General features: G+C 38.8%; 4 protein-coding genes across 5 annotated transcripts; 1 reads left to right on the top strand and 3 right to left on the bottom strand.

Annotated features, from left to right (window-relative positions):
* Positions 1-9962: 9962 nt before the first annotated feature.
* Positions 9963-29300, bottom strand: LOC127623837 (Golgi phosphoprotein 3-like). Its single transcript, XM_052098393.1, has 4 exons — positions 28736-29300; positions 22098-22229; positions 17715-17829; positions 9963-12419 (listed from the first exon to the last, which is right to left on the bottom strand). The coding sequence occupies exons 1-4, from the start codon at positions 28949-28951 to the stop codon at positions 11995-11997; spliced, it is 888 nt and encodes a 295-aa protein (XP_051954353.1). The 5' UTR covers positions 28952-29300; the 3' UTR covers positions 9963-11994.
* Positions 29301-30828: 1528 nt separating this feature from the next.
* LOC127623759 (myotubularin-related protein 12-like) lies at positions 30829-51185 on the bottom strand. 2 transcript variants are annotated; one of them, XM_052098245.1, is made up of 16 exons: positions 51009-51185; positions 46742-46799; positions 46273-46412; positions 42657-42729; positions 42358-42494; positions 41698-41785; positions 40865-40988; positions 39932-40001; positions 39613-39710; positions 39220-39344; positions 39038-39116; positions 38861-38931; positions 38275-38444; positions 37738-37914; positions 36186-36344; positions 30829-35084 (listed from the first exon to the last, which is right to left on the bottom strand). In XM_052098245.1, exons 1-16 carry the CDS (start codon positions 51075-51077, stop codon positions 34494-34496), a joined length of 2229 nt encoding a protein of 742 aa, XP_051954205.1. In that variant the 5' UTR covers positions 51078-51185; the 3' UTR covers positions 30829-34493. The 2 variants fall into 2 exon arrangements, with proteins under 2 accessions (XP_051954205.1, XP_051954215.1); XM_052098255.1 differs by lacking the exons at positions 46273-46412; positions 46742-46799.
* A 668-nt stretch (positions 51186-51853) lies between these two features.
* On the bottom strand, positions 51854-83515 carry LOC127623731 (zinc finger RNA-binding protein-like). Its single transcript, XM_052098214.1, has 20 exons — positions 83443-83515; positions 83155-83236; positions 76541-76823; positions 76192-76336; positions 73036-73257; positions 72150-72391; positions 70116-70328; positions 69565-69877; positions 68806-69002; positions 68576-68695; positions 68231-68376; positions 67970-68135; positions 64626-64834; positions 64392-64542; positions 64007-64148; positions 57799-57896; positions 56855-56950; positions 55922-56033; positions 53603-53700; positions 51854-53435 (listed from the first exon to the last, which is right to left on the bottom strand). The coding sequence occupies exons 1-20, from the start codon at positions 83477-83479 to the stop codon at positions 53253-53255; spliced, it is 3255 nt and encodes a 1084-aa protein (XP_051954174.1). The 5' UTR covers positions 83480-83515; the 3' UTR covers positions 51854-53252.
* Positions 83516-84496: 981 nt separating this feature from the next.
* On the top strand, positions 84497-91826 carry sub1b (SUB1 regulator of transcription b). Its single transcript, XM_052098404.1, has 5 exons — positions 84497-84584; positions 86790-86859; positions 90006-90125; positions 90502-90610; positions 91288-91826. The coding sequence occupies exons 2-5, from the start codon at positions 86791-86793 to the stop codon at positions 91365-91367; spliced, it is 378 nt and encodes a 125-aa protein (XP_051954364.1). The 5' UTR covers positions 84497-84584; position 86790; the 3' UTR covers positions 91368-91826.
* Positions 91827-127878: the final 36052 nt, after the last annotated feature.

The raw sequence follows: 127878 nt of genomic DNA, 5'->3' as shown, positions 1-127878 counted from the left end.
GAGAGACAGGGGGGTTTGAAGGGGCAGACAAGGGAAAGGGTCCTCTAGACCGGGGTCTGGGCGGGCCTCACCACCTCCGAGGAGCCGGAATTGGGTGGGAGTGAGGGGAACGGGGTAAGGGGAGGGAACACAAGACACAGGGGGTGGAGAGAGAGAGAAAATACTGCCTCGCCGCCTCCTGGGAACGCCGCCATGTAGTCCTCTGCCAGCTGGACGGCTCCATCCAACAATGCCGGGCGGTGGCACTGGACCCACTCCGACATGCCTCGGGGAAGTTGGGAAGTTAGAGATAATTACAAACCAGGTGACAAGCCTTACCACTCTCTCTCTCTCTCTCTCTCTCTCTCGCAGACTGACACACGACCACGCCCCCCATGCCACAATATCACTTTATTTTTTCTTGGAGGAACACATGCAAGGCAGAATGTTAGCCTCAGACATTATTCAATTTCATGTTATGGAAAAAAATATGCAATGACAGTGAAAGGTAACTGAGGCTACACTGAATTTACGCAATTTTTATTTTGCACGTTTTTGAAGTACATTTTAATGGTATAAAATTAAGTCTACTTAACCTCATGACATAAAATTTAACTTAAACATTGAGTTAATAATGTAACTTTTACTTACAAATAAGATGTACATGGTAAAATTTTATGGTTAAATGGTTCAAATTGAACATTTAACTAGAATATCTCACAAATTGAACTTTCCTTATTTACATGTTTGATGTAGGTACTGTAGCTTATTGTATGCTATGTGGTCTATTAAACAACATCACCTTGCATTACTAGCGAACGTAACAAAATATAAATCTACATGCGCAAAACACAAGGACCAATAATGTTTTGGATCATGAATGGGTAATTTTGAGTACAGTACAAGAAGTTACCAAACATAACAAAAAAATCAATACAAATTGTGTAAATAAACCTGCAAATTGTGAAACCATGCAAGCCTAATAAATATTTAAGACCGGTGCATGCTGGAAACAGCTTAGAAAAATTAAGTATAACGTATTTTATTTACCTAAATAAATAACACAAGGTTTTCTACTTTAGGACTGATCCATGATGACGCATTGTTAAAATAAACAATCACAAATAATATTTAATAATAAGCTAGAGCATACATTTTTCCATGTTTTACATGAGTACAAAAGTAGAATTTACTTAATATTTTCAAGTTCATGCTTTAACTGAATCAATGTAAAAGTACTTACTTTTCTGCTATAAAAACAAATTTCTTCAAAATATTTGTCTCTGTCTGTGTGTGTGTGTGCGAGCCTGCACGTGTGTGTGTGTGTGTGTGTGTGTGTGTGTGTGTGTGTGTAATGTGCAGGAACTCTGAGCTGTTCAAGGAAATTTAAGATCATAACATCACATTTAAAAAGTGTTGGTCAGTGTTTTTGACATTTTTTTACTTGCCAAAATACTATTTAAAGTCACTTCAAATAGAGCTTTGTAGTCTAACTGTGCATATGGTCCTCAGTGTTTAGTGAGGTAATCTCAGGGGAATGATTCTCTAAGCAAACTCTAAACACAGTTAAACAGTATTTGACATGTGGAAATTTACAGCAACAGCACAAACATCCCTCACTTAAGAACACTTCAAAACATTAAAAGGATAGTTCACCCAAAAATAACAATTCTGTCATTATTTACAGTAAGTTGTTCTCGACATATACCTTTAATAAATACTTAAACTGGCACTTTAAGGTATAGTTTACACAAAAATGACAATTCTGGCATCATTACTTACCTCTATGTTGTTCCAAACCTGTATGAAATTCTTTCTTCTGTGGAACACATAAGGAGAATTTAGGCAGAATATACTTCACTCACTTTTACTGCATCGTTTTTTTTTTTTCATTCAATAAAAGTGAATGGTGACTAATGGCACTTTTCCACTGCATGTTATGGTTCGACTCGCCTCAACTCTACTCGCTTTACTTTTTCTGAGCGTGCATTTCCATTGCAGTTTAGTGCCGTCTCAACGTGGGTGGGATTATTAAGATTACGATTCAACTTTATTGTCATTGTGCAGAGTACAGGTACAGAGCCAATGAAATGTAGTTGTTTTTGCATATCCCAATTAAGCTGGGGTCAGCCATTAAACAGATAGGGTCATGAAACAGATTGGCCCCTGGAGCAGATAGGGTCAAGGGCCTTGCTCAAGGGGGCAACAGTGTTATCTTGGCGGTGCTGGGGCTTGAACCCCGACCTTTCGGTCAGTAACCCAGAGCCTCAACCGCTGAGCCACCGATATAGGCCAATATGTTTTATCATCATTTATTGACCACGGCGTGGTTTTGTGCATAGCCATTTCTTTTTTCACAATTCAAAATAGGCCAATATAGGCTGATCGTCATAGTTGCGCAGCCTCTACTGCCATGACATCACCTTAAACACGACACAAACAGACCAAAACAATAACACGACCGCTAGTTGTTAGCTACTAGCTTATTGTGCTGCATAAAGCAGTTGTTGCATGGTGATTTTACACAAGTGTAACAGATAAATTGGCCTGGTTGTTTTAGAAGCAAGCCAAGTAGCTGGTCAACAAAATAAAGTGAAGCTTTCAAGCAGAGTATAGAGTTAACATAAAACATACCATCCTTCATCGTGGATCAACACCAGTCCAGGGCACTCTCCCTCCCATTGCTCGCCGGTTTAGAACGCCTCCATTTGGTCGAACAACTTCCACTTCTCCTTGATGGTTCTGTAGTCACTTTTAATTTAATTTTTAACTTTTCCTACAATGTTGGTAGGTCTGGTGGTTGCCGTATGTGGCCAACGGCTGATACACTTCCTGAGAGACTTTTTCGTTTCGCTCATCGCTAACGAGTGGACTGTCTGCACTGTCGGCGTGGTTTTGGGCACCACCATTTCTTTTTTCACAATTCGAAAGTCGCGTGAACAAACGACACTGCTACCGCTGTTACAAATATTTTTAAACTAGCGGGTTGATGTCGCGTGTCGGGAAATCCAGTGACGATGGTAGTTACAATTCTCTCTGACCAATCCGTGATCTGCAAGATTTTGACGTCACATTTAGTATCGGCTTGCTTGGAACCTCGACCAAGGTGGTACTAAAAAAAGTATCAGGTACCAGGTACTATCCGCAGTGGAAAACCCCAAAAAAGTGAGCAGAGTCGAGTTGTACCATGCAGTGGAAAAGCCCCATAAGACTAACATTCGCCTAGCAAATATTAGTAAGTCATTGGGGTTTGGATCAAAATGATGACAGAATTTTCCTCTACTAGTGATAAAATATGGCTTGAAGGATTTAATATGTCCTTGGATCATGTTTCCAGCATGAGAGACTGGCTTTGCTATCCCAGGATGACGGAAAGAGCCTCATTTTAAGGGTGAAATAGATCAAAGAGTGAAAGAGCTGAATTAGGAAGGGGCACATCCCAGTCCTATGTATGAAAAGGCTGTGGGGGGTGTGCAGAGCAGCAGTGTAATATACACAGATGTCAGAGGTGAGCCACTGTAGAATTGATTCACATTCATTCATTCTCCGTTCTCATTGAGCACAATGAAATGCACTTACAGAGGGCTCTCATACGTAAATGAAACCCTATACAGTGTACAATTCATCAAGTACTTGTCATAAAGACCCATATAGTGATGGCCATCCATCCACAAATGAATGCCTGTTTTCAACATTTTCAACAAAACAACTCTGCTTGTTTTAACATTTTAAATGCTTCTTTATCTGGATATATCTTGTGGATAGGCCAAGTTTTATGCACAAGATAAAAACACACCTTGAGAAAAAGAACAGACAAATTACTCAAACTGTTTATACTAGATAGTATGAAAGGGAAATGTTGGAAACTAGGAAAAAGGCCAATAAATAATGTACTACAACACATCTATGGCATGAAAGACTTCTGCCAAATGAGCTGTGTTGGAAACATCTATTCACATGTAAGAAGCCAAATTAAGTCTAGACTAGACAAAGTACAGGGTCATCACTGTGCTTTTCAAAAAGGTCAGTGTAGCTACATGGAATATAAGAAAAAATGTGTTAGTGGATGAATGCACTTACAAAAGAAGTGACAACACTCTCTGATAGCAGCACAAGTCAACAGGATAAACCTCTCACATCTGGCTGAGTTTACATTAATCCTTCTGGCACTGTCCAGAAGAGAAAGAGGGAAACTTTTGTCTGTTGGAAGTGCACACTCCCTCTGGCAGTGAATGAGCATAAACAGGTACAATAGTGTGTGATGTAGATCTTTATTCAGTCAATTCAGTATTTAAAAAGTACTGGTGAAAGAAATTATTTTATGAGAAATAGTTCTCTTGTGGGACAAAGAGGGAGAGAGAGAAACAGAGGGAACCACCTGCACCTTGTCATCAGATTACAATGATCTCAAAATATTGAAAGTGTATACTTCTGTATAATTAACAGCTGGAAAACAGCTTTGTTTGCAAGGGTGAGATAAGGGTGTGGTTTAGTAGGGATTCAGATTAGATATGTGTACTTGCAAATCTGTATGACTTTCATTCTTTATAGAAACAATCCAATAAAAGATTCAATTAAAGTGAATGGCGACTAAGACTAGCATGCCTAACATCTCCTTTTGCGTTTCACATAAAACAGAAAGTGCCATCTCCCATCAGACATTTTTGCAACTACCCGAGTACCCAAATGAAATATAACAAGACTGACAAATAATATACAAATGTAACCATAAGCTGCACACTTTTTTACGTACTGTAACTAACTGTCCTTCCTTAGCCTCTGCATAACAGGTCAGCATGAGATGTAATCTCTCAGATGAGAATCTGATGTGGAAGGGGCGGGTTAATTCAGTCCTGTGGTCTACCTCTGGATGAGCCATGCAGTGCTGTCAGGCAGGGTGCCAGATGCTGTCCAGCTTAACCCAAAAACAACAACTGTACCACAACCCACTGAAACTTCCCTACACCCAGTCTCACCATTCTCTCAGAGATGCACGATTACGGTCTTTTTTTAGAGTTTGCACATTGCTGTTCACTTTTTCCAGCACGGGTGCTCTGCTTTAGTGCTTTAACAGTAAAATGAAAGTGTTTGTAAAAGGACTTTGACCACAATAATATATAAATTAAAGCTCCAAGCAGGTAATAAGTATTGTACCCTAACAAAAAAGTACTGTGGGGGTACCACGGTGAGACATGTTATCAGATGATAATACCATGGTACTTTGATGGTATTTACGCATGCATATTCGTATACCATGGTGTTTGCATGGTACTCCACAGAACAATTAAAGCAATGGCTTGATCTGTTGCAGATGTTTTTTCATTTGTTGACTGCAAACTTAGTTTACTTCTATTTAAGGTTATTTTTTGCCTTATATGGTACTTCTGAAACTAAAATCAATTGGAAATGCTAAGAGAGATACAACAACAATTTTAAACAACTCATTGTTCATATTCGATTATTGGATATTTATTATTTTCCCAGTGGTATATTAACAATAGAAGAATGGCAATGGGAGGTCTAAATGCTGACTGCCATGACTGACAACAGTGTGCAATTCTCCCCTCTCAGCATAAGTGGACACAAACAAAGGGCGGGAATTTCTCACAAATGAACACTTCCGACGGCTGAAAATATAAAGTGATGTCGGTCTGAAGATAAAAAGGTAGCGCGCACACATGACCGCGCACAGATGCTGTAGAAACAGAATGGCACAGAACTCGTACAGGTAAAAGACGTAAACAAAAAGGGGTCTTCAACAAACCGTGCATACATAGTCTGCTGCCAAAATTCTGCTTTAATTCCCCTCTTTTGAGAATTTTTGAACTTAAGTTCCTTAATCAAGCATCTCCTTATTAATAGTCCACAAACTTGGCATCCTTTATTATGCTTTAATAACTATCACAAGTGCTGACAACTATAACCGAAACGGGAAGAATTAACTGGGCTATTGACCACCTACTCTTTAAAATGTGCAAGGGTCTAAAAATGTGAGGTAAACACAACATGACAAATCACTGCAGATCTGTGTTGTTCAACATTAATTGGCAATTACAACCAGTCAAAGCGTCAAAAATAAAAACAACTAAATCAGCTGTTGAAAACTATATATAAAACTAAAACTTACCATCCTTGCAATTGCATTATAATATGAGAGCAGACTGCGTTTCCGTGACTAGGAACATTTTCTTGTTATCCATATCAATGAGATCCGCTGTGATTCCACAAGTTTTATCATCCAAAAGCGTCAGTCAGCGATGCAAATAGTAATCTGGAAAAAGTATAAGATGCTTATTTAGCATCTAAGCTGTTAAAAACTGTCTCCCTTCTGGCCAACTTTGACAACTTTTTCCACAAAGGATGCAGCGGTAACTCTATGTAAGGCTCTGTTTTAACACAAGCGTGCGATTCGCCGTGGGGAATGACGAAGGGAGTGGGAGGAGTATGTGCATAATATACAGTACTTCTGTTAAATTGGGTGCTGTTTGGCACTGGTTGTAAACACAAAGCAGTTGTTACATAGCTTGTGGTGTATTGATCTTTTAAGAAACACATTTGTCATTTTAAAACTGTAAAGCCATTTAAATTTTAGATCATTTTCCATCTCAGGATGATGCCAAGTTGAAGTCACATGAAGATTGTTATTGTGATTTACTAAACACTTCTGGATTTTGCTGTTAAGGGTGCTGTTATGAATGGCATATGTATATATGATAAACTATTCTATTGCTTTTAATGGTCTCTCTGGAGTTAAACTATAATCTTTAACCATAACCTGGGAATCCCCAGTTGAGGTTTGTCTGGGCATGGCAAATCAGATTAAAGCCAGAGCTTAAAACTCTCAACTCATTTTGGACCAGACTTGCCTTGCCATTAACATGCCCAGAACCGTAACAGTCAAATACTCAAAAGCATTGCTTTTGTGAGGAGGCTATTCACGGGTATGCGGTTAATTCTTTTTCTCGGCTGGGAGTAACGGCTACAACAATTTTGCCTCAAACAGGAACAAGCATGTCTCAGAACAAAATGCACACCTTTTGTTTCACTCTTAAACACATTTGCACTTGAACAACACTGTTTGTGATTAAACCTGTTGTTATAAATGTTAGAAATAGCAACATAAATTAGTTTTCAAACGGGTTCATGGGTTGTTGATTTGTTAGCTTTAGTTTTACTTTATTCCAGTTAAATACTCAGTTCAATCTATTTAAAAGTTATATGTCTCTTTGTAATGCAAGTGATTGGAGATGAAAGTGCAAGACATTTTTTGCACAGAAAAATATAATCTGGCTCTTTCCACAAAATATAATATTCAAGGCTGTTCTGCAGATGAAATATTGTTCTCTTCTACAGCAACACACAACAGGTGCATAGGCATTGTTTCACCTTGGCTGTAAAATCTGTATTTGAGGGAAGAATTTAATCATAAAGGAAACTTAAATGAAATATTTATTAATGCAATACTACTCTGAAAAGGCATACAGTGCCTTAAGAGAATATTCACCAAAATGTTCCCCTACCTTATTATTTTTCAAACTTTTAACTTTGAAAAGACCTCCAGATTCTTGAGCACAAATTCACTTGAACTCTGCCAAACTGGAGAGTGTTTGCGCACAGCAATGTTCAGTTCATACCAAAAATGTTCAAGTCTTGGCTCTGATTGGATCATTCCAGAATTATGAGCTTATTTAAGCCATTCCATCATGTTTTCTGTCTGATTACTTTCCTGCTGGAAAACAAATCTTCACTTTAAACACAGATCTTTGGGTAACTGAAATAATGCAGCAGAGAACCTATTTGGTTTGATCAATTTTGCCCTTGATTTCAACAAGCTTGAAATCCGGTTCCTCCTGTTGAAAAGCAAAGGCAGAGGATGCTGCTGCCACTGCCAAGCCTGAATATATATATGGATGGTCTTAACTGGTTACTTTCAAACTAATCTTTAATCTCATGATGAAACCACAGTGTTTTTCCAAAAGATTTATGAAATTTGTCACATGGTTTCTAACAAACTCCACGTATGACTGAAGGTTTGTTTTTCTAGGTGCTCTACAAATTAAGCCAAAACTCTGATATCTGAACAGTGAAGTGGTGGTGGCGTAGTGGGCTTAAGCACAAAACAAAATGCCACCACCACCACCATTGTGTTCTTGAGCATGGCGCTTAACTCCAGGTTGCTCTGGGGGATTGTCCCTGTAATAATTGCACTGTAAGTCACAGTGGATAAAAGAATCTGCCAAATGCATAAATGTAAATGTAAACAGTTTTCCCCTATAGGGTTCCTTCTGAAGATCAGTCTGAGGGTGCCTACAACCATCAAAACCTGTAAAAATCAAGGAATTTTACGTTGTGTTTGCCAGTCCTGGAATAGTCATGAAAATTGGAAATGTTTTTCATTTTCAGCCAAAGATCTCAGCAGCTTTATCACTTTTCTGACAATTGCCCTTCTTGTCCTATTGCTCATTTTGGTAGGATAACCTGTACATAGCAGTGTCTAGGTTGCTATATAATTTCTTTGGACTTCACTGTTTTCCTATGAATATTTAGTGCTGATATTTTTCTTACCTTCTCTGACAAAATCATCATCACTATATAAAGTTCCAAGAGTATCTCTTTGGCCTTCTTGATAGTGGAACTAATTTGATTTGCTCCTTTAGTTGAACCACTTAGTCAGTGATATTGTGCAATCAAGAAACTTAACTGATCAAGCAAGCATATTAAAGGTATTTAGCAGTCTCACACATTCTGTAAATATCATACCAACCACAGTTCCATGAAGTTTTTTATTTTTATTCTGAGAAAGTCACAAAATATAACTGAATAATCTATGCTATTTGGAGGACTGTGTTTTCAATTAAAAACAGTTTTATTATTTGATTAAGTCAACGTAACCACACTCAATTCATCACACTTGCAAACCTCTGCAATGCCCAGTGAGAAAATGCATGCAAAAGCTTTCCCTTTAAGGAAGAGACTGGATTTTACATAACTGTATGATTCATCTTTGACACTGCCAGTGCAATGTTTTTCAACCATATTAAAGAATAAATGTGATGTCCTCACTTTTGACCTTTAGGCTGGGCATTTCTCCATTGTTTTACTATAAATCTCCACTTTTCTTCTTTTACATTTTGAAAGTTAAAGTGGAGATTAGTGTTAAAAAAATAAATAAGAAAAAGGACTTAAATATTTATCTGTTTCCACCCACACTTTTATCACTTCTGAAGACATGAATTTAACCGCTTGAGTAATATGGATTAATTGTGGCCTTTGTGATTTTTTTAAGCTTATCTTGTCACCAATCACTTGCATTGTGAGAACCAAGAGAGCTGAGATACTTTTCTAAAAATCTTTGTTTTCTGCAGAAAAAAGTCATACACATCTAGAATGGCATGAGAATAGACCAGACTCAACACAGTGTTTGTAAATAAACATCCACACTATGGGAACTTACAACTAAAACACTGATTTTAAAGAAGAAAATGTACCAAAAAAAGAAGAGTGTATAATTACAAGTGCCCTGACTGTTCTGAAACCGGGATGTAGAATAAAACTGTTTAATAATTGTAACTAATCTTTTTGGCTATGTGTCTGTTGCCTCAGAAAAGATGAGAGATCATGAATATCATCATCACTCTTCGTGATGGGTCTTGTATTTGCAACTGCTATGATTAATAATGTGTCACGAAGTGAAAGATTAAATTCAAGAAAAATATTGCAGGCAATGTGAAACCAACATGACTTGATTTAAATTTGCTGAAATGAATTACACATTTTTGCAAATCCTTCACTTTTAGATATCATAGCAGTTGTAATAGCGGCTGGTGTCAAGCTTTTGTGTACAAATATTTTACCTTTGTCCAAATCTGTCAGTGAATTATGCTAAAGCTAGAAAGGAGAAAAACATCAAAGTCATGCAACAAATCTCATGCACCAAACACTTTCATCTTTGCAAAATAAATAACAGATGAGGTTTGAGGCACTTTCAAGACCATAGTTTATTTCAGTTAAAAAGAATGTATATACATTGGGGTCCCTTTAGTCAGCTCTAAAGCTACACATAATTTTAATTTCCTTTACTCTGAGACACTGTTCAGACACCTGAACAAACCCCCCCCCACCCCAGGTCTGTAAGTTGGGTGTACATGACAATGAAAATGTCAGAGAAGTCACAAGCATAATCTTTTGACATTCAAAACTCTTTAAGGAAAGATTATTTCATAAAATAAATTTTTTATGGCCCCCTTCTTATTTTTTGGTAGGCATATACAAAGAGTATTAAGACAACTGTAGCTAGTAGCGGTTCTAGCTTGTTTGGCACCCTGGGCGAAACCCGCTTCAACACGCCCCCACTGCCAACATCACTCCTCTATGGTATGGAATACATAGACCATAAATGAATGGCAACCAGCCAAAAAGCAGGGGTCGCTGCATCTACATGAACTTCCGAGTCAATTCGGGATAGGCTTCTAAGACACTTAATCATTATTCTGACATTTCAATCAGTATCGTTTAGATTTAAACATTACCTACCAAAAAATCTACTCCGTTTACTCAATTAATACATGACTTGTATTACATATAGCTAACTGATATTGGCATTATGTTCATACTGTATAGCCAGAAGGGAACTCAACCCCAGTCGAGCCTGGTTCCCCACGGGGGGGTGGTGGGGGGGTTCAAAAGACAAACAATTTTAAGACATGTCCTTCAATTACTTTTTTCAATGAAACTGCTCAACGTGGACTTTAAGACAATTCAGACATTACAGCATGATTTTCTGGAAAGCTTGTTTGAAACAATGTGTATTGTGAAAAGCACTAGACAAATAAAAATTACTTTACTATGGAGCAACAATGCTTTCTATATCTAGCTTCATTAATGCCATGTTACAAAGAGCTACAGTACATATTAGCTACCCATCCTGTAACCAATTTCAGGCACGTAAAAGTACAACTCAGTTCAAGCTGACAAAAAGGTTTTAAAATTAATTATAATAAATGGCGAAGTCTGAGAGGTAGTTTAAAGAATTTGTAGGGTGTTTATCGGCAGAACGGAAGGAATCTGGATGGTACCTTTATCAAAAATCTAAGAGAAATTTGGTCTCAAACTTTTCTGTTTGAATATGGTATCCACTTAACACGGAGCAACTGTTGTCCTTGCATATAAACTGTCAACTCTCAGCCAGTAAAGTCAAGACAGGGCCCCTGAATAGCCTGCACTTAAGTTTCCATTCAGAATTTGAATTTACTGGCCATCAAATATCAATGCTGTTTGGACAGCAACACTGGGCAGCTTTCTTTATTTCAGTTGTGTGAACCTGACACTGTCTAGCTCTACCACACTCACCACAAACTACTAATCTATTATCAAAATGGGATCAGTCCTTAACAACTTGTTTAGCTCCAATATCAATATGAAAACAAGTGAAAACAACTTGAATTAGGTCAGGTAAAATAAATGATACACTGCAATGTACTTTATTTTCTTGTACATCTGTTCAGTTGAACCATAAATAGATACTGCTTTAGTGAGTGTACACAGCTTCTCACACACTGATTCCAATTAAATGCATAAAACTACAGAAACTGAAGGTTAAAAGAAAAAACAACCATAGTGATTTCTTCTCAATTATTGAATTGCAAAATCTGTTACATACCCAACAAATATGTTGAGGCAAATATTTGTTGAAAAACAAGACTCTTGATTCAGTGATGCAAAAGGTAAATGTTCCAACAGTCTACGGTGATTGGGTACCTAATTGCATTCAACTGAACAAACATACAAACAATGTAAGTAGGAGAAAGTAAATCTGTGTGCTTGCTTTCTCATCCCTTTTCAAACAAAAGAAAGCAAACCAATGATTAATTTTGCAGAGAGAGAAGCAAGGAAAGGAGGTAACTACAAGGAATGAAAACGCCATTTAAAAACACCATTTCAAACATTCTTCAAACCTGTTTTTACCAGTCCAATGTTTAATTTTTTTGTCCCACATTCACCAGAACCGAACCAGCTTCATTTGGTGAATGCAGCCACAACAGCCCAGAGCAACTCATTGGTGTTGGTCTTCATGCTTTCGCCCTCAGGCTCCAGGTCCAGAAGTTGCCGTACTCTCTTCATGGCCAGATCGTACTGGTCATCCAGCAGTGGGGCAAACGCATTCTCTAGAACATCAGAGGAATTTGCGAGGAAAATAAGGGCCAGAACACGCTTGTCCATTCGGTGAGGGTCGTTCACCCACTTGTCCAGTACGGCCTCCTGCACCTTCTTAATAACGCGCTGCTTAATGTTATCATTGGTAAGTGGGTGCGTGGTCATGTCGAAGAGAAGAAAGTTCTGTTTCTCTGTGGTGAGAACGCCCTTCTCTACAAGATTCTTGGCCAGGCGCTCTCGAACATTACGTAGCTGATAATGCAGCTTTAATGGGTTCCACGTCTCGCCTGCGAAAAACAAAGCAAAAGACTTTGAACATCAAATGTCTGCTTACATTCACCGTTTGAGTTTTTTTTTAAAGGGTACAGAAGTATTCTATCACAGTCATTATGACTGCGGAAAAACTTTACCAGCAATCTTTTAAAGAAATATTTCATGTCCAATGCAAATTAAGCTCAATTGACAGCATTTGTGGCATAATATTAATTAACACACAACTATTTTCAATATAACACTGATAAGGTTAGCAAGTGATTTTAATCACAATAAAATCATATTAACATATATGATGTTATAATGTTTATATCTTGTGGCTATGCTTTTGAAACAATGTGTACTTTAACATTTATGGACAGGCCCTAAAAATAATTGACTCCATTCTTTTCTTTAAAAAAAGTAAAAATCTAAGTTACAGTAAGGCACTTACAATGGAAGTGAATGGGGCCAATTTTAGAGGGTTTAAAAAGGCAGAAATTTGAAGCTTATAATTCTGTTAAAATGCATGTACTATATGAGCTGTAAAGCTGTTTAAATCATTTTTACAGTCATTTTAGTGTTTTAGTGTTTGTTGACAAGACATCGTCATGGCAGCAAAGTTGTAAAATTGGAATAAACTTTCCACTTTATGGATCCACAAATCCTCACTTCCATTGTATTAATAGAAATCATTATGGATAAAACTTGAAACAGTATAAAGTATAAAAAAAAATAAAACCTGACAGAAAAATCACCATAATAGCCATGAAAATGTTGGATATAAGAGATACCGTTCCCAAAAGGGCTGTATATTTGGGATATTGCAATCTCAAGAACAGAGTTGGCTAAGATCAAATCAGGATTTCTTTTGCTTGAAACTTGTGCTGTTGTTGCCAAAATTTAAATGAGTATTTTAATTTTAATTTTTTTTTTTTTAAATCCTCATGATTTTGATCTTGATCTAGTCTACTGAGGACCATCAACTCAAGTCACTCAGTTCACCCTTTTCAACTGTGTTCAAGAAGAGAAGCACAGACAACTCGGGATCAAAGCAAGCTGTGGTAGAGCATTTGCTAGTCATCAGCATGCAGTAATTCATGACTCTGATTTAATTCTGAGCAGATTTTTATACACTGGTTTAACGAGGACGACAGCTCCTTCTCTCAAGATGCTTTGATCTCAATCTTTCACTGTTTGGCTCTCCATACGGAGTCACTTCCAACTGAGCTCATACCCACAGTAGGAACCAGAAATCTCTCTATAAATCAGCACTCCGGACAAATGCAAGTCTCGATCTGACTTGAGAATTAGACTGATCTCACAGTAAATTTTGCTAAACTTGGGTCTGTGCTTACCAAATTCAAAGCACTGCCTCCAGTGGCTGAAGCGGGAAGTGTTTTTGAACACAAGGGCACGTGCGAGTTTCAGGGTAAATTCCCACAGAGGAGTTATTAATTAAGTAATTATTCATTATTAATTCTACCCCCAAACCCAAAAGTAAATAAAAAATGGAACCTCTCAATCACAGCTGTAACTGATTATTCGAACAAGATCACTTCCTGGTATCAACACAGGATGCAATCCCGGGTTTCCTATGCTGCTGACGGAACACACTTCCAGTCAAGCCAAAAGGGAAGCTAAACACTTGAACCGATGCAAAAATGTCTGATGGGAGATGCCACTTGTCAGTAACTTTGCTTGATGGGGCCAATGCCAGTGTACTGGAACATTTGGAAGCAAACTGCTGACTTCCTGTGTTATTGTGTTGTGAGATTCTTTATAAGCCCCATGTGCACAAGGTTCAGGTATCTGGTAACAACTGTTGATAAAAAAAAGTGGATTCATAAATGTATGTAATATAGGCTAATTGTAATCTAATTGATGAAATTCAGTGGGTTTGTGCTGCCATGTAAAAGCAAAATGAATTAACTAACACATTTAGTTAAAATCTGAGTTGTTACTGAAATTTGGCTCAGCTATAATCGGATTTAAAAAAAAAATAGAGTGAGATTTTATTATCCACATTTGGCTGGATGATCAAAATCTTACAAGCCAGGGGCCTGGGTAGCTCAGCAAGTAAAGAGGCTGACTACCACACCTGGAGTCGCAAGTTCGAACCCAGGGCATGCTGAGTGACTCCAGTCAGGCTTCCTAAGCAACCAATTGGCCCGGTTACTAGGGTGGGTAGAGTCACGTTGGGTTAACCTCCTTGTGGGCGCTATAATGTGGTTCTCGCTCTCTGTGGTTGTGTGTGGATGCCGTGGAGGTTTCCGCGGTAACGTGCTCAACAAGCCACATGATAAGATGCGTGGATTGATGGTCTCAGACACGGAGGCAACTGAGATTCGTCCTCCACCACCCAGATTGAGGCGAGTACTACGCCACCACAAGGACCTAGAGTGCATTGGGAATTGGGCATGCCAAATTGGGGAGTAAAAATGCAAACAACAAAATCTTGTGCTTTTGTAAAATAAAGAAAATAAAAAGGGTGAGCTTTCAGCCGTCTCTGTGTTCACGAGCATATTTCTGAAACACGTCACAAAAATGAACTGAAACTCTGCAAATACTTATCACACAAACATGAAACATACACTCACCTAAAGGATTATTAGGAACACCTGTTCAATTTCTCATTAATGCAATTATCTAATCAACCAATCACATGGCAGTTGCTTCAATGCATTTAGGGGTGTGTTCTTGGTCAAGACAATCTCCTGAACTACAAACTGAATGTCAGAATGGGAAAGAAAGGTGATTTAAGCAATTTTGAGTGTGGCATGGTTATTGATGCCAGACGGGCCAGTCTGAGTATTTCACAATCTGCTCAGTTACTGGGATTTTCACGCACAACCATTTCTAGGGTTTACAAAGAATGGTGTGAAAAGGGAAAAACATCCAGTATGCGGAAGTCCTGTGGGCGAAAATGCCTTGTTGATGCTAGAGGTCAGAGGAGAATGGGCCGACTGATTCAAGCTGATAGAAGAGCAACTTTGCCTGAAATAACCACTCGTTACAACCGAGGTATGCAGCAAAGCATTTGTGAAGCCACAACACGCACAACCTTGCGGCGGATGGGCTACAACAGCAGAAGACCCCACCGGGTACCACTCATCTCCACAACAAATAGGAAAAAGAGGCTACAATTTGCAAGAGCTCACCAAAATTGGACAGTTGAAGACTGGAAAAATGTTACCTGGTCTGATGAGTCTCCATTTCTGTTGATACATTCAGATGGTAGAGTCAGAATTTGGCGTAAACAGAATGAGAACATGGATCCATCATGCCTTGTTACCACTGTGCAGGCTGGTGGTGGTGGTGTAATGGTGTGGGGGATGTTTTCTTGGCACACTTTAGGCCCCTTAGTGCCAATTGGGCATCGTTTAAATGCCAAGGCCTACCTGAGCATTGTTTCTGACCATGTCCATCCCTTTATGGCCACCATGTACCCATCCTCTGATGGCTACTTCCAGCAGGATAATGCACCATGTCACAAAGCTCGAATCATTTCAAATTGGTTTCTTGAACATGACAATGAGTTCACTGTACTAAAATGGCCCCCACAGTCACCAGATCTCAACCCAATAGAGCATCTTTGGGATGTGGTGGAACGGGAGCTTCGTGCCCTGGATGTGCATCCCACAAATCTCCATCAACTGCAAGATGCTATCCTATCAATATGGGCCAACATTTCTAAAGAATGCTTTCAGCACCTTGTTGAATCAATGCCACATAGAATTAAGGCAGTTCTGAAGGCGAAAGGAGGTCAAACACAGTATTAGTATGGTGTTCCTAATAATCCTTTAGGTGAGTGTATGTCTAAAGAAAGCTTAAAATGTCTACTTTTAAATAAAACAATTCAAATTTAAAACAAATATTCTCCTGCAATGCAATCTGTTTGAAACAAAGCAATGTACAGTTTTTTTACCGGTCCATCTAATTATCTGTAATGTGATCCCACCCAGCACGCCATTCATACGCTAATGTGCTGAGACGATCAACACAAAAAATGCCCCCGACTGTGAGGTTTGATTAAAACACATTTCTTTCATTTCTCTGCGTGTTTGTGACGATACACAGGCAAGGAAACTCCTGGATAGTAAGGAAGAGTTAACATTTTCCTCAGAAGAGGTGCGGGACTGCGATGAACATTTGTATTTTGAAGAGAGACTTGAATTTCGGACGAGTAAGTCATTTAGTTTTCATTAGTTGACATGCTATTTTATATAAACATGTACATATTTTACTAGTGGGACTGTTTCCAGACTTGCCAGACAGGATTCAGAGTATTGACATTTGAAATATGTCCTAATAAGCAAGTTTTAGTTCCATTTAAATGCTGTTTTGGCTAAAGCAAGTATTAAAATTGTATGCTGTATAATATAAATATGATATGTAATATGATGAATATTACATATATGAATATTATTCATATGAATAATATGAATGTTTAGATTATATTTTATCAAGTGTTTATAATGCCTCATTATCATCAATAAAGCTTGTGCTTGCAAATATCTGTTCAGGTTAAATGAGTAAAATGCACTTTAAATATGCCCATATTAGAAAATCAGCATATTATAATGATTTCTGGAGGATCATGTGACACTGAAGACTTGGTGAGCAGAAGAGACTTCTTTTAACGGTAGTGTAGGTCTAAAATTAAGTCAAGTCTTATGTAAAGAAAATGTATAGTCAGATTTCTTCTTTTAACTTAAAACTTGATGTTGATCATTAAGTCTCCTCTCATTCATTCTCTATCCCTCATTGATAGGCCCAGTGGAGGGGTCTTTGTCTCTCATGTGTGAATAACAATCCATATTCATGATCATTCACGCCTCCTTGCATATTACCTTTCAACACTAAGATTGTCTTACAAAAGTTCAATTACTATATTGTTTTGTATGAATGGGTGATCAGGATGGTTTTCACATCATTTTTGTAGCAAAAACTCTAGGCTACAAGATCCAATTCTCAAAAGTCTTGTGGACAAATGTTTAGTATCTGTTATATGGCCTTATTTCAGTGACTTAAAATTTGTGTTTTTTCAAAAACCATGCATAAACGTAATTTTCTAAAAAATACAAACCTGTATACACATGTTGCTCACATATTATTGTAGCCCAGTTTGTGCTGAATACAGTGTTATCAGACTTAAGCCATTAATATGTTGATGCAACTGAAAAAAGCACAAATGTCAAGGCATGTCAAAACTTCTCCAGGGGCCAAAATACTCTCAGACCCCAGAGGGTTAAAGTCAAGGCAATACTGATGTAATCAGAATAAAGTACAAGATTTGGGAACTCAAATAATCTATGCAGAACTCTGACCACTGAGCAACTCTATCCAGCTCTGCACGGTCTCAGGCGGTTGAGTGTCTTTTATGTGTTTCAAAGCTTCATCCAACAGCACATCCCCCGTCGGAGCATCAGACTTGCATATAACCTTAGAAAAAAATAAAATAAAAGAACAAAGTCACTTAAATTAAACATTAACACAACCTAATGCACAAAAGCACCACATGGACCTATACATCAAAGCAATGAACTCATGAGGGTAAAAACCATGAGAAAATGATGGACTACTTCTACTGAACATCAAAGAGCTTTACCTCATATTTTAACGAATTTCCAGAGTTACACCTGAACCCGCTTTAAAAAAAAAAACAACAAAAAAAAAAAACTTAACTTGCACCAGCCAACACTAACTGCAACAAGAGGTCTCTTGACACACAATTTATATCAAAGAGTCCCTCTTGTGGTGGAAATGGTCCAGCACACTTGTAAAGTGTACTGACACCAGAGTGCTGGATTCAACAAGCACATAAAGAATATGCTGTGAATGTTCAATCCAGTGAGTGTCTTGATTCACATGGTGCCAAAAGGTGAGATCAGATACTGAAATTAAATGATAAATAAAAAATTAAAACGTCACATGGTTTGGGTGGAGCAGGGACGTGATTGTCCTTATGAGAGATAAGAGGAACACACTTAAAATTGCAACTGCATATCAGTGGATATAGATTATATATATATACACACACACTCACCTAAAGGATTATTAGGAACACCATACTAATACTGTGTTTGACCCCCTTTTGCCTTCAGAACTGCCTTAATTCTACGTGGCATTGATTCAACAAGGTGCTGAAAGTATTCTTTAGAAATGTTGGCCCATATTTGTAGGATAGCATCTTGCAGTTGATGGAGATTTGTGGGATGCACATCCAGGGCACGAAGCTCCCGTTCCACCACATCCCAAAGTTGCTCTATTGGGTTGAGATCTGGTGACTGTGGGGGCAATTTTAGTACAGTGAACTCATTGTCATGTTCAAGAAACCAATTTGAAATGATTTGAGCTTTGTGACATGGTGCATTATCCTGCTGGAAGTAGCCATCAGAGGATGGGTACATGGTGGCCATAAAGGGATGGACATGGTCAGAAACAATGCTCAGGTAGGCCGTGGCATTTAAACGATGCCCAATTGGCACTAAGGGGCCTAAAGTGTGACAAGAAAACATCCCCCACATCATTACACCACCACCACCAGCCTGCACAGTGGTAACAAGGCATGATGGATCCATGTTCTCATTCTGTTTACGCCAAATTCTGACTCTACCATTTGAATGTCTCAACAGAAATCGAGACTCATCAGACCAGGCAACATTTTTCCAGTCTTCAACTGTCCAATTTTGGTGAGCTCTTGCAAATTGTAGCCTCTTTTTCCTATTTGTAGTGGAGATGAGTGGTACCCGGTGGGGTCTTCTGCTGTTGTAGCCCATCTGCCTCAAGGTTGTGCGTGTTGTGGCTTCATAAATGCTTTGCTGCATACCTCGGTTGTAATGAGTGGTTATTTCAGGCAAAGTTGCTCTTCTATCAGCTTGAATCAGTCGGCCCATTCTCCTCTGACCTCTAGCATCAACAAGGCATTTTCGCCCACAGGACTGCCACATACTGGATGTTTTTCCCTTTTCACACCATTCTTTGTAAACCGTAGAAATGGTTGTGCATGACAATTCCAGTAACTGAGCAGATTGTGAAATACTCAGACCGGCCCGTCTGGCACCAACAACCATGCCACGCTCAACATTGCTTAAATCACCTTTCTTTCCCATTCTGACATTCAGTTTGGAGTTCAGGAGATTGTCTTGACCAGGACCACACCCCTAAATGCATTGAAGCAACTGCAATGTGATTGGTTGATTAGATAATTGCATTAATGAGAAATTGAACAGGTGTTCCTAATAATCCTTTAGGTGAGTGTGTGCATGTATATATATATATAAATAAGAGAGAGAGAGAGAGAGAGAGAGAGAGAGAGAGAGTGAGTTGGTGTGCATTATTTTGTTATTTCATTAACTTCAAACCAGTCTCCCCTTCTTTCATTTATCTCTTTAACCTTAAAAGGAACAACTCTCCACACCTGTTAACCTTTGGCATGGTCTCCGACAGTACATATATCCAACTCTTTAATTGCTGATGCAATCTTTTGTTTAAACAGCAGAGTATCATCCTAATCTATGTTTGCAGGAAAATGTACTAGTGACGCTGTATCATCAGTATAGCCAAACGGTGACCTTAATCTTTGTAGTATTACTGCGTTAAAATGCTGTTCAGAAATATTGCGCTTGACTTTTCTACTTATCTGGGCAAATGTTCAAGACATCATTTAAAAAAAAAAAAAAATACATTCTCCATTCCTCATGTTGCTGTCCTAGCACCTTATTGTATGCTTTCATAACAATAATGAGTCTCATGGAATAATTGATTAGACTTCTGAATTATACTTGTGTGTCCTTTTGAAACTTGAAGAGGTGGTCACCATAAACTGCCACTACATGACATTACTGAAAAACTTTTTTTTTTTTCACAATTTCTCCCTTTGTGTTTAGAAAAAGAAAGAATGTCATATGAGATTATAACAACGACTACATTTTTATTTTTGGGTGAACTACCCCTTTCAAGGAATGTTCCGGGTTCAATACAAGTTAAGCTCAATCTGTCACGGCTCCTGCGAGTTTGTTTTGTATGTTTTGTAATTTTTTTCCCCTCATGTATCGCAGGCACAGCCATCATGCATGTTGGAATATTCATGGGAACACTGATTGTTCCCGGGGGAACGCTGATCATGCCACTGATTTCCACTTTATGGATTTCAAATTGGTTTCTAAGTGGCGACTTTCTATGATCCAGTCGGAAATACCCATACCCGCCCACACCCAAAGTGGCACGCTGCTGTCCATCATTATTACTGTTAATAAATCCTTTAAACTGTTCCTCTGTTACTTTTGGGTCTGTTTTTCTCACTATCCTTCATTAACAATCGACAAAATTTGTGGCATAATGTTGATTGCCACAAAAATTCTTCCTTCCTTTTCTTTAAAAAAGCTAAATCTGGGGAGGCCTAGGTAGCTCAGCGAGTAAAGACACTGACTACCACCCCTGGTGTCGCAAATTCGAATACAGGGTGCCGAGTGACTCCAGCCAGGTCTTCGAAGCAACCAAATTGGCGTAGTCACATGGGGTAACCTCCTCGTGGTCACTTTGCCACCACAAGCGCATTGGGAATTGGGCATTCCAAAATAGGGAGGAAAATGGAAATATATGAGTTTCAGTGAGGCACTTACAATGGAAGTGAATGGGATCAATGAAATTGAATGTAGCCAATTTCTAAATATTTAGATTTGCTTTCAGAGAATATATATTGAATATAAGTGTATTTTTTCCCTTGTTCATCCTTCTGCCAGTGCAGTAAAGAAAAAATATACTCATATACAAGAAATATTCGACAAAAGTCTAAATATCTATATAATATGTTGCTTCTCTGTTTTAAGTAGGCTATTTTTAGATATTTTAAAATATTTAAATATTAAATATTGTATTCAACATTCTCCAATAACAATTTTTCCTTCTGCAGTATAGCTCCTAAAGTAAATGTACTTATTTTGTATTTATGCATTACAATTCCCTCATACTTTGCGATATACATCACCTGAAGCTGTTTGGAAAGTTTAGAGTGCACCTGGACTGTGAGCGGTGTTTTCTTCCTCTCCTCAGTCAGGTGTAAGCTGCAGAGCTGCTCTCACATGCCATCGTTAGAATTTAATATGATCACGTTACATTAAATTACATCAAAGGACTATTCGACAACTGTAATTTTTGTCAAAATGTTTTATTGTCGACGTTGTCTATAACGTCAACTAATCGTTTCAGCCCTAATGGTAATCAATATTATGCCACAAATGCTGTGGATTGAGCTTGATTACTTTTATAAGCCAACGATGTGTGTGGTAATTTAAATGCCTTAAACAGTTTGCCTTTATTGTGGTAAGTATTAAAGGGATGGTTCACCTAAAAATTAAAATTCTCTCATAATTTTTGGGTGAAGTATCCCTTAAAGCAAAACCAGATCAGCATATGTAGATTTTTGCCAATTATTCCAATTTCATATTTGTAAAAGCCTTTCTTAACAGTTTATTCAATGTGTGCATGCATCCGCTTTGAAATCAAACATGAAAATAACCAGATGATTTCATGTAAATGCGTTTTATTTATTTTTTATTGCGTTGTCAGATTTTTTTCAATAAGCTCGTTTTTGATTGTTATCGTTGTATTGTTGTCCATCTAAACGCACTCATTGAGGACGGGATCCAATAAAGGAAGTGTCTCCCTGCCTTAGTTATGATCAAAAAGTACAGAAAAGTTTTTCACACCTTCCTGGCAAGCAGGCTTTTCCTCCTCAATCCACAGGCCTCCAGCTGTAGTCTCCCTCGTAAGGCCAGCTCAATGAGCATGCAGCCCCTCAGGCCTGACGAAATGCAGTCATTCCAGAAAGAGGTGTAGCCCTTGTAAAAAAAGATGGAATAAAGTCAGTATACATTCCCCTTCAGAGGTTAGAGTCCACTGCTGTGAAACAACAGGCCTCTTTTAAAGTGCTGACAACATAGGAAACCCTTTTTCCATTAAGTGTAGCAACATACTGACATTGCTGAAAGTACAATGCTATATCATTATGTGTTCTTAATTAAATGTAAAATAGCAGTTTGTCTTATTTTTTCATCCAGCAACTGAGGTTGACAACTAAACTTTAGATTAGGGATGTGCCAGGGTAATAGACAAATCGACTAGTCATCCAACAGCCGAGTATTCGATTAGTGGGGTCGACTATTTTTAGTGGTGGTGGTTTTAATGTGAGATGCATTTCTCAAATTAAGTGAGAGATGTAAATTCTTAAAAAAGGTGTCATTATGTAATGATTGCTGTGCTTACAGTGAAACCCTCTGCAAGAAGTTTAATCTCTAATGCTTTTGGATTACATTTATTCATTTGGCAGACGCTTTTATCCAAATCATCTTACAAAAGAGGAATAATGCTTCATAAGCAATTCATCTTAAGGAGACAGCAGTACGAAAAGTGCTGCACTACAAAATTTCACTTGCATCAGAATAGCAGTATACGAGACAAATTAGAGTGCAGCAAGAATATAGATATCTGCATATTTGCAAATGGTAGGGGTGCACCGATCAATGCCTAGATTTAGAGCCAATCTTTTTTGCAGCATGCTGGGAATCACACATACACTGCTCTAATGAGCGTTTACTCAGTCCTTGAAGGATGGCTGAGTGGCCTTTGGAGGGTGAGTTGTTGGCAATTCGAAGCATTCACAAATGTAAACTTTCAGACATGATGTAATTCACATGAATATGCTGTTTTGTTTTTAAAAATGTGTAAGGATTACGTGTGTATGAATATTAAGAGGCTGCTAAAAGGTATAAAAACAAATTAAACAGCAAATAAACATGCAAATACATGTGATGTAACGTGAGTCTAACAATCAGACGTTGTGTGGAGTGAAAGAGACTGTTTGAGAGATCATGAGTGCTTTTAGCTTTACTCTTTTTTACATGAGTGCTCTCAGTGTCACTCAAACATGCGCGAACTCCAGGTGCTCTAAATATCTCTTCAGTCACTCATCTCAGCGCTAGTCTGTGAGGATACATATGTAAATCAGATTAATGTTGGTCACAGTGCCACTAATAACAGATAAAATTGTTTAACCTTCAATAAAAGGCCATTTGATTAATAATTATTGATTTGTGTTACAGCAAAATGCCAAAGACAGTAAACAAATCATAGATATTAATGATTTCTCACTGGAGCCGTTTTAGAGCTTTTAATGGAAATATTTTTCTTAGTATTTAACCTGTCTCTGCTGTGTGTGATGCTCTCATGGTTTTTATAGGTTGCCAGAATGTCACAAAGACCTTTTGATATTGACAACAGAACTATTGATAACTGTTTGCAATACAAATAAATGTTAGCAATTCACAATTAATGTACATTTCTTTAACATTAGTTAATGGATTTAGTATCATGAACAAACAATGAACATTATATATTTTACAGCATTTATTAGACATAATGTTAGTTATTAAAAATACAGTTGTTCATTGTTAGCTCATGTTAGTTCATTAATGTGCATTAACTAATACAACTTTTGATTTAAAAGATGTATTAGTATACGTTGTAACTAACATTAAGTTCATTAGTTTGTTAACTACAGTAACGTTGTTAAATAATGTTAACAAATGAAACATTTTTGTAAAGTGTTACTGTAATTTTACTGTGTGGGGCATAAACATAAAACTGCAGCATATAACTTGGGCAAGGGGTACCTTTTAAAAAAAATCAGAGATTGGTATATCCTCACATTTCCTGATCGGTGCACCACTAGCAAATCGTATATAACACAAGTTTTACTGATATTTGCCTTTTTATTATTAGAAAATTTACAGGGAACTGTTGAGGAGAGACTGTTAGAATACGTGCTTCAGAGGAAGAGTTGAGCATTCCACAGGATGCTGGATCTGCTGAAATTGTGTGAGGTTGGTTTATTACATCGGTTTAAACGAGATATGTGCATATTTGCAGAAGGTATATGATATCAGTTAGATTGATATTAGCTTTTTTATCATCAGACAGTTAAAAGTTACAGGTAGAGGAGAACCGTAAACTGCAGAGGAGAGAGAGAGGGAGAATGAAACAGCCGAGCACTTTAACATTATGAGCTCAAACGCGTGTGCCGCGGCTCTGATATGCGGACTGTTAAAATGACACTGTGTTGCACACCGGCCAATTATTGTAGTAACACGATGATATGTAACAACAAAATTAACTGTGACTAGTCGTTTACACGTCGCCAGATGCTTCAAATGCAAGCAGCCGATTTTTGACACCCTCAGAAAAAAAACAAAAAAACAAACAACAACATTTCTCAGCCGATGCAGTAATTAAAAAAGTCAGAAAATCAGCCGATTTATCAGCCTTGGCGATATATCGGTCGACCACTTTTTATAGGTTAATTTCTCAGAAAAGTGTAGCTAAACACTATGTCTCTGTGGCTTTAATTAAAAAGTAACTCAGATATTATGGTTTAAAACTAAAAATATTGTGTTACTTTACTCAAAAAGTAATCTGATTACACAACACTCGTTACTTTTATCACGTTACCCCCAACACTGTGTATGACCTTCTTTCTTCTGTTGAACACAAACTGGTTCGCTTAGATTTCACACTGGCATTTTTAACACCGAACCTAAAGATACAAAACAAAAGGCATAAGGATAAGGTCACAACCAGATTGTACAGCTTTTAAGATGTATATTTTGCGACGGAACTTGCCGATCATCCAAAACAATGATGGCTGCTGGGCTAAATGCGCTCGTTGGATTTATGTATATATGGTGGTATTTTTACCAGCTGAGAAAAATTAAGAGATAATAAAATGTGTAAAGGAATTCCTCCGTTGCCCACACAAATGAAGATTTTCTGCAAGGACAGCGGTTCCGACGCCTGTACCGAACTATAATGGGTAGCATAGCTCCTATGATGAGAAGAAACAGGTATGCTTTAGATCAGTATTAAAGGTAAATTACTTCCTGTTATTGGTCCGTGCTGCATTCATATATTAGGCAAACCGCACCAGAGTTCGTTTGGAAGTGGACCGAGGAGGTCTCTGTCCGCTTGTTTGGTTTGCACAAAGGTTCGGATGGCAGCGTTCACAATTGTTCAAATGAACTGCAATAACAGAGCAATCGCACCAGAGTTTGTTTTAATTTAACCAAACCAGCCAAGTGTGAACACGCCCTTAGAAGAATTGGAGGGGACACAAATTCCTTCAGTAACAGAAAGACCAGTCAAGAGCTTGGGGAAGATCTTTGACAGCGCCCTGAAGGACAAAACCGCGCTCCAACAAACCAGAAGCGACATGACGAACTGGCTCACGGCAGTCGACAAGTCAGGGCTTCCAGGAAAGTACAAAACCTGGATGTACCAACACGGAATCCTACCAAGGCTTCTCTGGCCCCTTCTCATATACGAGGTACCCATGACAACGGTAGAAGCACTGGAGAGAACCATCAGTCAGTTCCTCAGGAGGTGGTTAGGTCTCCCACGGCCCCTGAGTAACATCGCCCTCTATGGCCATTCCACCAAGTTGCAACTTCCCATCAGCAGCTTGTCCGAGGAATTCAAGGTCACACGTGCCCGGGAGGTCATCATGTACCAAGATTCCTCCGATGCCAAAGTCTCCTCAGCTGGAATCTGTGTTAAGACGGGAAGGAAGTGGAAGGCACAGGAAGCGGTGGACAGAGCGGAGGCTCGGCTGAGGCATGGTGTCTTGGTTGGCAACGTGGCAGTGGGACGTGCAGGCCTGGGCAGTTTCCCTAAGCCACGCTATGACAAATCAAGAGGGAGGGAGAAGCGTCAGTTGGTGCTGGACGAGGTGCGGGCAGAGGTGGAGGAGGACCGCATGACCAAGATGGTCGGTATGAAACAGCAAGGCACCTGGACTAGGTGGGAGAACGGCGAGCAGCGCAATATCACCTGGGCAGAGCTGTGGAGCTCTGAACCACAGCGCATCAAGTTCCAGATCCGTTCGGTGTACGATCTTCTACCTAGCCCATCCAACCTACACTGCTGGGGCCTGGTAGACGTACCAACATGCCAACTGTGCCAAAGGAGTGGCACACTGGAGCACATCCTCAGCTGCTGTCCAAAGGCTTTGGGGGATGGGCGGTATCGCTGGCGACATGACCAGGTCCTCAGGGCTCTTGCGGATATTATCACCACAGCAATTCAGAGCAGTAAGAGTCAGCAGCCCTCCAAGCAAACCATATCCTTTGTCAGAGCTGGAGAGAAGGCACATCAGCAGCCACGCTCCCCAGGCGGGCTCCTTGCCAATGCAAGAGACTGGCACCTTCAAGTGGACCTTGGAAGGCAGCTCAAGTTCCCGAATCACATCACGGCCACTTCACTCCGCCCAGACGTGGTGATTACATCGGAGTCGACCAGGCAGGTGGTCATAGTGGAGCTTACTGTCCCCTGGGAAGACAGATTGGAGGAGGCAAATGAGCGCAAGAGAGCCAAATATGCAGACCTGGTGGAGGAGTGCAGGAGCGGCGGCTGGAAAACACGCAATGAGCCAGTGGAGGTTGGTTGCCGGGGCTTTGCAGGACAGTCGTTACCCGAACACTCAAACTCCTTGGAGTTAAAGGACAACTGTGCAGGCGAGCCATAAAGAACATCTCTGAGGCTGCCGAAAAAGCCTCACGATGGCTGTGGATCAGGAGGGGGGAACCGTGGAGTAGCACGCCACTTGGACACAGGCCGGGGACTGATCACCCCGGCTGGGTCGCCCGGGTGAGGGTGTCTGTTGATTAAAGACCCGAAACACCTTTTGACCCCAGGTTCATCACTGATGACGTGTCCAAGTAGCACCAGAAGGTGTATGTTAGAACTATATATTGTGGTATTTTTACCAGCTGAGAAAAATTAAGAGATAATAAAATGTGTAAAGGAATTCCTCCGTTGCCCACACAAATGAAGATTTTCTGCAAGGACAGCGGTTCCGACGCCTGTACCGAACTATAATGGGTAGCATAGCTCCTATGATGAGAAGAAACAGGTATGCTTTAGATCAGTATTAAAGGTAAATTACTTCCTGTTATTGGTCCGTGCTGCATTCATCTATTAGGCAAACCTAATATATGAGTTCGTTTGGAAGTGGACCGAGACCCACTATTCAGGAGGTCTCTGTCCGCTTGTTTGGTTTGCACAAAGGTTCGGATGGCAGCGTTCACAATTGTTCAAATGAACTGCAATAACAGAGCAATCGCACCAGAGTTTGTTTTAATTTAACCAAACCAGCCAAGTGTGAACACGCCCTTAGAAGAATATTTCAGCTCTTTAGGTCCACACAATAAAAATAAATGGTGGCCAGAAATCAGAAGGTCCAAAAAGCCCATAAAAGCAGCATAAAATTAATCCATAAGACTCCAGTGGTTTAATCCGTGTATTCTGAAGCAATAGAATAGGTGTAATAGTAAAAAAGGATTTATATATTGATCCGTTTCTCACCAACACCTATCATATCAGTTCTGAAGATATGGATTTAACCACTGGAATCATGTTGAGTTATTTTATGCTCCCTTTATCTGCTTTTTGGACTTTAAAATTCTGGCAACCATTCACTTGCATTTTATGGACCAACAGATCTGAAAGATTTTTCCAAAAATCTTAGTTTGTGTTCAGCAGAAGACAGAAAGTCATACACATCTGGGATGGCATGAGGGTGAGTACATGATGAGAGAATTTACATTTTTGGGTGAACTAACCCTTTAAGAGCCAATCAAAACGGTTACAGCAGACACAGCACAGCCAAACTTGCAAATATTGGGCACTAATTATTTAACCAGGAGTGCTTCTCTTTGCCTATTTAGCCAACGTTTATTATGGGTAGTCATATTAGTCTAACCCTAAACCAGAGGACTAACGTGGTACAACAGCAGTGGGACAGAGATTGTACATCACACAAAACTTGATCATACTTCTCAAATCGGGGTGTTCCAATCATTATAACCCGCATTTTGAAATGTCTACATACTTCTGGGGGAATAATTACTCTTAAAAGATCCATGTAATTACAATGTCATGGCATCTTAATATCACACTGGTGACCATATGCTATATTAGCTAGATAAAGGCAGCCCAGTTTTTAAAACTATGACACTTAGTGTTGATTTTATGACAGTGTTGGTGTTTACAATAGTTGGATGCTAGTGAGAACGTTTAACTGCAGTTAATGCTTAAAGCTAACTCATGTCAAAGCAACAGAATGTTAATTTTAGCTCAAAGCGAATAAAAAGTGGTTAAAAGCAGCTTGTTACCTGGTTTACCTTTAAAAAAAAATAGAGCTTATTTATAACGACCAAGCGGCCACGGTGAGACGTACAGTGTAACTAGCTAAATATCGACTATATTCAACCACTCAAAAATAATGCAAAGCAACAACCTCTCGATCCTTTAGCCCCAGCAGCAGCACTTCTTCCATCAGGGTCAGTCTGGTTTCCTTGGAGTCGCCGCTGTCTTCCTCGTCCTGCTCGTCTACGCGGCGGGGCTCGTAGTCCTCGTCACCGGATCCGCGGTCTCTGTCTGCGGCTGCAGCGCTGCGCGACGCCTCGGTGCGTCTCTGCACCAGGCCGGAGCTCCGCTGGGTCAGAGTACTCATCTCTCATCAAAGAATACTCATCAAACTTTCTAAAACAGAAACGTCCCTCCCAGACAAATCCTGTCTGAGAACACAATTACCTTTTCAGTCCGATGCATAAATTATTCCCGGGGTGTAAATCGATGTTTGTTTTGAAGAGAGGCCCTTCGCGATCACTTCGCGACGTGTCGACGCAGGTTCCGCTCAGTTTTAATATGGCGACCAGTCGTGACGACTGCTGCCAGTGAATGTGGCATCTCAAAACTCAAGGTTGTACCAGCTCCTTACTCCCTTTAAAGAATATAATTATGTTATTAAAGATATTCCGTTGGGTGTAAATCATCTGATGAAAACAAGTTTAAGTTATGAAGGGGGAAAACAGCTCCCACCGACTCTCTTTAGGAGTTTCTTTACTGAGTAAAACCTGTAATAATAAATTAATTAATCAATCTCGAGTTTTTATTTCCCAAAGAGGAAAATTCTACTGGAAATCTTTCATTAACAATATACATAGGAGAAAAAGATGGCTGTTGCCTTACTATTGTATGTCTAATAAGGTCAAATAAGTGCATTTGATTTTTTGTTATTTATTTGTTTATTATTTATATTATCCCCTTTCCTCCCCAATTTTGGAATTCCCAATTCCCACTACTAACTAGGTCCTTGTGGTGGCATGGTTACTCGCCTCAGTCTGGGTAGAGGAGGACAAGTCTCAGTTGCCTCCACTTCTGAGACAGTCAGTCTTATCATGTGGCTCATTGTGCATGACGCCATGGAGACTCGCAGCATGTGGAGGCTCATGCTACTTATCATGGGCCCCATTGAGAGTGAGAACCACTAATCGTGACCACAAGGAGGTTACCCCATGTGACTCTACCCTCCCTAGCAGCTGGGCCAATTGGTTGCTTTGGAGACCTGGCTGGAGACATTCAGTACACCCTGGATTTGAACTCACGACTCCAGGGGTTTTAGTCAGTACTCACTGAGCTACACAGGCCCCCCAAATAAGTTTTGCACAAGATTTATCCTTGTAACATACTTTTGTCAAAATACAGATGTGAATAACTCATGTAGCCTACCTTTTGTGAAAACAAAAGTGAAAGTCTCGCTCATATATTTTTCTTTTGATATTATATCTGCTTTTTTGGCATGATTTAAGTTTCCTTTGTTTCTCCAAATTAAAGTTTAATTATGCTTTTTGTGTCAAATACATTATTTGTTATTTTGAAAACAAAATAGATCTCTGGAAAATACAGAATTTTCTTATTCTTGTTGCAAAATTGTATATACACAAAAATATTAGAACTTATTAGTGCTTAATAAATATGAGATACATTTTAAATAAAACATGTATAGCTTTTATTGCTTGTTATTGATGAGATCTCCTTTGCTTCCTGAAGATTGTGAATGTAGTTTTTTGTCTCTTATCTTATTTAGTTATTGTTCATTGTTAATTTATTCATTAATTTATTTATTTTACTCTTGGTATACAAGTGATGTATAAATCCAATATCTGTTAAGCTTTTTGTGTGTGTGTGTCTATAAATAATTAAATAAATAAAAAAACTGAAAAATATATAGTTTTCTCTGTTTTTCAAGTAATAACCATGCTGTTGAACACGTAGTTATTTTGAATTGTAAATACTTTATTCACGAGAACAAGTTTCTTGGTTCTTTAGCCAGATTTGAGGTCTTTCTGGTTGAGGTGCCCCACGTATTGTTCAGTCTTGTTTTCTTTATGATGTTTTTAATACATTTATTGTAATTGTTTATATTTAAACTTGAGAGCTTTAATTTGACACCTATACCTGTCGCAAAATTGACCCAGCTTCTCTTATAAAACAGCAATTTTACCATAGTAAACTCCACACATATTTCATTACAAAAGGATTGTTTATTGTAAATCATGTTGAAAATAAGCAGACAGGTGGTCAATTTATTAAGTGAAGAGCCAATTATAAGGCATACTGAAGCATCTCCTCCATAGACATCAATAAAAAATATTATATATAATAATTATCTAATGTGGATTTTCTTGATAGAAAAATATATTCGTGTTTGGTTAGAGGTGGATGTAAAAGGCCTAAAAATAGCATTTTAGCCTAGCATAAAGCTAAATGTTCACATGACAATATACACAAGGTTTACTCTTTCTGATGCTCCAAAAATGTACTCAAAAACATCATCTTCTGATCATATAACTTTATATCCATCTTTTCACTCATAACAGTGTGAAGGCACCCATGTCTGTTAGTATGAAAGTAAAAAATCATAAGAATGTGTTTCACGGCTGTTCAAACACTCATCAGATTGCATAATTAATGGATGTATTCCAACAAAGCAGACACAGACCTTAATTTAATGAAACAAATGATAATGAAATGCAAAGTAATCTCTTCAGTAATCAAAATACATTTGAATTTAACAGTATTCTGATTACCAATGATTTAAATTTAAATTGTAGTGGAATAAAGTTACAAATATTTAGTATTTTAAATCCATAATCCAGTTACATGTATTCCATTACTCCCCAACCGTGCTAGCAGATGACCTTAAAGCTAATAGATAGTGTGAAAGGATATATGGGAAAGGAGGCGAGAACCCGCTTGACAATATAAATAATAGTTCAATGAAGAAATAAACAAAAGACAAAAACACACACATGATGGTCAGCTGACCTTCTACATTCTCTCTCGTCCCTTCCTCCCGGAGGCTTAATTAGCCTGATAAGGGACCGGGTGTGTATAATCACAGTCCAACGCCGCCCTCCGCCCTGCCACAGATAGGTTTTGATTTCATGGGGTCTTTATGACCCGGCCATGAAGCTCACTATATTTTGAAACACAGCCTCAAGTTAATTAAAATCACATTGATTTAACATTCTAAATATTGTTTGAGTGGGCATATTCTGCATTTCATGTTTTTTACAATTACAGTTTTTTATATTTGGGTTATTCCCACTGAGCTATATATATAGATCAGTGGTTATTCCTCAACGTTTTCACACATTAACACAAACTTAAGAGTTCGATTAATAAAACTATATAAATATAAAATGAATATATTTGCATTTTAATTCTAGAAAAGTAGGAAAAAGTGCTCAACAAGTAAAGAGGTGGAGCAGCAAAAAATATATAAATAAATACTCTATGTGGGGGAAAAGAGAGTTTAAACTGTATTAATTTATCACCTCATGTGGTTTCAGTCACCTACAGTCATCAGACAGGAAGCCTTTACTTTTTACTAATGTTGTTTATGATTGCAAAGCAGTTTCTCTTTTATTTGAATTATACTTTGTGAAAAAGAGCAATTTACATAATTAACAAGTGCAGATATAAAAGTATTTAATATTATTCTTGCATAGAAATGTCAATGATCCCATATAAGGCAAAACCCGTTGACATATTCCACATATTGAAAGATTTAGAAAGTTATAGAAATATACACATCAATTATACAGTAATATATTACAGCAGGGCTGAATTGAACAGAATCAGAGTCACAGTGACTGTTCAAGTAACAGTAACAGTGATTGACTGGCAGAGGGCAGAGAGTAGTAGTTGTGCAAACAAGGGTGGAGGGGGCGTACACAAAAACTGAATGGGAAGAACACTGTTTTCTACACACTTTTGCCAGCAAATAACTTAGTTTAGTACTTTTAGGCGCTTACATCAGCCTCATTACATTAAAAGACAGATACTGAGACAGAAAAACATAAACAGAAAAACAATTCTGAAAATAATTTTAAAAAGGGATGGTTCACCCAAAAATGATAATTCTGTCATCATTTACTCAACCTCATATTGTTCCAAACCTGTATGACACAACACAAGAGAAGAAATGTTGAAGAATGCTCAAGCTGAACTTTTTTACAATAAAATAAACTGAATGGAGAACTAAGGCTGTCAGTCCTTAAAATTCTGCCCAACATCTCCTTCTGTGTTCCAAGGAAGAGATAAAGTAATACAAGTTTCAAAAAACATGATTGTAAATAATGACAGAGTTTTCCGTTTTTTAACTGATGTACTTGTTGATTTGTGGCAGTAGTGATTCAAAAAAAAGTTTTTTTTTTTACAAATGCTACAGCATGACTAGCTTATGCATCAATTGTTATATAAGGCTTGCAATCTACTAGAATGTTTTTTGTCTACATACCTTTAATTCTAAATTATTCTTTAGAAGTTGATGAGTTGAAACCATCTGTAAGTACTGACTGAAACTTTCTCTCACGTATGCATGACATTTATTTAGCACAAATGGTTGATAAATTCCTCAGATAAGGACTAAAATTATTTTTTTCTTCACTAACATTCTGTCCTTATACTTATGAATGAATTGTGATGATATTCGTATATTCAGCTTTGATTTCTTTTGTTTCTCTGTATTTTTATGCATTATATGTTCAGCCTCAAACCTAGTTTAATGTAAAAGGTCCAATAAAGGAATAGGAAGCCTATACTTGGCCAAATAAGAACCACACAGTGCATATAATTCAATAGAGGACTGTATCTCTGAGACACTGCTGATCTTATGTATTGTTCTAGCTTCCTGTTTTCTTAAATTTGGGATACCCAAATAATCATTGGACAGCATTGGAAACCTCAAAAAAAATATACCCTCATTCAAACATTAAACATTTATATATTCAAAGATCAACATAACATCAGTGGAACATATTTAAGTCAAGTTTAATCTTCAGTACAATCCTAAATAAAATGCCAATGCAGGAGTGATAATAATATACCTGTAAGTGGCTCAATACTATTTTGCTCAGCTCTCCATCTCTTTATCCTTCTCACTGCTAGAGAAAGCTACGTATATTGAAATACTGAAATGAAGTGTTCAGCACTGCATCAGTATATGGGGGAAAAAGTGCACATATTGATGAATGGGTGTAGCTATCTGGTACTTAAATATGCAAAGGGTCAGAGAAAAGTGGATAAGGTAGACTTTTTTTAGATTTAAACTTTCAGTGCAACCTACAGCAGTGTCGACGGTATACGTCTACTATAAAATGACAGAGATGGGATTAAATCATCCAAATATCTTAAAAATAAAACAAGCACAATCCTCCATTTCAAATTCCCAAAAAATTATTAGAATAAATGCTACTTTGTAATAGGAAATATATAACGCAACACTGTGCTATGCAGATAAGCGTTGCTTGGTCTCGAAGAGGTCTGAGAGGAAATGCTGGAAGTTGAGGGCTATATCCTCTTCCTGATTTTTGATGAGCAAAAGGAGAATGCCAAGTATTTTTCCTCTAAGATATAAATAAATGTAAAAAAAAACAAAAAAACAAAAACAAAACAGTGCTAGATGAAAGCTTACATCCTGTCTTAAGTCTCATTTTAACTTATCAATACAGTAGGGCACAATTGGTTTGTCAAAGGCCTATATTTCTTTCCAAAAGGATCTACTTAGCACCAAAGGCACTTTAAGCGCCATCAGCATTTTTAAATATGGATCTGACAAGTTAAGGCCACTATAATCCTGTTTTTACCTAATAATACTACTAATAAATGAATGAATATTTAATATGTAGATGAATAGGGATTCCCTGTTAAACCAAACTCACTTCCTCAACTACCTCATCCTCTTGGTTGGCTATGTTGTCAGTTAACATAAGGCTTTGCAGCAGACCTGTAGGAATAATGGGCCTGAAAGACCGGTTGCGACTGTAGGTGAAGGGAAATGAGGATGAAATTCGACCTGAGGAGCCAAACGAGATCGGCCTGTGCTGAAGCTGTGGACGGTGATCAAGTTTAGCAGCTTGTGAGGAATCTCTATGCTCCAGCATACGCTTTAAGTCCTGCACCTGACCTAGCAGTTCCATAATCTTGGTCATGACAGCCACGGAGCCACCACCCAGGATGTGCACCTCAGGAATCCAGCGTAGGTAGCGCTGCATCCATAGGCGGAGAGCCGGTCCATCCAGACAGGGGAGCAGGAGGCCGTGGTAGTCCAGAGGACGCTGCTGCCAGGACTCGTAGAATTCTTGGGAGGCTGCCACGGGGGAGTCAGGAGACCCCATCCAGCGACTAATACGATTAACTCGCAACATCTTTTTAAGGCTTTCGGTCTCGTCCTTGAAGAAACCTTTCTTGGGTGGCGTTTTGAAGGCAGAGCTGGGTAAGGATAACTGTCTTTGGTGCTATAATATTGAATAAGATTAAATTTTAATCTTAAAAAATAATGAGAAACAGACTGAACTCAGCTTTAGATATAATTCATTACTGCAGTCATTCAGACAGAGATAAAGCAACTTATTATTGCATTAATTATTTTCAAACTGTAATCAATACAATTAATTACATTATTCATTAATAATTTTTTTATAGATTTAGCAATAGTAAAAACCCTTTCACATGACTTGCATTTGGACTTCAACGCACCACTCAATACAAGCGTCATGCAGCACTTTGACCTCCATTTAAAAAGTTTTGCAAATAGCATCACAGAATGATGTTTTACATCTGATGTGAGACGACATTGCTAACCACTGAGCCGCCTGGTTTCTTCTTGCTGAGAGGCGACAGTGCTAACCACTGAGCCACTGTGAGGCATGGTTTCTTTGATACATTTCACACACACACACACACACACACACACACACACACACACACACACACACACACACACACACACACACACACACACACACGTTGTGTTTCCATGTTTTATGGGGACTTTCCATAGACATAATGGTTTTTATACTGTACAAACTTTATATTCTATCCCCTAAACCTAACCCTACCCCTAAACCTAACCCTCACAGAAAACTTTCTGCATTTTTACATTTTCAAAAAACATCATTTAGTATGATTTATAAGCTGTTTTCCTCATGGGGACCGACAAAATGTCCCCACAAGGTCAAACATTTCGGGTTTTACTATCCTTATGGGGACATTTGGTCCCCACAAAGTGATAAATAAACGCTCACACACACACACACACACACACACACACACACACACACACACACACGAAACTTTAATGTCTTGCTGCTCTTTCTGCTCTTGGTGAATTTATACTAGTTCAAGAACTGGAATTCAAGATCGCTTCATAAAGTTTGACAGTTTGTAAACATTTCTTGTTGCTTTGTACTCTAAAAGAGACCATTGGTGAGGCAAAATCATGTGTAAAAAAATTAGGTGCAACGTTCGACGCGTCACTGCAAACTGTCCGTTAATCACTGTATTGAGTCATATAAAAGAGTCTTTAGAGATTGTATGAAGGCATTTCATTCTCTTACCTTGGGCTTGTGAGGTTTGCGTACAGTTCTCTCGATTTTCACCTTCTCAGTGTACAAAGGGTTAAGGAAGAAATTCTGGGCCTTGTTGTCATACTGCACAGACCAGTCCCACACTGTAGGGAAGCTCAATGAGCCACTTTGTGCAGTTGGTGTCTCGGCCTGCCAACACAATCAAGTAGAGGCAGTAAGTGGGAGGTGTGCCCGACAACATCAGGGAGGCAACGACCACCAACTTTGGAGCACATGTGGACTAATGACTGCAATAACAGAGGGCTGACTGTTTTCCTTTCAGCCACAGATTTCAATAGACACACTGCCTGGCCTCTAATACTGTTGAACTGCAAAAATGGTAAATGCAGGGTGCAAAATGCAAAGGTGTCTTCAGAACAGTACTACAATCTTTCCTTTACATGAAGCGTATAGGTGATCAAGTACAGCTCAGTGCTACAATCTTTAATTTATATGAAGCTTCTGTATAATGCTTGGCAACCTAAATCTGAGCTGTGATCACAACACCAGAATGAACTGAATGATTAAAGGAACAGTTCACCCAAAAATGAAAATAAAGTTTTGTTATTGTAATTTACAGAAGTTATATAAGGAATAATTCACCCAAAAAATTAAATTTTCTCATCATTTACTCACCCTCATGCCATCCCAGATGTTTATGACTTTTTTCATTCTTTTGCTGAACACAAAGACTTGTTGTAGCTCTGTAGGTCCATACAATGCTAGTGAATGGTGACCAGAACTCCAAAAAGGAGATAAGGTCAGAATAAAAGTATTCCATGAGACTCCAGTGGTTTAATCTAAAAAATGTCTTCTGAAGCAATCCAGTTGGTTTTGGCAGATGTCACTGTACATATTGTCATTGCAGTCTCTAGGCACGATCATGATTTCAAGCTCGGTTACACTTCCTAGTGCTTGACGCATGTGCACAGTGCTAGTATTTTCTATAGGAAAGTGTAATCGAGCTTGAAATCATGATCACCAAGGAGACTGCTGTCAAAATGCAGAGTGAAAAAAAAAAGTTATTTTATAAAACCAACTGGATCACTTAAGAATATATGGATTAAACAACTGGAGTTGTATGGGTTATGTTTATGCTGACTTTATCTGCTTTTGTGGAGCTTCAATTTCAAAATTTCACTTGCATTGTACAGCCGAGATATTCTTCTAAAAATCTTTGTTTTTACTCAGCAGAATAAAGAAAGTCATACACATCTGGGATGGCATGAGGGTGAGTAAATGATGAGAGAATTTTCATTTTTTGGCGAACAAATCCTTTTTCATTATATATAGTGATTGTATGCCTTCATAAGACTTATGAGAAGAATGAGGAATGAGTTGCATGAAATACTTTTATAAAATGTGCTTTTAAGCTTTAAAGTGAGTCACTATCTTCCGCTAGAGTATGGAAATCAGCATAAAAACATTCTTTAAAATTTAAAATATGGGTTTGAAACGTATGAGGGTGATTAAATAATGAAAGAATTTCCATTTTTGTGTGAACTATTCCTTTAACATAACCCATAATAAAGAGCAGTTTCACCTTCATAACACTTTCCATGTGATAGGCAGAGTTGAACATAAAGGTGCTGAAAATTGGCACATGAACACTATCGGACAGCACAGTCAGGTAAGTCTCGGAGAACTGGAAGGCCGGGCTGTGCTGCTGAGCAAGCTGCCACACGCACTCCAGGAACAGCAGGAACACTGGAGACTGACACTGCACATTTAGACAGAAGAATCAAAATGGACCCTATTTTCTTCCTGGTCGCACATCATAGCGTGTTATTCCAAATAAAATAACAATTCCATTTTCCTCTCCTTAAAACAACTAACTGGATAAAATCCATCCTACAAGTTTTTACACAGAATATCCTGAAATATGTCACATTACCCAAGTAAAATGGATTGTGAAAAAATGGCAATCAGGTTTGACAAGCACAGATAAGATATCTTACAACCTGAAATAAGATTACAGATATGCAGCTTGCTTAATTTTGCCTAAAATTTCAAGAGTACATATGAAACAATAACAGATCCACTGTTATACAGCAGGCAAGTATAAGCATGCAATAATAACCTCTTTGTCTTTCTGATGGAGGTGATTACATCGATCCATGAAGGCATGGCAACCAGCCACCCACTCCTTCTGCACCAGACTCTGGAAACCCATCACTGTTCTGTAATAAGGGTCCAGCATTATCTGAGCCAGACTGGAGATCACACAGCAAAGATCTGTTCCCTCTCCCTCTGAAATGAATCAATAACAAGATAAAAGATCAGGGATCCCATCAAGTTGCAACACTATCTTAGTGGAGGTTTTAAAGTATTTAACATTCGCCACTTGTAGCACCAAACAGAATTGCAAAAATAACGATTGTTTCCAAAAGGGTTCCGTTGCCCCTTCTACCCACATTTTCCGAAAACATTTAGTCCCGCTCAAAACTCGTGCCATTTTTTGAACCAGCCCAGAAGTCAACATGTCAGACAGCTCTCACAAATAACACAATGTTTTTAGGCACTACAGGGTTTATACTTTTTAGAAAGACAACCTACGAATAACTAATAGTTGCGCTGCACATTAAATTGGTTTAGGAGAAAAAATATTAACATCAACACAACTACACATTTCATCTTTGTGGTTGAGACATTCTTACTTGGCGTACCTGTTAAAAGGACATTTGTGTTGTCTTTTTCAAGACATTCAACCACCTCTACAGCTTTCTGTAGACATTGTCTGTTGGGTACATTAAATACAGCTTGTTAATAGATGTAAAAATGTTGATTGAGATGTCTAACTTATGATTATGAACAGAAATGGAGATACTAGGAAATTATCTGACCTGATAAAATCTAGCCATCCTGAGCTCTCGAGGGAAGAGAACCATTTCACATCCAGCAACCAAAAATCTGTTGAATTATCTAAGAGACAAATAAAACAATAGTCATTATACAGATACACAGTGATAGCAAAAAAAAATACTTTTGAAATAAAGACCCAATTAATGCAAATTCTGCAACTCACCAATAAGAAAATACTGTTTGAATTTGTTGTATGACTGCTGGATGTCTTGGATAGACGGAAGTGATTCTGAGAGGTCCTCTGTTTTTACTGAGTAAAGGTAATTATGTGCAACAGAATTTATCATTCTGAAACAGAATAAAAGAGGAAGTCTGTAAATGTTAAAGTACTTAAAGTTTCCTTGCTGTGAACATGGCAAATCGTGACTATTTCTCAGAGAAAGAACAGTCCCCTAGAGTGTCAGAATGAATTACAAGAGAGAGTTTGTTACAGCAGGCTCTACAGTACAAACACAGACATTCCTAAAGAACAAATATTCTGAAACATGCGGATATACTGTATATCAGCAATTGAGTTCAAAAGTTAAATGTGAGTAAAAACAGTGTATTCCTTTACATCTCCAAGTGCTTTTGAAAATCCCCATCTTCTTGTGTCACAGGCAGGAATGACGCTTTAAACAGAGCACAACCACTGTGATGAGACCAACACCAGATCTAAAAAAAGAGGAAAATAATCTGTGAATGGATCTAAATACATAGCTTTCTTTCATTACACTTTCATAACATTTGTAAAATTATCTAAATGATTAGATCTTGTTAAGACTTAGATAAAAATCTTTTAGGCAAATAATTTCATGATGACTCATAAACAGCATTTTAAGTTCATATTATAATAATAATTGATGTAAAAATAATGTATAATATTCATAACTCACTGGTAATCCCTTTCCTTGGTTGCTGAATAAATCCTCTATTGCTCTTGGGATGACAAAGTACTTTGGTAACCTGGAGAGAATGTCAAAGCATTAGATACATATTATGTTTGCATTTTAATAAACAAAAACTTTTAGAAAGATGTCTTGAGCAATTCACTCTTAAAGGCATAGTTCACCCAAAATTGAAAATTCTCTCATTTACTCACCCTCATACCATCCAAAACGTGTATGATTTTCTATCTTCTGCTATACACAAACAAACTTTTTAGAAGAATATCTCAGGTCTGTAGGTCCATACAATGCAAGTGAATGGGGGCCAGAATTTGAAGGTCCAAAATGCAAATAAAGGTAGCATAAAAGTAATCCATAAGACTCAAGAGGCTTAAGCTATATCTTCAGAAGTGATATGATAGGTGTGGGTGAGAAACAGATCAATATTTAAGTCCTTTTTTTAACCATAAATCTCCACTTTCATGTTTACATTTAAAAATGACTTTTAGGTGGCCTTTATGTGAATTTTGGACCTTCATAGTTCTGGCCAACATTCACTTGCATTGTATGGACCTACAGACCTGTGATATTTTTCTAAAAATCTTAATTTGTGTTCAGCAGACGTCACACACATCTAGGATGGAAAGAGGGTGAGTAAATTATTAGAGAATTTTCATTCCCCTTCACCTTATGCAATATCCAAAAATTGATGTTGAAAAAAAAAACCCTAATTGTTCATATTTTTCAACACCATGAATACAGTAAAAAGTGTATTCTTGACCAATTTTAAAGCATCATAAAGACACAGATTAGAGATTACCTGTTAAAGAACATGTACAATGACTTCAATAGCATCTAAAATGCATGTAATTCAAACAGTAACCGGACATCGAAACTTCAAACAGCATCGGACACCTCATAGCCAACAACAACATAATTTACCTCTGAGAGAGTTCAAAGTTCTCATTTTCAGTGACTAATCTACATTTAGCTTTGGTCCGTTTCATTTCCTGTGTCCAGTCCCCTGGTGAGTCAAACAGAATTGTCTCCCATTTCCTCTGCATGTCTGAAAAAAACATCAGATAGTAAAAATGTATTTGTTGTTGTTACAAAGTTGATTAATGAGCCATATGTGTTTAGGTTGTATCATTTAAAACTATATGACACAAAACATTATTCTAAACCCATTTATTTTTACTTGGAAACTTAGATGCATGTCATGTCCGATAAAAATGGTATTACATTAAGATAGCATAATATATTAAGGTGATATAACACAGTTGAAAAACTGACTGAAGCTGAACTAACTGAAAAAAGAGATAATCCAAAAAGATTCAGAACAAAAAAATATTCAAGAAAGATAATCCAAGAATATATAATCACTATAAAAAGAGAGATGGACTGTTGTTCTTCCAGCCATCTGTTGGATTCCAGTTGTAGAAACTATGGTAACAATTCAGCAGTTGCTGCAACAAGACCAGTGCTGGATATAGGCCTGTAGTTTCTACATGTTCAGTGTTCATTATGTCCATAAGTGTCACTTTAGAGTGTTGTCATGGTGATGTTTTCCCTCATAAAGCATCAACTAATACATCTGTTTTGTTGCTGCTGTTTGTAAGCAAGCTGTTTCAAAAGCAGACACAGTATGTATACATCTAAAATATCACAGATTCAAGTAACCAGAATGCAGTACTCACATGACAGCAATAAAAAAATGAAACTATGTAAAACAATGAAAACATGTAGAGGGTCTAGGAACCCTAGGAAATTCGTACCTTGGCTTGTTGACCCCACGTAGGAAAAAGCAAAGACACACTTCAGAGATTTCTCCTCCAAACAATGGTGTGCAATACCTTGAAAGATCTGACAAAAACAAACACAAAGAGATATTTAAAGGATTATTCCAGGTTCAATACAAGTTAAGCGCAATTGACAGCATTGTACTTTTCTTTAAATATAAAAGAGCAAAAAGGTTACAGTGAGGCACTTACAGTGGAACTGAATGGGGCCAATCGGTAAACGTTAAATACTCATGGTTTCTAAAGTAAAGCCATAAGTATGCATTTTATCATTAAACAAATTTTATAAAATTGCTAACTAAACATTTCTGTAAAGTTATAGCCAATTTTACAACTTTGCGGCCAAGTTTTAACAATGTAAATAATGTACGTGCTTTTATAATATAATTAGCTTCACATTTCTGTCTTTAAACCTTTCAAAATTGGCCCCATTCACTTCCATTGTAAATGCCTCACTGTATCTTCAATTTCTGGAACAAGACGAAACAAGTCGAAATACATTTTGTGATAATCAACATTAAGGTACAAATGCTGCTGATTGACCTTAACTTGTATTGAATCCGTAATATTCCTTTAACCCTAACCCTTTAAAAGTAACATTAATATTACGTTATTTTATCAAATTAAACAAATTACCCTCTTTGCATCTTCTTCCTTGGTAAACGTTAGACAGAACTGCAAAACACGCAGATCTTTACAATGAATGATAATTTTGGATGGACATTTGTTCTTCAAGAGGCCTCCAGTTATCAGCTTCCTCTTTTCATCATACACTTGAAAAGAAATTAAATTAAATGATTATGGCAATATTTAACCCATTATAAATATCACTGTTGCTTTCCAAGCTTGCATATATATATTATATATATATATATATATAAAAAATACTATTAATAATAGTAGTAATATTAATAATAAATAAAAACAATTATTACCACCATAGATATGGTCCACACACATTAATGGAATGTCATTTTCTCCATAGAGTTTGTTCTTAAAGTTCTTGGCCTGGAACAAAACAAAATATAATAGTAGAAGCCTCTTATTGTACTTTCATTTCATGTGAAGTTAAACACCACTTACTATATTTGTCGAGGTAGAAATGTTGAAAAAAAGTTAATGCTTGTGAAAAACGAACAAATGTCAACTCTGTGTGAAAGGTGCATTTTAAACACAGGACAGAAATGTGCAGCTGCTTTGTTTGGTGTGCTGTATAAAATTCTCACACAATATTCTGTTTGTGAAAGCAAGTGTGAAGCACACTTCACTTCACTTCCTGTTAAGCCATCCTCAAATAAAAGTCAGAAAGAAGCCTACAGAATCTCTTGATTCCAACCAACATTAATATATGATCAAATGTAGCACACATTTTTGGATGACCTTTAAGATTACTGATAAAAGAACATTGATGTTTACATCATTGTCAACATGCATCATAAAATCAAAAACTGATCCAAAAACAGGGCTCTGGCACATTATGAATACCTGTAACCTGATTATGAGAATTTCATTATCAGTGAGTCAGACACGCAAGTTCCTGAAATGGCAGCTAAATGGAAAGCACTCAGGCAGCACAGTTCCTCATGCAAGGCATTTGAGCGTGCATTTGACAATCGGTTTTACAGTTTGCAAATTTTTTATTAGACACGCCAAGATTTGAAGGCAAACACTGACACTTTAGAAGACAGATGCACCCAAACAAGGTTGTTTGGTTTTAACAGTTATGTGAGCAACATCTCACAAATTCCATTTACACAAATATGCTAATATCCAACCCACTAATTCATCTGAAAACTTCTCAAATGTTTGTTCCACAGGATGTTTATCCTTACAAGGTTGCCTGCACATTTCTGTGTCCCTATGATCTACCACTTTGGTTCACTTGCTTGCATGTATGTGTGTGTGTGCACACATGTATGTGTGTGTGTGTGTGTGTGTGTATGTGTGTGTGAGAGAGAGAGATAGAGAGAAATGCAACTATTCTGTTGCATTTGAATAATCCGGGTTCAATACATGTAAAGCTCAAATCGACAGCATTTGTGGCATTATTACAACAAAATTTTATTTCAGCTTGTCAATCCTTTTCTTTAAAAAAAAGCAAACAATCTGGGTTACAGTGAGGCACTTACAATGGAAGTGAATGGGGCCAATTTTTGAAGGGTTTAAAGACAGAAATATGAAACTTATAATTTTATTAAAGCACTTAAATTAATTCTTCTGTTAAACCTGGTGTATTATTTCAGCAGAAAAGTTGTTGAAACCGTGAGTTTTGCAGTCTTTTTAGGGGGTTACAGCATTACATTGTTATGGAGCAAAGTTATCAAATTGGATAACCTTACACAGAAAAGGTTAGCAAGCGATTTTATCACACTAAAATCATGTTAACATGCATATCGTTTATGTCTTGTGGCTATTCTTTTGATACAGTGAATAGTTTAATGTTTACGGATTTGCCCCATTTACTTCCATTGTAAGTGTATCATTGTAACCCAGATTTGTATTTTTTTAAAGAAAAGGAGGGAAATAAATGTTGTGTTTTTTGTTGTGGTAATCAACATTATGCCACAAATGCTGTCGACTGAGTTTAACTAGTACAGAACATGGAACATTACTCAATAATGCACAATAATATTTTTGTTGTTAACAGTCCAGTACAGCCATAAAAACAAACGTCATTATTTTGGATTATTAGTAATCTTATCACTATGTCTGATGACCGTTATACAAACGGGTAGACTGCAAACCTTGTTATCTTCTCTTCAAATAACACTATAAGTACAATAGTGCATGGTTTCAATGTACATAGAGGAAGTGAAAAAAAAAAAAACCCACTGTGGTTCTCTGAATGATTAACCTGAATGATTAAATTAAAGCTTGCAGACAGCATTCTACAGTTAACTTATAGTGGACATTAATTACCATGACATTCAATTTTTGCTACAGTAAATATGGTGTTGCATGTAAACAGAAGGGTCAAAATGGCTACATATTTTCACCAACACAAGTTGAAGTCAGAAATTTACATACACCTTAGCCAAACACATTTAAACTCCGTTTTTCACAATTCCTGACATTTAATTATAGAAAACATTTAACAGTCTTAGGTCAGTTAAAATCACTACTTAATTTTAAGTAATGTCAGAATAATAGTAGAGAGAATGATTTATTTCAGCTTTTATTTCTTTAATCACATTCCCAGTGGGTCAGAAGTTTGCATACACGTTGTTAGTATTTGGTAGCATTGCCTTTAAATTGTTTAACTTAGGTCAAACATTTTCCAAAAACTTCTCAAAATAAGTTGCTGGAATTCTGGCCCATTCCTCCAGACCGAACTGGTGTAACAGGTTTGTAGGCCTCCTTGCTCGCACACGCTTTTTCAGCTCTGCCCACAAATTTTCTATCAGACTGAGGTCAGGGATTTGTAGTGGTCACTCCAATACCTTGACTTTGCTGTCCTTAAGCCATTTTTCCACAACTTTGGAGGTATGCTTGGGGTCATTGTCCATTTGGAAATTCCTGGCTAATGTATTGAGATGTTGCATTAATACATCCACATAATTTTCCTTCCTCATGATGCCATCTATTTTGTGAAATGCACCAGTCCGCCTACAACAGGATGCCACCCCCAGGCTTCACGGTTGGAATGGTGTTCTTTGGCTTGCAAGCCTCACCCTTTTTCCTCAAAACATAACGATGGTCATTATGGCCAAACAATTACATTTTGTTTCATTAGACCAGAGGACATTTCTCCAAAAAGTACGATCTTTGTCCCCACGTGCACATGCAAACTGTAGTCTAGCTTTTTATGGCAGTTTTGTAGCAGTGGCTTCTTCCTTGCTGAGCAGCCTTTCAGGTTATGTTGATATAGGACTTGTTTTACTGTGGATATAGATACTTGTCTACCTGTTTCCTCCAGCATCTTCACAAGGTCCTTTGCTGTTGTTCTAGTATTGATTTGCACTTTTTCGCACCAAACTACGTTCAATTCTAGGAGACAAAATGTGTCTAATTCCTGAGCGGTATGATGGCTGCGTGGTCCCATGGTGTATATACTTGCATACACTTGTTTGTACAGATGAACGTGGTACCTTCAGGTGTTTGGAAATTGCCCCCAATGATTAACCAGACTTGTGGGGGTCCACAATTGTTTTTCTGAGGTCTTGGCTGATTTCTTTTGATTTTCACATGATGTCAAGCAGAGGCACTGAGTTTGAAAATAGGCCTTAAAATACACCCACAGGTACACCTCTAATCAGAAGCTAATTGGCTAATAGCCTAAACCTTGAAGTCATTTTCTGGAATTTTCCATGCTGCTTAAAATAACAGTTAACTTCTGACCCAATGGAATTGTGATATAGTCAATTAAAAGTTAAACAATCTGTCTGTAAACAATTGTTGGAAAAATGACTTGTGTCATGCACAAAGTAGATGTCCTAAACGACTTGCCAAAACTATAGTTTGCTAATATGAAATCTGTGGAGTGGTTAAAAAATAAGTTTTAATGACTTCAACTGTATGATTCCTGTTCCTAGTACTATAGTGCGTCCTTACGGTCTCCTCCTGCGACGCCTCATCAATAATGAATGTAATACGAAAATTGGTGCAGAACAATGTGCCAAAGACGCCACGCTGTGAGAGATCATCTTGAGTATATTTGAGAATGGGGTTGGCACAGCAGAAAACCACTTCTCCTAAGAAGCAACAGAACAGTCATTGTCAGTTTAAATAAACAAAAAGTCAATTGTGGGTAAAATACTAAGTATTAATGCAATCTCTGGAAGCTAAGAGTCTGAATTAGAGAACATTTATTAAAGTTTGAATTGTAAATGACACCCATGGGGCTTTAAACACACAAACAGTACTTAGATTTACTGTCAATAATAAAACCTGAATAGAAACAATGTATTCAGCAGTTCATTTTTGGATGGTAATCTAAACTGATTGATTACATAGAAGTTTTCAGGAAAATGAATAGAATGGCTGGAAGAACAGAAAATTACGCAAGGAATTTATTATTTACCTGGTAACAAATTAGGATGTATTTCTTTCTTTGGTGGTTCTTTTTCCAATTTTATTTCCTTGAGAAAACATAAGCAATAAAACAGTCTGTAACCTTTATTTAAAAAGCCAAACCAAATTACAATTTAATGGACAACCCAGATATTACAAGCTAATGTCAATCATATAATGTAATATTTTATAAAAGCTTTATAAAATGAATGGCAGTTGCTGAGCTAGTACATAATTGAGGTCTAGAGGCCTCCATGAGACATCTGCTCTTTAAGGAATACTTCAACTTTTGCTGTAGACTTGTGTATATGTATGAGAAACCAGCTCTGTTGTGTATTACATTAACACAGGGATGTTGAATCTCTGAGAAGAAGTGAGTCAAAATTTAACAACATGTAATGATATCAGTAAGGTATTATTTGCAACTTACTATTTGAAAATAGATTACATCCTAAAAGTGGCTGCAGAAAACATCAACAACATTACAGTATACTGATGGCAATGTGATGTAATAACAGACGAATTACAGACATTCAGTCAAAACAAACGAAAAAAGAAAGGAAGCCATTGAACATTCTGGCTAATATGAGGTCAGCGGCAAAAACGAAGACCAAAAAATTTTGAAATGTTTACCAAGTATTTGGGACACTGTAAATGGGGCGTTGCTGTAAATGTTGTTGCATTCAAGTTCAACAAAATGGATCACAGTGGGTCTTTATTAATATTCAGCCAACAAAAATGAAGAATGCTGACAAAGAGCCCGTTACTGATCTTCAGTATGGGAATCAGCTGAACTCTTCACACAGTAAGACCAAATTGATAAAAAACTTCTTTGATTACTTGACATACAAGGATCACAGACAAATAAGGTTGGCTGAGGTGATACAAATTTGAAATATTTTAAACATCTAGTTTAAAACAAACATGTTAAGTTTGTAGAAATGTATTATTTGTGTCCAATTTGGTTTCATATATTTTTTTAAACATTTATAGCATTTTCTACAAAAAATATAAATATTGAATGACTTTAAAAATGTCATGTGGTGTAACCATCAAAAAAAGTTATAAAAGTACTTTTCTAGCACTTTGAATACATGAGAATGCATGCAACTAGACAGTTTAGAAGAAACGGACAACTTCTATTAAAATTAATGAGAGAAATTGGAACGGCCAACGGATGTAGCAAAGGAACTGCTGCCTTACAGGTAAAATAACCAATCAGCTTATAGATACAGACATCGCCTGTCAATCAACTCGAGAATGTGCATGCGCATTAGCTGAAACAGACTGTTTTTAAAGCATTATCTGAGCAAAAAGTCACAATGTATGATAATGTATGATCTGTCAATGTATGACAGATTTAACTGCTGATTTGAAATATGTTCTTTGATCGTAATCTTGACCAACTGTTTTGTAGATTCCAGTCTTTCCCCATTCAGGTAAATAGGAGCGGTCTTTAATGTCACTTGTTTACATAGAAAATTGCTGCCCAGCCTGCCCGGGAGCATTCCAAAGATGGCCGCAGAGTGGACTGACTTGCCTTCAAACGGACTTTAACGCAATTTAATCATTAATTTAAAAAAAAGTTTTTTTTAAAACAAATTTAGTATTTACATTTTTTATTTATTTATTTTTTAGTAAAAAATATCAAGAGGTTTTCTCAGGGTTACACCAATATCCATCCATCCATTTTCTATAGCCGCTTGTCCTATGAAGAGTTGCGGGCAGTGCTGGAGCCTATCCCAGATGTCTCGGTCGGAAGGCAGGAAAACAAGGTGACAGACAAACAAACAAATTCACACTCTCATTCACACATCCTTGGACTGTGTGGGAAACCAGTTGAACCGGGACTCGAACCAGGAACCTTTTTGCTGTGAGGCAACAGTACTACCCACTGAACCCCAGGTCCACCACGAGACCTGAACAAAATTAGCCTTTTCATAAAAAAGTCAAAATATCAGATTTTTTTGAGGTTCGGAAGGTGTCTTCTCAGTTTTATGGGTTTTGTCAACATGAACAACAGAATGGCTACCTACATGTTGGTTACCATTACACCACTTTATATGGGCAATGTCTCTAAAAAAATACTAATCATATATTAAACAAATTTCACTGCTTATTTCATTTAAGAAATATAAATAGAATTTCAGTTTTTAATGAGACTTTTTTATTGTCTCTGGACAGTTACACCACATGAAATGTTTTTACTTTAAGCCCCAGAAAAAAAAAATAACAAAATTGCTTTGTAAAGAAACATTTTTTCAATTTCTGAGTTCAGAGGAGGTATATTTAAGTAATTGTTCTGTGTAAATGGCATTTTTGTATCAGAATGAGCTTTACTGCCAAGTATGCTTCCACATAAATGGAATTTGTCATGGTGACAGAAGCTTCCAGTGCACACACAATACATTTATTGTATTTTATATTGTAGATATATTTCTATTTTATTCTATTTTTTATTATCTCTAAGTATATATAGAAATATACAATAAAACTTTTATTTTATTAATAAACTTTGCAAAAGCACTGTACAATCCAGTCTATAGTGTTTTTATTCACTGTTCTCATTTGTATGAACTGCTTCTCCCTCTCTTCAGAACGGCTTTAGTGACATGACTGTAAATAACACACTATTGCCAATGTTGATAATGTGTACTATAAAAATAAACAACATATTAATAGGTAATTAAACTTATGTTAAACAACTTATGTAAACAGCCGAAGACTCTCAATTCAACACAATTCAAATGAGCTTTATTGGCATGACAATTTGTACATTGTATTGCCAAAGCATTTATATGAGCATGACAAATAAAAATGAACAAAGTAGAACAAATTCTGTATTGAACAATTGTGGAAAAAACATGGAATAAATAAAATAAACAGTGTATATACTTTCAGTGGGGTTTGTGAGTAAATAGTCGAATCACTATTTGGTGGACTCTTCCCTCTTTTTGTGGCAGGATTTGATGTTCTTTGCTGCTAGTGAAATGCAGTCTCTTTGTTCACCAAGTAAGTATTGAGCTTGGGCAACATTCTTCAACTTTTTGAAGTTGGGACAAATAATTTCAAAATTTGGGAATGAAGTGTTTTCTAATTTCATTATAATTAGGGCAGGTGGTGAAGAAGTGCAGCTCTGTTTCTATTTGTCCTTGGCTACTGTACAGGCATAACCTGCTCTCTCTGGTCAACCAGCTCTGTCTGTATCTGCCCTTCTCTATCGGCAGTGCTGTCTGTCTGTATCTGCCCTTCTCTATCGCCAGTGCTGTCTGTCTGTATCTGCCCTTCTCTATCGCCAGTGCTGTCTGTCTGTATCTGCCCTTCTCTATCGCCAGTGCTGTCTGTCTGTATCTGCCCTTCTCTATCGCCAGTGCTGTCTGTCTGTATATGCCCTTCTCTATCGCCAGTGCTGTCTGTCTGTATCTGCCCTTCTCTATCGCCAGTGCTGTCTGTCTCTATCTGCCCTTCTCTATCGCCAGTGCTGTCTGTCTCTATCTGCCCTTCTCTATCGCCAGTGCTGTCTGTCTGTATCTGCCCTTCTCTATCGCCAGTGCTGTCTGTCTGTATCTGCCCTTCTCTATCGGCAGTGCTGTCTGTCTGTATCTGCCCTTCTCTATCGGCAGTGCTGTCTGTCTGTATCTGCCCTTCTCTATAGTCAGGCTGTGGTCACTCAGTCTGTACCTCGTCATGTGTTACCTCAGTTTGTGGTCTCTGACTGTACTCAGGTATTCTGCTGTCGTGTAATCTCTGTTTAGGTTCAAATAACATTGTAGTTTGCTTTGTTTTTGTGTTGTTGCATTCCAATAAGTTAGGTAACAAATCAAATCAGGTGAAGACACCTGTGTCCACCATATAAATGTGATCATGTGCTTGCAATGCCAACTAATCAATAAGGATGGCCCGGATCAAACATTATAAACTGTAAACATACTGGTGTGATCATACCCAAAAAGTCATGCAGAGTTGAGGACTTGATCGGTGCCAAAACTAATACGTTTTTTTGCCCCTTTCTAAAAATAATAGTCATCAAAACTTTATTTTTGTCGTCGGCCCAACAGCTTTCTACAAATCACTCCCGCTCTGTTAATTAATTTCCCCACATGAACACAAAACATACAAAACTGAGATTTCCCTGTCTCTCTAAACTTGAACTCAAGACAACAAAGTGCGTAGGCCCACCGGTAAAATGCCCGGTATGCCAGATTGCAATCCAGCCCTGCTCGATATTGTTTTGTAAACATAGCAACCAGTCATAATCCTTAAAATCGTTCGCTTACCTCCGGTGTAACATAAGACACAAATGACGGTTTGGAAGATTTGGCTCCTGCGCTCCCCAAACCTAACATTTCCCAGCCAGTCTCCCGCTTCCCGAGCAATCAGGTGGAAATCTAGGAGAGCTCAACTTTTTCTCGCTCACACACGATCCTTCCTCCGCTCCTTTCACAACAAACCAAATTTCCTTTGGTTGGAAGACAAACCTGCTCGGAGAGCAAACCGCGCCCTTTCTACGTCATTGTTTCTTGTTGGACGACTGTCCACTTTCAGAGGTAGGGTCAGCGCAAACGTCTTATTGGTGATTGGATAACTCGGCTGTCAATCTAATGCTCTTCCTCGTTCTGAGCCAATAAGAAGTCGTATTTATAATAGCCTATGCCCTGAAGTGAGAAGGGATTTGTGTTTATTTATATGTTGTGAATGTTAAGCAGGCAAGATGTCGAATTGTCAACTTACTCAGCCTTTTTGAAGGGTTTGATCAAAATACTGACCTACAAGCTTTCTATCCGGATTCTCCGTTTTATGGTTATTATACCTTAAACATCTAATGATTTTCCTCATGAGTGCATTCTAAAGTAGGTCCTCATTAGCATTAAGCAATTGGCAAGACAAAGTTCCTGACTTGTGAAGCACCGAAATCCAAACCTTGACCTTCTTTGCATCTTTGATGACTGAATTATGCATAAAAAAAATTAATAAAAAAAATTAAAATAACAAACTTTTTTTTTATATATCATCAAGTAACAATCCATAATGAAAAGACACTGAGAAAACAATACAATGAAAGAGCAATTGTACATGTATTAAATACAACTGGTGTTAAAAAGAGAAACAAAAAAAATCAGCTTGGAAATGTCTTTATTATATGCATTGTATTGCAGTAGTACCTTGACAGTGAATGACAAGCATCAAAGGGTAAGTCTACATCAATCTGCAGTTACAACACATACATTACACTGTTGTCCCTCCCATCTTCAATAGATATTCAACAAACTTTCATCATCAACCAGAAATAAGGGCAAGCAACTATTCATCTATAAACCAATAAAACAAGAACATAAAAAAAAAAACAACAACAACATTCCTTTACTTTAAAACCATTCAGGTATTTGTTTTTGAAGATCTATTGCAAGATTAGATACAGGCTTATTAGTGATCATATATTAGAGATCTAACGGTTATATGATCCTGTGTACATTAAGAGATACATTTAGAAATTACAACACAAACAGGCAGACCTGGGTCAATTACAAATTCTAAATGAAAACATCTTTGACCTCAAGGTACTCTAATGTTCACCGTTTGTACACAAACTTAGTGACTCAAAAGATTCTTTATCAAAATAACAAACCCCTAACTTAGTGACATCTCCATGCTGAAGTCATAAAACAAAAGGGCAGATCACTTGGATTTAGTATTTGGCCCAGGTCTGATTTCAAGGATCAGTGTATTTTTGGAAATGTATTACAACTACACCACAGAGGCCTGTGAATAACAGAGCATACCTACAGCCTAACTTTGGGACCAGTTCAGCTTTACATCACTTGCATTAAGCATATAGGAGAAACAAGGTTATAGACACGTTTAAAGGTTATTAATAAGCCGATATTGTGATTTACAAATGGTTAACAGCTAACCCAGCCTTTTAGTGAAATACATGCTTGTATAAATCCACACCCAGTCAAATGTAATCACATTCATCACAATGATTAATGGATGAATCTCTCATTTCATCTTTATATTTGTGGTTTTAAAAAGGAATGTCTAAACAAAATACATTATGAAAACACCCAACCAATTTATTGCAAAGCTAAGGAAGCCATTGTCAAAGTTACTTTACATTTGTGACTGGAAGGATATGATTAAAGAAAGAATCTGTTCCACTGACAGTAGCAATTTATAGTTTTGAAGATGGTGAAATATTAAATTCAAGTTTCTTAATGAAGCATGTGCTTCTGGCTTAACTGCTCAGGATTGTAAGCCATCTCAAATCTTTCAGGGCAAATAATGCCGAGACAGACTAGATTGTTTTTAAACAACTGAGACAATTGTCTATGCGTTAAGGGAATTAAGCCTCGCATTTGCCCAAGTGGCCATCATCAGGGTCATTAACATATCTTAAAATATTTCTAGTGAGTAGTAATTGGCATGCACAAAGGTCAACGGAAATAACATTTTGTAATACGGAATGAACTAGGTTTGAAATGGGTGCAGAGAAAGCAGGGCTAGTTGTACAGTAGTGCACTTCAGAACCCATCATAATCCTTCTTGTCCTTCTTCCCTTCGGCTTCAAAACCATCAGCCCCATCACTGTTGTCACGACGCCTCTTGCGGTTATTACGTACATTGAAGTGAGAGTTAATCTGGGGCAAGGGGTCCATACCCAAAACCTTGTGAATCTGACGGAACGCCAGCAGTCTCAAGGCAAACTGCAGATAAAGTAGGGAGTCATTGACAACTTCCAGATAAATACACAATGTAATGTGCATTCGAAAGTGTTTTTTTAAATCTTTGCGTTCTGTAAATTCAGTCTTTGGTGGCACTGTGAGGAACCACAGATGAACTAACAGTATGCTCTGGTTTTAGTGCATTTTACCTGAGCACTTGATGTAATATCCTCTCTCTGCTGCTCTTCCATGGCAGCCAGTGTGTTTGTTGGATTCTTCTCACATGGGTCGGTCAATCCTGGAGCACCTACATTACAAGCAAAAGTCCACAAGCCATAGTTTACCTAAATGCGCAAACTTGAATTTGTACTCAATTATTTGAAGTCAATTTATTAAAATGTACTAAAGCAACACAATTCTAGAACATGTCACAACTTGATTTAATTGCATTCTTAAATAGCATTTTTTAAATTGCATTTAAAAAAATAATAATTTAAGTTTACTTAATCCATTTGAGTTGGGACTACATGAAAACTTTTTGGTGGTAATTAAGCATTGATGAAACTGGGCAGGAGACTTCAATTTCTCAGCATGCTTTGCATGTGACACGATAGGGGGAGTAAATGTTAAAATGAAGTGTTATTTTATGTGTTTGTGCACAAGATGAATATAAAGGGGGGGGGATAATTCTTAATGTTTTATTGAGATTTAGAAGAGTTTGTTACATTGGAGATTTGGGGGTTACCATTATGGTGAAGAGTGGAGAATGTGCTCACGAGGAGGACAGATAAACGTCGCACATGAAATTGATTGCTTCGTTGAACTAATGCTGTGCCAACCATAGCATTAGTTACAAAACTACACTGCAGGAATTCCAAACAGCATGTGCAGCGCATTCAGAAATATTCAGACTTAAAAAAAAAAAAATCTCCACAATTTGTTATGTTGCAGTCTTATGCGAAAATGCTTTAAATAACTTTTTTCTTCACATAAAATCTACACTCCATCCCCAAAAATGATTAAAAAAATATATATTTTTTATAAATTCGCAAATTTATTAAAAACAAAAAAAAAGAAATATCACATTGATACAAGTGTTCAGACCCTTTACTATAACACTTCATTTTGTTCAGGCGCATCCCATGTCTCTAGATCATCTTTGATATGTTTCTACACTTTGATTGAAGTCCACCTGTGGCAAATTCAATTGCCTGGACATGATTTGGAAAGGCACACACCTGTCTATATAAGGTCTCACAGCTGAAAATGCATATCAGAGCAAAAACCAAGCATGAGGTCAAAGAAATTGCCTGCAGAGCTCAGAGACAAGATTATGTTGAGGCACAGATCTAGGGAAGGCTACAAAAATGTTTTGGCAGCATTGTTGGTTCCCAAGAGCACAGTGGCCTCCATAATTCTTAAAATGGAAGTTTAGAACATCCAGGACTCTTCCTAGCGCTGGCTGCTTCGCCATCCAGAGATCATGTGTGGAGATGGCAGAAACATGCAGAAGGACAACCATCACTGCAACACTCCACCGATCTGGGCTTTATGGCAGAGTGGCTAGATGGAAGCCTCTCCTCACTGCAAGACACTTGAAAAAGCACCTAAAGACTCAAGAGACTGTAGGAAACAAGATTATCTGGTCTGATGAAACAAAGATATAACTGTTTTGCCTCAATTCCAAGTGTAATGTCTGGAGGAAACCAGGCACCGCTCATCACCTGTGCAATACCATCCCAACGGTGAAGCATGGTGGTGGCAGAATCATGCTGTGGGTATGTTTTTCAGCAGCAGGGACTGTTCAGGGAAAGCGGAAGGCAGCAAAATACAGAGAAATCCTTAATGAAAACCTGGTCCAGAGCACTCAGAACCTCAGACTGTGTTGAAGTTTCACCTTCCAACAGTACAATGATCCTTAGCAGTCAAAACAATGCAGGAGTGGATTAAGAATAACTCTGTGAATGTCCTTGAGCGCGGACATTAAATCCAATCAAACATCTCTGGAGAGACTTGAAAATGGCCGTCCACCGACAGTTCCCACCAAACCTGACAGAGCTCGAGAGGATCTGTAGAGAAGAATGGCAGAAAATCCCCAATCCAGGTGTGCAAAGCTTGTCGCATCATACCCAAAAAGTCTAGAGGCTGTAATCGCTGCCAAAGCTGTTTCAACCAAGTACTGTTAAAAGGTCTGAATACTTATGTCAATGTGATATTTAAGTGTATTCTTTTTAATAAATTAGCAAAGTTATCAAAAATCAGTTTTTTGCTTTGTCATAATGGAGTATGGAGTGTAGATTGATGTGGAAAAAAAAAATAAAAGCATTTTAGCAGAAGGCTATATAACATAACAAAATGTGAAAAAATGAAGGGGTCTGAATCCTTTCTGAATGCACTTTGTAGCATGCCAACATTCACTTTCACTAGTTAGAACAAAGAATTTCAGCCAAAGAGCTATCATCACCTTATGATTGATTATACATCTATAAAATGATACACGGATATTAACAAAGAGTTCCCCATTTTACCAGATAGCAGAATGCCAGAGGAAATACATTCAAAGACTCGTCGCAGAGCATCTCCAGGGCTCATTGGCCCAGAGGCACTGCCGATGGCCTTCTCCACCAGCAACTCCATCGCCTTGGAAAAGCAAAAACAGGGACTTAATTTATATAACTAGATAACACCATTTGTTCTCAAAAGAGGTAAATCCCAAGAACTTGAGACGTTTTCTCATTAAATGGAAAATTGTTTAAGCAGTGAAAAGGGTTTTGGTTTTAAAACCTCTAGCTACAGTGTTGGGGAAGCTACTTTAAATTACTAGTGGCTTGAGTAGTTAAGCTACAGCAGGCACAGTAGGAAACATTCCATTATTTGTGAAATCAATTGAAATTCAAGCTATAGAGAATAGTCCCACCTTACATTTAGAAGAGACAATTACGCTATTGATATCACTTGGTCTTTTTGCTCTAGAACATCCATGTGCATAAGCCTTACCAACCTCAAAAACACTTGATTTGAGCAAAACAAAACAAGTGTAAACAAACATTCCTTAAAACCAGTGCCGGATTAAAGCATGAAGTGTCACAACTTAAATCAGTTTCCCATTTATTTTGCAATGTTTCGATCCATTGGACCAAGATCCAATGGATCTTAAAAATAAGGGATCAGAAGCGATTTTACTTTAGATTTGTTTGTTGTTTGACGATTCAACAGCAGCTCTGGCCACTATGTTAAGTAATCTGATATGACAACAGCAATTAAGTGTTTTATCATGTCATTTCACTATTTGATGGAAGGCTTGTTATCCTAGAAAAGCTACAGCAATTCGAAAATGCAGAGACACTGTCACGAATCACTATTTGTAGTTGGCTCCTCCAACACTGTAGAGCCATTATCAACATAAAAGACAAGAAATTGTTTTTAAGATACCACATTTTCAGCTTCCTTTATTTACTCACCCAGCAAGGAAAGGCAGACCAGGTAGGTACTCGCTGACATAGGTCACGCAGTATTCGAATGACAATCACACATGACTGGAGTCCATTAGCCCTAGCCTTCAGTGCAGTGAAGTCAACATTAGTTAATATAGAAGAGCAAACATTGACAGGCAGTTAATACAACAAGACAGGGCTCAGAGAGGTACAACACTACTGTTTATAATGGAAGCTTTTAATTGGTGTATAAAACTGAGCCAATTGCCTTTCTTAAGCTGCCATTTCCAGCAGTATTTTACCTCAACATTAGTACAAGAGGTCAAAATTTGCAAGATTCACTTGGAATGGCTCCCTGGTAATCTTGTAATCCCTGACCTCAGTTGTCAAGATACTCCACAAACATATACTTTCATTTTTCAAAAGATCTGTAGTTACATAGGAACTGATCCAGTCAAGGAAATCTGCTTTACTTTGCCTGCGTGTTTGCGGTGAGAGCAATAACACAGTAAACTAATCAGATATTCCTTTCCTCTCAGTCCCTATTTCAAAGGATCATTAAAAAAATAAATAAATAAATAAAATAACAAAAAACAAATGCTCAACATGAAAGCTCTTATTGATGACACTTTATGCAAAGGTATTCTGCAGCCTTATGGAATCATTTTACATTCTAAAATTTAAATCTAATAATTATGAATAAATGGCATGTATGCAAGGATGCCTCTTTTTTTTTTTTTTTTTTTTTTTAAAAAGGACAATAGAGCTCATATGCACTTTAAAATTGATATATATATAAATATATTCAGTCACCAAATTTTATACTGCATCCTTGTATCACTTGTTTCTCACAAAATCAACTTTTGAGGTTTGTAATTTTTCAAAATAATAGTCTAAACAACTTAAAGGAACAAATGAAAAGATATACATCTCATAAGGCTACAAGAAGAAAGTAAAATTATGTTCCGAACCTGGAACCACTTAGCGTGGCGTAGGGCAGCCAGAGCGTCAAGGCATTTTTGCCTGTCCAAGACGTCCGCTGGGTCTTTCACCATACTCGAGGTTACATCTAAAAATGGATCGAATTGTCAAATGGTGGTGAGGAATGGGTGTTTGACCAGGTCAGAGATTGCCATGAACACATTGCCACACATACCAGATTGTCCTCTGATCACTGTTTTTTCCAAACGTACAAACTTCTAAAACAATGCTTTCATTTCACCCCATAAGCAGAATCTTGGGGATCTTTTCAACAACATTAAGAATCTGCTACACTTTGGTGATTACACTTTTGCCAATTGGTGCACTTCTATCTAGACTGGTGTTGAAAGCTGAGAAATAGGACAGCGATGGATGAATCTTTTCAGGGATACAAGACAATAAAGCAGAATGTGCCTGACATTGATGTTGGATTTCTTAAATTGGAGTTGTAAATGCACTCATGACTTTGGTACTCTGCAAATAGTGGCCATTACACTTAAAAATAACTAGCTAAATAATTATCTTGATAATGTGACTGCGGGTAAGATAATGCTCTGCAATTTGCAGAACACGCTCATAATTCATGAGTTTCAAATGCTAAAGCCAGTGGACTACTTTAGCAGATCAAGTCCTACATTCACAATCCATAATTATTATAACTGGCAGATACACACAAAAGTACAAAAGCTATCTTTTGTAATTCCATGCCTCAATGAGAACGTTTACATGCACTTCAATATTCTGATAACTTCAAAACATCAGCTTCTAAAACAAATTAAATAAGACAGCACAAGAAAACAGCGTTTACGTGAGATTTCAAATTATCAGCTTATTCTCTACATTTAAAAGTAAAAACCAAACAGGCATGGGCACATTGGATAAGCTGGTAAGAACATAGGTAAAATTGTTCACAATGCAAAGCAAAATTGGGCTAATGGACATGTGTCGATTTGTTTTTGGTTAAACTGTTTGACATTTCCCTGATAATAGAACAAAGTTAAAGGGGTTAACATGACTACACAAGTTTCAGCTTAAGCATTGATAACTGGTGACAGTGCATACAAGTGTGCTAACTGATCAAAATCTACCGCTTTAGAAAACTATTGTGGTACCATTAATGGCACTTTTCCACTGAATGTTACGGTTCGACTCGCCCCAACTCTACTCGCTTTACATTTCTGAGCTTGTATTTCCACTGCAGTTTAGCGCCATCTCAACATGGGTGGGATTATATGCTGATCGTCACAGTTGCACCGCCTCTACTGCCATGACATAATCTTAAACATGACACAAACTGACCAAAACAATAACACAACCGCTAGCTGTTAGCTACTAGCTCATTGTGCTGCATAAACCAGTTGTTGCATGGTGATTTTACACAAGTGTAACAGTTAAATTGGCCTGGTTGTTTTAGATGGAAGCTTCCAGTAGCTGATCAACTAAATAAGGTGAAGCTTTCAAGCAGAGTATAGAGTTAACAAAATCCTTCATCGTGGATCAACACCAGTCCAGGGCACTCTCCCTCCCATTGCTTGCTGGTTTAGATAGCATCCATTCAGTCGAACCACTTCCACTTTTCCTTGATGGTCACGGTCCTCCTCGGTGGTCACTTATTTTTTAACTTTTCCCTACACTGTTGGTAGGTCCGGTGGTAGTAGTGTGCGGCCACCAGCTGACACTCTTCCGGAGAGACTTTTTCCCAGTTAATTCGCTAACGAGTGGACAGTCTGCACCTCGTCTTTTACCACAGCGTGGTTTTGCACGGAGCCATTTCTTTTTTCACAATTTGAAAGTCGCGTGAACAAATGACACTGCCATTGCGGTTACTAACTTCAAAACTAGCGGGTTGTGTCAGATATCCAGTGACTCTGGTAGTGACGATTCTCCCTGACAATCAGTGATCTGATGGATTTTGATGTCACATTTAGTATCGGCTCGCTTGGAACCCTCGACCGAGGCAGTACTAAAAAAAATAAAAATAATCATCATCATCATCATCATCATCATCAGGTACTATCAACAGTGGAAAACCCCAAAAAAGCGAGCCGAGTAGAGTTGTACAGTGCAGTGGAAAAGCCCCATTAGTCAATACTGACTGGCTTGTTCATTTCCCTGCCTTATAGTGGAGGAGAAAAAAATAAAAACACACCTTTATTATACATTAACAACTCAACTACACTTTTGGGAATAAAGAGCCCATATATTTCTCTCCTAGTGTCAGGTATTGTAGAAATGTTCATTCATTTCCCTGTGAAATTTTGGAATGCAATGCCCCAAATCTAATTAAGAAATATTTGTGAAGTTCATTTATTCTTGCATTTCCCACTTAACCAGATGACATAGCATTTGAGGAGAGTTCTCCTGTGCTCTAGGCAAAAACAAATGTGGATTCCAGTGTCTACACAGCTGAAGATAAAGTTATTGAATGGACATGAAAAATTAAAAATGAACTCTTTTAGAACAAAGTCACTGTACTTAATTAGATCCAGAAACACTGGGAAAACAATGATGGGTTGCAATGGTATTGCAAGTGTAATCATGAAAAATGTAAAACAGGGATATGTGTAATGTTTACAGCTGATGAGTATTTGAAGTGACCCACTGCAGTAGCAAGGCAATGGTAGGTGTGGCAAAGTGTTTGAAAGTATTTAGGAGGGGGACCTTGGTCAAAAATCCTTCCGGAGCTGGTAGACGTAGCCTCAGATGGGAGACGATATGCAGAGAATGCAAGGAGGCTTTGGGCTGGACTTAAAAAGCTTTGTTTACATGAAGGCAGTAATGCGTGCTGGCAAGAAAAATACAAAGCTCCCAGCAAGAGGATTAGGACATCACTGCATGCATACCGGTCATACACACAACACACCCCCCCCCCCCGGCCCGCCCCGCCCCGCCGCATGTCTTAATGTATAGTGAAGTCTGTAAAACACAGGTCCAACCAAAGACTCCAATAAAGCCTTCCTCCAAAAAGCTTACCAATATTCCACTAAGGAGCCATACAGGCATGATGTAGGGCTGGGCGATAGGACGATGTAATCAGATAATGATATTTGACAAATATCCTGATGCAGACTGTGACAGGCAAAGTCACCCAGCTCCAAAGTAGCCCAGGGTGAGAAATTATTAATTCAAATGTGGGTAGCCTATATCAAGCTCATGGTGGGCATTTACCCACCATTGTGGCAGGCTAACTGTAAGACATTATGGAATGACACATGACAACAAATTATGCTTTTATACACAAAGACGCACTTGCTGAAAGGCAATTTATAATAAATTTAAGAACAGATGTGAGTCTCTGATGCGTGGTTGTGCAGCGGGAGCATGTCTCGTGGAACACATGCATGTTAAGAAATCACTCATTCCATTTCATTTTAGTCATCTGAAAAAAACTGTTTGCAAGAATAGTGGCATCTATGAGAATGCTGCAAATGACCTCAGACCATCACACGAGGTGCTTTAAGTTTAGTTTGCTTTCCATGCATTTTAATCTTAATATGCATTTTTAAACGCAACTTTGCCGGTTGTATACACATGTATAGGCTATAAATAGAACCGGCAAAGTTGCGTTTAAAAATGCATATTAAGATTAAAATGCATGGAAAGCAAACTAAACTTAAAGCACCTCGTGTGATGGTGATTAAATTAAATCAATTAATTTAAAGCAAAATCAATAAAGCAAGAATATTCACCAATCTCTGTCAGGGGTTGATGTAACCGGAAATCATAATATTTTTCATAAAAATATTGCAAACATATCGTGCATAGTCGCCCAGCCCGATGACACTGCATTTAAGATTTCACAATTCCAGCGGCTTCGTATCAACAAAAACTCTTAAATTTAAATTCTCATGACTAAGCCATCCCACCAGTGTATGACTTTCCTTCTTCAGCAGAACCGAAGTGAAGATTTTTTTGTAAAGCACATTTTAGCACTTTTCTCCATAAAATGCAAAATAATGAGTGCCATTAGATTGTCCAAAAGCATATTTAGGCAGCATAAAAGGTAATCCAAACGACTCCAGTCGATCAATTAACGTCTTCTGAAGCAAACCGTTAAGTTGGTGTAAGAAACAAATCAATTTAAACATTTTAAACTTTAAATAGTTGCTTCCGCCAGCACTTTATTTCGGTTTGAAATTACCCAACTTTCGCATGACGTTTGTTCCTCTGTTGTACACAAAGCACGCACTTCCAACTTCTGGCATAAATACACCATTTAAAAGTTAAAGTTTTAATGATCCATTTATTTTTTTACACTAACCTATCGATTTGCTTCAGAAGACATTCAATGATCCATTTTATGCTGCCTAAATATGCCTTTTGGACCATCACATAGCCAGCAGTCTAATCATGGCATCCATTATCTTGCATTGTATGAACAAAATGAGCTGAAATGTGCTTCTAAAAATCTCCATTTCGGTTCTGCTGAAGAAGTCATACACATCTGGGATGTTTTAACGCAAGAAAATCATAAAGAGAATTTCCATTTTTGGTTGAACCAACCCTTTAATGGTAAAGAAAAAAAACCAAAAAGGGTTATTAATGCAATTTTTCTATTACCTGGGGAAACTTGGGTTTTTGTCTAGATTGTTTCATTTGCACACACACACACACACACACACACACACACACACACACACACACACACACACACACACACACACACACACACACACACACACACACACACACACACACACACACACACACACACACACACACACACACACACACACACACACACACACACACACACACACACAAATTCCTTCCAGTGTGGACATGGCAGGCCTTCCAACTTAAATCCATCTCAACCATTTGTACTGAAACTTGTAATTCAGGAATTTCTGTCTTGTTTACTTAAGTGCATCAGACCAAACTTTCAACCAAACCCTATAACCCCCTTGGTGGAAAGAATGCAATATCTTCTGGTTGTGTAGTGGTCGACCGATAGGGTTTTTTTTTTTTTTTTAAATCGCATCGGTTTTAACGAGATATCTGCATATGGTATATAAATACAAGTTTTATTTAGATTTGCTTTTTATCATTAGAAAAGTGACAGGGAACTGCTGAGGAGAGACCGTTAAAATACGTGCCTAGACAACTTCGGCATCCTGTGGAGCGCTCATTTAACTTCCTCTGAGGTTGGTTTATTACATCCCTTTAAACTAGATATGTGCATATTTGCAGATGGTATATGATCTTAATTTTATTGATATTTGCCTTTTTCATTAGACAGTTAAAAGTTACAGGGAACTGTTGAGGACAGAGAATGAAACCGGTGAGCACTTTAACATGGAGCTGAAACACGCTGCTGATATGCAGACCGTTTAAATGACCCTTTGTTGTACTATTATTGTAGTAACACAATGGCACGTAACAGCAAAACGAACCATGACTGGTCATTTACATGTCTCAGTCGCTTCACATGCAAGCAGCCAATTCTCGGTACCCTCAAGAAACAAAATCAGCAAAAGGGGAAAATTTATAGGCCGATGCAGACAATTATAAAGTCCCGAAAATAGTCTGATTTATCAGCCTCAGAGATATAGTCGATCGACCACTAGTAGTGTATAACAAAATCCCCTCGTACACAGGAAACAAAAATTAATCTTACCCGGGACTATCTAGACTAGACACAATGCAAACACTTATCATGCTTGTTTTGGGGAGAGCTTCAAGAGCACTGGAAAAGTGTTACAAAGAGAACGACCTGAGCAACACTGCTGGCATCTGAGACAGTTGGGTCGCAATAAAACCTGGTAGTGTTGAACTTTGCTTGATCACAAGGCAGAGTACACAGAGGGACTACACCAACTTGAAACCACTTGAACTGGTTTCAATCTGTTCAGGCAGACATGTACAAATAACGGACTTCATCTCATGGAATCACTTCCTACAAAATATATATATACACTATTTATTACAGTAAATTGCTTCTAAGTTTACTCCCTCCATTTCTTATAGGTAAGCTAGCTCAAGCACATACCAGGTTTAATTTGTACCACTTTTCTATCTATCTTCTAAAACAAACCACACCATATTCCAAAATGTATAAAAATTACATCATTATTAATACTATTATCTAGTACCATCTCCACAGTGCCAACAGATGGGCTCTTTAGGGTTTCAAAATCAGCATGTAATATTAATCTAAAAAAAAAGTAGTCAGTTAATGTGAGCAACGTCTTTTCCAACCTCCATCCCGGGTGCTCTCCTCTCGGATGACGGGCGAGGTGAGGGTGATGGTCACCTGCATCTTAGGCTCAGCACAGGAGGAAAGGATAATGGCACCCTCTTGGACGGAGCTTTTTACTTCATATTTCTCTGGTGTTACCACCTGATAAACACATGCGTCAACACAAAACAAAGTCATAACCTGATCTGAGAGAACCTTACCATTTAGAAGATCTAAAAGGAACAGAGACAACAGCCCACAATATTACAGATGGTGCAGTTACTATAACCTTCATTGGAACCTTTCCTTCAAAAGCAGAACAGGATCTTAAGGAAAACCTGTGAGATCATCTAATATTTTTTCAGTTGTTTGGAAAAAGCACTGAACAGTATTGACAGCTGGTACCGTGAGCTGTTTGGGGAGATGCTCCACAATGAGGGTGAGCAAATTCTTGGTTGGCTTCTCAGAACAAAGGAGGACCAGGTTGACGTTTTTGTCTCCTCGCAGAAGCAGCCCCTTGGCAAGAACACCAACCCGCATCACTCCTTTCAGCACCCTGTAACAAAGACAAGGTCATTTGCTTGCTCTTTCCATTCTCGCTGCTTTGGGATGGAGTGATAAATAAAACTTTTCACCCACCTGTCTTTGGGAGGCTCTTTCTTGTCTTTGTCCTCTTCTTTGCCCGTTGCGCTTTCTTGATCAGTGATGATATCAGAGACAAGCTTAAGTGCTCGCTCCGTGATTGACACGATCTTCTGAATGGCTTGCAGTTCATCCTCAGAGGGGTAAATAGCTGTATGTTTGGTCATCACATAGCGATCGTCTGAGGAATCAGGGCGACGTGGATGCTGAAACCAAAAACTAGGCATTACAACAAACCAGAGTTGTAATAATACAGATATTTCAGTAGTGTACACAAATACCAGAGAAATGTGACAATTTTTAATACTAAATCCAAAACCACAGAAAACCAGATGCACAATAAAACACAATCCTTTTGGTCTCACTGAGCAAGACCTTTGAAAAAGCCTAGTCTACAATTAGAGTTGTCACGGTACCAAAATTTCAGTAGTCGGTACAAATACCAGTGAAATTTCACGGTAGTCGATACCATTTTCGGTACCAAAGCAAAAACAGGTTACTAAACAATACTCCTATTAACAAAGTCTACAAAACATTAGCAGCAGAACTAAGAACAAAAATATGCCATTGAGCAACATTTAAATATATATATATTTTTTTAATTATAACAAAACTCAATGTATGCTTAAAAGTACTTTTGAACACTTAAATTAAAAGTTGCAAAAGTTGAAGCAAATCTTATATAAGTTTTTACCAAGTACTAAAAAAAAGCCTAAATAAACAAGCATACAATAGAATGAATAAAAAACAATTTCCAAACTAATGTGCAAAGTGCTCTTATTAATAAAGCTGCCTTTTGCCATTTTTCTTCATGATAAGAAATGCACAGTGACATATATTACGATTAAGTCGCGAGCAATTGCGTTCTAATTTAGCTGTATTTAGCATGCACGCTCGAGGGATGAGCAACTGAGGCAGAGTCTCTCTCAGCCGGGTGCAGTTTCAATCTGTCCCCCTTAGATTGGGACATTCGTGCAACTCATAGAAGAGGCACCGACCACACAGAGAAATGCCAGTTTCTGAGTTTAAAGTTATTAACATGATCTGCTTCTGTATCATTTGAACTTTAATAAAGCTATTTTACTGCAATTAAGACGTTTCCTTTAAAGAGCTCCGCCTCCGCTTATTCCACAAAAGGTACATGCTTCAGAATGTACTTTTTTAATCATTCCCTAATACTTTGGGATCTACATAAAATAAACAGTGAAAGTTTATAGTGCACCTGGACTGATCTGTGCAATTCTGCGTGCATTGCTGCTCTCACGCGATATCGTTACAGTTTAATGCGATTTCATGTTACGTTAAATTAGATCAAACGACAATTCGACAACGAACATTTTTCTCATCAATTTTGTATTTTCGACGATGTTGACTAAACGTTTCAGCCCTAATGCAAATGATAATATGCTTTTAAACTCACCTGCTTCATTTGCTTGAATAAATCCGGGTGTCTTGTCTTTCATGTGCTTTATTAAATTTGATGTGTTTCCTCCTCTAATCAGAAAATTGTGAAAGCAGCATTTACAAATAGGTTTTTGCTGATCTATGAGGTTTCCCCTTTTCATCAGCCTCAAATGCAAATAATGTCCAGACTCTGCAGCAGCAGCTAATTTGCTTGCCGCAATCTTTTGCTTGTTGCGAGCGTTCGAAAGTTCCAGACTCTGCATGGGTACCGGGTAGACCCGGTCCCTTCAGAAATTCTGGTATATTAAATAATTTTTTGTTTGAGTACCGACTTGGTACCGGGGTACCGGTATTTTTGACAACACTATCTACAATTACAGTTATTTTAGCCAAGGGGCAGTTTGACAGAAAAGTGAAAGAATCTCTGTGAAAGGTTTAGACAAAACAGTTCTTGCCAAATTGGTATCGTTGATATACACTCACTGAGACCAATATACTAATACTGGTTAGGGCCTCCCCCTTTCTTTTAAAAGGGCCTCAATTAGTCGTGGCATGGATTCCCCAAGATGTTGGGAACATTCATTTGAGAATCTGGTCCATGTTGACATGATTGCGTCACACAGTTTCTGCAGATTTGTCAGCTGCACATTCAAACTGCAAAACTCCCATTCTACCACATCCCAAAGATGTTCTATTGGATTCAGATCCAGTGACTGGGAAGCCCATTGAACTCAATGCCATGTTCATGAAACCAGTTTGAGATGATTTTTGCTTTGTGAGATGGTGCATTATCATGCTGGAAGTAGCCATTAGAAGATAGCTAAATTGTGGCCATGAAGGGAAGCACATGATCAGCAACAATACTCAAAGGCTGTGGCATTTAAGCAATCATTGATTGGTATCAACAAGCCCAAAGTGTTCCAAGAACACATTCCCCACACCAGCATTACACCACCGCCACCAGCCTGGACTGTTGACACAAGGCAGGTTGGGTCAATGGATTCATGCCGTTTTTGCCAAATTCTGACCATATCATCGGTGTGCCTCAGCAGAAAAAGAAATCCATCAGACCAGGCTACATTTTTGGCTGCTGTTCTTGGATGACAAAAGTGGAACCTGATATGGTCTTCTGCTGCTGTGGCCCATCCCCCTCTAGGTTTCTTCATTTTTGTGTATTCTGAGAAGATATTCTGCTCACTACAATTGCACCGAGTGGTAAGCAGAGTAACCATAGCCATTCTGTCAGCTCGAACCAGTCTGGCCATTCTCCACTGACCTCTCTCATTAACAAATGTTTTTGTCCACAGAACTGCCGCTCACTGGATGTTTTTATCACCATTCTGAGAAAACTCTAGAGACTGTTGTGCATGAAAATCCCACGATATCAGCAGTTACAGAAATACTCAAACCAGCCTGTCTGGTACCAACAATCATGCCACGGTCAAAATCGCTGAGATCACCCAATCATTCCCATTCTGATGGTTGATGTGAAAAATAACTGAAGCTCTTGACCCGTATCTGCATGATATTATGCACTCCAGCCACACGATTGTCTGATTAGATAATCATGCATGAATAAGTAGGTGTGCAGTTGTTCCTAATACAGTGCAAAGTGTGTATATCTCTTGTCTGAACTCGGTACAAAAGTACTGGGATTACTGATATGCCAATAAACTACATCTTAATGTTGTAATCAGAGCTGTGAAGCATTGAATAACTAATCTACCTGGTAAGTTTTCTAGGAGTCATCTTTCTCCTGCAGTCTTTGAAGGGCATGGCAGACTTACCAAATCACTGAATGAGGGACACGAGATAGGTCGTATGCCCAATTAACTTCTGTTAATGAAGCTATAGTTCCATGAGTGGTACAATCAGATTAATTTTCTACATAATGTGTTTCAATCCTTTAAGCATTGTGAAATGGTCTCAGCACTCACCACTGGTCCTTGTGGCTGTGAAATGGGCATCCCAGGCCTCACTCCAAGCAAACCAGGAGGTCCAGGTGGACCCTGTGGATAACCTCCATCGGGCATTCTGCGCCTATCATCCCAGTGGTGCTGCTCTTCCTCCATACGCCGCCAGTACATGTCTTCCTCGTAGCGTCTGACAAAAAAAACAAACATTTAAAGCCTTTTACTCAAAAGGCAAAATATACTGAAATGGGTGTACTGAAGCAGAAAAAAAAAAAAGCTTCACACCTCATTTCCATTCTCCAACGCTCCTCTTCTTCACGTCTTCTCCAGTACTCTTCCTTCTGCATTTGCTTTCTCATCTTTTCCTCTTGAATCTTCCTGGCTCTGATGCTAGGTTTAACTTCAACCTGAAGATCTGGGTTCACCTTTTTCTATGAAGGTGGAAAATACAATCAGCTATTCTGAAGTAATATTACAACAAAATGATTCTCTGCAGCAAGACTTTCCAGTTTAGCAGCAATTTATCATGAAAGAACTCGGAAGGCTTCATAAAAACAAAAAGCCACTTGAGACAACATCGGTTATACGGGTACAGTGTACAAAACACATTAGTAAACATCACCTACTAACCTTATACTGCAGTCGATGTCTCCTTCCTTTCAAATGCATTTCCTTGGCATTCGGGTCATTGAAACTGCATTCACACAGTTTGCAGTGGAACCGGATAACCTTTCCTTCATCATTCCTCACCTGAAAAAATAAAACATTTAAGCTGTATAGCCAAGTGCAATCATTTAAATTACTTTTATTTCCCTATAGGAATGTTGCATTTCTACGAGTTTATAACTGCCTTCTGATACCTCTTCAACATAGTCATGTCCGACAGGCTGAACGTCACTCTGCAGGGCTGCGAGTGCTGACTGAGGTGACAGAGATTCAGGAGTGTCATTCTTCAAGTCTAGTGGCAGTGGTGCAGGCACAGCAGACTGGGCTGGTTTAGCTGCCTCAACTTTTGATTCTTCATTTTTAGCAGCAGTCATCTGTAACTTGTTTCCAGCTGTTTTGGTCATGCATCAATTAATTAATTGTATTGATTGCAAAAACCTCAGAGCTGACAGAACATGCAATTCAAATGAGCAGAGAACTGAGTGCATGTATGAGCAAAAATAAGTAATGTAGGATCTGTTAAGCCAGGACGTATATTTGTCTGACAAACCAAATTCATGCAAATAAATGATTAATGATAAGAGACATCTTTACGATCTAAAGCATGTATGTAGTAGTACAACTCCAGAAGAAAAATTCAAAATCTGCATTACTTGAGAAAAAAAATAAATAAACCAACCATTCAGTTGATGGTTTAGCCAGCTTCCATGAGTGTTTTTATAGTGAAACACGTTAAAACGTACTAAAGAATAAATGATTAAAACCTATATAAAAGATTTTTTAATAAAACCGATTCTGGTCTAACTTAGTTAAAAATCAGCCAAATAAAACAATTTCCCAAATAATTAATTTAACCATTCACTTAAACATCTTTTTTGGGTTTACTACAAAAGGCATAGCAATTCATCATAATGTTCAACACGAAATAAGCTCCAAAGCAAAGCAAGGCCTACCAACAAAGTTGATTTTGGGGGTGTTGATCTTCTTGACAGTGCTACTGTTGACCGTGGCACTGTTGGGCACAACGCTCTTGCCCTGTGCTGCTGAAGCCGTCATGCTGTTGCCCATGCTGGCAGACTTCAGGTAAGAGGTATTGGAAAGAGAGGAGGAAGCAGACAAGCTAGACCCGGTGCTGCTTGTGGAGCTGTTGATGGTGGAGCTGGCAGTCTTACTGGAAGTTGCCGAGCTGGAGACAGAGGCCTGGGTGACGACACTGGGCTCGGTGGATGGGATCGGCTTTCCTAGTTTGGTATGCAATTTCACAACCTACAGAAATCAAATGTAAACAGATATTGGGGAATATTAATAAAGACAAAGAGCCAACTCACTTTAAGAACTCAAATGCTATGAATATTGTATTTTAACTGTGAATTTAATCTAGTATGCCTGTGATGCACCTTCAAACAAATAGAGACACTAAGAGGCCTTCTCTAAAACGAAGAGCTCACATTTACCCTCCAAAATAATCAGATTATGTGGCAAGATCCCAGACCGAGTCATGTACCTTCTGGTGTTTGGCTCCTCTGATGTGTGCAGCATAGGCATCAGCCCCAGTGCAGGAGACATCACAGAGCTCACAGCGCAGCTGATTCAGAGTGCCACGGGCGGAGCTTCCGCCGCCACTGCTGCTGCTGCTGTTGTTGCTGCTGCTCTGGGACACCTTCAAAGCGGCTTCCTTCTTTTTGTGCTTCTGACCCTCCAGGTGCTCCTTATATGTCTGAAAAATAGGTAAAAATAGATAAGACATGTATATGGCATGTAAATTCAACGTTTGAATGCTACAGAGGGTATCAGTGAAATGTGTATCTTGTGTATTTTTGTCAGTTAAATGATCAGATGGTTTTTGGGATGATTTTATCCATCTCATGAAACACACATCCCTATTATAGACATTCTTGGATTTAATCCAAACTAATTGTCCGGCATTGTTGGGCGCTAGACTATGACTCGCACACTCTCTACCCAGCTGAACACTGCCATGTGCTCACGTTCGGTGTTTGATATTGCGCATTTATCAGTGTTCTGCGCCATTCTAATAATAATAATAATAATAAAAAAAAAAGTTCTTCGTGTCCTTGTGTAAAAGTTTAATTAGAAAAAACGTTTCACCTTAAATTACTGTGCTGGCACTAAGGGTGTCGCAATTAAACGGGTTCACCATCAGCCATGATTAAATATGGACGTGTCCACATGGTGCTTGGTCAGGTAACATACTGAACAAACTTTGTCATCATAAAACTGGGGCTACACGCCAACTCCAAAATAGAGCAATTCAATTTACCAGAGTCTTAACTTAAAATTGTCTGTTCAGGAAAATTTGAATGACTGAGCGATACCTTTTATCTGTCTGCATTTTTTACATCCATAGTATTTAGTAAGCATCCTACAAATGGGACATGATGTTACACTACTCATCAAACTAAACGGTTTAATATTTTTAGCTGTGGTGCTAATTCATCCCTTTATTGTGATGTAACTTCAAAGTTTAAACATGCTAACAGCATGCTTTGTAGACTTGCCATGATATCATCATTTTCACACCAGTGTGGTGTTCACATTCAAACCGACTAACACTGGTATTACCGCTGGTTGGACGGCAAGTGGTACTTCAGGGTAATTTTCATTAAGCAATAGCCTACACAATAATGCAAGGTAACTTGCTTTTAAATTTTGAACTTAATTTATGTAAAATAAATATTTAAATGAATAAAAAACATTTTTTTTTAAATTGGTGTTCTTCAACTTTGTGAAAGTTTCCATCATAGGCTACCTGTCAGGTATTTCATTGTCTGGGCATTTCATTGTCTGGGCAAATAAATCTCTTAATGTGGGTTGTTGCAGGTTTTTAATATTGCCGTTTTATTACCTTTCATCTCAGGACCCAGTTTCACTGCTTCGGAAGGTAAATTACTTTGAATGTGTAAATAAATTAGTTTTGTTCCCGATATGTTCCCAGAAGTTCCATTTATAATGTTTCCCCCTTTTTCCAGGTATAACATTTCACACCGGTGTTGTCCCTAGTACAGAGTAAAACTGGTAAAATCGTGGCAGTCCTAGTGATTTGCTTTTGCGGTTGGTTACTATTAGCATGGTAAATCGAGTTGTTGATTTTCAATTCATCCTTTTTATTTAACAAATTTCCGTTTTAGCCATTATCAGACTTTAAATCGCCTGCTGTAACCAATGTTCCTGGTTCCACAGGTTTATTTGTTAGGGTGTTGTGGAAAGATTAAAGGACAGCATTTATTTGGAGTCTGTTGCCAATTCTTTACTGTGGGGTGTCTGACACACAACAGACTGCTTAAACCTGACACAAGTCTAATTATACAGGTCTTTCTGTAGAGGCAACCCACTGACTGGTCCGTTTTGAAAATACAATATGTGGTTTTGCACATTGCTAGTCTGAACACCCAATTTCGCAAGACACATAAGCTCAACTTTTCAAAGTCGCCCCACTAACCCCAAAAGAAATGGCCAATCATTATTTCAGTGACAGAGACAAAAGGTAGCTGACCGCAAAGAACACTAGCAAAGATACCTGGGGTCCAGCACAACTGATCTTGCAGACATCACAATAGTGTATCTGCGGTGGTTTAGGGGGCTGTTTGGGTTTAAAAGTTTTGTTCTGGAAGGGAGTTTTCTTCGTAAAAGTGCTGCCAGTCCATGCAGCAGTGGCTGCTGCAGCAACGGCCGCCTGTTTCTGCTGCTGTTGCTGCTGCTGCTGATAATAGGAGGAGGCAGCTGAATACACAGCAGCTTCATATCCAGAGTATGATGTTCCTGAAAATAAAAAGCAGAGCCATTATTGACTAAAATGCAGATGGAGTTTGACGAGATTTCACTGCAGTTTTGAACTGCAAATCTGTAAACCTAGTTAGTGTACTTGCAACTGGTTACAACTGGTAGAGCACAGTGCTAAAACCACAAATGTCATTGTTTTAATTCACAGGGAACAAACATACTGATAAAATGTATATATTGACTGCTCCAAAAAAGGAATAAATGTAAATGTTATGTAAACAAAAGCAAGATTTCAAGAGTCTTGTCTCAAGTAGAAACGGTTTATTTCCTGATTAATGATTCTTGAAATTGCATTGTAGTGTTGATATTTAGTTACATGTTGTCCGTTTTAGCTTCTGCGTGAAGTACTTTGTGATGTGTCCCGCTGTCACAAAGCCTCTACACGACTGCACAGGGTAAAGTAACTTGATCATGATACTACAACTCAAATAAATCATTGGTGCTAGAACCAGAGTGAAAATTCTTAAAAAAGGATTTTAGTGGACACGAGAGCTTAATTTTACCCCTCAACATGCATTTCACAATAGAAACTTTAAGGGAGTCTAATCCACCAAACAAAAAAAAACACCACCCACACACACAAACGAGTTTGTGAATTCAAAACAGAACTGTGATATTCTTACCAGAGTAAGTAACAGCATTGGTGCAATAGGTGGGACTCTGAGAGTAAGATGGTACTACAGAGGCAGCTGCAGCTGCACCCGGCTGCACAGCGGAGGACACTGGGTAAATGGAGAAGGTTGAAGTGGCAGGGCTGGGGGTGGCTGGCTTTATAGCGGTAACCTGACGCGTTTGCTGGGTCTGTGTATATGCAGTGGCGCCTTGGGAGTATCCAGTTTTAGGGGCTAGAGAGGTGACAAAGTGCAATTTTATCACATTAAAAAGGACATTTTAGTATAAGATTATTGAGAGCTTATCTATTAACATCTGAAGAGGATTATTTCATGTGTGCCCTCAGATAAAATAAGGTCACTGTCATGCTTTAATGTGAACTGCCATATTGAAGTATTGGGCCTTATACAGTAATAGATAGTCATTTTTTGATGAAAAACGGGAGCACAAATGTGTTAAAAAAATAAAATTTAAAAAAAATTTACCATCAAAATCATTTGGCCTCATTTATGAAACATGAGCAGAAAGTGTTTGTGCAAATCATCTGTAGAACCCTACTTGCATTACATTGATTTGAATGCGACAATTGACAAGAAAGTCACCCTGCAAATAAGTGGTTTATTGATATCACAGATGACGATGCATCAGCTGATATTTGCAATTTTTAAATGATCAGCATCGGCAGATACATTTTTCTATATGGACAGCACGCATTCGTCATGGCATTGTTTCGACAACCTTATGCAACATCACAAAATGTATTTCCGTCCAGAGTTGTATTAATTTTTGGCCGAGATCTTGTATTGATAACGGGAGAGTTGAACCACTCCGTAAAGTACATCCCAAAGACCTTCAATGGGGTTAAGGTCAGGACTCTGTGATGGCCAATTAATGTGTGAAAACGATTCATCAAGCTCCCTGAAACACCCATTCACAATTTGAGCCAGAGAATCTTGGCATTGTCGCCTTGGAATATGCCCATGCCGTCAGGGAAGAAAAAATACATTGATAGGATAACTTGGTTATTAAGTACATTCAGGTAGTCTGCTGACTTGGGCACCATGCTTGATGGGTGTTAAGATTCAAACACTTCCCTTCTTACCCTGACGCGCCCATCACTTTGGAATAGGGTTAATCTGGTCTCATCAGACCACATGATTTTTCCATTGCTCCAGTCCAATCTCTATGCTCAGTCGTTTTTTCCGACTAGCCTCACTAACAAGTGGCTTTCTTGTGGCTACACAGATATTTAGTCCTAATCCTGTAATTTCTCGTTGCATGATGCATGTGGAAATGCTCTAACTTTCATTATTAAACATATCCGTGTGTTCTACTATTGATTTTTCTACGATGTGCCTTCAAGCATTTTAGCGATCTACGATCATTCAAGATTTTTTTTCTGATCACATTTCTTCTGCGAAGCTGACCCAATTCCAGTGATTTCAGCAAACTCCTTAGTTGCTGATACATCTTCCAACATAGTTGTCTAAGAAATTAGAAACTACACTGCATCAGTTAGGGTTAAAAGAATTGTTGCCAGCTGAAACATTAATCACTGCAATATTGATCCAGTCATGGGCTCTCAAGTATGCTTATTTAAATGCAAATGCAACTTTTATTTTGGCCAGGCAGTGCGATTAGAAAAGGAAATAATCAATAAAAACATCATACATCGTCTACAAAGATGTGGAAATCTCTCTGCAATTAGCATACAAATCTTTTAAACAATGAAAGTTGCAGCACTGCACTAATTTAAAGAGAGACTTCTTTGTTGGCTTTCCCTCAAGTAAAGACTGTCTATAGCACGGGGTAATTGCATCGTAGTGAGGGCTATGAAGGAGCATAACATTAGTTTGACCCACTGAACGAATAAGCCACATTACCCCATTTGATTAGTGTATGAGCAGAGATGAGTGTCTGTTGACCAACTGAAGGAAAGGAGGCATGTTAATTTAAGACGAGAAAGGGGCTGGATTAATTTCTAAATGAGTAAAATTGACTAAATGACATTACAAATGACATCAGGGCCAAATTAAAACTTTTATATTTAGGCTAAGATAAAAAAAAAAGATTTTAAGATATAGATCATTTATATTTTTCATACCTCTTTCTAGATTAGCCTATTGAGATTTTTTCTTTTGAACAAATTCAAAAGACTCGAGTCAATGACAATAAGAGAAACATCATCTGGAGTAAATTCCCCTTCACTAAATAATGACCAAGATATTCATTATTACAACAGGTTTTTGTTTCTGTTTGATTGAAATTTTTTTGATTCATGTTCTTACATTTTTGTTAATAAAAACAATTCTATGAATTGTTCTTGAAGCAGTTTTTAAGTGCGTTTATTATAGAAAATGACAATATTATGAGCTGGCCATCTCGAATAATGTAAAAAAAAAAACAGTTTATCTGAAGCGGAGACAAAAGTTAATGGGACCTTTTAGTCGGTTATATTCACACACACACACACACACACACACACACACACACACACACACACACACACACACACACACACACACACACACACACACACACACACACACACACACACACACACACACACACACACACACACACACACACACACACACACACACCTCAAAGACGTAACATTTAAACTTTAATTATATTCCGATATTTCATCAAAGCATGACCCCTTTGCATCAACAGAAGTCTGGGCTAAGCCCCGGATATCCAAAGATCCTAGAACCACAATTTGTTTGACTGCCTTTTGTGAGAAAAGTTAATTGCTCATATCCACATACAGTCAGACTACTGTGTGCACCGTTGCTAGTTCCTCCTTTCTAATGTATAGAAATTTGTGTAAACAATTACTTAAATGGGATGACTAAACAGAAACGGCTATCTACCATCTAAAACACAAAATCTTTTGTTTATTTATTTTACAAAGTTAAAGTTGTAATAAATTTAAAATAAATATAGTGCTAAATATTTTTTTTGGCATATTTATGCATGTCAATTACTATTATATTAGTATATATGTGTGATATATCAGCATTATATCGGCCATCTTGCTTTGAGAATATGAACAGTTAAAAACCCCATATTGGTCGAACTCTACAGCCGAGATTGAACGAATAAGGCTAATGACTTTAAATACTTCATTGCAGACTTTCTTCCCATCTGAATGCAAAGCATACCTGTCTGATAGTAGGATTCAGCCACAGTGGGTTGTGCCTGGGCTGCTGCAGCAGCCACTGCTGGTGAAGCTGCAGGCTGCTGGTAGTATTGTTTACTGTCATATGCTACAGCCGGAGCTGTGGACCGCACATATGAATACGTGTCCTGCAAAAGTAAACAGAAGAATCTTTTTTAATTTGGACATGGGTTAGGTTTTTTTTATTTTTTATTATAATTTTTTTTTAAATACAGCATTTCAAAAGCACAGCAAGATATAAGAACTTGCCAAGGCAAAGTAAACATGCATTACTATTGGCACAATTACTCTGAAGGTGCGAACAGGTCTAAAATGGACATTGACGCTTTTACCTGGTAGTTTTGCGAGGTAACAGGAGGTGGAGGTGGGGGAACCTCCGGCTGTCTCTGTGCATATCCATAATCCGTGGCAGCATGGGCTGGTTGGTAACCCCCATAAGCGGCGGCAGTGGCCGCAGCTGCCACAGCAACTGGTGCTGGCCTGGCCACGGCAACTGTGGCGGCTGTAGGGGCATAGGCTGCTGCCACTGTGTGTGCTGCCACAGGTGCTTGATGCACAGTATAGCTGGCCACAGTAGTGGGATGTGTGTAGGCTACCCCAGCACCCGGCTGCTGACTGCAGAGAAGAGGATGAGGGATTTAAGATACAAATACTGAAAGATCTCTTTACTTTTAGTTTTCAGGTTAGCAATCTATGAAAAAAGCTCACCTGATATTGGATATACTTGCAATTCTATACAATCACATTTTAGAAAAAAAAAAAAAAAAAAAAATTGTTTCTTGCTGGGGTAATTTGACTAAATTGAAAGATAGTTACAGATTGAATTGGTGATTGGTGGGCTTCAATGCAATTCTGAGACATCTTACTCATGCTGGGGCAGATTATCTTGAGATTAAATTCATAAGAGCCTTTACTCATAGCTTGTCTTCATGCACCAAATCCACTAGTGTGTGTGTGACCGTGAGAAACAGGGAAGATGCATGTGGGGGTGGGGGGGATAAGATAAGGTTCTCTGGATAAGAGGCAGGCAACAAATAAAAAACAACAACAAAAAAAAAAACAACAACTCTTAATTCTCTGTTGGTCTAAAAGCACTGCAAGTATTTTGAGTTAACCCATCACAGGCTTCATAAGACATGATAAAGAATGGATAATATTAACTATATAATTAGATCCAATAAAAAAGGTGCACATTAAAAGGATAGTTCACCCAAAAATGAAAATTCTCTCATAATTTACTCACCCTCATGCCATCCCAGATGTGTGACTTTTTTTTTCTTCTGCTGAACACAAAGATTTTCAAAAGAATTTCTCAGCTCTGCAGGTCCATAAAGTGCAAGTGAATGATGATCAGTCCTTTAAAAGCACCAAAAAAAAACAGATAAAGTCAGCATAAACAATCCACATGAATCCAGTGGTTTAATCAATGTCTTCTGAAGCTTTTCAGTTGATTTTGGGTGAAACCAGACCAAAATGTAGCTCCTTTTTCACGGTACAATTTTGCATTGCAGTCTCTAGGCACGATCATAATTTCAAGCTCAATTACACTTCCTAGTGCTTCAGGCATGCACAGAGTACTAGATGTCGCTATAGTAATTGTGATCGAGCTTGAAATCATAATCGCTAAGAACACTGCTGATAAGATCTAAAGTGAAAAAGGAGTTATATTTTTGTCTGTTCTCACTCAAATCCAACTGGATCGCTTCAAAAGACATTGATTAAACCACTTGAGTGTTGGATTATGTTTATGCTTTATCTGCTTTTTGGCACTTCAAAAGGCCTGGTCATAGGGCTGGGCGATAAAACGCTATCAATATTTATTGCAATAAAAAAAAAAAACTCCATGATATCAACGATAAGCTTTTGAGTAATTTTCGATATTTAGCCTGTGTTCTATTTCTAGACATGCGTGTTGCTAAAAACACTAGCTTTCTTAAATCGCAGGTTTCCACTGGCATGTGGTGAGCGAGCGCTTTCATTTCCTTCCTATGGAAACAGAGCGTCAAGTTCACGAGGTGGATTGTAAAATTGACAGCCGCTCGGGGCAAGCGGTTCCCTAGCGTTGGGGGAGATTTGTTCGGATTTCGTCCGCTTCAGTGGAAACACAGCCTCAGACTGTATGAAGTTGCTATTGCCCCCCGCGACGCAGGTCACCACGTTCCGGATTCCAGATTGATTCCATCTTGACTGCAAGACATCGTGACGATGGTTATGCCCACTCCTCGTTTCCAGTGAGCAGAGCGACAAAACAACAGTGCCGGATACATATCTGATCTTTCTGCGTGGTATTCTTGAACATTTTTCTCTTGCACTGAAACACGCTTCACTGATGCCCTGTCCTGGGCCACACCCGCATCCTCTTTTCCCCACATGTGCCTAAACATGATATGCGTGTTTCCAGAGCGCCTTTAGACCATAAAGTTTTTTTTTCCCTTTCAAAATTTTGTTTTATTAATCAGCATGTTCCAAGTCTTTAATAATAAACAAACAGATTTCAGTTCTAATTTTGTGAAATTATTCAGATTTCATCATCTCTTATGAGGATGAAGACAAAACAACTACTAGTTTGTAGCCTAGTCTATCACTTTAATGAAAATAGAAATATATTCCATTCAGACTTTTACATTTTCAAAGGTTTCTCTCTGAAGATACCCCTGAACCCCCATACAGTATCATTCCTCAGTCACAAGGGCTTCTATGCCCCCATCTGTATGTAAAGAAATTATTTTAAACGTAATATATATATATATATATATATATATATACTGTCATTATGATTCAAAAATGACGAGATCATCTTATAACCTTCATTTCCAACTGCACTCAAGTTTTGTAAAGACCATTTAGGATTTTGTTTTCTCTTCTTTTTTTGGGAATTCTAAATAAAAGTGTGCAATGTGCTTCAACATGGTGATAAAAATCTATATCGAATTATATGAAAAAGTATATAGTGATAATATTTTTTGCCATATCGCCCAGCCCTACCTGGTCACCACACACTTGCATTGCATGGACCTACAGAGCTGAAATATTCTTCCAAAAATCCTCATTTGTGTTCTGCAGAAGAAAGTCACACATCTTAGATGACATGAGTGAGTAAATAACTTACTTTTCATTTTTGAGTGAACTAACGCTTAGAAACACGACTGATATCCATTAACTACTCTGAAACAATTTAGGCAGCAGCGCAAAAATCCAGCTCACTAACATATAAAAGCTCCACATTCACGCATCCAGTGGACTAATTACATAAAAATAGTCTCATTTTACAAATAGCACCCTATATTTTAAGAAATGATTGCAATAATTAATTATTATTAAACAATATTTTGGCATCGGAGGTGTCTAGAAGACCAATCTATGTGTCATTGGAAAGCAAAGAATCCCAGCTTTACAATGAGGTGTAACATTTAATCTTCTATAGATGGCAACCTATTTTGCTGATGATTAGTTTCTCATACTTTTTCTACCAGACTTCATATTTGGTTCAAAATTTTTGAGACAACATGTCCCACTATTGGAATAAGCTTGCAAACAAGTAATATCTTTAACTCATTTTAAAGCGAACCACCCAAGCTAAGATTTTATATGAAGTTTGAGGCTATTTGAGGCTTATAGCTCAGTGGCAACCACAGAAAAGGTACGTTTGCATTTCATGCCTTAAAATTATATTTCACTTTGTGATAGTTTTGAAAATAATTCAAACTGTGGTATTATGACAATGAAATCACCTGTACAGTAACCCTTTTTGAGAATGAGAGCTTTCATTTAATAAATTACTATTTATGTGCCATGTGAACAGAGGCATAAGCGAACTAAGCGGCTCCTTAGGGCCCCCAGGGGGCGCCAAGAGCAAATTAAATGACAGCTTGGACTGGTAATTATACAAAAACGCAATATTAAACACAATATTATGTTAACGTAATAATTAGGTTAATGTAAACATTCAGACAGTTAGTTGATGGAAGAGGCAGCAGCATTGCAGCAAAACAGCAATGTCACACAAAAAAAGACATATCCCTCTGGTGCAAAGAAAAAAAAAAAAAGAACCGAGGAAGAGAAAGAAAAAAAACTTCAAGATAAAAATGTATGTTAATTAGCTAGGCTATGTTGCGAGCTAATGTTAGCTGGATAGTTACGTAACATAGCCTAGGTAAAATATCTTGTTAGGAACGTTCACGTTTGACTAAACGTCCGTAAATATTATAATACAACATATTAGCTTCGCTAGTTTTAGATAAAATATTTATTAAAAATAAGCTTCTGTTCCATAAACTTAGTACTGATAACAGCTTAACATTATTTGCATTAGCCTATCATTTTGGGGTCTTTACGATTCTATTCCAATATCATTATGCCTCAGTTAGCTAGTTTAAGAGTTGTTGTTGTTTTAGGTGTACAGATGGCTTGCTGCAGTGTATAATAATTTATGTTGTTAAAATAACATTCTGTTGCCTCTTATGAAACTTCCATAGGAGAACTGTTGAAATATTTTGGAGGTGGGGCACAACCAACGCCACCTGCCCAAAGTGCCAGTGCTACAGCTGATGATGATGATGATACATCAGGTGAGTTTTCAACAATCCCAGCTCAATATATTTATACAGATAAACCATGCCATTTGGGGGATCTTTTTTGTTTTTGACAGAGTTGCATTACCTTCTGATATGACATCTAACATGGCTAGCTTTTGTTATTATCATCATCATCATCATCATCATCATCCTTCATCAGGTCCATCCTCTGCAGATGAAGAGCACTTACCAGCACCTGCTTCCACTGATCCTACTGTTCCATGTCTGTTTCAAACTCAACAGATGTGGCAGGTAAGTTAATAGCACAGCAGTCTTTGTATTTGCTCAGTTTACTGTAGAATATCCTGAGATTAATATTTGTAATTATAATTATTACTGTAAATAATGTTTATCTTAATTTATCTCATTTGTAGTTGATTGTTCTGCACATTGCTAATTATTTTTTTTTTAACCAAAAGCAATTCAAGTCGCTAACTTTTTTTAACAGTAAATGCATTATCTGCGGATTTATTTAGCTACTTTTCAGTACACCACATTAAGTACGCCACTTAGTACTGTAAAACTTTGAATATTAAAATGCAAATTAACACCGGACCACTCTTGTGGATTTACTAGTTACAATTAAAACCGTAGAAGGGTAAAAACATGCCAGGCAGACATTGGTATGATGCAAGCAACACCGCAACAACTAATCAAATTCATAAGGGGTGTGTTAGATTTATAGTGTGCGAATAATCAAGCTTTGACAATAGTCAATCATATTAGCGGCACCAAGGGGCCCCCCCAAATCAAATTCTGCTTAGGGCCCCATAAAGGCTTGGGCCAGCCCTGTATGTTAAGGACTTTTATATTAATTTTAAAATTTCTGCAATGTAACCTCTAGGTGGGGCCAATTTGTGACAAATGTTTTCAAGCTTTATTTTGTTGTTATATTAAATTAAATGCAAAAGTAACGGGGTTCTCTGAAAAGATTCTAAGCTTTCAAAGCTTTAAGCTTTCAAATGATTCCACCGGTGTATAAAAGTAAAAATATTTTCCAGATTCTAAGCTTTGAAAGCTTAGAAATTCTAAGCTTTGAAATGATTCCACCGGTGTATAAAAGTAAAAATATTTTCCTCAGCCTACGGTATATGAAAGCCATCAATCATGCCTTAAACCTGTCAGGAATAGCAAACACTTCGCTGATGAGAAATTGCTCCGAAACTGTTCGGAGATCTGGAAGAGGATAAACAATGCATCCTTGTATTCTCTGACAATGGCCAAAGTCCTTTGGTACACAAAGGCAAAACAACCAATTTAAATGGCAACATTAGGATTACTTACCTAATAAAAACAATCTAGGCTAAATAAAACATTTAAAACGCGGAACAGTAGTGACATTCAAGGAGTCCTTGAGGCGTCCGTGAAGACATCGCCCTACCCAACACGCACACAGTGTCAAATAACCTGCCATTGTTTTACGTTAGTAATTTTTAAGATGAAAAAAAAATAAAAAATTATAATCTAAATTGACTTATATACGTCTTAAAGGCAGAAAAATGTGCCTTTATTGCGGTGTATAAAAATAAAATATAAGAGCGTTGAGCTGGCCAGTCATGCGCAGAGCTGCAGTGTTGCAGAACTGTAGGAGAGATGACAGCTGCAGTCTGCTAGCGCCGCTCACTCGAGCTATTCTGCATAGATTCACACATTATCCAAACACACAAATACTCAAACGAGTTCACGACCATGTTAATACATAAAACAGGCCTAGTGTCGCAGAGAAGGGGATAACAAACCATACAAAAATAAGAATAGTGTCTGTTCATGAGGCAAATCCATGTGGTGTTGACGTAAAAAAAGAAACGAGTCTCAACAAAACCTAGGCCATACGATTTAAACAAAAAGGTCAAATGTATGACCAAAATGTACAGAAATGAATTCAAACCGGTTTACTTTAAGCAATGAGTATTGTTTAAACTGCGCACATGCTTTTGGTAACAACAACAACGGATTTAGAGTTTCAAATACATCGATTATTGCAAAACAAATTTAAATACAAATAAGCAAATATCATTTTGTTTTGTTTTTTCCTTCCAAAAAAATGCATCCAGGCCACTCTATATGTAAAATCAAGTGTCAATAATCTTCTCCCTGGGGTTACATATAAACTAGAAATAATTAATTTCTCACATGCTTATATATATATATCTTACACACACACACTATACATCACACACACTATACATCACATATGTAAAATACCATGTAATAATGCATTATTTATTCTCCAGACATTCGTCATAGGGTTTAAAGCACGGCCAATCACTTCTCTCCACTACCCCCACCCGGACCCTAAAACAAAGGCCAAATCGCACCATTACTGTCCCACCACAATCACCTCATTTCCCGATATACATAAGGGCCCTTACCTGTACTGCGCCGCAGCACCATGGGTAAATCCAAAATAGTTGCCGGTGGCCATTTTGGCATCTTCACCTAGCCGGCTGGGCACTGCAAAAGGACAGAGTCATAGAGGGTTAGCGGCTGTGTGCAATGGCAACCATGAAGAAGGGCCCGTATCATGCAGAGAAAGAAAATACGCAGTGGACAACAGCGAAATAAGCCGTTATGATTTCCCGTATATCCCAATTAAATCTTCTCTGGTTTACACAGCTTAGTATGCTTCAGTGTTCTTTTAAAATCGCTATTTTACTCACCGTAGGTGAAGGAGACTACTGGACATATGGGAATCATTGGTTTCCTGTTCTCTTACGTACTCTGAAGTGTAACCCTGCCTTTTTATATGAGAAGGTCGGACCAGGATGCAGCTCTGATCGCACATGCGCACTGGTGGTTTATAGAGATGGGAAGCGTAGTTTTTCATCAATCCATTCTCAAGGTCGTTGAGTTGTTGAACCTTAAAACAAATATTCCGAGTTCAGTAGAAATTAATCTCAAACGACAGCATTGTATGTTTTATTAATGCTGATTAAGAAATCTACGTTACAGTAAGGCACTTACAATGGAAGTGAATGGAGAAAATGAAATTAAATGTTTTTGGAGGGTTTAAACAAAGAAGTGTGAGGCTTATAATTTTATAAAAGCACTTACATTAATTCTTCTGTTAAAACTTGTGTATTACTCGAGCTGTAAAGTTGTTTAAATTGTCATTTTTTACAGTCGTTTAAGGGTTTTATGGTATGTTGACATTACATTGTCGTGGTAATGAAGTTTAAAATTGTTTACATGCATATCTTTTATGTCTTGTGGCTATACTTTTGAAACAGTGAGTATTTTAATGTTCAAAAATTAGCCACCATTCACTTCCATTGTAAGTGCCTCACTGTAACGCAGATATATGTTTTGTAATTTTGATAGTTTTATTTTAGTTTTTTAAAGAAAAGTAGGAACAGGTCGAAATACATTTTGTGGTAATAAATATTATCAAACGCTGTCGATTGAGCTTAACTTGTATTGAACCCTGTGCATTCCTTTAAACAAACAATGTGTATGATGTGGACTCAGAAGTGACATAGGACTGCCAATTTGACCGTTCACGCCGACACTGAAACAAACTGCGATCGGTTTAATATGTTGAATAAATCAAAATTTGATTACCATGATTAAATTATTATGATGTTCACTTATTATATTAGAATTACTTATATGTGATTTATATCCGACATTGCAGTTGTTGCTATGGTGGTTCATGACATACCCATCCCGTGCATACACTTAACAGTGGTTAGAAGGGTAAACTGCAATTCCCACAATGCCCTCTTTAAATGATTAGCCATATGGTTTGTTCTCAATTGTACACTTCCCGCCGCTGAGCGTGACTGTTGAAAAAGCGTATAACGTAAGTCCTATTCAATTCATCTTAAAGCGAATTACAAACTGCACGTTTCGCATATGCATTTGTTAACTCCACGCAAAACCTAAGGTTTCATTTTATCGTCAATATTAATAAATGCGTTTAATAGTGTTGTCTCATTTTGGGCCTTGCTTTCCACGTTAGTTTTGGGATGCAGAGGCCCCCGCTATACTCACCGGTGTTGATTTTTAAAGGAGTTAGCGTTGGCTGAACAAACCAGTTAAGCCATTTTAATACCTTCCATTCCGAGATTAAACGGCAAATTGCTGAAGCGAAGTTATTATTGATGGGAGAACCCTCAATTCTGTCTCAAGATCGATATATTTTCGACCAAACTGACAAGCCCTTTGTGTTCTGTGATGATGCGCGAGGAAGGAAATGTGCTGTTCCTGTCAGCGCTCTACAATCAATGCAAAATGAATGTAGATTTAAATATATGTTATGTGTTCCTGAGTATGCATGGAGCATGTTGGAGCAGATCTACATGTTTAAAAGGTTCATCAGATATAATTTAGTTTTTTTATCTTATGATAACTAATTGGTCTTGTAAAGACATTTTTAAGTTGTGTACAATTCAGTTATTAAACTGAACTCTCTGCACATTTGATTCCCATAAATCTGTCAAGAAAATGTCCTGGTCATACTTAAACTCAAATTTCAAATCAGTAATTTGAATCTCATTAAAATGTGTTTACTTAAAGAAATGAATAGTAATTTTGAATCGTTTATAAAATCATGACCATTCACATGAGATAAAGACTCCAGTCATTTCGATAACATTTTAAAAGCTGTTTTATTCTACATAGCGAGGGTCCCCTCATGGGGGCTGTCATGTTCGGATCACATGACCAGCCAAATACTACTTGCATATGGTTCAGGTCATGTCGAAATGAATAATCAGAGCTATTCACATCCTCAGACCTTGTAAGTTATTCGTTTCAATGCCAAAATTGCTTTGTTGTTGATAACAGCAAAATGAATAAAATAATGTCTGTGGTTAACATTTCTTGACGATAGGTGGATTTTTTTTTTTGTTCTACAACATAAATTACATACTTTCAAACCCATAGGAAAGTCCAGAGGGAACCCATCGTGAGTTTTTGGACTACAACCTGAACAGCTCTATGTATTCTTGAAGAAAAACTATTATAATTTATTTTTTTGTGCTCCAGGCATCAATAGCACAATAAAATAGCATATCAAAAAGAAATAAGAGTTCACTACCTTCAACTGTTGAGGCCACTGCCAAATTGGTTCTTTTTACATGGTGTCATGACTCTCAAGTCAGAGCTTTTATAGAATAATGAGTTTACAACTTGTAAAGTGCTCACATCTTTGTAGAACTCTGAATTACATGTCAGAAATTTGTAATTACAGAAATTCTGACATGACATGAATGCACCATTAAACTCATTAAACATCCTGTTGTACACTTTTACTCATGGAACAAATTAATCATGGCTGACTAGTGAATTTCTAAAAGGGCACCGGTAACTGAAAACTATTGTGTTTGAATGATGCAAGTCTAAGAATACATAAACACAAAAACAGGGCAGCCGCTAGCCAAATTGAAGCCCTATGCAGAGTTCCGGGGGTATGGCGGCAATATGAGCGTGAAGTGATCATCTGTTTTCCGCAACTGCTTTCTGGTCCTTAAATAACATATAATGTGTGAGTAAGGGCAGCCGGCGGACTTTCTGGTGCCCCCCTAGGGAGCTGGTGCCCTTCGCAGACTGCGCAGTATGCTTGTAGGGAGCAGCGGTACTGCACAAAAATTACTGGGTGCACTTTAAAAGATTTTGGGAAAATCACCCCACTATGTTCATTGGCAAAGTAGTGCTTTGAGAACTACAGGTGCATATGGTGTTGGGATGATATTAGGCCTATTATAGCATTGTCGATGTCAGTTAAAACATTTTAATTAATCAGTAGTAATCAGGTCATCCATAATTTGTTCTAAAAAAAGGTTTGATGGTACTAGCCCTTTAAAAAAAAATTCTTAATATAAAATCATACAGTTCTTTCCTTTCCTATGGAATGTTCTATAATATTGTAAATGTGCGTGTATGTCTTATCTGTTTCTTGTTTCTTATTATTTAAAATTATCAATAATTAAATTCCATAAGTTGCCGTGTGGGGGCAGTGTTGAATCATATTTTAGATTAAATGATTCGTGCTTGTCTTCATCAGCATGCCTAAAACTAAAGAGGTGCTGTCTTCCACTTCTGGTAGTGATTCTGACAGTGAAGCAGAAACAAAGGTATGAACACACATTGACTTCAGAATACATAGAATACAACATAAATAATATAGCCTTTGACATGGGAAAAGTATAGGTTTATGCTTACTGTCTTGCAGTTTTTTAAAGGAATAGTTCACCCAAAAATGAAAATTCTCTCATCATTGACTCACACTTATGCCATCCTGGATGTACATGACTGACTTTCTTCATCAGAACACAAAAGATGATTTTTACAGGAATTTCTCAGCTCTTTTGGTCCATACAATGCAAGTGAATGGGTGTAAAAAAATCTCCAAAAATCACAAAGTGCATTCAGAAAGTATTTTGACCCCCTATTGTTTTTGTTCACATTAATCTCCCATAATGTCAAAGCAAAAAAATGATTTTTGGTAACTTTTGCAAATTTATATATATATAAATGTAATGTCACATTGACACAAGTATTCAGACCCTTAACTCAGTTGAAGCACCTTTGGCAGCGATTGCTGCCGAATGTCTTTTTGGGTATGATGCCACTAGCTTTGCACACCTGGATTTGGTGATATTCTGCAGATCCTCTCAAGCTCTGTCAGGTTGGTTGGGGACCATCGGTGGACAGACATTTTCAGGTCTCTCCAGAGATGTTTGATTGGGTTCAAGTCTGGGCTGTGGCTGGGCCACTCACACAGAGTTGTCCCTAAACCAGCCTTGCATTGCCTTACCTGTGTTCTTAGTGTCATTGTCCTATTGGAAGGTGAACCTTTGGCCCAGTCTGAGGTCCTGAGTGCTCTGGACTAGGTTTTCATTAAGTATATCTCTGTATTTATATGTTCAGCTTTGCTTCATCCCTGACCGGTCCCCCAGCCCCTGCTGCTGAAAAAACACCCTCCACCCGAATTGAGGCCAGACAGTTCAATCTTTGTTTCATCAGACCAGAGAATCTTGTTTCTCCTAGTCTAATGGGGCTTTTCCACTGCACGGTACAGCTCAACTTGACTCGGCTCGCTTTTTTGGGGGTTTTCCACTGTGGATAATACCAGTTTTTTTTTTTAATACCACCTCAGTCGAGGTTCCAAGCGAGCCAAGCCGATACTAAATGTGACGTAAAAATCCTGCAGCTCACTGATACCAGCATCACTGGATTTCTGACACGCGACATCAACCCGCTAGTTTTAAAGTTAGCAACAGCAATAGCAGTATCATTTGTTCTTGCAACTTTCGAATAGTGAAAAAGAAATGGCTGTGCGCAAAACCACACTGTGGTCAATAAACGAGGTACAAACGGTCCACTCGTTAGCGATGAACGAAAAAGTCTCTCAGGAAGTGTCTCAGCTGTTGGCCGCACAAGGCTACCACTGGACCTACCAACAGTGTAGGGAAAGGTTAACTGAAGTGAAAAGAAAAACTGAAGTGACTACAGAACCATCAAGGAAAAGTGGAAATTGTTTGACCAAATGGACACTATCTGAACCAGCAGTCAATGGGAGGGAGAGCGCCCTGGACTCATTGATACACGATGATTGATGGTATGTTTTATGTTAACTCTATACTCTGCATGAAAGCTTCACTTTATTTAGTTGACCAGCTACTGGAAGCTTGCTTCTAAAACAACGAGGCCAACTTAACTGTTACACTTGTGTAAAATCACCATGCAACGACTGCTTTATGCAGCACAATGAGCTAGTAGCTAACAGCTAGCGGTCGTGTTATTGCTTTGGTCAGTGTGTGGCTTGTTTAAGATGGTGACGCAACTATGACGATCAGCCTATAATCCCACCCACGTTGAGGTGGCACTAAACTGCAATAGAAAAGTAAAGCGAGTCGAGTTGAGGCGAGTCGAACCATAACGTGCAGTGAAGTGCCATAAGAGTCCTTTTTAGGTGCTTTTTTTATGTGTCTTGCACTGAGGAGAGGCTTCCGTCTGGCCACTCTGCCATAAAGCCCAGAATTCTGCAATTTTCTCCCATCTCAACATAATCTCTGGAGCTCAACCATAGTGACCATTGGGTTCTTTGTCAACTTTTCCCCCGATTTCTATGTTTGGCCAGGCAGCCAGCTCTAGGAAGAGTCCTGATTGTTCCAAACTTCTTCCATTAAATAATTATGGAGCCCACTGTGCTCTTGAGAACCTTCAATGTAGCTGAATTTATTTTTTGTAGCTTCCCCAGATCTGTATCTCAACACAATCCTGTCTCTGAATCCTGGAGGCAGTTCCTTTTACCTCATGGCTTGGTTTTTGCTCTGATATGCATTTTCAGCTGTGAGACATATAGACAGGTGTATGGCTTTCCAAATCATGTCCAATCAATTGAATTTGCCACAGGTAGACTCCAATAAATGTGTAGAAACTTCTCAAAGATGATACAGAGAAATGGGATGCACCTGAGCTAAATTTCAAGTGCCATAGCAAAGGGTCTGAATGCTTATGTCAATATGATATTTCAGTTTTTCTTTATCAAGTTATCAAATATGTTTTTTGCTTTGTCATTATGGGAGATTGATGTGAACAAATAAATAATTAAAAGCACTTTAGCACAAGACTGCAAAATAACAAAATGTTAAAATAAAATAAAGGGGTCTGAATACTTTCTAAGTGGTCTTTAGGTCACCATAAAAGTAATCCATATTACTCCAGTGGTTAAATCAATGTTTTCAGGAGCGATTTGATAGGTGTGGGTGAGAAACAGATCAACATTTAAGTCAGTTTTTATTACAAATTCTCCTCCCTGCCCAATCAATCTCCACTTTTACTTTCACATTCTTCTTGTGATTTTGGTGATTCACAATCTACATGCATACTTGAAAGAAGAATTTCTAGCAAAAAAGGACTTTAATATTGACCTGTTTCTCACCCACACCTATCATATCACATCTGAAGTTATGGATTTAACCACTGGAGTTGTAGGGATTACTGTTATGCTGCCTTTATGTGCTTTTTGGCGTGTCAACATTTTGGTACCCATTCACTTGCATTGTATGAACCTACATAGCTGAGATATTCTGCAGAAGAAAGTAAGTTATACACATCTGGGATGGCATGATGGTGAGTTAATGATGAGAGAATTACAATTTTTGGGTAAAAGTAGTTGATGACTAAAATTTTATATTGTGCCTAAAATGTAACCATTTAAACCAAGGCAACATATTCACATGCATTTGATTGTGTTCCCAAATTTTTACTAAAGGCCAAAAGAAAGAAGGCAAGTCCCCGTGAGAAGCCTTCAAAAAAACAGAAAAGTGGAGAGACCTCCAAACCAAGCGGCTCTGCTAAAAGTGATAAAAACAGTGATGATAACATGTTCCAGGTTGTTATTTGTTTTTTTTTTTAGATACAGTTTATTCAATTATAACAAACTGGAAAATAGTGTGATTTGGAATATGCATTTTGGTAACTGTAAAGGATTATGATATTATAAAAGAATAAGGATTATAACAAAACCCATACAGAATACATTCATATGTATTTATCTAGTTATTCCATAAAGGTTCTGACATGGTTATTGTAATTTTTATCATGTTTTAAAGTCTTACTCTTTTAGAGTTCGGACTTTAAAAGTGAAAGTTTAGCATGATTGATAATAAGGTGTGAAGAGCCATTATTTATTATTCCTCAAATTAATTGGCTTGCTTATTTTGTAGTATCCATAGTAGCAAGCTCATTCATGTTCTGCTATGTGACAGATTGGGAAGATGAGATATGTCAGTGTAAGGGATTTCAAAGGCAAGGTTTTGATTGACATTCGAGAGTACTGGATGGACCAAGCGGGTGAAATGAAGCCTGGAAAAAAAGGTAATTATGGATGTGTTTATTTTTTATCTTTTATTTCATTCTACTCTATACAATCACTGAGCACTTTATTAGGAACACCTGTACACTTATCATGCGATTATCTAATCAGCCAATCGTGTAGCAGCAGTGCAATAGATAAATTCATACAGATACGGGTCAGGAGCTTTAGTTAATGTTCACATCAACCATCAGAATGGGGTAAAAACGTGGTCTGTCATTTCAACCATGGCATGATTGTTGTTACCAGACGTGTTGGTCTGAGTATTTCTGTAACTGCTGATCTCCTGGGATTTGCACACACAACAGTCTTTAGAGTTTGCTCAGAATGGTGCCAAAAACAAAAAAACATCCAGTGAGCAGCAGTTCTGCAGATTGAAATGCCTTGTTGATGAGAGGTCAGCTGAGATTGGCCAGACTGGTTCAATTGACAGAAAGGCTATGATAACTCAGATAATCACTATGTACAATTGTAGTGAACGGAATAGCATCTCAGAATGCACAACACGTCAAACCTTGAGGCGAATGGGCTACAACAGCAAAAGACCACGTCAGGCACTTTATTAGGACCATAGTGTTCCTAATAAAGTGCTCAGTGATTGTATTTTAAGTACAGGTAAAAATGTCACATGATTGTGTCGGTAGTTTTTGTTCCATCAATTGTATTGAATTTTCCTCAGGTATTTCATTGAATCCTGAGCAGTGGAACCAGCTGAAGGAACAAATGGCGGACATCGATGATGCAATTAAAAGATTGTAAGATCTCTTTGTACATTTAATATCTGGCAAATTCTTTTTAGAATTCCCTACTCTGGTACACAGGGACTTTGTTAAAGAACTGTTCCCCCTATGATTCAACTTGTACTATATGTTTGCTGTTAAATTGAAGAGATTTTTTTGTTGTTTTGTTCAAATGTTGTCATTTCAAATGTCTGCTGTTAATGCTGATGTCTGTGCATAATTTGTTTCGACTGGGTGATTTATTTTAATAGTTTACATTTTCTGCATTGTTTCTTATAATTTTCCTACACAATAAAGTCGTTTTTGGTTTGGAGAGTTCAGTGTGTGTCACTGAGTACATTGTACCTATAGTTGTAAAAGAATATTAACCATGTAACTGCAGAGTTTTCAAAGTAGTAGTATAGTCCTGATAATAAACAGAACAGAAATGGACGACAGAAAATAAAATGCATTTGGCACTTCATGATGCTTGCTGTGTCCAGTCCTAAGTGCTTGTGTATAATTTGCTCGCCTTCGCGTGGGAGCTGGAATTATAATGGTCCGTACACCCACTCAAACATAGACCAGACTCTGGAATAAAAACAGCCCTTTTAGCTGACTGTCCAGAAGAGCCATCTTGCATCAATTGCATTTGCTGTCTAAATTAAATCATGGTCTTAAATCATGGTAGCCACTGTATTGCCAGCACGTCTAAGAGACAATATGGTTTATGGTGTTGCGTGCAAAGCAAACATGCAGACTGATTCTGTAAGAGTCAACCACAGTGCAAACACATTTTTATTTCCAGTGCTTAAAACTGTGAGTACAGGATTATAAAATTCAGGTACTTTTATATCCATCAAATATTTATAAACATTTAATTTGGTTGACCAGATATAATTCCTGCTTTAAATATTTTACAATAACAGTACAAGAATCCAGAATATTTTTTAATATTTATATTGCACATGATTCCAATGATGAATGATATTATATCATTGTCTTAGTCACATAAGTATTAATTGCATCTTAATGTTCATTCATCAAGCTGTGCCTAAAGAGGATTTATTACAGTCTATTTCACTGGTAGCACTTCAGGTGGTGGTTAATATGGACATCTTTTCACCATGCCACATGGTTCATTTAATTTTCGAGAGGTAATAATTTCATGTTCATATGATTTTGGTTGAAAACCAACCTGTCACATCAGGCCAACTTTAAACCTGTGACCACCTGCTGACTTGTGAACTGTGAAATGCAATGTCAAGTAATAAAACGTTCCTTGGGAATTTAAATTATAACCTCCTTGTAAACATTAATCACTTAATTGTCTCACTAGAGGTACCATGTTTAAGGGAGTAAAGTGCTCTTCATTTAAAGGCCCATGCATATCATATATAGGAAAAAATAAAATACTTGAGGGTCCTACTAAGCAGTAGGCAAATATCACTAGGTGGCACCAGTGCTCTTTTGGAGTCTCTTGTATAGTTCTCCAGTTACACATACTGTTAGCAGATTGCCTTTTTGTATGTGGAACAGTAATCCTGCTCAACCTGCTGGTTCTTATCTATCACATGTTGGTCTCTAAAAGTCTGACCATTTTATTACTTATCACATTTCCAATTTCTGAATATAAGGGCTTTAGTTAATCTACTTCGAAACCAATGACAATTCTGTCAGCACTTCTGTAGCATATTGATGTGAATGTCTTTCCATGACATGTTAGCTGTTGATAGGAGAGGAATTTGTTTCACAACTCTTGGCAGTGCATCAAACACAGTTAATGCAAGAGAATTTCCTTTTCCAAGAGTGTGAGATGGACATGAGCACATTGAACTGAATGATGTGGATGTTTATCCTCAGAATTCACATCTAGAAACATTCAGCTGATCAATTAGAACACCAGAAGTTTGGTCTGCAATCAGTTTACACAGAAGATGTTCTCAAAAACATGCAGAGCAAGATCTCAACCATCTTCCCACCAAACCGGAATCACTGGAATGTCCCTGATTGCTGGAAGTAGTTTGGAGGACCCATTCAACCTGAATCTGGAACGGAGACTCAGACTCATGTACATTACTTTGATGGCTTCATGATGGATTGAGAGGTACGAAGAATATCCTGGAACAAAAGAAAAGTTGAGAGGGTGTGTTGCACTAGTGGACCAGTGGAGCACTTTAGGTCACTGATGCTTTAAAGTCCAACATCTGCTTCCATTTGAAAGGTATGCTGTAAGTCTGGTGATTGAACATCTGTGTCTGTAGTTCTTGGACCAGTTCGTGTGTCATTGGAACCTTGCGTACTGCGTTGCATATTTCAGCACTCCAGTCTTAGGTTCTGTGTACATCTGGACGTTGGAATACGCTGGGGCGTGGAGCTCATCTTTGGGCTAATATCAAACCGGCATGGGTTTTACAGGAGAATACCCCTTTCAGACCAATTTTGATGGATGTCTCTGCCTCTGTTGTTTTACTCCATGGTGGCTAATATAATGGATCCTGTTTCATGGAAGGAATTTGTTCTTCCATGGAGATGTGAAATGCATATTGATTACAGGGCGCCTAGAGTTTCCTGTCCGTGACAGGGATGGTATTGGCTGGGGCCCGCTTTGGCTGTGAACTATGGCAGATGTTGCCAATTTGCCTACACTTGAATTATCTTTACAATGGACAAATGATATTAAGAAGTTTACTGGCCAGAATCCCCCCTCTTGACCTTCTGGCAAGGGTGAAATAATTTATCTCCAACACATCAGAGAAAAACATGTCCACTTAGACTATGACTTGCAGGATCCAAATCCGTTTTACCCCGGATGAAATGTTCTTGGTGTGGTGCATTTCTGCTAAAATATGCAGTCATTCTGTGCATAGGACGAAGCATACAATTAAAAATTTTTTTTGGCATCCTGGCTGGTCCTATAGCAGATCCAGAGAGTGCCAGTTTAATAATGGCTGCAGTTGTCTTTGGCCTGGATATATACTGCCTACATGTGAGGTCAGTCCAGTAAAGTCACCACAGAAATGAAGATAGATCAAAACAGGCCCTCATGCATGATTATTGAGCCTTACCCCTATGGTCCAGAGAATTCAGAAGTCTAGAAGCAGCATATGTAAGATTCCGTTTGATCACACTTTATATTGGTCTTCGGTTTTCTCCTTGGGTGATTCTCATGAAATCTGAAATTCTTCTCTCCCAAATCAAAAGATTATATATTTTGCATATATAAAACTAGAAAAATCTGCACACTGTTTTACTCTTCCCTTTTTATTTAGAAAATAAAAAACCAACAGCAACGTTTCAATCATAGAGATCTTTTTTTAAGCACACATCAATAGGCAGCACTTCATTAAATATCCTTGTTTCAAACACCCGCACCTGTTAACAATCAGAAGCAATTATATCTTATAATCATTCAATCACACTCAATGTGAACAATTCATTAGGGATAAATTCTAAAAACAACAATACATACACCATTATCATTGAGATTCAAACGATGTAGACAACTCTCTGAAATATTCAGTGAATCACATTTTGAAGACAATGCAGTAATTTGAATAGAAACGTTTAGAGTAATAGAAAAAAATGGGACTTAGGTCAGAATTAAACATACAGGAACAAAAAAACAAATCTAATCCAAAAGACTCAATCAAAGAAATGTGTGTATATCAAAAGCCAAATGCATGCTCATAGAATACAGATTATGTGTATAAATATAATAGACCTCTCTTTTTAATAAAATGTTATTGATATCACCACCTTTTCTGGGTGATTTGACATGTTCAATACCGAGTGTTGAAAGATTATTTTTAATGAACTCTTACAGTGTTTCTATTATAATTTGTATGTATACAACTCCAATGTCTGCAATCCTTGTTTTTAAAGCGCATTGTGTTTTTCCAAAGTAGGCATACCCACAAGGAAATTTAATCATGTAAATTACATTTTTAGTGGTACTTGGACCACCTCAAATTTAAAAGGCTGAAGAGCCAGATATCTGCGCATTGGAATTCGTTGCGCATTCATTCGATGGAGCCACTGGAGCAGGGCGTGGTGAGGGTAAAAGCCCATCCCATGAGGTAGTACCGAAGGGTGAGGACAACCCACTTGATGGCCAGACACACCTTCTCAACTCTGCTGTACTTCGCCTGTCTTGCTCCTCCACCACCTGGGACAGCACGGCTCCCAACCCCCTGTCCGACGCATCGATCTGTTCAACAAAAGCTTCCGGGCTTTGGCACCAGTGTAAAGGTATTCAAAGGAAAGGAGGAGGCAAGAACCGGCTTTACAATATAAATAATAGTTTAATGATAAACTTAAAAGAAGACACAAACACACACATGACGGACATGTCCGTAAACGATCTCTCTCTCCCGCACGATACTCTGCAGTCGACCTTTAAACCTCGGAGGCTTGATTAGCCTAATACGGGACCTGGTGTGTATGATCACGAACCGGCCCCACCCTCCGCCCTGCCACATAAGGGTTTTATTAAATCGCTCCACCAGGCCATCCGTTTGTGGATGGTAAACGTTGGTGCGAATTGACTTAATGCCCAATAATTCATGAAGCTCACATTGTGTCCGTGACATAAAGGTTGTGCCCAGATCAGTGAGGAACTCTTTCGGAATCCCCACCTGGGAGATTACTTTGTAGAGTGCCTCTGCAACACTATGAGCTGAGATGCTGCGTAAAGGCACTTCTTCCGGATATCACGTTGCATAGTCTACTAGGACTAATACAAAGCAATGTCTGCATGCTGACCATCATTCTAATGGCCCATTTAGTCCCCAAAATCAGCGAATGGGTGAGGCGGGAACTAACCACGGCCTCCACTCTATATTTTGTTCCCCGAAATTTTATCACAAGGGTAACCATGGGGTAATTGTGAATATCCCCATGCACACACTTCACCCTCACCCTTTTGTGTGGCAACGTGAGGCTTTTGGGTTGTGCCCAAAGCCTCACGTTGAACCAAGTGTTGGTGGATAGTGGTTTGATTACAACCTGTGTCCACCAATGCTTGGTGAGTACCCCCCCTTGTCTCTTACCATTGGTCCAGTATGCTCCGGCCTGATCGGGGCAGCCTGCGGAGTGTTGGGGATCCGGACCACTGTCCCCAGCTCCATCACAGGGCATTGATCCCAGAAGTGTCCCAGATCCCTGCAACTCCAGCAGACCACTTGAGGGGGAGAGCGGTGGGGCACTGTCGATGCTGTGGGTGGTGTAAACCCCAGCGCATGGGTTACTGGCTTTGGTGGCGGGAATCCTTGCCTCCACGGGGCAGGAACGGGCTCTGGGGAGAGAGCGGAGTGAGAGGGCTCAATATGGTCCTCCGCCAATGGGACAGCTTCCTCCAGCAATGCCAGGCGGTGGCACTGGACCCACTCCACCATTCCTTTTGGCAGTCGATGGATTAGCTGCTCCAGCACCACCTGGTCAATCACTCCCACAACGTCACAATTCCCCACCAGTAGCCATCTCCGGCAGGCGTCTCGGAGCTGTTGGGCGAAGGCGAAATGGCAGCCGGTACTCTCCAACTTAATGCCACGGAAGAGCTGGTGAGTCTGTTCTGGACTCCGGCCAACCTACTGCAGGATAGACTTCTTCAGGTCCTCGAAAGACAGGAGACTATCCACCGGCAGTTGTTGAGCTGCGAGCTGGGCTTCCCCGGAGAGCAACGGGATGAGCCTATTGGCCGCTCGAAGCCTATTGGCCGCTCGCCCAGCCCCAGATCTCGGCGTAATGCTCAATTAACATCTATGAACGCCTCAGGATCATCTGCCGCCCCATCTTCTGAAGCATGGGTGGGGGCAGGGGGGATGTGGTCTCCGGGGTCACGGCCTGGGCTTTCTCCTGGCTGAGGAGGCTCCAGATCGCATGCCAATCCTCTGCATGAGCTCGTAGAATCTACGATCCTGGTCTTGTCTCAGCTCAAGCAGGGATTGTTGGTGTGATTGGTGTAGGCCAGCAAGGGACTTGAGGATTTCTGCCAACAACGGGGACTCCATGGGGCATACTTCCTCCAACTCAATTGTATTCCTTGGTTTCGGCACCAGTGTAAGTGAAGCCATTCAGAATAAGGGAAGGAGGATACTGAGACAGGGTGCTTCAGGTATCAGGTGAGCTAACATTGGGTTAACACAGTCACAACTGGCACCGTAACTTCTTCAGCTTCACACACTCTTTAGCATCACAGGCTCCTAGTCACAGCCTCTTAATCATCACATAGTCTTTATCACAATTCTTTAGCATCACAACACAGTAGCTTGTGACACTGTGAGACTCTCGTGCCAGACACTTTCTCTCTCTCCGCTGGTGGTGTGGCTGCTTATATGCCACTCTCCCCATGCTCACTGGAATTAGAGAAATGTGTTAGACATAATCTAGCTCAGGTGCAAGCGCCCTTACCACTTTCTCTCTCTCTGGACGAATGCTTGACCACACCCCCCCTGCCACAATAGGTTATAATGAAAACTGGATAGAGTCCACTGAGATTTGAAAATGAAAATCAGGAGACGTCCTTGGCTACAAAGCGGAATAAATCTGAAAATAATGATGATAAAATAAAAATGTTGCGTGCTTCTTTCAATATTCTCCCATTTGTACAGATCTAAAGAAGATTTTAAACAAACATTGGTACATTTTAAAATCTGATCCTGCTCTTAATTATGTTTTCGGAGAGTCACCTAGATTTGTATAGAAATGTCCCCCTAATGTGTGTAATTTTGTTGTGAGAGAAGATGTACCTGTAGCTCGACCTACTTGTTTCATATCATCTATCCCATTCTGCAAATACAATTGTGGCCACTGTGCCCAATGTAATTTTATTATTAAAACAACTGTCTTTTCTCATCCTCATTTAGGCAAAGGATTTAAAATCAAAGGTGTAATCACATGTACCACTAAAATTGTAATTTAATTGATCAAATGTCCTTGTGGTTTAGCCTACACTGGAAAAACACAACACACTTTAAAAACAAGGATTGCAGAACATTGGAGTAGAATACGTACAAATGATCAAAGAATCACAGTAGCAGCTCCTTTTAATTTGAAAAAACAATCTTTCAACACTCGGGTCCATCGGTTTTGAAGATATCAAATCACACAGAAGAGGTGGTGATGTCAATATCTTTTTATTTATTATATTATATTTTATTTATACACTTAACACTCTCCAAAGGGCATGAAATTGGATTTTGATATCTACACATTTCTTTGATTTACTGAGTCTTTTGTATGATATTTGTTTCTTGTACCTGTATGTGTTTAATCCTGACCTATGTCCCAATTATTTGTTCACACTGAGTGTGAATGATTATGAGATAATTGCTTCTGATTGTTAACAGGTGTAGACAGTAAAGGTGTGTGTTTGAAACAAGGATATTTAATGAAGTGCTGCCTATTGATGATGCCTGACGAAGCTCTCTCTGATTGTTGTTTATATATATATATATATATATATATATATATATATATATATATATATATATATATATATATAAATAAATAAATAAATAAAGGGAAGATTAAAACAGTGTGCGGATTTTCCTCATTTTATTTTCAAACCTTTTGCTTTTATCCGGCACCTGTTGGTGAAATTTTGGATGTGTGTACTTTCTCTTTTTTCTGTTATATAAAATGAAGCCTATGTTATGGCAGTTTATATATTTTTTTTCTCTGGGTGTTTCTCTGTTAGTTTCTTCTGATGCAGAGCTTTGATGCAGACATTGCTGCCTACAGCTGCTCATGTTGCCTGGAGAACACTGAGGAATGCTCCCCTCTCAGCTGGGGATTAGACAGCCCCTCGCGCTGGCTGCAGGACCCTGCTGAGTCAAGTGTCCCGAAGGTTAGCTGGAAGTGCCCTCGACCTCTCTGACTGTCCATACTGCCTCGTAAATCTGCCTGCCGTACACCAAAACTGATTGTTCACAAGGAGACTTATTTGCCTGGGTTTTATTTCACACCAAGACTTGGTGTGAAAGGTTACCTCAGATGAGTTGTTTAGGTAGTCAGGAGTGTTTAAAGGGATAGTTCACCCCAAATTGGTGAAAAAACTTACTCACCAATTCAAACATGTATGAGTTTTTCAGAAAATAAAAAATTAGGCATAATGTTCACCATTTACTTTAAATTTTTTTAATTTCACCATTTATTTTATTTTTTCCATATGATGAAAGTGATTGGTAACTGAAGCTTACATACTGCCTTCTTTTCTCCATTGTAACAACATGAGGGTGCGTAAATGATGACTGAACTTTCCTTTTGGGTGAACTGTCCTTTTAAGGGTGCCTAAGGGTACTGAAATTTATCAGTTAATGAGCCAGATTTCCCTCACCTTAAGCCTAGCGTGCTGACAGCACATCCTAGCAATCTGGGACAATTCTGCCTGGGCGCCGTTGAGCTGCAACAAATGGATTTGTGGCAAAGCATTATGCAAAAAGCTCCATTATGCTTTCCAAATAACTTGAACTATACTTTAATTCCTTTGATTCCCCATGGACACAATTAAGAGTAATGGTTGTAATTTTGACACAGTGGTCCAAATGTGAAAAGTCTTTCCTGCGATCTTGCTCACAGGCGGAGAAATGTCTTGCCAAAGGGGAAAAAAATAAGTCATGTCTCATTTATCTAGTGTATACAACATGGTCTCTGTAGCAAATAATTTTGTTATTTGCCTGGGTGTATCCACAGGAGAATTCCTTATCGAGGGTAAATCCTTCGGAATAAATCAGATTGCATTATCAATAAACAAACTGCAGACATTGGATAATGATATCACATTAACTAATCCCTCACTTAGTTAGCATTAATAGTGGAAAATACAATCAAGCAAAAGACCCCAGGTAGCACTGAAGAAAAAATTTACAGTGATTAATGGAAAAAAAAGTTTTGGAATAGTGCAGTCATTAAATATTCAAGGTCATGCTTCATTTGTTTGTGCTGTTCGAGGTTATGTTGAATCACTTCGGGGATGAGGGTTTTCCACTTGACCTGTTCAGATCCTGTTTTTACCCCTTTTTCCAGCTGAACACAAAGACTCTAAGGACAATTAAAAATTCCTTATTACATTAGGTGCCACCAGCTGTATTGCTTCATTACTTAAAGGATTATGTAAAAAATATATCTGTGTGATGCATTGTCTGATTTACTCCTAGATACAATGAATGCATCTTAAAGTTAAGCAGCATTTAACCTGATTACTTATAATGTATACAACAGTTAGATCTGGCCCTTTAATCTGATGTTCCAAAAGCGCTAATATTTAGTATAACAGCACTAGTGCATTTTCAGTGTTTGAATCACGCTGCTTGTCTGTGTTTGTGAGTGGTTGTGTGATTTTGCCTGGAGCTAAGAGTGGGTTTTTGAAAGTCGATGCATTTGTGAGTTTTTTTGCTTCATGATTGCTCAGAGTAGATTCACCATTAAGTGTTCAGTGTGATATGGAAAACCTGGAATGAAGGTCCACTCTTTCCATTCTCTGTTCTATTACCATTGGCAGCGGACAAAATATACAAACTTACTGAATAAATTATTTTTTTTTCTGTACAGGAAGTTACTCTATTTTAACTTCTTTATATAACTGTTGTATAAAAGCAATATCACACTTGCCTGTGACAATGCAGATATTCAGTACAACAGCATTCTTGCCACATTTGTTATGGGTTAGTTACTGACATCAGATTGAATGCTTAGCGTAAAACTGACGTTTCCTTTTTGTTTAAATTCCCCGAATAAGGACAGGTTTTTTTTTTTTATTAGACCTCACACCACTCTGTTTGCCCACTGTCTTTCTGCTATTTCTCACATGGACAGAATGTAGACAGGACCAGACAATGGAAAGCTGTAATACACCATTCAAATAAACAAGCACTTCCAGAAGAGAAAAAAAAAACTAGAGTATTTCTGACGTAAAAACGTCTACCGCACACACAGTGTCAACATGTAGTGTTTCTTTTCAGCCGTAGGACGTCAGAGCATGCCATTTGGAGGATGTTTAAACAGGGATCTGTTCGTCTCTTTACTCTAGCCTATCTGCTGCTCAAACCACAAGCATTCCAGGACAAGCCTTGCTTGGACCGATCTCCTCATTATATTGGATCTTAACTTTGAACACTTTCATTTGGATGGGTGTATTCTCAAAAGTATCATTAGAAATGTGGGACAAGTTTAAGGGCTTATTTCCTCTCTGATGGCTAATACACATATGTATTATTGCGTTACAACCCTGAAATCAAAATTTAATTTGCAGTTTTCATGGAATGAGAGAAAACAATACTGTGCTGCAAAGCCAGAATGCAGTAACTACACATGGTTTCACAAATTCCGTTATGAGTGAATTGGCTCTCTTAGACTATGATCTATCCTGTTACCAGAGTCAGAAATGAAAATGCCCCTGATATTCAAATTAAAGGAGAAAAATTGCCCCATAATTAATTATTCTATAGGCTTGATTATTCAAATTTGCTTTAAGCATATGTTGATGTTGATGTTGAATTAATTTTAAGGGTATGAGGTAATACATTTAAGTATTTGACATAAAAGCATGACGCCTATGTTTTTTTATTTGGTTCTAAAAAAAAGAAAAGCCCTTTTTTTTATAAAAAAAAAAATATATCTATGCTCACTTTACAATACTCCACAATGGACAATGGTAACATGAGGGCTTAAATACATGACATGGGGGAACATAAACCAATGAAAAAACAGATCTCTAAACAAGATAATTAAACAATAAACCAATGAAAACAAGACACATGAATATGTAGGGAAAACAGGACATCACAAAACAAAAGACTTGAAAACAAAACATATCTAGACATGACATATAGGCGGGCCTGAACCGTGGAGCAGAGGCTTGCTTGTGACAAGGCATGGAGCAGTCTGGGGCTTGGCTAAGACTTGGCATGGAGCAGTCTGGGGCTTGGCTGAGACATGGCATGGAGTTGACTGAGGTTCGGCTGTGACATGGCATGGAGCAGGCTGGGGTAAAGTCGTGGAAGGCGGAGCCGTGGGAGGCTCAAAACTAGGAGTCCTGGATGACTGGGAAAAGACCTCCGTGGTCGTGAACATAAGCAGAGTCTCGGGAGCGACCTCCGTGGTCGTGAACATGAGCAGAGTCTCGGGAACGACCTCTGGGGTCATGGGCGTAGACAGAGACTCGGGAAAGACTACTGTGCTCGTGGGCATGGAGAGAGGCTCGGAAACTACCTTAGTGGTCGAGAACATAGGCTGAGACTTGGAAACAACCTCCGTGGACGTGTACATGGGCTGAGAATTGGAAACGACCTCCTTGGTCATGTAAATGGGCGGAGACTCGGAAATGACTTCCGTGGTCGTGTAAATTGGCAGAGACGAAGTTGGCAGTGCAGGCTCTGGGACAGATGAGGCTGGCAACCGTGGCTCTGGGACGGATGAGGCTGGCAATGCTGGCTCTGGGACGTACGAGGCTGGCAATGCTGGCTCTGGGATGGACAAGGCTGGCGCTGGCTCTGGCTCTGGGATGGACGAGGCTGAAAATAAAAGATTTGAAAACAAAACAAAAACACATCTAGACATGACAACATCTCTCATTGGTCAGTTAGATTCATTTGTAGGCCAAATAAATAATAATAATTAAAAGAACTAAACTGGTCTCTATATATTGGGTCTCTTAGTGGACGAGTGCCTGGTGTGCTCACAACGAACATTCGAAATGCATCAATGTGAATAATTTACATTTAGTTATTTAGCAGTTGTTTTTATCCAAAGAGACTTACAAAGGATGAACATAGGAAGAATAAGCCTTACTGTCTATCCTGTGAGATTACCTGATTCAATAATTCTAATTGCTGACTAAAGGCTAAGACTAAAGGATATACTTCCGGATAAGTTTTTCATCCTTCGTTCTGGTGTAAAAGTAAGTTCTAAAGTGCAGAGCAACTGTATAATATTTGCAAACATTCAGACACCCGCCAGACCGCTGTGGGAGGTATTTAGAAGAGCATTAAAAACATGGGGACGCTACACGTAAAACCTTATATATGTGTTATCAATGATTTCATCCTTATTCTATGAGCAGAATTCACATGAGGTCAGTAAAAGATGCTGTTGTAACCACTCGATGATGATTAAAAGTAATTTATATGCAGTAGAAAAAGTAGATTTTTTTTGTTTGCATTATGAATTAATGATGTTAATGCACCAACACGCTGCCAGTATATGCGCCGTTTACACTCTGTTATTGTTACAGGTCTAAGGCATAGGACCTGAGTGGCAGATGAATTTTTGCCTGCAAAATCAGCAGAAAATAATACAAGACACAAATTAGTGGCTTTCCTCAGGCGTGGCTTGTCAGTGTCTGAGGGCTGAAAGTTCGCATTCCACTAACATCGGTAAGCAGCATTCTCTTGAGGCTGCAGCAGTACTGACTCAATGAAAACACAAACACATTGACAACAAAAAAAAAGGCTCAGGCAAATAAATTATTTTTAATACAAAATAAACACATAAAAAAAATATTTTATATTTTACATACATTTGTGTTTCACATGCAAAATAAAAATGGCTCCTGACATAACATTACATTCATTAAGGAAATTCAACCTCAATCTCTCTCTCTCTCTCTCTCTCTCTCTCTTTTAATTTTCACCCCTTTTCTCCCCAACTTGGAATGCCCAATTCCTAATGCGCTCTAGGTCCTTGTCGTGGCATAGTGACTCATCAATCTGGGTAGCGGAGGACAAATCTCAGTTGCGTCCAAGTCTGAGACAGTCAATCTGTGCATCTTATCACGTGGCATGTTGAGTGCATTACCGCGGTGACATGGCGCATGTGGAGGCTTTACCGACCCCTGATGTAACAGATCTTTTTATGGTTTATTTTACTACGAGCTTAGTGCAAATGAATTGCTGAAGCTTGCTGCTATTATTAATGCCATGATAATATAACAGGCACAGTGATATACATATTAAATAATGCACATTAATGCAAAACAACATAAGCAGTCTTTCAAAAACAGACAGGGCTTATGCAGTACAAAGGGTTCATGAACTGAATTTTTTTTTTTCAAGTATAATATAATTTTCATCTGTACATCCAATGCTGGTGTTAGCACCACCAACATGCTGAATTTAGCAGCTGCAGCTCTAACAAAAATCTCATATCTCATTGGTCATTCAGTTTTCATCACAAAAATCTGAACACTCTGTAAAAACCTTCGGATTGCATCGGAATCCATTGTTACTGTACAAACGCTCGTTTGGAACAAACATTCATACCAGGTTGGTGTGAACAGGCCTTTACTTTGGGCAGATGTGTGAATGGCTTTTGCTTCAGATGGCACATGAGTGAATGGGCACTTGAGAGTATTTGAGTAGATTTTACTCATTTTGTAGACTGTCAAACTAAATTGCATGACACGGTCTTGGAAAAAGTCTCTATGAACGATCGTACAGATGTAAATACATTTGCATCAGCTCGCTAATTACTATGCAAGCCGGTGTGTTCATGTTAAATTGTGAATGAAGAACGTAAACTAGAAGTAGGTGGAGCTTCATTTCACACCTACTGATGATGTTGACCAATGGCAGTAAGAAGGTGTTTAGCCTATACTTGGAGAGTTCACCCAGATGAGCTGTTACGAACCACCAAAATTAATGTAAAAATAAATTTTTTGGGCCACATTTTGTTCTAAATTACATCATATCCATTTGTTCTTTTTCTTCGATTTCATATAAAGTATATAATTCAGCCTTAATTCAGTTGGAAGTGAGAAGAAAAGTAGGCAGTCACACTCTAATGCTGGGCCATTAAGCATATATTGCCCAGTGGCAAGTATCACTACACTAATTAAGTCACAAGCCCCATATATAACTTTATTCTATAGTTCACATTTCCATCTCTTTTAAAAGGTTTAATAAGTGGAATATTTTGGATTTAAACAAAACCCTAACAACTTGGAGGGAATTTTAATGTGTCCTCTAGGGAAAAGAGGCAGCGTCTGCTCTTTGGAGGTGAAAGGAAGTTCAGTGGAATGTCTGCATTACAATATTTGAAATAATGGACTTGGGTTGTGTTATTATTTTGTTCCGAAAATCATTACTTTTACGATGTCACATTCTTCATTTTATTTGAACTAAAGTGGACTTCTAGCACAGTTCTGTAACATTTCTCTTTTGGTTTCGTCCTATTACTGATCTGCACATAGATGACAGATACAAAACCTTAGCTTTATATAAAAATCAACAAGTGTTTTACTAATATATTATGATTGAATTCTATGTCTTGTTCGGCTACAAAATCACTTATTAAAAGGGGTAGTTTATCCACAAAATAAATTCTTCTGATATCCTTTGTCATTCATTTATGGTTTGGAACCACATAAGGGTCTGAATTAGGGTAGAGTTTTCATTTTTGGATGAACTATTCCTTGAAGAATCAATATCTATGCTTTTTTTTTTTTTTCTAGCATCAAATGTCTGCTGGTATAGACAATTTATATATATACTGTAATGTTATAGTAAAAAATGGTCTGTGGACTGTGTGTGTTACCTTGACTCCCAGACTTGAGGGCACAGTGCCTCTTCTAATCCCTATGAGGACTGTGAGTCCTATTAACCTGTCCCCAGGAGTTTGTTTTTATATGCATATGTGTTCACTGCCATGGCCTCTTTGTAAAAGAAACAGGACTGTTGCCAAATGAGTTACCCCATACTGTAGATTGCTCCAAGAGGAAGAGGAGTGACACAACAGGGGGTGTCTGCTGTACAACAAGGCCAAACATCCAGCGCTGTCAGGGGCACATTCAAGAATGCACTCTGTATGTGATAAATATTTTCAAAACATGAAACTCAACTCTTTAAAACATCGCTCACACTGTCTCCCCGGTACCTGTCTTTAGATATTTGCATTCCAGTCACATCAGGGAAGGATGGTGAAATTTTGCCTTGTATGTGTTTGCATATTTTGATGACACAGAAATTTACCTCTGGAGAGTTCTCTCATTTACACTTGTGAGGCTTAATTCGAGGAATAAAACATTTCACTGACACCTGTTGGGAGAAATAAAATGTAACTTTGGAATGCGTTTACAAATGGACAAATCTGTAATTCTGATGCCAAACAACTATAACAGCTCTCAATAATGTACTTTCATTATTGATTGAATCTAAACATATGAATACTCAGTAATGACATACAGTTATAACTACTTTGGTCTAAAGATTTGTTTTTTTAAGATGAAATCAACTCTCTGGTCTGGAAGAAACAATCAGGGCAGCATTTCCCACCAAAGTAGATCATAGAAACCATTGGCCCCAATGGTCTCTATGATCAGCTTAAGCTTACGATGCTTTTGGGAACTGCTGCCCAGGTAAGTTAAGGTCCCTATTGGATAGGCATGGCTCAAGTATTGGGCAGCTGGTGAGATCTAAATCTGGGGCCATTGAGCAAGACACTTTAGATATCTGAAACACCTCAGATAGCTCCTGGTAGAAGAAAAAAGACAGAAAGCGTTAGTTCAGGCAAGTTACATTAGTAAAGCTTGCAATCAGCTGAGCATTACATCTACCAATGAAATTTAGTCTTCAATCAAAGCTATATATTTTAAATCCCCACTTTACTAATTCTCTCAGCTGACTTTCCAATGCATGGATGCAAGCTACACTTAACACCTTCCACATCTTGTATGACAGCTTTGCATTTAATTATCTCAACATCTGTCCTTTTATTCTGTGCTCTTTGTAATTTCAGACTGACAATCAATTGTATGTCTATCGTCAGTGCATTTGCAGCTTGTTCTTGATATATCAACTTGTTATATATGGAGTTCTATCTTGTGGCTATCTAATCTATATTATGAAAATAATCTATTGTACCATATTGTCAGAAATGTGAAAATTGTAAGTTGTAATATAAATCTGCCTGATCTGTTCTGTTACCCTTGGTGGGCTTTATTCACTGCTCTCCATGCTTCATCCATGCATGGCTGCTACATGGATGGGCAGGGAGTTTGCACAGAACAGAACCATACCGCCAATACCAAAAGATGCTTTAATACTCAATATTTTTTAACTTTTTAATATTAAAAAGTCAATAAAGTTTTATTCAATTTAGTATTTACTTGACGGAAGTGGTCCTGACTGGAACATGTATTTAGTAAACTATACAGTATGCCCCTTAAATGTGCTGTAAGCGATTTTAGCCATTCTACTTTCATGAGACTGAGCCGTTGGATTAGCCACGCCCCCTCTTTCCAAAACCCCACACTCCAAAGATACCAAATTATCTTTGGGGGGATTCCAGAAAACAATGTCAAGCCTTTAGACAAGTAGCCAATTAGCTCCTGATAGGTGCTGAATTGGAGGTGTACCTGTGGATGTATTTAAGGTCTACCTTCAAACTCAGTGCCTCTTTGCTTAACATAATGGGAAAATGAAAAGAAATCAGCTAAGACCTCAGAAAAAAATGTGTGACCTCCACAAGACTGCTTCATCCTTGGGAGCAATTTACAAAGGCCTGAAGTTACCATGTTCATCTGTACAAACAATAGTACACAAGTTTAAACACCATAGGACCACACAACCATCATACTGCTCAGGAAGGAGATGCATTCTGTCTCCTAGAGATTAACGTAGTTTGGTGTGAAAAGTGTAAATCAGTCCCAGAACAACAACAAATTACCTTGTGAAGATTCTGGAGGAAACAGGTTGACAAGTATTTATATCCACAGTAAAACGTGTGCTACATCAATATAACCTGAAAGGATCAACAAGGAGAAGCCACTGCTCCAAAACCACCATAAAAAAGGCAGACAACAGTTTGCAAGTGCACAAGGTGACTAAGATCTTACTTTTTGGATACATTTCCTCTAGTCTGATGAAACAAAAATGGAACCTTTTGGCCATTATGCCCACCATTATATTTGGAGGAAAAAGGGTGAGGCTTGCAATCCAAAGAACACATCTCATCAGTGAAGTATGAGGGTGGCAGCATCATGTTGTGAGGTGCTTTGCTGCAGGAGGGACTGGTGTACTTCACAAAATGGATGGCATCACGAGGAAGGAAATGTAAGTGGATATATTGAAGCAACATCTCAATTATTAAAAAAAAAAAAGTATTTGGGGATTTACCAAATACTAACAATGTGTATGTAAACTTCTGACCCACTGGGAATGTGATGAAAGAAATATAAGCTGAAAAATATAATTCTCTCTACTATTATTCTGACATTTCACATTCTTAAATTAAAGTAGTGATCCTAACTAACCTAAGACAGGGAATGTTTTCTACGATTAAATGTCAGAAATTAGAGTTTAAGATGTAGATGGCTAAGGTGTATGCTATGGTGTAAACTCTGACTTCAACTGTATGTGTTGCACTGGAGTGGAGTGTTGGCATTTTGTTAGCCAACACTGGGAAATCAGTATTCTAGGAAGCTTCCTGGTTACTTAATAACCTCCATTCCCTGATGGAGGGAATGAGATGTTGTGTCGATGTAGTGACACTAGGGGTTACTCTTGAGAGCCCGAGACACCTTTGATCTTTGATAAATTTGGGAATTGGCGAGTGGTATTTGCATGCCCTTCCCCCGGACATATGGGGTGACCTGCTTCTCGTCCTCCCTGACCTTGCACAGGGTCTGTGCAAGCAGGCTCACTGGGTGGAACGCATACTTTCATAGTCCAGGCGGCCAGCTGTGTGCCAACGCGTCTATACAGAGAGGAGCCTCAGTCGGGGGTACCAGAGCGGGCAATGGGAGGATTCCGGGGAGGCGAACAGGTCTACCTGTGCCTGCCCGTATCGACTCCAGATTAGCTGAACCACCTGAGGGTGGAGTCTCCACTCTCCTTTGTGGGTGACCTGTTGTGACAGCGTGTCCGTTGTGGTGTTGAGGTTGCCCGGGATGTGAGTGGCTCACAGCAACTTGAGGTGCTGCTGACTGCAGAGGAGGAGATGGCGGGCGAGTTGTGACATGGGAGGGGAGTGTAACCCGCCTTGGCAGTAGATATATGCTACCGTTGCCATGTTGTCTGTTCGAACCAACACAAGCTTGCCCTGGATCAATGGCCAGAACCTCCCAGGGCGAGCAGTATTGACAAAAACTTGTTGATGAGCCAATGTAGCCGTGGGCCCATCCAGGAGCCAGCGGCCACGTGCCCGTTGCATGCAGTGCCCCAGTCCATCAGTTGTAAGCACGACACACACCTGGAGACCTATTCTAGGGGAAATCCTGCCCGTAGAAATACAAGGTTGTTCCAAGGGCTGAAAAGGTGGCGACAGATCGTTGTGATGGCCACGCAATGTGTCCCGTGGCACCATACCCATCTCAGGACTAAAGTCCGGAGCCAGTGCTGAAGCGGTCTCATATGCATCGACCCGAGGATGCCATATGCCCCAGGAGCCTCTGAAATCATTTCAGTTTGACCGCAGTCTTCTTTCTGAAAGCCTTCAAACAGGTCAGCACCGACTGGGCACGCTCATTTGTGAGGCGCGCCGTCATCGAGACTGAGTCCAACTCCAAACTGAGAAAAGAATTGCTTTGAACTGGGAGGAGCTTGCTAGCCGGCTAAGGTGCATGAGCACCAGGTCCCTGTGTGCACACAACACGTCTCAAGAATGAGCTAAGATTAGCCAGTCGTCGAGGTAGTTGAGAATGTGAATGCCCACTTCCCTTAACGGGGCAAGGGCAGCATCTGCGACATTCGTGAAGACGTGAGGGGACAAGGACAGGCTGAAAGGAAGGATTTGTGCTGGTACGCCCGACCCTCGAATGCAAACCCACCACCTTTTTTCAGTACAATGAAGTAGGGGCTGTAAAACCCCCTCTTCATCTCGGCTGGAGGGACAAGCTGTATTGCATGCTTCCATAGAAAGGTGGTGGCGTTCTCACCCTTCAACGCGGCAAACCTGGAAGGGCGCCTTGCGAACTGAATCGCGTAGCCGAGTCCGGGTCAGCCATCGTGACGGGTTGGAAAGCGCGAGCCACGGGTCCAAGCTCCAGGCGAGGGGGACCTTGTATGTTGCCCATGTCTGCTTTAGCTGTTTGAGAGATTATCATTAAATCTACGTCAGCAAACGAGCTTGGGAATGGGAGGTCCGCTGGGATTTAACCGGCGGAGGTTGTCCCATCGTCCCCAGAGCTCACCGCGCTGCCCTCATACCCGTAGGTAGAAGGACAGAGGCAGGGAGTCGCTGGGGTGGCTTGCTTTCTTACGAAGGCCAGCCGCGACCGGAACATTGCCATGGTCATGGCCTCACAATGAGGAATGAGCGAGCGCTTTCAATTCCTTCCTATGGAAGCCGAGTGTCAAGCTCGCAAGGTGGACTGTAAAACAGCAGCTCAGGGAAGCGGTTCCCTAGCGTTGGGAGTGGCTTTGTGCGGATTTCTTCCGCTTCAGTGGAAACACATCCTCAGACTGTATGAAGTTGCTACAGTATATATATATATATATATATATATATATATATATATATATATATATATATACATATACTGTCATTATGATTCAAAATGAATAGATCATCTTATAACGTTCATATCCAACTGCACTCAATTGATAAACTCTATATAATATTGTAATATTTTCATAGAAGATCCCTCAGACACCACTGCATTGGTGGTGTCTTGGCCCCCAACACAGTTTTATAAAGGCTACAGGCCCAGATGGCATCTCACCAACGTGCCTTCGTTCCTGTGCTAACCAACTGGGCCCCATCTTCACACAGATCTTCAATAGGTCACTGGAGCAGTGTGAAGTCCCATGCTGCTTCAAACGCTCAATTATTATCCCTGTCCCTAAGAAACCAAAAATCACAGGACTTAATGACTACAGACCTGTCGCCCTGACATCTGTGGTCAAGAAGTCATTTGAAAGACTGGTGTTGGCCCACCTGAAGGACATCACTGGACCCTTTCTAGAACCCTTTCAATTTGCTTATCGAGCAAACAGGTCTGTGGATGATGCAGTCAACATGGGATTGCATTATGTCCTGCAACATCTGGACAGACCGGGGACATACGCAAGGATCCTTTTTGTGGACCTCAGCTCGGCTTTCAACACAATCATCCCAGCTATTCTCCAGACTAAGTTAAACCTACTCCCTGTTCCCATGTGTACCTGTCAGTGGATTACCAGCTTTCTGACGGACAGGCAGCAGCTTGTGAGGCAGGGAAAATGCACTTCCACCACCTGTACCATCAGCACTGGTGCCCCCCAGGGATGTGTGCTCTCCCCACTACACTTCTCCCTCTACACCAATGACTGCACCACCAAGAATCCCTCTGTCAAGCTCCTGAAGTTTGCAGATGACACCACTGTCATCGGCCTCATCAGAGATGACGATGAGTCTGCATATAGAAAGGTGTTGGAACGGCTGGCTGTCTGGTGCAGTCAAAACAACCTGGAGCTGAACACGCTCAAAATGGTGTAGATGATTGTGGACTTTATGAGGAACACCCCAACACTGTCCCCCCTCACTATTCTAAACAGCACTGTGGCAGCAGTGGAGTCATTCAGGTTCCTGGGCACTACCATCTCACAGGACCTGAAGTGGGAGCCATACATTGACTCCATTGTGAAAAAGGCCCAGCAATGGTTGTACTTCCTTCGCCATTTGAGGAAGTTCAACCTGCCACAGGCACTGCTGATACAGTTCTACACAGCAGTCATTTAGTCTGTCCTCGGCATGTCTGTGTGATTTGGTGCAGCTACGAAATCAGACATCAGAAGACTACAGAGGACAGTTCAGACTGCTGAGAGGATTATTGGTTGCCCCCTGCCCCCCCTTCAAGAACTATACACTTCCAGAGTGAGTAAAAAGGCTGGTAAAATCACTCTGGACCCCACTTACCCAGCCCACTACCTTTTTGAACTGTTGCCTTCTGGCCGACTCTTCAGAGCACTGAGCATCAGAACCGTCAGGCACAGGAACAGTTTTTTCCCTCAGGCTATCCATCTCATGAACAGTTAAATTGCCCCATTGAGCAATAATTATGTGCAATACACAGTTAAGTCTATTTATATTATCCAACATATCCACTTCTGCCATTACATACATTGCACTGTACATAATATACTGTATTTTTGTTCTTTATATAACAGATTTTTAATAGATTTGCACTATGTGTGTGTATGTAAGTATGTATGAAGGTGAGGGTATGTACGTATATGTATAATTATTTATTTCATATTTTCTTTGTTATTTTTTTTTAATTACCTATGTCTTGCTGATGTTTTTGTATTGTTTTTGTTGTTGTACACTGTCACCAAGACTAATTCCTTGTATGTGTAAGCATACTTGGCAATAAAGCTGATTCTGATTCTTTTAAATTCAGGATTTTGATTTGTCTTATTTTTTTGGAAATTCAAAAAAATTTGCAATGTGCAAATGTGATTCAATATCGTGTTAAAAATCGATATCGAATGATGTGAAAAAGAATATTGTTATCGCTAATATTTTTTGCCATATCGCCCAGCCCTAATAAGACATTTGGTTGAACTTCGCTAACAGCAGCTAAAAGGAGCAGTGAATCCAATCGGACCAGGTGCCTCTCTCTCTGTTCATCAGAGCCTTGAAAAAAAAAAATATTTCTTGCATGTCACAATGACATGGCAAATTAATGACTTCTGTAACATTAATTTAGCCTAACCCTAACAATCTACACATTTGAAGCAGGGTATAATGAGTACCTGGATAAATATTGCTATTACCTTTATCTTACTTCTACCACATATTTCTCTCTCTCACTCTTTTTTTTCTTTTTGTTTGGAGTATCAAGTACATAAAGATAACCTTTTGTCCAGACTAGGGTTGCAACGGTATCACGGTATACGGTATTACACAATTACTATTATCAGTGAAAACAGAAGGGTTATTTTATTTATCTATTTATTTTTGAGCAAACACTTTATTATAATTTAAACTTGAAACCATTTATTTTATTGAAGTATGTGTTACACTTTTAAGAATGATGCGGCATCCACTCTTGGTACATATGTGTAAAAAAAGTCTCCCTTTTGAAAATAAATAAATAGAAAAAAATAAGAAAGCTAACAGAATTATAATAAACAGAATTATAAACATGATAAAAAATATCATTTAACTATAACATGTTATATAACTAAAGCATGTTAGTTTACATGTTGCATAGCATGTTAAATGAACTACTAAATGAAAAATAACATCAGCTGTGTGAGCTTTTGAAGCAATGTCCTATGATTATTAAGAGTTAACATATACTGTAGGTACATGACAGTGAGGCCAGACTGCTCCTGTCTGTCCCTTTAACTCAGTGGTTCTCAACTGGTTTTGCTTGAGGACAGATTTGACATTGGAAATCAAGTGTCGACCTGCCATAGATTAAACATAACCTGTATTTAATGTATCCTGGGTTGCATTTCCTTTTATGTTGCATAGTTTTGTTCATGGTTTTCCAGTACAAGGACATGCATCAAGTGTCATTATATTTGTTTTAAAATGATGTCAATAACAAAATCTACAGGAAGTTGTCTCTCCCACTTTGAAGAGCATATTTACTTATATGAGCACATTATTATTCCGTTTGTTACCTAATATTACATATTTATACACATATTACATATTGTGCTAGTCTTAAATAATAGTAATAATAATAATAAATTAATGTATTTATGAAAAATAAATACTAGCTGAAACACATCTTGAAACTTTACCCATTTACATGCTAAGAGTCATGATGCGGGTCTCCTCGATGGATTAATTTTCAGCACACAACTGAATAACACAACTGCATGAATATGGTAAATGATTACTGCAAGAGTTAGATTAACATAAAGGTGCGAAGGAATTAAACGTTTCTAAATTGCACAAATAAAAAATACATTTACATATTCGTTTCTGGCTTGCTTTTGCTCGCATGTCAATGATGCCGAGATCTACTTTTATATTTAATTTAATCACTGAGAAGGTTTACCTGCAAAATTAGTAGCACCAAACATCACAAGCAGCCTCAAGAATGTACACAGAGTAGCCGTATAACACTATACTTTGAGTAGAATATTGCACTACAGATAGCTAAATTTGTTCAAAGGGGAAAGCGAGACACGCATTATGTCATTAGGCGGAATATTTCCAAGTTGTGCAAGTATAAATCTCAAACTGGGGGTGTTTCATCTCTCATCTGGCAAACTTGAGCATGTTTTACGCTTGTGGAGACACGTTACGTCCCAATGCAAGTTAACTGAATTATTCAATGTAAAATAAAAATGCTTTTACAATAAATGAGCCTAATTCAACCCGCGGGCCGTATGTTGCCCATGTCTGCTTTAGCTGTTTGAGAGATTATCATTAAATCTACGTCGGCAGTCCTAAATAGTCTATACCTTTGGCAGCCGCCGAAATATCTTCAATGGGAGAACCATGGCATTGCTCTTTCCCTGCTGTCCGTGACCCAGTCCGAATAGACCAGTTGAGAAACACTGCTCATGTCAGACCCCCTTGCCTCCCTTCTCTCAGACATTTTTTCCGCTGCGTGCATGCGTGCGTGTGTTTGTGTGTGTCGCAAGTTGACGAGTCTGACAGGCAGATAAGGAATAAAGGAGATGTGCATTCGCATATGAGATTCTCCGTCTGGTTGCATTTTTTTCTCAATATCGTAGATAAGCAAATGTACATGGTATGATAACGGTCAATTTTCAAACCGTGGTATACTGTGAAACCGGTATACCACTGCAACCCTAGTCCAGACTGAGTCAAAGTCAACAGGGGCTGTGTTTTGTGCTTTGTGCCACTCCTGAATGCATGGCTGTCTCCCAGTTCGGCCTTTTGGGTGACACCATCAAGGACTTCGCCCAGCAGTTCTCAGTGGTGAAAAAGCAGACGGAGGCCATATCTCACACCATGCCCCGCCGCACCTCCAGCGCGGGCCGTGCCCCGTCTGCCTGCCGAGGGCGTCCTCCTGCGGCACCTAAGAAACACACAGCTCCGCCTCAACCCGGGCCAAGGTCTCAGCCCCAGCATCGAGTACCCCGCAGGAGGCACACACCCCCCCGCATGCCCCCTGTCTCAAGAACCCCTTCGAGGACCGGAAGGCTCCCAAGCGTTCCTGAGACGGACGACACAGGGACCAAAATGTTTGCTTCGGAGCTGGTAAGCAGAGCACTCCGTCCCTTGTGGAGGGTCGGGAGGAGAATTTTCAGTTAAGTTTATTAACTTTGCCGCACCCCCTTCGGGCTCTGTCAGCAACACCTGCCTGGAGTTCGGTCCGGCAGACTCTCACGTGATCCTAAGACCGCGACCGGGCTACATGCCCAAGGTTCCTACTTCTCCCATCAGGGACAAGGTAGTGAACCTGCAAGCGCTGCCCCGGGAGGAGGCAGGCCCAACCCCCTTCGTTGCTGTGTCCGGTACGTGCTTTGCGTATCTTCTTGGACAGCACGCAGGGCTTTAGATGTTCTGAGCAGCTCTTTGTCTGCTTTAGCAGACAGCGGAAAGGGAACGCTATCTCCAAACAGAGGCTTTCCCACTGGGTAGTAGACACATTACGTTCGCACCCATTTTCCGCAGTACGGTCCTCTTGCTAGCGGACCCACGTCTCCCTTGGGCAGTCCTCACGGACCCCCGGTCGCCATGTCTGTAGCAACTCCTCCCTCCCAGTGAGGTAGGATCTACCACTGTGCCATTCTCCACTTGTGACCTAAAAGCCCATATGATGTATTTCACCACACTTTACCTCCTTCCAATCTGGGCAGGTGTGGTATCCGCAGGGTCTTTCCCCCCTGAAAGAATAGGAAAACTGGGAAAGATTGCCTTCCCTGATGCAAATGATAGCGTTAAGATGGCCCCAGCCGCTTTAACTCTATGCAAGAAACATAGTTAGAGTAAAGGCGCGGCTGGCGTGGCCTGCTCCCATGCTTGGCACGTCGCCTTGTTCCCCCCTTTTGGGGGTAAAGAGCCAGAAGGCTTTGACGATTTTATGGGGCGTTGGGGAAGGGTACGTGCAGCCTGGCACAGCTGGTCGCTTTGGCACGTAAAATACCTGCCCGCTCCTGTGTCAGCAATACACGTACATGGCTCAGCGCATGGCGTGATTTAAAATGGACCCCTAGTGTCGCTTCTTCGATACAACGTCGAAGTGAGCGACAGACGGGGAAAGTCTAGGAACCGAGCCACTGTTGCGGCTGAACATCATTGTCGGCTCCTCAGAACAATCCTGAATGAAACAGACGCATTTCCCTCCCTTTATACCCGTATGTCCGGGGGCGGGACATGCAAATTCTGTCTGCCAACTTTTCATTGGCCTTTTCTCATAGATCAGAGATGCAAAAGGCTCTCAAGAGAGACCCCTAGTGTCGCTTCTTCGACACAGCATCTCGTTCCCTCAATCAGGGAAAGGAGGTAACATCGTAACCTAGAAACACTGCCCGAAACAATGCAAACTTTTGCACTAGATAATGGGAGATCTTGCTCATAGGTGTGCTGTAGATGTCAAGATTTTACGCAAATTACTTACATTTTGGGTCGTTTCTCACCAAAACCAATTGATTACAATCTGAAGACAGTAGAACTACTTTTATGATACTTTTGGCTCATTTTTTAAGCTTTAAAGTGAATAACTATCAACTGCCATTGTATTGAAAAAACATTATTCATTAAAAAATCTCCTTTTGTGTTCTGCAGAATAAAGAAAATCATACAGGTTACAAATAACGTCTATGCAAATTTGTCAATACAAATACAAACTTTGACAGAATTGTAATTTTTGGGTGAACTTTTCCTATAAGCTGTCATAAACAAATGTTATTTCAATTATTCATGCTTTTCAATGTGCATCCATAAAATCTGAATTAGTGTGGGAATGAAGCAATCTCAGTTCTAAATTCACAATTCGAAATAACATACCAATACAGTATCTGTCAACTAACAATTGCCTATAATAGTAGATTGACTTGCACTGAAAAGAATAGTTTAATCGATGGAATAGACAAGCTGTACAAATATTTTAAAATGGAAGTAAATCTCTTTCTATGGAGTGTGAACAGCACTAGAACAATAAGGGCGACACATATGTCATCTTAGATTTTTGATGCTTCATCAGGAGAGCAAATGAACCAGAGAAAGCAATTCCAGTCAACTCAGTCCAGCTAAAATAAAGTCTAATGATGAGGGCAATCTGGATGTGAAAAGAGATACTTGTCCAAACAGATAAAAACACACTTATAAATTTAACAGTGATTGTTAATTGTTGTGCTGAAGAGCAGCTGGTTAAACATACATTGTAAAACACATAACATTGGTGAGAGAAATCATAAGCATCAATTTATCTACACAGTTTCTTGAAAGTTTATAATGGGGGAAAATAAAATATCTTTCAAATTGTAATGTAAAAATGTTTGAAAAGGAATTTATTAATATTATTGACCTCTATTGTTTTCCAATTTCCTCAGCAAATGTTTCATCGTGCTCATTCGTGACACAATGACTGGGTGTGAAAATGGATGATGCATCCAAATGATGTCAAATGTCATCAGAGCTCTTGGCATCAAGCAAAGATGTCGAGATATCATGGCAACCCTTTGTTTGTTTGACCCTTATGTGAAAATGATCCTACCAGCTTTGGCTGAAACATTGTCAAGTTGAGCGTCATTGCAGTTAACCAAGCAAATACAAATCAAATTCTTGTTTCACATGCAATGTCATTTGATCTTATGTTGCCAATGTATTTGAGCTATTAAATGTAAGAGTGGTGCTGTTTGTTGTCATGACCTTCTGAGTTCCCATAGCTCTGTTCAAGTACTACACATCTGCACATTCAGACCTCCAATGATACCATCTTGTAACACACTTCAAAATGAATATAACCTGCCCTAATGAGCAACAAAATCTTATGAATGTAAGATCACAACTGGCCCTTGCCCAGGTCAGGATTTAAAATTTTAATATGGTATTTATGGCTTTCAGAAATGTGGTTGCCTTTGTTGTGCAAACGTTCACAGATTATAAACGAACGGCACTGTGACACTGGCGCCTTCAATGAAATGCTTGGACACGTCCCTGTAGTGGTGGCCTTTCCAGTAACTATTTAGAAGTCTAGTGTTTGTTGACATTTCCCAGACTTTTACATTGCGGTGAGTGTCTGTGTATATGCTCACCAATGTTTATCCAACAAAGTTTCTGAAAACAAGACAAAACTAAATTAGGTCTTCAGAGCAGACAGCTCTTAACCTCGAATACCTCTCCATTCTTTACAGTGTTATAGCTCTTGATTGATTTACTCTCACATTGCAGACAAATTCTGTTATTTTCTTTATATTTTATAACAGAAAAGCCAGGCCAGAATACAATTTAATGTATGTTAAAAAATAAAATAATAATAATTCATGCCCAAGCATTTCAGATTTCCAGGACCATTTTTTCATTTTGCATGTACATTTATGTATTTGGCAGACGCTTTTATCATAGCGACTTACAGTGCACACAATGGTGGTGGCTGTGGGGATCAAACCAGCGACCTTCTGATTAGCAGTTATGTGCTTTAGCCCATTATGCCACCACCACTACACTTTAGTGGGGAACTATATGATGTCTCTTGGGGTGTTGGGGAAGGATACAAGCAGTCTGATGCACCTGCTTTTTTCGCACGCAACAGCTTGCTTGCACCTGCATCAGCAGTCCACTTAACACTTTCAGTGTAGTGGTGTTTTTAAATAGGGACCCCTAGTGTCACTACATCGACACAACGTTGGGTGAGTGACAGAAGGGGAACATCTCGGTTACTGTCGTAAGCTCCATTCCCTGATGGAGGGAACGAGACGTTGTGTCCGTCTTGCCACATCACTGTACTAAGCCGCTGAAAAGGCCGGGAAATTACTCTCTGCTCCACAGCTCAAAACCTGTCTGAACAGATGCATGATTCCCTCCTTTTATAACTGTATGTCCAGGGGAGGGGCATGCAAATTTTGTTCGCCAATTCTCATTGGCCTTTTCTCAAAGATAAGAAGTAAATGAGGCTCTCAAGTGAGACCCCTAGTGTCACTACATCGACACAACATCTTGTTCCCTCCATCAAGGAACGGAGGTTATGACAGTAACTGAGACGTTTTTCTGCATTGATGGTATTATTGTGATTGTGATGGATGATGATGATTAATATTATCCATCCATCCATCCATCGTCAACCGCTTATCCTGTGTACAGGGTCGCGGGGGGCTGGAGCCTATCCCAGCTAACATTGGGCGAAAGGCGGGGGACACCCTGGACAGGTCGCCAGTCCATCGCAGGGTGATTAATATTATTATAATAATTTTTTTTTTTTAAAGAAGATAATATCTGCAGATCCACAATAACTACACAAATAAGATGATTCTGTTCTGGAGAGGACAGATTAATACTAATTTGTCAAACAAACACAAACTGGTATTACAGGCTTTTGTGATTTGCTATATTCCCAAACTTTCTCAATGAAAACAAATGCACTGACGGACAATATCTGCTGCAGTCGGAGGCCGGGAATGTGTCTGATAAGCTCTCTCTCACTCTCTCTCTCTCTCTCTCACACACACACAGACACACACTCAAACAAACAACCTTAGCCTTGTGGAGTACCACAATCACCCACACAGAAGAGTCTGAACATGTTGAGTGATTGAAAGCATGTACCTCTATTTAAACAGGCCAAAGAGTAGAGCACTTTAGCTTTTTAACCTTATTAGAAATATTAGAAAAGTTAGAAAGAGAAGATTGAGCCAGAGATAAGTTCTATTGTTTTAGAATAAAACAAAATGTAAAATAAAAACATACACACACAGAGATTAATGTCATATAGGGAAATAAATAATTTGCATGTAAAACCGATAAGACACAAAGGGGCTCTATTTTCACAAGTGTGCAAAGCGTAGTGCCACACTCTACGACCGTGTGCTATGGCTGTGTGAGTTCTAAGCACAATTTTCAAGCCAGTGTAAAGGGCATGTGGGCGTGGGTGGGAGTGTTTGTGGCATGCATGCAAACTGATGGTGTATTGTATGGTAATGAAGTGGTGCGAAGTGCACTTTGCTATTTTCTGAGAGATAGGTCAATGTGCTAAGACATTTCAATACCGCGTATGTTTAAAAGTGCAAAGTCCAAATTCAGTACCTGCATTTGCAGTTTGGAGATTCCACCTGCAGTATGTAATAAAGTTCATGTCCAAACTCTGAAAATACAGTAGAACATAAAAATCCAGTATGTCCCTGACAATAGCATTTTTATTAAACAATAATTTATGATATTTGTTAAACCATCTATAGGTCATGGTTTCTTTTTCAATTATTATTATTATTATGTTCAAATTTATGATCTAATTTGTCGTACTTATGATCTAATTTGTATTGGTATTTTTCCACTTGTTGTAGTAGTCATTTTAAGTCATTGCAAAAGGGACCGGCGGAAGAATTAGGAGAGATTTGGTATGATTTTTTTTACCACTTTGTTATTTTGATTACATTTTCCTTTCTTTTTTGAATTTATAAATATTTTTTGTTTACGTTTTTCATGTTTCAATAAATCAATAAAATGTAGTGGGTTCTTACAAAATCACTGTTGCTATTAGATGTCAGTAGATGAAAATGATTTCCCTTTTTACAAGATGTAATATAAGTCTCAGGTGTCCCCAGAATGTGTCTGTGAAGTTTCAGCTCAAAATAGCCCAAAGATCATTTGTTATACCATGTGGTAAATGCCTCTTTTTGGGTGGAATCAAAAACACAGTGATTTTGTGTGTCTCTATAAATGCAAATGAGCTACTGCTCCCGGCCCCCTTTCCGGAAGAGGGCTGTGCCTTTACAGCTCGTGCTTATGCTTCGGATACTACAGCAACAACAAATCAGAACCAATATGGCTGACAGCGTAAATACCGGAGTTCAGCCATATCTGTATGAATATATATTAATATCTGGTCTCCTTGAATACAATCAGAGACAATGGTAACTTTAGCTGCATTAGCCGTGGAATAAGCTAACAAGCACATTCGGAAAGGCAATTTGCAAACATTCACAAAATATAAAGTGCAATACTTACATCTTTAGAATATAAAGCTGGAACATGAACAGTTGATACTGATCCATGCTTGAGAATAATTATTTTTGAAAATCATTGCTTTTTATTGACACTCACTCACAAAGCATTCTGGTGTTAAATGATTTGCACAAACATACACACATTTTTGTAAGTTTTGGGGCACATTTCGTTCAAAAACAAAACTTGTCCACTGTGTCTTCAGTGGCTCTGATGCCGGGAGTACAAGAAGACTCTTATGTTCACTTTTACAGCCAACAACAGAACACAATGACGCTTAAGAAGCTGAGACATTATTCTTCTCACTGTATCTGCACCAGCGCAGAAAAAAATGGCGGACTGTGTGTAGATCTCTCATGGGAGGATCTATGATAATAGGGTGGAGCCAGTCACCAGTCATGGGTGAGGCCTGCTCTAACGTGACATCACTTTAGAGCAGAAATGAAAACCATTCATTTTGACACACTGTTTTTGATTAATAGAAATATAAGAAAGAGGAGTGGGTGGACTTTTAACATTGTAGGGTGGTTGTGCACACATACTGCAGACTCACATTTATGTACAAACACCATGTAAAAGTGAATTTTTGCACAATAGATCCCCTTTAATAATACATACATTCTCTATAATTTAACGTAGCATAAATCCAAATCCTGAACCACATTTTCTATGTGTATAAAAGGAGTGTGTCCCATTCAACACGGATGCAGTTAATGCACAAATTAATTAAATTGTATTCGTTTAACCTTATTTCTGTTGTTCAAATTCATCACATTCAGTCCATTTACACTATTAATTAGTGGTGCTTGCAAAGCATCACTATTGTAATCTCACATACTTATTATTATTCTTTTTATTCTTCTTCCATACAAAATTCATCACCTAACTCATCCCGCACCGTTTGGCGTAGACCCACAAATGAGGTGTCAAATCGACCACAACAATTTAGAACACCCTAGCAACCAACTCTATTTCTTTCAATTAGAGTGTAATATCTTCGGATCAAAATGTCCTAGAGACATGAGAGTTGGCTTGTTGTAATTGGGTGAGCAATCCGTCTTAAAGTATCATCATGGGAACTACTTAGCCACGCCCTAGCAACCATTTAGAGCACCCTAGCTACCAAACACCATTGACTTCCATTCAAAATCACTAAGATGGGTATCTCAGGATCAGAATGTCGTAGAGACTTCCAGGTTGATTTATTTCACTCAGGATAGCAAGGAGTCATGGTAAGTATACCCTTGGTAACTGCCTAGCAACCATATGGGGTTACCCTAGCAACCAAGTAACAAATCACATATCTCTGCACCAGAACATCGTAGAGATTTCCGGGTTGACTTATTTCACTCAGGATAGCAAGGAGCCATGTTAAGTATCACCATGGTAATTGCCTATCCACCAGATGGGGTTACCCTAGCAACCAAGTGCATATGTATATAGTTATATATACTAAATATATTAGTTTCACCTTTTAATTTGAATTACTGACATACATGAACTTTTGCACGATATTCAAATTTTTCGAGTTTCACCTGTATATCTGCATGTATTTCAAAAAGTAGGCCAAGTATTTACTTAATAAAAGAAACATTAGAGACATATTGACACAAAAAATAAGTTACAGCAGAAAGCACCATTTTAAGGACACATGTAGGATGAAATTATAATTGCACTGCTTTGCAAATAGTAAGAACCTTCTTCATCACAAACCTGATGGTGCAGTATTGATCCACATGGATCAATTTTCTGTCCCTCTGGCTGTTCTTCTCTCTGTCCCTGTATGTTTTCTTCCTCCTCACCCTCTTCTTCATCCTCCTCACCCTCTTCTTCATCCTCCTCACCCTCTAGAATTTCCCTCTCTGTGTCAAAGCCCTCACTTTCATCACATGCCCTCTCTCCAAACTCCACTGACTCCTCTGGCACTCCCTCTTCCTGCTCCTCAACTATTTCAATGCCTTGATTTGTTTCTCTTACTTTTTTGATTACTGGAGCAAAAAAGGACGCTATGTCCCTTCCTCGTTTCATGATAACTATTAGAAGAAGAAAAAAAACGTAGGGGCATGCATTACACTTACGAGACACTTACATCACTTACGAGATTAAATCGTTTTGCTTACCTTCAACTCTTGCAACAGGAGAAATCGCTCCTCTCTCAAAGAGTAGTTGCTGAGTTCTCATTCACCGAGCAGCACCGCAGACAGTGTTTGGGTGCACCATTCTAATTTACCCGTGTAGAACATTGCGTCACATTAGTTCCGCTTTTGGCGCTCGCGTGTAAAATCGTAATAAATTCATATTTTTTTATTTGGTCAGCACGGGGGCACAGGGGTGGCCAGGGACATGTCTACAGAGGCACGGGCCTCCCTAGGCCCCCGTGTAGAACCGCCACTGGTACTAGTGCTCTTAAAATAGGGCCCAGTGAAGCCTATGGTCTTCACAAGTGAGTTCCAAAAGTCTGAAACAACTGATGAAAACTGAGTGATACATTTCTCAGAATGTGGTATGTCTCTTTCTGCTTTAATGACAACATGCATTAATGCTGGTATGGACTCCATAATTTTGTGCAAAACCTGATGATTCTTGTTATTCCAATATACATTTGAGACACAAGAGGAAAAGGAAGCAAAGATCTCACTTTTTGTACAATGACGCTAACATGGTCAATGTAACAAATTTGCTTACATTTTATAAATGACCTAGAAATAGTTCAGAATCTTTAAAAAAAATGGTTCATCATAACTCTTCTTTATTTTGCTCAAATAAGTAATAAAAATAAGCTAATGGTTTATTTCCATGGTTACAAAAATAATAATAATAATTAAATAAATACATTTTGAATTTGAGATTTGAAAATAAAAGCCAAGTCTACAGTTTAACTTAATTTTGTATGAATCTGCTTTTAGTCCTAGAAGTAGTATTTCAATTTAATAGACCTCTTTCTGAATAGGATGTTGTATCTTATAAAGTTTCCCTTGTGATCATTTATGCACAGTTGGTCTCTTAGTTCATGCCAAGAATTCACCAAGAGGATACAACAGCTTAATTGCCTATATTAAATGGTTCCCTGTTAAGTTTAACAAAGCCACAGAACAATATTGAGTAGGGTCCTAAACTTTTATGTTTTTAAAGAATGTAAATTTGGATTCAAAGAAGAAAAGTAAAAAGGAAGAAAAGGCCATTTCTTCTGATATATATTTGGCCCCTTAAAGAAACTGTGGAAAGACAACAAAGCCTTTATCAATGTGATTCATAGTAGAATTTCAAAGCACAGTTATCAGTGTATTAGTGCGTAGCTTTGTTTCAATGGAGAGTATCAGTTTAATTGCAAGGAAGTGCTGTGAATTGCCTAACTCTCCAGAGCCCAGCAGAGAGGAGGTTTTCTCACTTAGCTTTTAGTATGAGTGACGCAATGTAATGCAGTGAACATCTTGCCCTGATTATGATTATTGTTATTATTTCCTCCTAAAGTGCTTTTAACAAAAGTCAGATGTGCCCCTAAAAACAGGTATTGCCATCATCCCCCCTCAATGATCTCACAAACTGCTGGCACCCAATAGATGCACTCTGACCAGCCAAACCATTCAACACCTGCATGTTACTCGATCTCATTCAAATGCCATGAAGTGCAAAATGATTATGGCAGTGGTTCCCAACCCTGTTCCTAGAGGCCCCCAAAACATTGCAAATTTTGTTTAATTCCCTTTTCTGACACACCCAATTCAGGTCTTGGAGTCTCCACTAACAAGTTGAATCAGGTGTGTTTGATTAGGGAGATATCAAAAATGTGTAGTGTTGGGGGGCCTCCAGGAACGGGGTTGGGATCCACTGGATTAAGGAGTGTGACTGACTACTTAACCCTCTATACCTGGGGTCAGGATCCTTTTTTCACTGAGGAGCTATTTTTTATTTATTTTTTGGTTGATGCATTTTTTTTGAAAGAGCCATAGCACAAACTAATAATTTACAGTTTTCAAAAACCAAAGTTTTTCAATAAAATAAAATGTTTATTATGCCCATATACTACTCAAAAACACAAAAACAAACAAATATACAACAATTAATAGGTAACATGTTGCAATATGGAATTGAGTACACATGTTTGTGTGGGTCTCCATAAAATTACATTTTACAATTGTTTATGAAAAATTTCACTTCCCTGGCGATATTTGATTTTGAGTTGCCACAGTATGTAATAGACTGGCATGTCTTAAGGTCAATAAAGAAACAGCTTTCTCTAGAAACTCATCAGCCAATCATTGTTTTGTGGAATGAAGGCTATACAATGCCATCCATCCATCCATCCATCGTCAACCGCTTATCCTGTGTACAGGGTCGCGGGGGGCTGGAGCCTATCCCAGCTAACATTGGGCGAAAGGCGGGGGACACCCTGGACAGGTCGCCAGTGGCTATACAATGCATGGTTTTAATTTTTTTAATTAATTTTTCATACAAAGGTGTACACTACTGTTGTCAAAGACAAAGGACAACTGGCTCAAACAAGGACAGAAAGAGATAGAAGGTCCAGATGCACAACTAAACAAGAGGTTAAGTACATCACAGCCTCTAGTTTGAGAAAAAGACACCTCACATGTCCTCAGCTGACAGCTTCATTGAATTCTACTTGCTCAACACCAGTTTCATGTACAACAGTAAGGAGAAGACTCAGGGGTGCCGGCCATATGGGAAGAATTGCAAAGAAAAATCCACTTTTGAAACAGAAAAACAAAAAGAAAAGGTTAGAGTGGGCAAAGAAACACAGACACTGGACAACAGATAATTGGAAAGAGTGTTATGGATCTTAACTATTGAGCTTTTGTGGGATCAGCTATACTGTAAGGGGCTTGAGAAGTGCCCGACAAGACAGCCACATCTATGGTGAGTGCTACAGGAAGCATCAGTATCTGGACAAACTGAATGCCAAGGATCTGCAAAGCTGTCAGTTTAGCATGTTTAATATCAATGGCCAAGGTATAAATTTCACCACCAGCAGATTTCACTGAGGGAATGTTAGAAAAGGATGCTCTCTGCTTTATATATCTAGCCAGAAGTTTTCCTGCTTTGTCCCAGCTTTTGCTTCCCTCTTGGGGTTTGACAGGGAGTAGAGTTGGCCCCGTGGATGAGACGTTTCTGGCAGCAGATCTACTGTGCAGTCATATGGGCAATGCAGCAGGTGAGATATGGCCCAGGACTTACTGAACACCCCTGACAGGTCATGTAATCTGCCAGAACTCCCATTAGATCTGCTGGTTTGACCTGAAAAACAGAAGAGGACAAGACAGGAGGGGTGCAGCTCCCAGTCAATCCTCAAGGCAATAGGAACTCCACGAAGAGATGGAGCTCTTCGCTTTACTTACCAGGGGTGCCCCAAGACAATAGGTGAAGGGTGACCTGATTAGGTAAAGCGCAATCTCCTCCTCGTGATCACCAGACCTGTGATTTGGGAGATCTTCTCAATTAGCCTTCCAATGAGGTTACTGGCCGTCTGCGGAGATGACAGAGACTGGATGGGCAGGCCCAACTGGATGGCTAAGGCAGAGTTGTTGAAGTTCCACTCAACCCCAGAGTCAACAAAGATGGAGCACTGATGGTGGCCTTCCCTCCAATGGAGCATGACAGGGAGGAGAGTGCAGAGTGCATCGACAGACATAGCACTCACTAGTATGCCCCTGTCTATGGGTGAATGGCAGCTTTTGCCAGACATAAGTTTGAAAAATTCCCTGGCTTCCTGCAATATAGGCAGAGTCACTGGGTGAGTCGATGTTGTCTCTCCTCTACGGATAACCGAATCCGACCAACCTGCAGAACAGGAACTCATCGCCAACATGTCGCCTCCCTCCCCTGGAGAGACTGATCAAACAATTTCTTCATTTTGTTAGAGAAATCACCATAACTGGAACAACAGGTTGACTGGGCTTCCTCTACTGATGTTCCCTATTCATGTGCCCGTCCAGTATGACGAGTGATGATGTAGGCAATTTGAGATGTTTCAGTGGGGAATGCTGATGGCTGTAGTGAAAAGATCAACGAACATTGAGAAAAACAGGGGTGATAGGACTTGGGATCACCATCATAGGTAGGTGGCGGGTTGAGTCAAGGCTCTGACATCTGCTGAACAGGAGGGCTGACGGCAGGGGGACACGCAGATGGAGGAAGCGCGGAGGAAGCGCAGAGGAAGTGGTCGATTATGCTCTGCAGCTGCCCCATCTGCTCTGTAAACTCGCCTCAAGGACCTGGTTTGTGGAGGACAACTGCTTCTCATGGCAGCCAAGGAGAGCTCCCTGCTGTGAAACCGGCATCATCAGATCAGGATGCTCGAAGGGGTCCATGCTGGCCAGATTTTAGTGTCAGGACCAATCAAGGAGGACTCAGAGACAGAGAGAATAAATTCCAATGCTTAAATGAATACCACCAATCAACAGAATCAAATGGTCAAAATTAAATCACAATCCAGAGAAACAGAGCATGCAGCAGCTAAGGAAAGTACTGAGGGGAATGTCTGTCCAGGCGTGAAGACAGCAGGGAGTGGCAAGCATGAA

Source organism: Xyrauchen texanus, chromosome 3 (genome assembly GCF_025860055.1).
Source record: "Xyrauchen texanus isolate HMW12.3.18 chromosome 3, RBS_HiC_50CHRs, whole genome shotgun sequence".
In the NCBI taxonomy this organism is placed as follows: Eukaryota; Metazoa; Chordata; class Actinopteri; order Cypriniformes; family Catostomidae; genus Xyrauchen; species Xyrauchen texanus.
This window is presented reverse-complemented; position numbering and strand designations above follow the sequence as displayed.

What these genes read in the sequence shown, in the direction of transcription:
- sub1b (XM_052098404.1), top strand. Translation starts at nt 86,791, where the DNA reads ATGCCTAAAACTAAAGAGGTGCTGTCTTCCACTTCTGGTAGTGATTCT. An exon ending in GTGATGATAACATGTTCCAG is followed by an intron (nt 90,126 to 90,501) that starts GTTGTTATTTGT and finishes GCTATGTGACAG; the next exon opens with ATTGGGAAGATGAGATATGT. An exon ending in AATGAAGCCTGGAAAAAAAG is followed by an intron (nt 90,611 to 91,287) that starts GTAATTATGGAT and finishes AATTTTCCTCAG; the next exon opens with GTATTTCATTGAATCCTGAG.
- LOC127623731 (XM_052098214.1), bottom strand. Translation starts at nt 83,479, where the DNA reads ATGATTCCCATATGTCCAGTAGTCTCCTTCACCTACG. An exon ending in CGTTGGAGAATGGAAATGAG is followed by an intron (nt 68,136 to 68,230) that starts GTGTGAAGCTTT and finishes TTTTTTTGTCAG; the next exon opens with ACGCTACGAGGAAGACATGT. An exon ending in ATCTCCCCAAACAGCTCACG is followed by an intron (nt 64,149 to 64,391) that starts GTACCAGCTGTC and finishes TGTGTTTATCAG; the next exon opens with GTGGTAACACCAGAGAAATA.
- LOC127623759 (XM_052098245.1), bottom strand. Translation starts at nt 51,077, where the DNA reads ATGTTAGGTTTGGGGAGCGCAGGAGCCAAATCTTCCAAACCGTCATTT. An exon ending in GGATGGCTAGATTTTATCAG is followed by an intron (nt 38,932 to 39,037) that starts GTCAGATAATTT and finishes TGTACCCAACAG; the next exon opens with ACAATGTCTACAGAAAGCTG. An exon ending in GCAAACCTCACAAGCCCAAG is followed by an intron (nt 35,085 to 36,185) that starts GTAAGAGAATGA and finishes TCAATATTATAG; the next exon opens with CACCAAAGACAGTTATCCTT.
- LOC127623837 (XM_052098393.1), bottom strand. Translation starts at nt 28,951, where the DNA reads ATGAGTACTCTGACCCAGCGGAGCTCCGGCCTGGTGCAGAGACGCACC. An exon ending in TGGGGCTAAAGGATCGAGAG is followed by an intron (nt 22,230 to 28,735) that starts GTTGTTGCTTTG and finishes TTTTTTTACAAG; the next exon opens with GGCTACACCTCTTTCTGGAA. An exon ending in CTGGATAGAGTTGCTCAGTG is followed by an intron (nt 12,420 to 17,714) that starts GTCAGAGTTCTG and finishes TGTTTTTCGCAG; the next exon opens with GCGAGACGTGGAACCCATTA.